General features: G+C 49.2%; 1 protein-coding gene across 2 annotated transcripts; it reads left to right on the forward strand.

Moving 5' to 3' along the window:
* The first annotated feature begins 54,077 nt into the window (after nucleotides 1–54,077).
* CD247 (CD247 molecule) lies at nucleotides 54,078–121,342 on the forward strand. 2 transcript variants are annotated; one of them, XM_013058406.2, is made up of 8 exons: nucleotides 54,078–54,306; nucleotides 114,378–114,481; nucleotides 115,681–115,743; nucleotides 116,225–116,305; nucleotides 117,665–117,697; nucleotides 118,652–118,708; nucleotides 119,683–119,724; nucleotides 120,827–121,342. In XM_013058406.2, the coding sequence occupies exons 1-8, from the start codon at nucleotides 54,198–54,200 to the stop codon at nucleotides 120,890–120,892; spliced, it is 555 nt and encodes a 184-aa protein (XP_012913860.1). In that variant the 5' UTR covers nucleotides 54,078–54,197; the 3' UTR covers nucleotides 120,893–121,342. The 2 variants fall into 2 exon arrangements, with proteins under 2 accessions (XP_012913860.1, XP_004756773.1); XM_004756716.3 differs by having other exon boundaries at nucleotides 54,081–54,306; nucleotides 117,662–117,697.
* The last annotated feature ends 554 nt before the right edge of the window (nucleotides 121,343–121,896 follow it).

Raw genomic sequence — 121,896 nt, forward strand, 5'->3', positions numbered from 1 at the left:
AAGAAAAAGATATATGCCTAGAGACATATAAACTATCAAAACTGAACTAGGAAGAAATAGGAAACCTGAACAGACCCATAACCAATAAGGAGATTGAAGCAGTCATCAAAAATCTCCCAAGAAACAAGAGCCCAGAGCCAGATGGCTTCCCAGGGGAATTCAACCAAACATTTAAAGAAGAATTAATTCCTATCTCCTAAAACTGTTCAAAAAAATATAAGTGGAAAAAAAACTTCCAAACTCATTTTATGAGGCCAGCATTACCTTGATCCCCAAACCAGACCCCATCAAAAAGAAGAAAAATTACAGACCAAGATCCTTGATGAACATGGATGCAAAAGTTCTCACCAAAATACTAGTCCATTTAAAGGATGATTTACCACAACCAAGTGGGATTTATTCCTGGGCTTCAGGGTTGGTTCAACATCTACAAATCAATCAATGTGATACAATACATTAATAAAAGAAAGAACAAGAACCATATGATACTCTCAATAGATGTGAAAAAGCTTTTTGACAAAGTACAGCATCCTTTCTTGATCAAAACTCTTCACAATGTAGGCATAGAGGATACATACCTCAATATCATCAAACCCATCTATGAAAAACCCACACAGAGAATATCATTCTCAATGGGAAAAAAATGAGAGCTTTTCCCCTAAGGTCAGGAAGGGCTGTCCACTATCATCACTGCTATTCAACATAGTACTTACTAGAAGTCCTAGCCTCAGCAATCAGACAACAAAAGGAAATTAAAGGCACTCAAATTGGCAAAGAAGTCAAACTCTCACTCTATGCAGATGATATGATACTTTATGTGGAAAAGCCAAGGAATCCTCTCCAAAACTGCTAGAACTTACACAGGAATTCAGTTGAGTTTCAGGATATAAAAATCAATGCATAGAAATCAGTTGCATTTCTCTACACCAACAACAAGACAGAAGAAAGAGAAATTAAGGAGTCAATCCCATTTACAATTGCACCCAAAACCATAAGATACCTAGGAATAAACCTAACCAAAGAGGCAAAGAATCTGTACGCAGAAAACTACAAAGTACTCATGAAAGAAATTAAGGGAGACACAAAGAAATGGAAAAACGTTCCATGCTCATGGATTGGAAGAACAAATATTGTGAAAATGTCTATGCTCCCTAGAGCAATCTACACGTTTAATGCAATCCCTATCAAAACACTATCCATTTTTTTCAAAGAAATGGAACAAATAATCCTAAAATTTATATGGAACCAGAAAAGACCTCAAATAGCCAGAGGAATGTTGAAAAAGAAAACAAAAGTTGGTGGCATCAGAATTGCAGACTTCTAGCTCTATTACAAAGCTGTCATCATCAAGACAGTATGGTACTGGCACAAAAACAGACACATAGATCAATGGAACAGAATAGAGAGCCCAGAAATGGACCCTCAATGGACCCTCAACTCTATGGTCAACTTATCTTTGACAAAGCAGGAAAGAATGTCCAGTGGAAAAAAGACAGTCTCTTCAACAAATGGTGTTGGAAAAATTGGATAGCCATAAGCAGAAGAATGAAACTGGACCATTTCCTTACACCACACATAGAAATAGACTCAATATGAATGAAAGACCTCAGTGTGAGACAGGAATACATCAAAATCCTTGAGGAGAACACAGGCTGTGACCTCTTTGACCTCAGCCCCAGCAACTTCTTCCTAGAAACATCACCAAAGACAAGGGAAGCAAAGGCAAAAATGAGCTATTGGGACTTCATCAAGATCAAAAGCTTTTGCACAGCAAAGGAAACACTCAACAAAACCAAAAGACAACTGACAGAATGGGAGAAGATATTTGCAAATGACATATCAGATAAAGGGCTGGGATCCAAAATCTATAAAGAACTTACCAACCTCCACATCCAAAGAACAAATAATCCCATCAAGAAATGGGCAGAAGACATGAAGAGACATTTCAGCAAAGAAGACATCCAAATGGCCAACAGGCACATGAAAAAGTGCTCAACATCCCTCGGCATGAGGGAGATACAAATTAAAACCACGGTGAGATACCACCTCATACCAGTCAGAATGGCTAAAATTAACCAGTCAGGAAACAACAGATGTTGGTGAGGATGTGGAGAAAGGGGAACCCTCCTACACTGTTGGTAGGGATGCAAGCTGGTGCAGCCACTCTGGAAAACAGCATGGACGTTCCTCAAAAAGTTGAAAATAGAGCTACCCTACCACCCAGCAATCACACTACTGGGTATTTACCCGAAACATATAAATGTGGTGATCTGAAGGGGCATGTGCACCAGATGTTTATAGCAGGAACGCTCACAATAGCCAAACTATGGAAAGAACCTAGATGTCCATCAACAGATGAATGGATAAAGATGATGTGTATATATATATATATATACACCTATATATAGATGTATATATATATACATCAGCCATCAAAAAAACCTGAAATCTTGCCATCTGCAACAATGTGGATATAACTAGAGGGTATTATGCTTAGTGAAATAAGTCAGTCATAGAAAAACAATTATCATCTGATCTCTCTGATATGAGGAATTTGAGAAGCAGGGTGGGGGGATCATGAAGGGTAGGGAGGGAAAAAATTAAACAAGATGGTACCAGGGAGGGAGACAAACCATAAGAGACTCTTAATCTCAGGAAACAAACTGAGGGTTACTGGGGGGTGGAGGGGTAGGAAGAGGGTGGCTGGATGATGGGCATCAGGGAGGGTATGAGCTATGGTGAGTGCTGTGAATTGTATAAAACTGTACCCCTGAAGCAAATACAGAGACACTGTACACCGACCTGTACTCCTGAGGCAAATAACACATTATATGTTAATTAAAAAAAAAAACCTAAAAATAGAATTACCATATGACCCAGTAAATCCCCTACTAGGTATTTACCCAAACAAAATGAAAACACTAATTCGAAAAGCTACATGGCCCCCTATGTTTCTTTCAACATTATCTAAAACAGCCAGGATATAAACAACCTAAATGTCCATCCATAGATGAATGGATAAAAATGTGAGATACATATCTATGGCAAGATATGCATATATGTATATATACATGTGTGTATATATATATATGTATAAAATATATATATATATATATATATATATTACTCAGCCATAAAAAAAAAGAATGAAATCTTGCCATTTACAACAACATGGATGGATCTAGACGGTATAAAACTAAGCAAATTAAGTCAGTAAGAGATAAACAAATACTATATAATTACATTCATATATGGAATTTAAGAAACAAAACAAAGGAAAAAAGAAACAAACAACAACAACAAAAAAACCCAGCAGATCTTTAAATCTGGTGGTTGCCAGAGGGCAGGCTGATGGGAGGCTGGGTAAAATAGATGAAGGGGATTAAGAGTACAGTTACGATAAGCACTGACTAATGTATAAAATTATTAAATCATTACATTGTATACCTGAAACTAATATAACACTATGTTCATTATACTTAGATAAAAAAAAAATCAGTGGATGCTAAGACTAATGGTTAATGTTTGATGCGATATTTAATTGGTCTCAAAATACTTTCCACAAAATACTAAGTAAAAAGGGGGAAAGAATACTTTTACAAAAGGAACCTAATAGATACTCTTAGTCAAGTGATCAAAGTATAACCTTTAATAAGACAAACTAATATTGGGCACCACCTATTGGAGGGAATGAGAAGACTATCACGTCTGTGATCCTCCTGCCTAAAATAAAAAAGGGTTACCTACATCTAATTATGAAGAAATACCCAATAAACTCAAATTGAAGTACACATCACAAAATAATTGCCCTGTAATTTTATAAAGTGTGAAGGTTCTGAAAGTCAAGAGAAGAGTGAGGAATGTCCACTTTGAAGAAGACTAAGGAGACACAGCAAGTAAATGCTTTAAGTGATCCCAGACTTGGCGAAACTTGAATGATGTCTTCACAGCAAGTGGTAATAACGTAGCCGTGTTATCTTGCTGATTTTGATGGCTCTATTATCATTATGTAGAAGGATGCCCTGTGTGGAAGAACTATACACCAAAATATTGGCGGGAGGGGTGTGGGGACAGAGCATCAGTGCCAGCAAATTCCCCTCAATTGATTCCAGAGAAAAATTATTATTCTATTCTTGCAAGTTTTCTGTTTGAAATTATTGCAATATAAGAAGATAAAATTAAATTGAAAATCCAACTTTTAGGAGTAAAGCCAAGGACTACAGAACTTGTAACCCAAGTGGTGTGTTTCCTGAAGAACACGGGCTTCTAGAGGTTTATAACATGTCTTAAACGAAGTATTTTTTTTCTGACATAAAAATATGGTTTCCGCATGCAAAGCGAATGTATGGTTGGAAAAGAGAGGACTCTGGTCCCCCCGGGTGGGAGGAGAAAGAGGAAGTAGTGACTGTGAGCAGCGAGGAGCTTCTGCAGTTTTAGCATTGTTTCCTGACCAAGGCGCTGGGTGCATGAGGGGTCATCCTTATGCATTCCCTCAAGGTCTATGCTAAAGCTTTGTGCTCTTTTCCCTATGCATGTTATACTTCAATAAAATTTAAATTTAAATTTAAAAAATTAAAGTTAATTAAAATTAAAAATCATAATTAAGGAGGACACGTATGGCATGGAGCACTGGTGTGGTACATAGACAATGAATCTTGGAACACTGAAAAATAAAATCAAATTTAAAATAATAATAATAAAAAACAATGAATCTTGGAACACTGAAAAATAAAATCAAATTTAAAATAATAATAATAATAATAACAATAATAAATAAAATAAATTAATATTAAAAATTAAGATTTTAATTCTAATTTTAAAAATAGTCCTGAATCTTAAAAAAGAATCCCACAAACCACCATAAATGCTAGACATGGCAACTTCGTGGGAGCTGCAGGTCACCCCCGCGGATCCACAGCGGAAATCTGCAGGTCAAAGAAATTCCGCGAGGCCCGCGGAAGCCGCAACAGTCGGCGGCGGCGGCGACGACGACGACGACGACGACGACGACGACGAGCGAACACAGCGGGACCCGCCCCCGCGCTGCCAGCCGCGCCGCCATCTGCACCCGCCGCCGCCGCCGCGCCGGGTTCTCCCACCGCCTGGTTCCCGCCTTCCTCGACCGCGCGAGGGAAGGGCCGCGCCTTCAGCCGGGTCCACTGGAAGGGGACCTGGTCGCGGCGGAGACTCCAGGGACGCCGCGCGGTCAGGAGCCCGGCTCCGGAGGCCCCGCGCCGCGGTGCGGACAACGCCGCGGCCGGACTCGCGGGGACGGAGGCGGGAACGCACCGGCCGTGGCCCGCGCGCGACAGGGACGCGCCGCCGAGCCGAGCGTCCCCCGCCCCAGCCGCGTCGCTCCCGCCTGGAAACCCCGGCGCCCGCGGTCGGGAAACGCGGCCCGTGCGAGCGCTTGGACCCCTCGACCCACACGGTGGTCCTGCCTCCTCTGACCGCTTCTCAGACGGCACCCTTGGGACCTGGTTGGAATGTGGGGTCCAGGAGCATCCGGGTGGCTCAGTTGGTTGAGCAGCTGCCTTCGGCTCAGGCCATGATCCCGGAGTCACAGGATCGAGTCCCGCATCGGGCTCCCAGCTCGCTGGGGAGTCACAGGATCGAGTCCCGCATCGGGCTCCCAGCTCGCCAGGGAGTCACAGGATCGAGTCCCGCATCGGGCTCCCAGCTCGCTGGGGAGTCACAGGATCGAGTCCCGCATCGGGCTCCCAGCTCGGCGGGGAGTCTGCTTCTCCCTCTGACCCTCTCCCTGCCCTCCCCCCAAGCTCGCTCTCTCGCTCTCTCAAATGGATAAATAAAATCAGAAAAGAAAAGAAATGTGGGTTCAAATCCAGGGCGGCGACCTAGCGTTTCCAACTGCTCTCTGGCCTCGCCTGGTCAGCCAGGCGTTAAGGACGAACCTTCGCTTCATCTGTTCGCTTCCCCTTTGCCGGAAAGACTCGATCTGTGAAGACTGAGCGCAGGAGGAATTGCGCTTCCTGCGGTGACGCGCTCAAAGCCTGGCCGTGAGGCCGACAGCGGGGTGTGCGCGGGGTGTGCGCGGGGTGTGCGCCGGGTGTGCAACGGGTGTGCGCCGGGTGTGCGCGGGGTGTGCGCCGGGTGTGCGTGCACGGTGCCTCGTCCCCCGCGTGCGCGCTCGTCTCCACGACACCCTTCTTGGCCGTGGAACCTCCAGTCCTGGGTTGAGACCACAGCTCTGGTCCTTACAAGTTAGGGGACGAGGGTGGCGAACAATGCCACTTTCTCTGACCTCTTTGCTCACCAGTAAGAACAAAATGATACTGCGTTCTTTGTTCTTTTTGTATTAAATAAAATGTAGTGTGGGCAGTTGGTTTTATATAACTAAGCAATGTGAACATGCCGTTAGGGCATAAAAAGGAACCCTGAGAATGGGGGAGGGTGGAGGGTGGGGAAGAGGCCTCTGGACTGATAATAATAGTCATGACAGCAGCACATGCGACTGTGACTCACTGAGGGACAAGCCTTGGGCTTCAGCCTTCCAGGCTTGACTTACCTCGTTCTCTCTGTATAACCACATCATGAGGTACATATTGCCCCATTTTGCAGACTAGAAAACTGAGGGCACAAGAGGCTATCTGTGGCCAAGAAAGTACAATTGTTAAGGGGTAAAGCAGAGGCAGAATTGAAAGCCCAGTCTGAGCCCAAATGCTAAGTACCAAAATGATTTCCAGAATCATCTGTTTATCATATTCACCTGGATGGCTCAAAAAGATGCCAGGTTCCTGGGCCCAAGCCAAGACCCACAAGGGTAATTATTACAGAGCCTGACACCAGTCCACACATGTGATTTCAGGGACCACTCTGAAATGTGCTGTCTTCCTCTAATCATGTGAGGGGACATTCAAAATATGTCTATTGTTGGTATAGAGACCCCAGTGACACTTTGACAGTCACAAGCATGTCTAAGTGACCCCAACTGGTGCTGGGTGTTGCAGTCAGGTGGTGAGAATCAGAGACAGGGAGAGAAGGTCAGAAAAGGCCTCGTGGAGTCATGACCAGGTCGCTAATCTGCTCATCAGTGAATACCAAGGCATCCAAATGTCCATCACTTCCCTCTGGCTGCCAATGAGAAGACTCTGCTGCTCCTTGGAACTGGGCCTTCGCCTCGGATTTGCTTGAAGCATCCAGAGTTCAATCCCAGATTCCCAGGACTGGCCACAGTGGGATGGAGCCCACTGTCCTGAAAACCAAGGCATAGCAGCCCCAGCAGGGAGACATCACCCAGGCTGGTATAGTCCTTGAGCTGTTTTTCTCTTCACAAAGATCTCTAATGTTTCTTTCTTTGACAGGAAGGACCTCGGGGAAGTCCCTCTGAATTCTGCCTGTTGACACTGATCTACTTTGGCCCTCTGACTTGTGTGGGTCCTGAAGACCAGAGGGGATCTCACTTTCTATTTGCCCAGGGTCAAAACAAGAGAGGAAAACCTCCACCTACCTCAGTCTACTGTAGGCCCAAACTGAAAGTGATGACATTCACCACCACCTTCAGGTCCTTCTTTGACAGACTACAGGTAGAAGGTGGGAGCTCAATCCAGGAGACCCGAGTTTTAGCTGCGGTTCTTGATTACCAGTGGTTTTACCCCAGTTATGATGACAAGAAAATGATTTACCATATCCTCACCCTGGTTTCTGAATCCAGAATATAAGAAAGTGTTTTCAAGTAATTTCCAAAATCCTGTAGTATATAAACTCCATAAGAATGTCTTAAACACAACAAGTTAAAAAGCAATAACCTTGGAAAATACTAATACATTGACCTTATGTCCCTAGAAGTACATCATTAAGAAGCTGAAAATGCAAAGCAGGGGGTAGGTGAACACATTTGCAATATATGTTATCAAGCAAATACCAGGCATGTGTCAGAAGATCCATGCATTGAGGATACATAAAGAATTGCTAGAAGTCAATTAAAAAAAAAAAAAAAAAAAAGACTAACAACCAGTGTTTTTCAGAAACAGGCAAAAAGCTTAAACAGCCACTTGACCAAACAGGATATCCAAATGGCTAGTATACATAGGAAAGTGTTCAGCGCCATTAGTTATCATGGAAATACAAGTTAAAACTACAATGTGATACTGTGATGTCCAGTCAAAATGGTCACAACATATAAGGCCAACAATAAGTATAGGCAAGCATGTGAACCAACGGTAAGTCTCCTATACTGCTGGCAAATGTGTAAATTGGTACAATCACCTGGGAAACTATCTGGTAATACCTCCTAAAATTATGTATTTTTTCTATGACCTAGAAATTCCACTCTTGATCTACACCTAAAGAAATGACTGCTTATATCTGCCAAAACATAAACAGTAAAGTACATACCAACATTATTTAATAGTGCCAAACCAGAAACAGCCCAGACGTCCCTCAACGGTAAAATGGATAAATTATGCTAAAATCCATAAAATAGAATACCATGTAGTGTGAAAATGAATAAACCAAGACTATATAAAATGACTTGGATGAATTTCACAGACATAACATTGAGCAGAAAAGCCAGATCCATAGTGTATGAGTTCATCTAAATGGCTGTCGAAAAAAGGTAAGATTTCTGTCTATGGTAATGAAAGTCAGATGAGTGATCAGCTCTGCATAGAGGACTGCCAAGAGTGTAAGGGAGCCTTCTGGGCTGCTAGAGATGTCCCATAGCTCCATCTTGGTGGTGGTTCCACAGGTGTATAAATATGGAAAATTCATTGAGCCATACATTTAAAATTCATGCATCTTACATGTAAGTTAAAGTTCAATTTTTAAAAAGATTTTATTTATTTATTTGACACAGAGAGAGAGAGAGAGCAAGCATAAGCAGGGAGAGCTGCAGAGGGAGAAGAAGCAGGCTCCCCATTAGCAGGGGGAGCCAGCCATGAGGCTCAATCCCAGGACCCTGGGTTCATGACCTGAGCCAAAGGCAGACACTTAGCTAACCAAGCCACCCAGGCATCCCAGTTATAGTTCAAATTTTTTTAAAGATTTTATTTATTTATTTGTTTGTTTATTTATTTATTTATTTGACAGATCACAAGTAGGCAGAGAGGCAGGCAGAGAGAGAGAGGGGAGGAAGCAGGCTCCCTGCTGAGCAGAGAGCCCAATGGGGGACTCGATCTCAGGACACTGGGATCATGACCTGAGCGGAAGGCAGAGGCTTTAAGCCACTAAGCCACCCAGGTGCCCCTATAGTTCAATTTTTTTAAGTGCCAGCCTTCTTAGGTCATATATCTATCCCTGGATCAGTCACTGTGGCCAAGGAATTACAATGATTGGCGTGGACCTGGGTCAAGTGTTTCCTTTCTAGAGCATAAATGGACAGAGAAGGGTCCCTGAAAAGGGAATGAGGAAGTATTTCTGGAAGAGGAGGCAGACGACGGATTTCCCACAGTCAGGAAGGAACCGGCCCTCACCATGAATCAGGAAACCTAGTCCTCAGGAAGACAGAGAGAAAGAAAGACTACAGAGAGACACTGGCAGAGCAACCCCGCTCCTGGCTTTCCAGTTTCTGGTTCTTGGTCCTATGAGCGGAGCTACACTCTCTATTTGGGGGCTCTGTAAGAATCCTTATCCGTGGAGCAGCTTTTCATGCCTGTTGGCCATCTGGCATTTTGAATCTCTCTGTTTTGTTTGGGAGAGCTCCCCCACCTTGTGGATCTCGATGGGAGCACTGTCAGTGCTGCAAATGCCAAATGCTCGGTTTTCCAGCCTTCCTCGCAGCTAGAATGTAGCAGATGGGTAATGTAGGCTCTGCCAAAGGATAGCCCTGCTCCTGAACTATGGGGTACGGGGACCACAGGCACATTCATTCTGCGAGATGGCCCACCATCTTGCTCGTTCAGTCCAGTCCTGGAGGTGTCAGAGCGTCAGGCAGCAGCGGCCAGTGTCCTGTGGTGTGGCTCTGTGGTCCTCGCACACCCTTCTACACAGGTGTCTACCGAGACCCCACACTGCACCTCCTGTCTTCCTGACTGGATTCAGTATCCTTTTCATAGCTCCTTTTCAGTCTCAGTCAACCAGACTTAGTTTATGCTCCTTGCCACAGGGTGGCTTAAACAAGAGAAATTTGTTTTCTCACAATTCTGGAAGCAAGAAGTCCAAGATCAAGGTGCTGTGAACTTCAGTTTCTGGTGAGCCTCTCTTCCTGGCTTCCAGCCGGGTCCTACCTGCTGTGTTTTTATGGCCTTCCCTCTGTGGAGTCTCTTCCTCTTCTTAGAAGGACACCAGTCCTATCAGATTACAGCTCCGCCCTTAGGAGCTCATTCAACCTTACTTGCCTCCTTAGAGGCCCAATCTCCGAAAGAGTCACATCGGGGGTCACGTCTCCAATATATGAATGGGGGGGGGCACAATTCAGTCAATAACAGGTATTTCCCCTATAGTAGAAGAGGTTAATACCGTTGCGCAAGGTCTAAGTAAAACCTTTGTGCTCTCCAGTCTCGATAAGGAGAGAAAGTATGAAATCCTAGAAATGCAAGCTTGCAAAGCACTGGAAAAAACTACGCGGACATAGTCAGACGTAAACAAAAATGGGGAGAACATGTGTGACTGTCCAAAGGTCAGCCCCAAAGCCAGGGGCTGGAGGAGCCAGATCCACCCACTAGAGCTTGGCCAAGCTCCGGCTGAGTCCATGACTGACATACTCTCCCGGACTCTCATCATTCTGAGTCCTCTGTGTAGGTCTTAACTCTTCAGCTGCTTCTGGACTGCGGACAAGAACGCCCTCGTTGAACAAACGTTAGTCAAGCTCTGACCCCTCTTCTCCAGCCGGCCTCCCTTGCCAGCTGAGCCCAGCTTTAGTGTGCAGAGCCTTGGCCCCCAGGGCAGGGATGGGGGGTTTCTCTGTACCTAGTATCCATCATCTCCATTGTCATTCCAGCCAAAACACGGCTTCATTTCTTCAATGACATTACAAAGGTTCTTTTTAAGACATGCACATCGCTGGTGGGAGGTAAGTACCCTCAGTGCCCATTTTGTGAAATATCTTTTAATCATCCAGGCACGGAGATTGTGCTACTTTTTTAAAAGGTTTTATTTATTTATTTGACAGAGAGAGAGAGAGAGAGAGAGAGATCACAAGTAGGCAGAGCAGCAAGCACAGAAAGAGGGGGAAGCAGGCTCCCGCTGAGCAGAGAGCCCGATGCGGGGCTGAATCCCAGGACCCTGAGGTCACGTCTGGAGCTGAAGGCTGAAGCCCAACCCATGAGCCCCCCAGGTGCTCCAACCCTGTGTTATTATCTCTGCTTTACTGGTGGGGCAAAGCGTTTACCTGGGGCACCATTTCCCACATTGTGATCCACAGAATGGTAATAATAACACTAAGAGAGAAGGATCATGTAATTAAAAATACTTCTGTGGCCGGATATGCTCGAGGAAGAAGGCAAGGGAGGAACATGTCCATAAGCATAGACTCGGGAATCACACAGACCTGGGTTTGAGGCCAGGCTCTGCCAACACTTAGCCATGCAGTTTGAGCAAGGAATAGCCTTACTTGCTTCACCCATAAAATGGGAGTGATGACACCTGTTTCAGAAGTTTGTTGTGAGCATTAATGTTATGAAGGAATAAAGCTCTCAGCGCAGAAAGTCCTCAGTAAATTCGAGCTCTTACTGACATTGTGGCAGGTTAAGTATTGACATCGAAACCATCTCTTCATTCTTTTTAGGGAGAGATCCATTTCACATAGAAATACACTCAGAGGGGCACTTGGGTGGCTCGGTCGTTAAGCATCTGCTCAGGTCATGATCCCCGGGTCTTGGGATCAAGTCCCTCATCAGACTCCCTGCTTGGTGGGAAGCCTGTTTTTCCCTCTCCCACTCCCCCTGCTTGTGTTCCCTCTCTCGCTGTGTCTCTCTCTGTCAAATAAATAAATAAAATCTTGAAAAAAAACAAATACACCCTGATATACCATTTGGAGAGTGCACAGAGACGAGACTCTGAAGTTATAGGACAGGAGGAGCCAGGACCCAAACCTGGAAAATCAAGTCACAAAAACCAGAGTCTCAGAGCGGGTGGTCCCCAGTAAGTGGCTGGCTGACTTCTCACCCAGGCTGGTTGTGGCCACAGAAACAAGGCCTTCCCTAGAGTTTCTGCCTCCCTCTTTAGGGCATGACTGCACCTTCTTACACATGCACACCTGCACACACTCGCACACACACAACTTTTCAGGGAGAAAGCCACAGCACTGAGTAGAAGTCCTACTTACTAAAGTTTTCTTTTTTCTTCTTCTTCATTCCCTAAATCTTTTCTAAAGGAATATATTTCTATGAAGTTTAAATATTCCCAATAGGATTCATTACCTTTGTAACTAGATTTTTTTTTTTAAGATTTTATTTATTTATTTATTTGACAGACAGAGATCACAAGTAGGCAGAGAGGCAGGCAGAGAGAGAGGGAGAAACAGGCTCCCTGCTGAGCAGAAGCCTGATGCGGGGCTCAATCCCAGGACTCTGGGATCATGACCTGAGCCGAAAGCAGAAGCTTAACCCACTGAGCCACCCAGGCGCCCCGATTTTCTTATTTTTAAGAGAAAAAAAAAAAGACTTAAAAAAAAATGTTCAAGACAGTCCAGTCATGATAAACCCCAGGAAGCCTCCCCTAAGTTAGGCGCCCCTCAGATGAGCTCCCAGAATGCCCCTTGTCTACCCATGTTATGGATTGAACTTATCAGGGCATTTGGGTCTCGTGCCTTAGCCAGGCACCAAGCTCCAGGTGTCCAGGGGCCCCAAATTCCTCCCACTCGTATTCCCAGCACCTCCGTGCTTGGCAGGCAGGTGGCGGGTCCTGCCATGGAGGGGCCTGTGACTAAATTGGGCATCTCCCTAGGAGGAGTCTAGTGATGGAGGGGAGGGGTCCGAAATGCTCCCCCCCACCTTCCTGCAGGACAAGTGCTCAGACAGTACACCTTCCAAGGCCCAGAGCGATGTTCTTATTACATCCCGGAAATCCCCTGGTCGGGGGCTTTTGGGGTGACATCCAGTATGTAAATATGCGGGGTGGGGTCCTGGTGAGCAGCTGTAGCAGTGCCCGATGGGAAAGTTCCACCAGCAGCAGAAGGTGCTTTCATTACTCATTTCAACGGCACACAGCTGTAAGGAATCTGGCGGAGTTCGATTTGGCTGGGGGGAGTACATTTTCCACTCGTGGGCGTCTTGAAAACTTTCACACCCAAAAAAAAGTTAAAAAAAAAAATGGTCATAGTCCAAAACGGAAAGCCAGAAAAAGACAGCAGAGACGCTAGCGCAGTAAATGTAATGGAGAGAGGCCCAGACTTGGCCTCACTCTGGCCCTGCCACTTCCAGGTGTGTGATGGCCTCGGGCATGTCAGCCCTAGTGCTTGGGACCCTCCCAGGCAAATGGAGATAGAATGGCTCCTGGAGGCAGAAAAGACTCACTGAGCTGCTGGGTGTGAATACGGGCTGCCAGCCAGGCCATGTGCAAAGGTTAGGCATTATTTGGGGGAAGAGAGGCAGAAGACAGAGGGTGCTTAGGAAAGATAGGAGGGTGAAATCTGGGAAAAGGAACTGATGGAACCAGCCTCCACACCTGCATGCAGAACCTGCAAAAGACCCATGAAGAGAGGAAGAGAGATCAAAAAGAAATAGCTCTTCTAACCATGGTTGGGTCAGGGTCAGTAGACCAGGACTAGACTCTACTTGTGTGTGTCCTGGCTATAATAGACTTGAGAATTTTTTTCAGATTAAAAAAAAAAAATAGATTTATTGGGGCACCTGGTTGCTCAGTCGGTTAAGCATCTACCTTCAGCTCAGATTGCGATCCCAAGAGTCCTGGAATCAAGTGCTGTATAGGGCTCCCAACTCAGCTTTCCCTGTCCCTTTGACGCTCCTTGGTGTGTTCTCTCTCTCTCTCTCAAATAAATAAATAAAATTTAAAAAAAAAATAGATTTACTATGAATCCTAGAGCAGACTCTCCTGACAAATTTACCCTGGGCTCCTGCCTTCCCTGATTTTAAACTTGGTTTGTTCATGAGTGAGATGAGAAGCCAGAATCTAAACGTGATTCACTTTGTCTGCTCTTTGGCAGAATCACTGTGCTTCCTTTCCTGCTGATTTTTTCCTCACATTTATGCACTTTTTTCCTTTCACATTTATGCATTTGAAACATGTATATTGAATGAGCTACACACAACAGGATGCAAGTGAAACCCATGATTTTTTCTTTTTTCTTTGTCCCTTCAATGCCACCGTCTGGATTTGCACTTTGCCTGCCCTTTGGGTGAATGCTGAGCAACGCCAAGGATTTTTTAGCCACTTTTAGCCATGAAATAAAGAGGCCCTTTGTCGTGGCCTTTAAAGACCAGTCCGATGTAATAATCAGTACTCTGCTCCATACAAAGCTTCCTTCTCTGGCTTTTCACTTCAGGCTTGGAAACCCACAGTATAAAGGGGATGGGTATAGACTTCAGCATTTTCACTACGCTGCGGCCCTTGGCAAGCTGCTACTTCTCAACCTCAAGCCTTGGGAAAAGGAGGAGTGGGGGTAGGAGTACTGTTGTTCGTGTCTCTTGCTGTCATAACACATCCTTAGTGCCCTCAGAATCTGGCGAGTTCAAATGCTGACATTCTTCGAGGGCTGTTCTTGGGAGCATTGCAGTAAGAAGCCACGGCCACCAGGTGGCACTACATGTCTTTTTCCTTGCCGGAAGAGCCCGCCTGCCCTTTTAACCACCACATAATTTCCATAAGATAAAGCTAAATATACTTGCCCTCTGTTTGAAAACAAAACAAAGAAAATAAATATCTAAAACCACAAACAGATCAACTTAACTAACATAAACTAAATATAATTTTTAAAATGATACTGACAATGAGTCTTTGCTTGACCAAACTTTAGTCAGGCTCTTAAACCTTCCCCTAGGCCCATCTGTAAATTTCCTTGTAAAACCCAGTTTTAGCAAAAACCCTGCTGAGTCCGTTTAAATGGAGCTTCCCCAAAAGGACTGGGTTTGGAGAACCTCCAGGTCCATGAACACACAGAGGTGCTGACAAACAGCATGCCTAGAGAGGGCGTTGGAAGCTCGTGCCTTTCCCCCTGCCTTGTCCTATCTACCTCTTTCACTTGGATGTTTGCCTGTGTTCTTTCTCATTTCCGTTTGTGAATGGTAGGATACCCAACTGGTGTCCAAAGAACTCCTTAAAGGTGTGAAGATTACTCCAATATAAAGGTTGGAACTGAGTTCAGGAACTCAAAGAGTAGTTAAACTTGAATCCAATAAACAATGAATAATGTTTTAGTATAACTATGTCCCATGCAATACTAAAGACATACTTATTGCATGGGACACAAATATTTCATGGAACATATTCATACTAAAAAAATTATTGGATATCTGAAATTCAAATTTAACTAGGCATCCTGTATTTTCACTTGGTAAAACTGGCAACCCAATCCTATTTTTATGGATAAGAAAACTGAACCTTTTAGGAAAATAAGAAACTTGAACAAAGCTAACCCCTGGTAAGCAGGGTCACAGAGGAACCCTAGACTCACTGAACCCCATCTCTTCTATTTTATATTGCCCCTTATTGTCCAGGGAGTTATCTTCATCTGCCAGCTGCTTCCATCTCCTGGTAAAATAACCCATCACCATTCCCAGCTTACCAGAAAAGCTTTCCTTCCCCGCAAAGAAGGATTCACTGAAAGGTGAATTCTCATGACTAATGTTCCCAAATCTACCTTCCTTGCTAACATACCTCTTTTGAAAAAAACAGTGAAAACCTCCCTCATGTTTTTCATGTTGTTACTCTCATTTCCATAACTCTTTCAAGGCTACCTCTGTAAACTGAAATTGAAATTCAACAATCCATCCATCCATTCATTTCTGGCTTACATTACCTGAAACATAATATAGTCATTTAAACGCAAACACAAAGAGGAAACAAGCTGTAGTGTCATTCACAGGGAGGCATCCTAAGCTTAGCTTTTTGTGGCTCTTGCTCCTACTCATATCTTCCAACATTTCAGTGATAGTACATCCAGCCAGCTTGTCTTACTACAGCATTTACTGCACTGTGATCGGACTATAGCAGGATGGTTACCTCCACAAGGTCAAGGTTAATCTCTGGCACAAAAATTAGATAACAAAGAATGTGTAAAGTAGGTTATCCATGTAAAGTGCCTGAAAGGGTGCCAGGCAAATAGCAAGTGGTCAGTAGATGTGAGCTAACGTCATTCATTTTCAAATGGGGGGGAGGGGTGTATACAACAGTGATGGTCAGAACAGGAAGTGGTCTTGTAATGAATATACCATAAACAATGCAGAAAGATAGAGAAGAAATGATGGTGCCCAAAGGGAAAAAAGTTAGGACTGGGTGAGAATGAAGGAAGTCCACTCACTGGTTTAGTAGCTATGTGCTAAGTGAGCACTATGTGCCAGGCTTGCAGGGCTGGGCTGTCCTGTGACAGAGGCAGGTCTTCGTAGCGCAGTGTGTTAATTGTGCAATGAGAGAGTGATGCCCAGAAACAAGGGGAACCTGAGACACTCAAGATGGCCAAAAGGGGCCAAGGTGATGTCCTAGTGTGATGCCTCTGCTGCCCCTTCCTGGGGCCATGAGAGCTGGCCAGGCTCAGCTTGGAAAGACTATGCATTCCAGGTAGAAAAGGCAACACTAAATCAAAGCACAGACTTAAAACAGTGAAATGTACACAGGGGAGGTAGAAACAATTCAGTTCTCCTCCTCCTTGGGAAACCGGTGAATTACTGAGCAATCTGTAGTAACTAGGACAGCAGACACTCAACTGTGCTCCCCGGCAGAAGGGAGCCCAAATGGAAGCCATGTGCTAACCACTGAAAATGTTACATGTTGCATCCTGGTTAACTACCCTAAAATCTCTTGTAACCAAAAGAGTTCTAACCAATCTCTGAGGCTTCCCTGTTAATTCTCATAACCATCCAAGCATAGATTTTATTATCCCCATCTTACATAAGAGGAACTTGATCCCTAACGAGATTAAATGGTTTTTCTCAAGGTTACCAGTAACAGGAAGAGTAGGAATTGAACTTTTCAATATCACACATAATTTTATTTCCCCTTCCGTTTCACGTCTTTAAGAAAACACAGCCTTCAAGACCCTGCTTAGATCCCACCTGCCCTGCAAAGCTTTCCCCAACCTCCCAGGACACAGTACAGCCTCTCACAGACCAAGTACTCAGTAACAGTTTGATGACTGGCAATGATAATTAATGATTCTATTGTCTGGCAATTACAGATCTGTGTGGGTAAAAAGCGATGACAGTGGCCTGGACTCAGTAGAGAAGTCATGTAGGAAGAGCTGGCTTTGAGCCAGGTCTTGAACACCGTGGTAGCTATGAACTGGCAAAAGTATGTGGTATACAAAGGAGAGAAGAAACAATTTGTACAAAGGCACAGAATGGAAGTAAAACAAAACTACCTTAGCTATAAATCTCCACACGTCCTGTTGCAGTCAGCCTTTCTCCTACTGAAATAGTTTTTCTAAATAAAATCTTTTCTTTCCACTCTATGTCCAGCTCTGGTTTTTCCTCCAGCAGTGAGCAGTTCAGTCATGTTGAAGGGGATGGTGAACGGTAAATACACACAGAGCATTTTGTGTGTCCATGGAAGCTTCTGTGAACCAGCATCAAGTAGGCCAAGTCTGCGGACTATAACCAAATCATGACTGCTTCTACTTTCTACACACTGTTGTTCTCTTCTCTGTTAGGATCACTCTTTAGATCTATTGATGAATTTTCCACTCCTTTGGATTCTCTGTTATAGGAGAGTGAAAGGCAGAATAACAGCCTCCCAAAAGATGTCCATTCCTAATCTTCAGAACTATGACTATATTAACTTACATGACAAAAAGGACTTTGGATTTTTAAATGGAGGGCTTGTTCTGGATTATTCCAGTGGGTCGTTATCCCAAGGACTCTTATAAAGAGAACACAAGAAGGTAGAGACAGAGAGTGAGGCTGCTGGCTTGGAAGATGGAGGAAGGAGCCTAAGCCAAGGCATGATGGCAGTTTCTAAAAGCTGGAAGATGCAAGGGAGCAGATTCTGTCCTAGAGACTCTAGAAGGAATCCAGCCCTGCTGACACCTTGATTTTAGCCAAATGAAACCCAATTCAGACTTCTGGCCTTCAGAACTATAAGACAGTAGGTATGCATTGTTTTAAACTACTATGTCACAATTTGTCATCAAAGCAATAGGAAATTCATACAACAGGGGTAGTGAGTAGCTAAGGCCATGTACCTCCACAAAGGTCGAATCAAACCTGGGAGATTGGACCTGCCACACCCCTAGTCCCTAAACCTAACCCTAGGTTGCTTTCTGAGGGGTCTGTCTTCAAGAGCTTAGATCTAAAGAGCCAAAGATTGGGGGCACTTGAGGAATACCAGTGATCTCAGCCAGCCCCCCAGAAGGATACCGCTCCATTTGGAACTCTCAAAAACTTTCCGAGAACAGAAGTCTGCATGCCCACCTCTGCCCCCCCCCCCCACATACAGCGGGCCCCTGTACCCAAACCCAGAGCTTGACACTGACCCTGAGCCAGGCCACCCACTCAGCCTCCGGGAAAGATGGAATGAGCGCTGGCAGTCTGGACCTGTCATACCACTAGGTCATAACCTTAACTGTAGGTTCGATTCAGAGGGTTCTGTCCCCAGAGGCCTGGCACACAGCCCTCCAGATTGGGGACACCGGACCCATAGTGGAGGAATCAGACTGCCCCCCAGAAAGAAACAGTGCCATTTAGAACTACAGATAGGATGAACAGAACTCTGCATGCCCAGCTGAACCCACACTAAGTCAACCCCTGGACACCAACCAGAGTCAGACACTCACTCTGACCCATCACCTCAACTCAGCATCTGTAAAACTCTCCAATGTGCCTTTAGATTGTTCCTGCGATGCCTTTAGATTGTTCCTGCGAACGCTTCACTGGGTACCATGAGGTCAATTCCCAGGGGCCATTCTCCAAAGGGCAAGAATTGGGGATACCTGAACAATACCAGAGGACTCAGGCTGCCTCTTAGAAGGAAACTGCCTTTTGGAACACCAGAAAGGATTCAGTGCTGGAGAAATCTTCATGCCCACTGAGGCTGTCCCCATGTTCCGTGGCCCACTGGACACAAACCCAGAGAATGATACTCAACCTTACATTCTCTGTCAACTCAGCCCTCAGTAAGGATCGAAACAGAGTGGCGGTCATGCCTGATAGTCCCCTAGACCCTAACCCTACGTCGGGTTTTCAAGGTTCTGTCCCAGAAGCCTGGCACCCACACTCTATAGGTTGGGGACTCGCCTGCCACCCAGAAGGAACCCGTGTCCACTGGAACTCTGGAAAGGATTCAGGGTAGGAAAAATCTGCATGTATACCAGGACCTGGACACAAATCTGGACCCTGATACTCCCCTTGACCCATGCTCTCAAACCCACCCCCACCATGAACCTCCCTGATGTACCTTCAGTTTGGTCCGGCCCTGCCCTGCGCCCTAACACTCACAGTCGGTTGGGTTCTGAAAGGTCGGTCCCCGACGGCCTGCCTGTAAAGCCCCAGGGATTTCGGGCACCTGAGCAACACCAGGGGACTCAGGCCGCAACACAGAAGAAAACTGTGCCGTTTCGAACACAGCTTTCAGAGACAAAGCTGGTCCCATCCCAGAAAACCCCCACTTTCATCGATCCCCTGAACACAAACTCTGAGCCTAACCTCCACCTTATCCCTAAACTAACCCTAATCCTAAATCCTAAACCGTAACCTTAACTCCCAGCCTCTAATGCCTAACCCTCACCCCAACCAGAAGCAGCCGCCTGGAGAACGCGGAAAGACGTTTCGGGCCGCCGCGCGGGGACACAGCTGAAGCGGGCCTGAGTCTCCCCTGCAAGCTGGAACCCGTGCGGTCTCCGCAGCCCGGTTAGGTGTGTCCACAGGCCGCTGTCCCTGGTCGGGGTCAAACGCACCGAAGCACCGCGTGGGAAGCGGCACACGTGGGAAAGACCCGACGGCCGCGGAGTCCCGGGCGGGGACGGAGCGGGTTTGCGCTGCGGCGACAAGGTGACGGCACTCTGGAGTCCCCGCAGAGCAAAGGACTGTCCCAGCCCGTCACAGCCGCAGGAGGACAGGAGACCTCGGGATGGAGGACAGGCCCTCCCAGCTCCCGCTCGCCCACCCCGGAGCGGCCACTCGCCCCTGCACGAGGCCTCACGCCAGCAAGAGACGCGCGGGAGGGCTGAGCCGGGCCGGGTCTCGGGGGCGGGAAGCGGCGGAGTTGGTTCCCGTGTCCCGCGCCCCCCACAGCCGGGCTCGGACTGCGCCGGCGCGGGCCGGGGCCTCCGCACTGCGGCCGGGGCGCGGGCCGGGGGCGGGGGTGCGGGGAGGGGGCGCCGCCACTCAGCGTCCGTCCGGGGAGCGACCGTCCGTCCCCGACCCGCGTCAGACGCCGCCGCGGGAGAGCCGCCTGCGTCCGGGCCCCGCAGGGGAAGCCGGAGGTTCCCGTCCCACAGGCAGTCGCCGTCCCCGCCGCCGGCGAGGGTCTCCCGTCCCCCGGAGCCCGGCCCGTCGTCCTCCGGGGGACCCGCCTTCCCGGCCGCTCCCGGCCGCCGCCTCCTCCGCGAAGTCGCGGTCGCCTCCCGGCTCCCGGCGCGGCCGGCGGGGGGCGTGGCTCGCTCCCCGGACGCCGCCCTCCGCCTCCCAGACGCGCCCGCGGCGCCGCGCCCGGAACCGGGGCCGGAGCGTGAGGCGACGAGCGCGCAGCTCACGAAACCCGCGGGTCGCCTCAGTGTCCGCGACGGCCCCGCGTCTCCACGGGCTCGGAGCGACCGTCGCAGAGAACCTCGGAGCGGCCTCGGCTGCGGCCGCAAGAACGAGACACGAGGAGCCCCGAACCCGGGAGGGGACGGAGCTGCCGTCCGACGCCGCGCGACGCTTACGACAGACCCGGAGGGAGACGCGCCGGCGCCGGGAAACACCCGCTGTCCCCACAGCCGTCCCCACAGTCCGCCGTCGCTCCGCACGCCCGGACTCCGGCCCAGCCCTGCGGCGGGTGTGGACGCGGGGGGACCCGCGGGGCCGGGCGAGGGAGCACGAGCCCCGACGCCCGCGGCCGCTCCCGGACCGCAGACCGTCTGAGGAGCCCCAGGAACCGAGTCCGGGGGCGCGGACACAGCCGCGGGGCGGGGGGCGTCCGAGCCCAGAGAGGGGGGACCCCACAGCCCCGCGCCAGCCCCGCGGGAGGCCACGGAAACCCCGGTGTCCGCACGGCGCGCGCTTCCTCCGTCGGGTCCCGAGACCGCGCACCCCCTCGCCATCCCCGCCCCGGCGGCTTCTCCTCACCTTCTCCTCCCGCGGCGGGTCCTGAGAACGCCGGAGTCCTGTCGGTGTGGACGTGACCCGACGTCCTCCACAGCGGGTCCTGTCGGTGTGGACGCGGCCCCACCGCCTCCACAGCAGTCCTGTCGGTGTGGACGCGACCCCGTGTCCTCCACAGCGGTCCTGTCGGTGTGGATGTGACCCCGTGTCCTCCACAGCGGGTCCTGTTGGTGTGGACGCAGCCCCACATCCCCCGGAAGCCTCAACAGTGGGTCCTGAGGAGACCAGGCTCCTGTTGGTGTGGAAGCGGACCCACAATCCCTCAAAGTCTCCACAGCAGGTCCCGTCAGGGAACATGGGAGAGATCCCATGTCCTCCAGAAGCTTCGACAGCCAGTCCTGAAGAGGCCGGGCTCCTGTCCCAGCTGCGCCTGCGCAGGCCGGGCTCAGGGCGGGACTTGGGATCCGGTGCCCTCTGCAGGTGGTGGAGGGCAGTGCAGGACTAGGGCAGCTCACCCTTCAGTGGAAGAAGCACCTGCTCCCTCTCGGGGTCCAGCTGAAGTCATTTTATTCTGGAAATTCAAGCTGAATGGAGCCCAATATCCTCCCAGCTCCTCCAAAAATAGCTAAGGAACAATGAATTGGAAACAATATGGAATGACAACAGTCCCTGACCCAAAAAGTGGCACCGAACATGACCCTGGGCTCAGACCCACACTCTGATCTCAACTTGGTCTCAAGCCTAGCCCTGACCCCTAATCCTAGCCCCCAGCCCGAACAATGTTCATAAGAACCAAAATGTAGAAACTGCAAATATCCATCAGTTGTGAGTGCATAAACAAAGTGTGGTGAAGGGTTTGAATTTGGGTGCAGGTTCAGGTTCCAGTCAGAGTTCTAGATCCTAGAACTAGAACTCTGACTGGATCTGGGTCTAGGATCAGGGTGAAGATTTACAATGAGGGACAAGGGAATGGTTAGGGTTAGGGCATTAGGTTTATGATTTAGGGTTGAAGACTTAGGGCTTAGGGGATAAAGTGCAAGGTCAAATTTGGGGTTTGGGTTCATGCTAGGGTTTGGGTTCATGGTTCAGGGCTTGGATCCAGAGCTCAGGTTCAGAGTCCAGGCTTCGGGTTCCATTTCAGGTTTAAGATTCAGGGTTCCAGTTTGGGCTTTAAAATCAAGTTAGGTTTCAACATTCAAGTTAGGGGTTAAGGTTAGGTTTAGGGATGACACATTTTCTTCAGCTGTTACTATGGACACAAAATTTCTATTTGAAGTTTCTAAATCTGAAATGTATTTTGTCTGGGTGTCAGGAGCTGGTTTGGAATTTAGGGACCCAGTAACCCCCTACTGATGGCATTCGGATCTTAGAGTCTTCCAATCACCCAGAATTTATGTTCTTCTTGCCCCAAACATACCCTTGGCAGAGAAGGGCAGGCTGGTGCCAAAGTTGGTATGATTTCCCAGTGGTAGAGTTGGGAAACCAAATATTGTGGAAATGTTCATGGAAAATGAAATAGGAGACAAATAATTGATTGACTCCTGATTCTTCCACAATAACTGAGTCCAAGTTTCTAACAGAACCTGATAATATGCCCTGGGAAGGCCTATCACACTCATTACCAGTACCAAAATAAGCCTCCCTCCCCTGGTTTAAACTAAGAATCACAGCAGGATACTTCCTATTTTGTGTCAAAAATAAAATTTTATTATTTGGCTGTTCCAGTTTACAATTTGTGGAAGCACTGACAACATTTTCCATTCTCAAATCCTCATCAACACATGAGTAAAATGCAGGCACTGTTGCAATGCACTGCTCCTTAGAATACCAAGTACAAGAAGGACTTTTAGAAGTAACAACAAATATTGAATATGAAACTCAGAACAAGCACCCTTGATGGGCACTTAATGAAGATCCCTAACCATAAGATCTAACATCTCATCCTACGGAATTCTCCCATAAAAATCATCAATAACAATAGCCTGCTGACCACTGTAACCACCTCACCATTGACCTCTAGGCTTGTAATACACACTCCAGCCACTAGAGACACTTCTCCGCAGCAGAATGGGACTTGCCCACTCCCAGTAGACCAACTCTTAAAGTGAAGCCAAAAAAATCCCACCCCTTGGAAATCCCAGCCATTAGGAGAAAGTCACAGAAGCACACCCAGAACTCAATATAGGACAGACATCTCATGAAGCGGATGTTGCAGATCACCCCCACTCCCACGAAGTAACTCTACAGTGGACTCCAGGTCTGTCCCCTTCCCGGGATCACATGGGACACCGCATTCTTCCAATACTCCATCCTCAGAACAAAACCATAAACTGTTCTTGTCAGTCCTATATGAAGGCTCACAGTGAGCTCTGCAAAAGCCAGACACCTTCTTGAGAGCACTCAGCCTCTCATGCCTCTCCTAGCAGTCAGAGGGCATTGCTTTCCCTGACTTCCACACGAGCTAGAGAACACTTGGAACCGGTCTTGCCAGACTCCGTGCGAAGGCATGTTCTTCATCTGCAAAATGATGAACGGTGAAACACCACAGACTCCCCACACCTTCTTGAACCTAGGTAAATTGGAGGTACAGCTTGGCCAGAGCTATTATCCCCAAACCCCTAAGCACACACACCCTTCCCTTGTGCACTCCAGACCCGTTTCCATCCACTTTGCTCATTCTCAGCCATTGTCTCTACAGAGCAGTACAGTAGTTCTGAGGTGCTGAGACTGATGTGCTAGGTGCTAAGCCAGCACCTTGGACCCACTTACTATCAGAAATTAATATTCGTTTTAACAGATGTATCCCAGAAGATCTTGCCACCATGGCTATTAGAAAAGTCATTACAACAGAGGTCCTAACAACCTGTGCCAATCTCCATGGCTCCACTCCCTGGCTCCAGGGATTGGCTCATCCGTGGGAATATGACCTGGTCCCAGCCAATGAGGTGGGAGGAAACTTGGGTCTCAGCCTGCAGAGCCAAGCATGGGATGGACTACCCAGACCAGGGGCTTTTCCATCACAACTGCAGAAGTGGCCTAGGCCAGGCCTGTGCCAGTGCCACAGAGGACCCAGGAAGCCAGGTGCTCCATAACATTGCTGAGGGCTGGATTGGACTCGTCCTGAAGCCCATGCATGCTAGATCCTCCACTAACTCAGGAGAACCCTAACGGTGCTCATGGTCTTGGCCTGAACAAGATGACCATCTGTGTGCTATATAACCCACAAGATATACCCACCAGGTAATGTGGACACACTCACCCAAACAATACCCACATGGAATTCAGCCACAGACAAACATCTTGTGGCAAGCTCAAGGCCTACAGAGAAAGGTGAGAGAATTCCTGAGGCCTTAATTGTTGGCCAATCTCACTACCATCTTATTTTCAAATGGAGGGACTGGGGTCAGGCAAGGTAGATCCCGGTGTATTCCCACTATGCCACTGGAAAAGAAGAGCCTTCTCCCCCATCATCCACCATGTTGCACCTCTGGAGTGTGGAGAAACTACCACCCATGGGCCCAATGAGACCTTCACCTGTATTCTCTCAATCCAGTGTGTCTGGCACATGAGTTATGGACGGTCGGTGGCTCCTCTCAGGGCACAATGCCAGAGAGGAGTCGTTGTCAGAGACACCACATGGACTGCAGCACTTGACAGAAAATCTTTACAGAAGACTTCCTAGAAAAGTCTGGGCCAATCTCTGGTCTCAAAGATCCTAGGACCACGTCCCTTCTTTTAGTAGAACGTAGTGCCTTCTGGGTAAAATCTAATTTCTTCACCCCCAGAGGCAAGGACTTCCATCCTTTCAGCCAGAACGCCATCTGCATCCTCTTCTATGTACACCTGGAATGGCACGGCTATGGGTTTGCAGACCAATGGGAATTCAGTGTGGTTTCCATTGTAATGATGCTTAGAAATGGAGGTGTAAGGGTGAACTCGTGAGTGTGAGTGTGTGTTTCCTCTTTGTTAGCCACAGTGTGCAAGGAGAATACAATACAGTAGCATGCCTTCTGTCCCCCAGGAATGGCCACGCAATGTGGTCCCATAATGATCTCAGAAGGAAGCCACCTTCATAGAACAAATTTCATCTGGGAGGACTCTCAAATCCTTTGGCCTGGCCACTATGTTCCACTGAGACTGGGGGCGCACAGAGGGACAGACTCCTCCTGCCCATCAGGGTTCTAAAGGATGCCTGCTGTTCCAGGACAAAAGATCCCAAAACCATTCATCTACCTGTCACCCAGCCAGGCATCTGGGAGAGAGATCTACTCCAAGCAGAAAGGACAGATGTAGAGACAACAAATGACAGCCTTGTGTGACAAGTGCCATGACAGGGGACACTCAGGAGGACTGGGGGTATGCAGGGTCGGCCAGACCGGGAGGCAGGGGGACCAGGAGTGCTCCAGGAGGATGTCATAGTTGTGCCCTTCTGTGGCTGCACGTGTCAGTGTGAGCGGGCATTGGCCCGATGGGAAATGATAGGGCAGGCGAGGGGCTGTGTCCCTAAACTGTCTTCTACAAAGCAAAATCCCATAACGAGATTTCTTTCAGTACAACTTCATTTCACATGCATCTATGAGTCCCTAAAGCTGATTGTGTAGAACATGAAGGACACAGTTTGCCATTTCTTTCAAACCTGAGGTGCCGGGGGCATAGCGCACTGGATAGTTCATACTCTGCTTTCAGAGGATGATGACTTTTCCCACCTCATCTCCAACCCAAGGACAGAGAGCTAAGACAACAGAGATCTACACTATGAAATGTCGACAGAAATCTGAAAACCCAGGTTCTCCCAGGAGCTAAAGATTCAGCACCAGGGTGACAGAAAGGGGAGGCAGATAGCAAGGAACCAAAAGAATGCATCACGAACATGTGAGCTGGCCCACTTCTCTCCCTGTCAAAAGCAAGCCACGCCTGACCGGAGGGAGTTTCAGCTGCACCTGGTCCCGGTCTGTCTGTTTGCTGCCCTTGAGCAGAGCAGACGATGTGCTGAGCTGGGTGTGGGTGTCAGGGGGAGATGGCCAGCTGGCCACAGATGCTACCTGCTGAGTACCAGTAGGACCAGCTCCTGGTCCTCAGCTAAGATGAAACAGTAACTGTGTTTAGTGACCAATTTCCTAGGACAGAGAATGTGCTCAGTGCTTTGGTGACTATATCCTCTCCCATTTTATTTTTTGAAAACACTATAGGCAGGTAAGATTGGCTTATAAAAAGCTGTCCGTAGTTAATGTCTGCAACTTGACCCTGACACTAGCCCTAATCTCTAGTTAATATATATTTGATTTAGAATATCGCTCATAAATTAAAGGATGATTTTTAGGAGCTAAGGAATTCAGCAACCAGCCCTCTTCTGTCTTTACCTTGAATCTGGTTAAGTTGCAACTCATTGGGCCACGTGCTATCTGGAGAGTGGCCACACGGGGGCAATGGTGAGTAAGCGTTGCCGCAAACCCCAGTACAAAGCCAGTTCTTCCTTCATCCTGCCAAACCTTGTTCATTCAATGTTTACAGATCATTTTATAGATTATGAAAAGTATGACTTTGTTGATTTAAGAACTAAAGAAATTCTTTCAATCTATTAAAAATAGAATATGTTTTCAAAAATCTCGGAGTTGGCAACAGATGAAGGCCCAGGGGCCTGGGAAAAGGCTATTACTCTTCAATCTATTCAGGTCTGCTTAGGAAACAAGGATGACTTCTATCCCACTTCTTTTCAGGAAGAATTTCAGCCAACTAACAGCACGGAATCCACACAAATTAGTGCAGCTCAGAGGAAAACAAAAGGAGAATCAACAGCCTCCAGAAGCAGAGAAACAACCACACCCAGGAAACAAGAAGACAGACCACAGAAGCTCTGCTCAGGCCAATTTGCAGCCTGTAGATCCTCTGGAGCTAGAATGTCCCCAGTGCCCCTGGGAGTCGTGGGTCAGCCAGAGCACACACCCTGATGCTGCACTATTAGAACCCGTGACAAGTCTCCTGGTCCCTGCCTCCACCAGACACCTTTTACCCCCGGCAACTCCAGCCTGCTTCTTGGAACACCCATTCCCCTTTCTGACCCCATCGTTCACTTTTCCCTTCTCTGCCGTAATACGGAGTACATTTAACTACTTCCTATTCTGTCATTTAAACGTTTTTTTTCATGTTTGCTGTGAAACTATACTTTGTATCATCTACTCTGATGTAGAATCACTGGTTGTGTTGCATGACTTAACTGGGGACTCCGAGTGCCCACACATTGTCACGGGGCTAGTGTCCTGGGCAAGGTCCTCACTAAGCTGGCTCAGCTGTTGCCGTGAAAGCCCGATCCAGGCACTGCTGTTTTTGTGCAAGTAAGACCACACAGCCAAAACCTTGGTTTGGGCTCGGATTTGCTCACGGCCCTCAGCCACATCAGATGGCGTGGGGGCACACACCCATTGATCTTTCCTGGACTCCCAGACTCTCATGGGACTCTTCACAGGGCATACTGTGCAAACAAGGGTCATGTCAGTGCCACAGAAACATCTGACACTGGCTATAGCGAGATTCTGTGACGTCCATAGAGTTGCCAAGCCATAGGCCATCTCAGAGTTTGTCTGCAAAGATATGGTTGGTGGGAAATCCACAGGCTGACAGAGGGTAGAGGAAGATGGAAAAGCTAAGGAAAGAGGGAGTTCTCGTGTCACATCTGGCCCCAGGTGACACAGTGGTGGTCAGCACGACAAGCCCCCCAAACACCCCCCAGTGCCTTCACAGAACTCACCTTAAGGTTTAAACTGAGCTTCATACATGGGTCATGAGTGCTCTGGTTGGATCAGGGAAGCATGACACAGGATGCAATAAAGACACAGTCTTGACATGTATATTCATGGAGCAAGAGATTTCTCCAAATATATTCTGAAATGATAAAAAATTCACTGATAAAACATGGATATTTTTGATGAAAAAGAAAGTCATACTTGTTCAATTAATAAATATTTATGGAGTATCTACGTAGTGCAAATGTATAGCCTTAGTCCTACCTGGGAGCTTGCGAAGAGGTGGGATAAAATCACTGGATCAAAGATAGGAAGGAAAGCAGGCTTAGGGCTAAGAGAGCCGTCCTATTCAGAGAGGCCCATTAAGGAAGCCCACTGAGAAGTTGCTTTTTAGCCAAGACCAGAAAGACAGAGCCAACAAATCCATCTGTGAGAAGAGTGACAGAGCAACTCTATTTTTAAGTATTTTGACCATAAAACATAAATGTCAAGAAATGTCTTGGGTGTTGCTTTGGAATATTTCGTTCTTCTCCGTAACTGTTTGGGTTACATGCTAACCTTTGATCAATGTAAAACACTCTAAGGAAAGGTCTTATTTAAGCATGGACATTTTGTATTAAAAGGCAAATAAATTAACCCTAGCAAACCACTACACCTAACCACTAACCCTAACCCATGACCCTAAACCCTGACCCTAAGCCTCACCCCAACCTTGACCCTAAGTTGGGCTCAGAGGCGTCTGTCCCTAGAGATCTGGTGACAAAACCCCAAGGACTGGGGACTGCCAAGCATTCCAGAGGACTCCACCTGCCACTCAGAAGGGAAACATGCCATTTGGAAATCCAGAAAGGCTTCAGAGCAGAAGAAATCTGCATGCCCACCTGAGACCACCCCCACATTCAGTCCTCAGTCCTTGGGGCTCAGCTCAGCTCTCTGGGAATCTTGCCACACAGCTGACAGATTGAACCTGCCATGATCCTAGGCCCTAACCCTAACCCTAATCCTAGGTTGGCTTTTTAAAAGGACAATTCCCAGAAGCCTGGCTCCAAATCCCTAGGGAATATGACATCTGAGTGGAGCAGAGGGCTCATCCTACAACAAAGTCAGAAATCATGCCTTTTGGAACTGTAGAAAGGATTTAGAGCAGGAGAAATCTGAATGACATCTTGAACCAATCCCTGCTTATTTATACTTTCATACCAGACTGAATGCAAAGCCTGAGCCAATACTCTCCTTAACTCTAGCCCTCAATTCAGATGTCTGTGAAGGTCTCCACACCCAAGCACATCACACCTTCCATGCCCCTGGTACCACCCCATCCTAGATTAAGACATAGGTGTAAACATGAACACACCTTTCTACCAAGAGGACATACAAGCAAGCAAGAGGCACACAAAAAAGTGCTCCAGAACAATAGCCATTAGGGAAATACAAATCAAAACCACAATGAGATACCACCTTACCACAGCTGGCATGGCTAAAATTATCAAGGCAGGGAACAACAAATGTTGGCAAGGACATGGTGACGGGGGACACTCTTACACTGCTGGTGGGAGTGTACGCTCATACAGCCACTTTGCCACCTGTTATCAAGTTTCCTCAAGAACTTAAAAATAGACCTACCCTGGGGCACCTGGGTGGCTCAGTAGGTTAAAGCCTCTGTCTTCAGCTCAGGTCATGATCACAGGATCCTGGGATAGAGCCCCGCATTGGGCTCTCTGCTCAGCGGGGAGCCTGCTTCCTCCTCTCTCTTTGCCTGCCTCTCTGCTCACTTGTGATCTCTGCCTGTCAAATAAATAAATATAATCTTTAAAAAAAAAAAAAGACCTACCCTATGACCCAGCAATCACACTACTAGGTATTTACTGCAAAGATACAGATTGAGTGAAAGTTAGTGGCACCTGCCCCCCAATGTTCATTGCAGCATCATCTGCTGTACCCAAACTACGGAAAGAGCCCAGATGTCCACAGACAGATGAATAGATAAAGAAGACGTGGTTCATATCTACAACAGAATATCATTCAGCCATCAGAGAGGATGAAGACTTACCATCCCACCCACCTGGATGGAACTGCAGGGTATTACACGGAGCAAAATAAGTCTATCAGAGAAAGACAATTGGCAATGGGTTCACTCATATGTGAAATAGAAGAAACACCACAGAGGATCAGAGTGGAAAGGAGGGAAAACTGAATGGGAAGTCATCACAGAGGGAGAAAAACCACGAAAGACTCTTCATTACAGAAACAAACTTAGGGTTGCTGGAGGGGAGGTGGATGGGAGATGGGGTAACCGGGTGATGGGCATTAAGGAGGGCACGTAACGCAATGAGCGCTGGATGTTATACACACCTGATCTGTTAGCGAACACTGCACCTGAAACTAATGAGGTACTCTAAATTGGTTTATTGAATTTAAGTTAAACAAAAAGAACTTAAAAAAACACTCCTAAAAACTTGCCTGGAACCACTAAAGATACTGAACATCCAAAGCAATGTTGAGAAGAAAAAGCTGGAGGAGTCACAATTCCAGATTTCAAATTGTAGTACAAAGCTGTCGTCATCCTAACACTATGGTACTGGCACAAAAATATACAAGATAGAAGCTCAGATATAAACCCACAATCATGTGGCCAATTAATCTTCCACAAAGCAGGCAGGAATATCAAAAAGGAAAAGGAGTCTCTACAACAAATGGTGTTGGAAAATCTGGACAGCTTCACACAAAAGAATGAAATTACTCTGCTTCCTTACATCATACAGACAAATAAACTCAAAACAGTTTCAAGACTTCAGTGGAAGACTTGAAACCATAAAAATCCTACAAGAGGGCGCAGACAGTAACTTCTTGACATGGACCAAAGCAACATTTTTCTAGACTGTCTCCTGAGGCAAAGGAAATAAAACCAGAAATAAACTACTGGGACTATATCAAAATAAAAAGTCTCCACGCAGCCACAGAATTATGAAGAAGTAATAATAATACTGAAAGGGAGAAGATATTTGCAAATATCCTATGCAATAAAGGGATAGTGTCCAAAATATATAGAATGGATACAACTCAACACCGCCCCCCCAAAAAATAATAATAATCCAGCTAAAAAAATCATCAGGACACATGAACAGACATTTCTCCAAAGAAATACAGATGACCAGTGATCCCATGAAAAGATGTTCACCATCACCCAACCTCAGGAAAACTGAAATCAAAAGCATAGTGAGATAATACCACATACTGTCAGAATGGCTGCCGTCAACAACACAAGGAATAACAGGTGTTGGGAGAATGTGGAAAAAGGGCATTGTTGGTGGAAAAGCAACCTGGTGCAGCCACTCTGGAAAACAGTATGGAGGTTCCTCAAGATGTTAAAAATAGAGCTACCCTAGGATCCAGCAACCACACTACTGGGTATTTACCCAAAGCTTATGAAAACAATAACTCAAAAGGATACACGCACCCCTATGTTTCTTACAGCATTATTTACAAGATCACAGTATGGAAGCAATCCAAGTATCTGTTGGTAAGGTGATAAATGAATGATAGATTTGTACACATACACACACACACCCACACACCCACAGTGGAATGTTACTCAGCCATAAAAAGAATGAAAACTTGCCATTTGCAGTCACATGAATGGATCTAGAGAGTATCATCCTAAGTGAAAACTTCAGTCAGAGAAAGACAGTACCATGTGATGTCACCCTTACGTAGAATTGAAGAAACACAAACATACATAAATAAAGGAGAACAAAGAGACAAAACAACACACAGATTCTTAACAATAGAGAACAAACTGTTGGTTACCAAAGGGGAGGTGGATGGAGGGATGAGTGAAATAGATGAAGGGGACTAAGAGTACACTTTTCTTGAGCACGAAGTATAATGTATAGAATTACTGACTCACACTATTGCGCACCCGAAACTCATACAACGCTGCATGTTAACTCGACTGGAATTAAAATAAACAACAAATAAGATTTTTCTTTCAGTAACCTACTTGAAAAAGCTTTGGTACACAATGTTCGTGTGCCCTACTTGGGAGTATTTCCTTGACAATAATTATCCACTCTATGCCTCAAATTAAAATTTCACTGAATTCTTCTATTTTACCTTTAATCCTAGCCTACAGTTACCTGTAATCCTACCCTCTCCGTTCAGGATGCATTCAAGAGAGTGTAAGTAGAGATAGAGGCCACTTAATAATCCAGAAAGTTATTACAGTTTCTGTTTAATATGAGATGGCCAGAGTTTGGGACATGTTTCAGAGCAGCTTTGTTCTCTATCCTGGGTCGCTAATTCAGTGATTACCCCCTGGATTCATTTGGCTAACAGGTTCTCTGCGGACAAGCTTGCTTCCAAGCACATCCATGGAAGACACAAAGGTGGGTGGGCTCCGTGTGGGATAGGAAGAGGATCAATTACAGACCAGGGTGCGATCCCGCCCCGATCCAGGAACTGTCATGGGTGTGGGTATGAAAGACAGAAGTAACGGGAAACCACCAAGCTCACCAGCTAAAAGCAGGTGGCACAGGTCAAGAGAGCTCGAGGTGTAGGGCATGGAGGCTGCTCTGAGCTGCCTCTGGGAGGGAGTGGGGAGGAATGAGGAAGAGAAACTGCCTGCACCTGGCCCATGCCAGCTGCCCACCGTTCCTGACACACATCGGTCTACACAGCTGACATAGCCTCAGCTCAAGATGGGCTGGCTTGCGTCCCTCAACACTCAGTGAGACAGCTGGCTCCGGGTCAGGGACATGCTGAGGGAGGTGGCAGGGAACGCTGCCCTCTGAGGTCATCGCCTCTTTGAGCAGGCAGCCCTGCAGGATGGCTGAAAACCCACTGAGAGGTTCAAAAGATATGCCATGGATGAACTAAGGCATGGAGAAAGAGAAAACAATATTGGGTTTTTAAGGTCAGAGCTGTCAGCTCAGGAAGGAAGGAGAGCTTCCTTGAGGAGGACTGAGGGGAGGGCAGGCCAGCCTGAAATGGGAGACATGACTTTCCTGATTGCGGACCTGCAGCCCGTTCCAGGGCAAGGCCTCGTCCTCACCTCTCAGGCGACTGATGGAAGTGTTCCATCGGGGGACTGACAGAGCGGCCTCTCAAGAAGGCTGCCCTGGCACTGGGTTGCACAAGGCAGAGGATGAGGGCCAGACGGAGGGAGGCAATACCCTGGGGGGCCACGGAGCAAGAGCAGAGGCTCATGGCCATGAAGATGATGGAAAGTAGGAGGCAGCAGCATGGGAGCTGGCTGGCACAAAAGTGCCATGGGCATAGTGCCCACAGCTACAGTGACTGGGTGCCTTCTCTGCCAGGCATGGTTCACTTCAGTGGGCTCCAAACAAGCCCTGACCACAACCCTAGGAAATGTGCACCACCACTGCCCTCCTCTCCCCGTGCTATTGCTAGGAATCATAGCCACCAGATCCTGATCAGTTTTCATGGAAACCGAGCAATGCCTCCCACCACACACTGCCCCTCTCTTGGCAGCCTACTGTGACCCTAGTGCCGGTCCAGAGACTGTTGTCTACCTATCTGCACACAACTCAACAGACAGGAGGGTTTCCCTGAATTCCATGGGTTCTGATGAAACAGATCCACAGGCCTCCCTACCCCACCCACCACCAACCCCCAGTGGGTCACTTGGGACTTCAGCTATTGTCATGAAATTCACCATGCCCCATTTCTGTCACTTCCTACAGAAAGTTGGGATCTGATCCCCAATTTGCCATACATCCTGGTTGCTGACTTGGGGCCATGCCATGAACGCTCACAGCCCCTTTCTGTTAGAGAAGGCCACCCTGAACATCCTACAAAATGTTTCTAAGAAAGTACATGTCCATCAGGACTACAGTGTGAATGGTGGTACACAGCCTGCATGGTGGTGATCAGTAGTTCTAACAAGCGTTGACCACCCCCACGTCCCCGGTCTCATAAAACATTTTTCTGTCTTTCCTTAGAAAATACCCCAGGAAACTAATCTTTAAACTGAATGCTCCCTTCACACTCTGGTTCAAATCTTATCCAACCACAATAGTATGAAAGTAGAAACCAGTCACAAGAAGAAAATGGGACAGTCAAAAATATGTGGAAATTCAACAACATGCTAATAACCAAAAGTCAAAGAAGAAATCAAAAGAAATTTTAAAAGTACCTTGAGACAAATAAAAAAGAGAACTTATGAAAAGCTATGGGATGCAGAAAAAGTAGCTCTATGGGGGAAGTTGATAGAAATTCAGGTCCTCGTCAATCCACCTGAAAGCTCTCCAATAACCAACCAAGCATGGGAAAGAAGTGGAAAAATAAAAATGGGCCCCAAATCAGCTGATGTAAGGAAATAACAAAATGGAATGGGGAAATAAATCCAATGGAGACAAAAAAAAGGCAAAAGATGAATGAAAATACAAACTGTCTTTTTTGGAAAGATAAATAAATAAAACTGATGAACTTTCAGCTAGACTCACCAAAAAAAAGAGAGAGGACGCAAATACATGGGGAAAGAAAGATAATTGATTCCTGTCTCACATCAAGATCCTAGAGGAGAACACAGGCAGCAACCTCTTCAACCTTGGACACTGCGACTTCTTGCAAGAGATGTCTCTAAAGGCCAGGGAAACAAAAGCAAAAGTGAACTATTGGGACTTCAACAAGATATAAAGCTTCTGCACAGCAAAGGAAACAATTAACAAAACTAAAAGGCAACCCACAGAATAGGAGAAAATATTTGCAAATTGCATTACAGATAAAGGTCTGGTATCCAAGATCTACAAAGAATTTCTCAAACTCAACAACCAAGAAACAAAGAATCCACTCAAGAAATGGGCAGAAGACAAGAAAAGACACTTCTCCAAAGAAGACATTCAAACAGCCAACAGACCATGAAAAAATGTTGCACATGACTTATCATCAGGGATTTCGAAACAACGTGATAACACCTTCCAGCAGTTAGAATGGCTAAAATTAACAAGACAGGAAACAAGTGTTGGTGAGGATGTGGAGAAAGGAGAACACTCTTACACTGTTAGTGGGAATGCAAGCTGGTGCAGTCACTCTGGAAAACAGCATGGAGGTTCCTCAAAGACTTAAAAATAGAGCTGTCCTACGACCATCAATTGCACTCCTGGGTATTTACCACAAAGATACACATGCATGAAAAGAAGGGGAACATGCTCCCCATTGTTCATAGCAGCAATGTCTACAAGAATCAAATTGTGGAAGGAGCTGAGATGTTCTTCAATAAAGGAATGGATAAAGAAGATGTGGTACGTACATACAATAGAATATTCCTCAGCCATCAGAAGGGTTGAATATCCACCATTTGCATTGACATGGATGGAACTGGAGGAGGTGATGTTAAATGAAGTAAGTCAAACAAAGTATGACAATAATCATATGGTTTCACTCATGTGTGGAACATGAGGAAGAGTGTGGAGGACCACAGGGGAAGGGAGGAAAAACTGAATGGGAAGAAATCAGAGAGGGAGACAAACCATGAAAGACTCTTAATCATAGGAAACAAACTGGTAGGCTGGGGGGCAGGGTAATTGGGTGATGGGTATTAAGGAAGGGACATGTGGTGATGATCCCTGGGTGTTATATACAAGTAATGAATCATTGACCATTACATCAAAAACTATACCTTGGCTAACTGAATTTAATTTTTATAAAAATGTGAAAAACTTGAAAAAAGAAAGAAAGATGAGCTATTACAATTAATACCACAAAATACAAAGGATCATTAGAGAGTACTATGAGTATGTAAAGCCAGCACCTTGGACAACTTAAAAGAAATGGATAAGTTCCTAACAACAACCTAGAATGACTGAACCATGAAGGAAAAAAAAATTTTTTTTTGAACAGATTGATCACTAGTAAAAAGATTGATTCCATAATCAAATCCTCCCAACAAACAAATGCCCAAGACCAGACAGTTTCACTGAGGAGTTCAACCAGAGGGTAGAAGAAGAATTAATACCAACCCTTCTCAAACCATTTTTTTTAAAAAAGGAGAGAAGGGCATACATACATCCAAACTCATTTTATGAAGGCAGTATTACCCTGCTACCAAAACAAGTACGCTACAAGAAAAGGAAAAGCCAATATCCCTCATGAACAGAGATGCAAAATCCTCGACAATTTTCAGCAACTTTAATTCAACAATCCATCAGGAGGATCACACAACACTATCCAGTGGGTCCAGGGATGAAGGATGACTCCACATCTGCACATCCACCAATGGGATACACCACAAACAGAAAAGTGACCACTTTCTACAAGGTAGAAGGTGCAGAGAAGTGAATCCCAGGCTATGTATGAGGAGATAGACTGAGCGGGGAGGTACCCTCTCTCAGCCAGCTACCAGCAAGTACTAGGGGCAGCGGAGCACAAAATCAGAACTTTTAGAAGTCTGCTCTGGTGAGGTATGTCGCTCTGGTGGCCAAGCAGGGTGTGGAACCCTTGATGTGGTCTCAGGATCCTTAGGGTTCCAGAAAGACCAGGGGTGCCTGAGGGCAGCAGAGCTCCCAGGTATTAGAGTGGGGAAACCGGCTGCAAAGAGTGAGCCCAGGAGTGGGCTCTAAGCTGGAGGTTGCCATAAACTATGATCCATGGCACAGTCTAGCCACTGCTCTTTGAGAAGGACCCAAGAAGCACAGAACCAAGGAGAGCCCTTTCCTCCCCAGGAGGAACTGTGCAGGAGCACACTCAGGAGTCTGCTGGGTTTGGAGACTCCAAACAGGGTCATGTGCCACAAGTAGAAATGCTCAGTCACAGGCTCAGTGAGCATGGAGTATGGACAGAGACCAGGGAGACACGAATGATTGGCCGTTTTTCTCTGAGGATGCACTGAGGAGTGGGGCCCCACGCTCTCAGTTCCAGGGACAGAGATTGGAAGGCTGCCATGTTCATGTTCTTCCTCTAACGCTTTGCAGAAAGCCTTCCAGGAACAAAAGCTACAGAGAGCAAACCTGAGCAAAATACTTAGCCTGGCCCTGGCAAGGACGGTGCAATTCTGACTTGGGCAAAGACATTTGAGAATCAACACAATAGGCCCTTCCTCCAGAAGACCAGCAAGAACATCCAGACAAGACCAAATGTACCAATCAATGAGAACTGCAAAATGCCAGCACTAAGGGAATATAGAATTCATTTAGCATATAGCATAAGCATATAGAATTCATGGCTTTTTTTCCCCCCAATGATTCTTTAACCATTCAACTTTAATTTTTAAAATCTTCTTTTTCAATCAACTTTTAAGTGCCTTTCTTCAATCCTTTTTAATTTTCATTTTTACTGTCATAGTCTATCCCTTCATTGTATTTAACCTTATTTTTGTGTATATAGTTAAGTTTTTCTTTCTTTAAAATTTTGGGATGCTATTTCTTCTAACATACCAAAATGTACCCCAAATCTAGGGTATGGCTCTGTTCCAATCACTCACCTGACCGTATATTCATTTCCACCACCATCCCCCTCAGTTTGGGGTCTCTTCTGTTTAGTGTGTATTTCTCTGGGTTCATTGTTGCTTTTTGAGTATTTTTGTTCTCTTATTCATCTGTTCTTCTCTAGACAGAATGACATGATGGAAAAACTCACCTCAAGAAAGAGAACAAGAGGCAGTATTTACTGCCAGGGACTGAATCAATACAGACATTCGTAAGATGTCAGAACAAGAGTTCAGGAAAAAGATTATAAAGATACTACCTGGGTTTGAAAAAAGCATAGAAGACACCAGAAAATCCCTTTCTGGAGAAATAAAAGAACTTAACTCTAACCAAGTTGAAATAAAAAATGGCTACTAATGAGATGCAATCCAAAATGGAGTCTCTAGGGGTGCCTGGGTGGCTCAGTCAGTTAACCATCTGCCTTTGGCTCCAATCATAATACCAGGGGTCCTGGGATTGAGCCCCACATTGGGTTCCCTGGTCAGCAGGGAGCATGCTTCTTCCTCTTCTGCTCCCTCTGCTGTACTATCTCTTTCTGTCAAATAAATAAATATATTTTTTTAAAAAGTAGGAAGCTCTAACTGCTAAGATAGATGAGGCAGAAGAGAGAACTAGTGATCTAGAAAACCAAATGATGGAGAATAAAGAAGCTAAGAGAAAGAGAGATAAACAACTACTGGATCACAAAAGACTAATTCAAGAAAGAAGTGATGTCATAAGGTGAAACAATATTAGAGTAATTGGGATCTCAGAAGAAGATGAAAGAGAAAGAAAGGCAGAAGGTATATCAGAGCAAATGACAGCAGAGAACTTACCTACTTTGAGGATGGAAACAGGCATCAAAATCCAGAAGGCACAGATAATTCCCTCAAAATCAGTAAAAATGGGTCAACACCCCAACATCTAATAGGAAAATCTTTAAAAACTCAGAGACAAAGAGAAAATCCTCAAATCAGCTTGGGACAAGAGGTTGGTAACCTACAAGAGAAAAACATTAGGTTGGCAGACACCTAGCCACAGAGACCTGGCTGGCCAGGTCTATTCAGGGAACCCAACGAGAAAAATAGGCAGCCAAGAATACTTTATGCAGAATATAAGATGCAAGATGGAGGAGGAGTAGCAGACTGAAATGACATCAGGTCCAAGGAGATCAGCTAGATAGTTATTAAACCGTTACAAATACCTACAAACTCAACAGAAGATAGAAGAGAAGAAGAGCAGCAATTCTAGGAACAGAAAATTGACCACTTTCTGGAAGGTAGGACCTACAGAGAAGTGAATCCGAAATGAAGGGAAGATAAACCGTGGGGGGAGGGGCTGGCCCCCAGCAAGTGGTGGAGCAGCTGAGAACAAAATCAGAACTTTTAGAAGTCTGTTCCACTGAGGGACATGGCTTTTAGAAGTCTGTTCCACTGAGGGACATGGCTCCAGAGGCTAAGTGTGGGTGGAGCCCTTGCAGGGACAGTGTGGTCTCAGATCCTGTTGGGTCACAGAAAGACCGGGGGTATCTGAGTGTGGCAGAGCTCCCGGGTATCAGAGCAGGGAAACTAGCTACAGAGACAGAGCCAAGGAGGAGGCTCTCAGCTTGGGGTTGCCATTAACTGTGATCTGAGGCACAGTTGGGCTGCTGCTGTTCCAGCAGGAACCCCACAATTGGCAGAACTTGGGAGACTCACCTTCCTCCTCTGGGAGGAGTGGTGCAGGGGTACATGGCAGGAAACTGCTGGGTTTGCAGACTCAAAATGGGGCCATGCGCCAGAGATAGAAACGCTCAGTCACAGGCTGGGTGAGCTTGGAGTACAGCCAGAGACCAGGGAGATGGAGGGATTGACTTCTTTTTCTAAGGGCACACTGAGAAGTGGGGCTCCAAGCTCTTGGCTCCTATGGGGCTGGAGATTGGGCAGCCACCATTTTCATTCTCATCCTCCACAGCAGTATGGAAAGTGCTCAGGGAACAAAAGTTTTAAGGGCAGACACTAGCAGATTACTTAACCTGGCCCCTGGCAAGGGCAGCGCAATTCCACCTCCAGCAAAGACATTTGACAATTATGGCAACAGGACCCTCCCACAGAAGATCAGCAAGAACATCCAGCCAAGACCAAGTTCACCGATCGATGAGAACTGTGAAACTCCAGAGCTAGGGGAAAGCAACACATAAAATTCATGGCTTTTTCCCCGTGATCCTTTAGTCTTGCAAAGTTAAATTTTTTAATTTTATTTTTTTCTTATTCTATTATTTTAACTTTTCCTCTTTCCTCTTTTAAAGTTTTTTAACTAGTTTATTTTAACATGACCTTTCTTTTAAAAATCTTTTAAAATCATCATTGTTATAGTCAGATTTTAGCCCTTCATGGTATTTAACCTTATTTTTTGTATACATATGTTTTTTTTTTTTTAAATGTTGGGATACAATTTCTTCTAATAGACCAAATATACCCTAAATCTAGCACATGGCTTTGTTCTAGTCTCCAGCCTGATCACATTCTCTCCTCTTTATTTTTAGTTTTTCCAACCAACTTATCTTACCAATTCCTTCTTTAGAAATTTTTTAAAATTTTCATCCTTACAGTCATATTCCATCCCTTCATCATGTTTACCCTTCTTGTGTGTGTGTGTGTGTGTGTGTGTGTGTGTGTGCGCGCGCATTTCTCTTTCTTTCAAAATTTGGAAGGTAGTTTCTTTTGAGAGACCAGAATACACCCAAAATCAAATGGGTGGCTCTGTTCTATTCACCAGATAAATATATATACATACATATGCATATATATATATTTTTACTTTTTCCCTCCTTTCTTCTCCCCCACCCAAGTTTTGGTTCTCTTCTGATTTGGTTAGCATACATTTTTCTGGGGTCTTTGCCACCCTTTCAGTATTTTATTCTCTCATGCATATATTCTTACCTGAATAAAATGACAAGATGGAAAAGCTCACCACAAAAGAAGAAGAAGAAGAAGAAGCAGCAGCATTACCAATGGCTAAGGACCTAATCAATACAGACATTGGTCATATATCAGAACTAGAGCTCAGAATGACAATGATCAAGGTGCTAGCTGGGCTTGAAAAAGGTATGGCAGATACTAGAGAAACCCTTTTTGGAGAAATAAAATCCCTTTCTGGAAAAATAAAAGAACAAAAATCTAATGAGGTTGAATTCAAAAAAGCTATTAATGAGGTACAATAAAAAATGGAGGCTCTTACTGCTAGGATAAATGAGGCAGAAGAGTGAATTAGTGATATAGAAGACCAAATGACAGAGACTAAAGAAGCTGAGCAAAAGAGAGACAAACAACTACTAGACAATGAGGGTTGGGGGAGCCAGATGGTGGATATTATGGAGGGCACACATTGCACGGAGCACTGGGTGTGGTAAAAAACAAAGAATTCTGTTACACTGAAAAGAAATTTTAAAAAAATGAAACAATATTAGAATAATTAGGATCCCAGAAGAAGAAAGAGAGAGGGGGCATAAGGTATATTGGAGTGAATTACAGTAGAGAATGTCCCTAAGATGGCAAACGGAACAAGTATCAAAATCCAGGAGACACAGAGAATCCCCCTCAAAATCAATTAAAAATAGGTCCAAATCCCATCATCTAACAGTAAAACTTACAAGTCTTAGTGACAAAGAGAAATTCCTGAAAGAAGATTGGGATAAGAAGTCTGTAACATAGAATAATAGAAATATTAGACTGGCAGCAGACTTATCCACAGAGACCTATCAGGCCAGAAAGAACTGGCATGATATATTCGGAGCACGAAATAAGAAAAATATGCAGTGAAGAATATTATATCCAGCTAGGTTATCATTGAAAATAGAAGGAGAGGTAAAAAGCTTCCAGGACAAAGAAAAACTAAAAGAATTTGCAAACACCAAACCAGCCCTACAGGAAATATTGAAAGGGGGGCCTCTCAGCTAAGAGAGAGTCTTAAAGTAACAGACCAGAAAAGAACAGAGACAATATACAGTAAAAGTCATCTTACAGGCAATACAATGGCCTAAATTCATGTCTTTCAATAGTTACCCTGAATGTAAATGGGCTACACAGCCCAAACAAAAGACACAGGGCATCAGAATGGATTTAAAAACATGACCCAGGACACCTGGGTGGCTCAGTGGGTTGAAGCCTCTGCCTCCAGCTTGGGTGATGATCCCAGGGTCCTGGGATCAAGCCCTGCATATGGGCTCTCTGCTCAGTGGGGAGCCTGCTTCCCTTCCTCTCTCTCTGCCTGCTTCTCTGCCTACTTGTAATCTCTGTAAATGAAAAATATAAATGAAAAAAATCTTTTAAAAAAATTAAAAAATTAAAAATAAAAAAAATGACCCATCAATAGGCTGTCTGCAAGAAACTTATTGTAGAATGAAAGACACCTCCAGATTTAAAGTGAGGGGGTAGAAAACCATTTATGCTAATGGACATCAAAAGAAAGCTGGGGTGACAATTCTTATGTTAGATAAATTAGATTTTAAGCCAAAGTCTATAATAAGAGATGAGGAACGATACTCTATCATATTTAAATGGTCTGTCCAGCAAGAAGATCTAACAATTTTAAATATTTATCCCCCTAAAATGGGAGCAACCAGTTATATAAACTAATTAATAACAAAATCAAAGAAATATGTCAACAACAATACAATAACAGTAGGGGACTTTAACACCACTCCCACTGAATTGGACAGATCATCTAAGCAAAAGATCAACAAGGAAACAAAGGCTTTAAATGACACACTGGACCAGAAGGACATCACAGATGTATTCAGAACATTCCACCTCAAAGCAACAATATACACATTCTTCTCTAGCACAAATGGAGCATTCTCCAGAATAGATCACACCCTGGGTCACAAATCAAGTCTCAGTTGCTACCAAAAGATTGGGATCATTCCCTACATATTTTCAGACCATAATGCTCTGAAGCTAGAACTCAGTCACAAGAGGAAAGTAGGAAAGAACTCAAATATGTGGAGGCTAAAGAACATCCTACTAAAGAGAATGAATGGGTCAACTTGGAAATTAAAGAATTGAAAAAATTCATGGAAACAAATGAAAATGAAAATATAACTGTTCAAAATATGTGGGACAGAGCAAAGGCGGTCCTGTGAGGAAAGTATATACAATACAAGTCTTTCCCAAGAAATAAGAATGCTGGGGCGCCTGGGTGGCTCAGTGGGTTAAAGCCTCTGCCTTCGGCTCAGGTCATGATCTCAGGGTCCTGGGATCGAGCCCCACATCGGGCTCTCTGCTCTGCAGGAAGCCTGCTTCCTCCTCTCTCTCTCTCTCTCTCTGCCTGCCTGTCTGCCTACTTGTAATCCCTGTCTGTCAAATAAATAAATAAATAAAGTCTTTAAAAAAAAAAAAAGAAAAGAAAAGGAAAGAAATAAGAATGGTCTCAAGTACACAATCTAACCCTACACCTAAAGGAGCTGGAGAAAGAACATCAAAGAAAGCCTAAACCCAGCAGGAGAAGAGAAATCATAAAGATGAGAGCAGAAATTAATGAATAGAAACCAAAGAAACAGTAGAACAAATCATCAAAGATAGGAGCTGGTTCTTTGAAAGAATTAATAAGATTGGTAAACCCCTCACCAGACTTACCAAAAAGAAAAGAGAAAGGACCCAAATTAATAAAATCATGAATGAAAGAAGCAAGGTCACAACCAACACCAAAGAAATACAGTTATAAGAAAATACTATGAGTAATTATACACAGCAAATTTGACAATCTGGAAGAAATGGGTATATTCCTGGAGATATATAAACTACCAAAACTGAACCAGGAAGAAATAGAAAACATGAACAGACCCATGCCCAGTAAGGAGATTGAAGCAGTCATCAAAAATCTCGCAAGAAACAAGAGCCCAGTGTCAGACGGCTTCCCAGGGGAATTCTACCAAACATTTAAAATAGAATTAATACCTAGTCTCCTGAAACTGTTCCAAAAAATAAAGATGGAAGGAAAACTTCCAAACTCATTTTATGAGGCTAGCATTACCTTGATCCCAAAACCAGACAAAGACCCCATCAAAAAGGAGAATTACAAACCAATATCCTTGATGAACACAGATGCGAAAATTCTCACCAAAAAACTAGCTAATAGAATCTAACGGTCCATTAAAAGGATGATTCACCACAACCAAGTGGGATTTATTCCTGGGCTTCAATGTTGGTTCAACATCTGCAAATCAATCAATGTGATACAATACATTAATAAAAGAAAGAATAAGAAACATATAATATCCTCAATAAATGCTGAAAAGGAACTTGACAAAGTTTCATGATCAAAACTCTTCACATTGTAGGCATAGAGGATACATACCTCAATATCATCAAGCCTATCTATGAAAAACCCACAGCAAATACCATTCTCAATGGGGAAAAACTGAGAGCTTTTCCCCTAAGGTCAGAAACACAGCAGGGCTGTCCACTATCACCACTGCTATTCAACATAGTACTAGAAGTCCTAGCCTCAGCAATCAGACAACAAAGAGAAATAAAAGGCACCTGAGTCAGCAAAGAAGAAATCAAACTCTCACTCTATGCAGATGATATGATACCTTATATGGAAAACCCAAAAGACTCCACTCCAAAAGCTAGAACTCATACAGGAATTCAGTAGAGTATCAGGATATAAAATCAACACACAGAAATAAGTTGCATTTCTATACACCAACAACAAGACAGAAAAAAGAGAAATTAAGGAGTCAGTCCCATTTACAATTGCACCCAAAACCATAAGATACCTAGGAATAAACCTAACCAAAGAGGCAAAGAATCTGTACTCAGAAAACTACAAAGTACTCATGAAAGAAATTGAGGGAGACACAGAGAAATGGAAAAACGTTCCATGCTCATGGATTGGAAGAACAAATATTGTGAAAATGTCTATGCTCCCTAGGGCAATCTACACGTTTAATGCAATCCCTATCAAAACACTATCCATTTTTTTCAAAGAAATGGAACAAATAATCCTAAAATTTATATGGAACCAGAAAAGACCCCAAATAGCCAGAGGAATGTTGAAAAAGAAAACAAAAGTTGGTGGCATCAGAATTGCAGACTTCAAGCTCTATTACAAAGCTGTCATCATCAAGACAGTATGGTACTGGCACAAAAACAGACACATAGATCAATGGAATAGAATAGAGAGCCCAGAAATGGACCCTCGACTCTATGGTCAACTGATCTTTGACAAAGTAGGGAAGAATGTCCAGTGGAAAAAAGACAGTCTCTTCAATAAATGGTGTTGGGAAAATTGGACAGCCACATGCAGAAAATTGAAACTGGACCATTTTCTTATACCACACACAAAAATAGACTCCAAATGGATGAAAGACCTCAATGTGAGACAGGAATCCATCAACATCCTTGAGGAGAACACGGGAAGCAACCTCTTCAACCTCAGCCATAACAACTTCTTCGTAGAAACACCACCAAAGGCAAGAGAAACAAGGGCAAAAATGAACTATTGGGACTTCATCAAGATCAAAAGCTTTTGCACAGCAAAGGAAACAATCAGCAAAACCAAAAGACAAGTGACAGAATGGGAGAAAATATTCACAAATGGCATATCAGATTAGGGGGTAGTATCCAAAATCTGTAAAGAACTCAACAACCAAAGAACAAATAATCCAATACAGAAATGGACAGAGGACATGTCTTCAAAGAAGACATCACTCAGTATCAGGGAAATACAAATTGAAACCATAATGAGATACTACCTCACACCAATCAGAATGTCTAAAATCAACCAGGAAATCTGTCAGGAAACGAAAGATTTGGCAAGGACGTGGAGAAAGGGGAACCCTCCTACACTGTTGGTGGGAATGTAAGCTGGTGCAGCCACTCTGGAAAACAGTATGGAGGTTCCTCAAAAAGATGAAAATAGAGCTACCCTATGACCCAGCAATCACATTACTTGGTATTTACTGTGAAGATACAAATGTAGTGATCCGAAGGGGCACATGAACCCAACTGTTTATAGCAGCAATGCTCACAATAGCCAAACTATGGAAAGAAACTAGATGTCCATCAACAAATGAATGGATAAAAGAGATGTGGTATATATATACAATGAAATACTACGCAGCCATCAAAGAAATGAAATCTTACCATTTGCAACAATGTGGTTGGAAGTAGAGGGTATTATGCTGAGTGAAATAAATCAATCAGAGAAAGACAGTTATTATCATATGTTTTCTCTGATATAAGGAATTTGAGAGTCAGGGTGGAGGGTTTGAGGGGTAGGGAAGAAAAAAGTGAAACAAGATGGGATCAAGAGGGAGATAAACCATAAGAGACTCTTAATCTCAAAAAACAAATTGAGGGTTGCTGGGGGGAAGTGGGAGGAGGGAGAGGGTGGTTGGGTTATGGACATTGGGGAGGGTCCATTGGGGAGGGTATGTGATAGGGTGAGTGCTGTGAAATGTGTAAGCCTGACGATTCACAGACCTGTACTCTTGAGGCAAATAATGCATTATATGTTAATAAAAATAATTAATAACAAAAGAGAATACTCTATGCAGTTAGGCTGTCCTTGAAAATAGAAGGAGTGATCAAAAGCTTCCAGGACAAACAGAACTCAAACAATTTGTGGTCACCAAATCAGTCTTCCAGGAAATATTGAAAGGACTCCTCTAAGCAAAGAGAGAGCCCAAAAGGAACATAGACCAGAAAGGAACAGAGACCATATACAGTAACAATCACCTTACAGGCAATACAATGGCACTGAAGTCATACCTTCCCAGAGTTATCCTGAATGTAAATGGGCTAAATGACCCAACCAAAAGACACAGGGTATCAGATTGGATAAAAAAGTGAGACCCATCAGATATGCTGTCTGCAAGATTCTTGTTTGAGACCCAAAGACACCTTAAGATTGAAAGTGAGGGGGTGGAAAACAATTGATCATGCTAACAGACATCTAAAGAAAGTTGGGGTGATAATCCTTCTATCAGACAAATTAGATTTTAAACCAAAGAGTGTAATAAGAGATGGGGAAGGACACTCTATCATACTTAAAGGATCTATCCAACAAGATCTAACACTTGTAAATATTTATGCTCCCACCATGGGAGCAGCCTGTTGTAGAAGCCAGTGAATAACAAAATCAAAGAAACACATGGACAATAATACCATAATAGTAGGAACTTTCACACACCCTTCACTGCAATGGACAGATTATCTAAGCAAAGGATCAACAAGGAAATAAGGGCTTTGAATGACACACTGGACCAGATGGACTTCACAAATATATGCAGAAAATTCCATCACAAAGCAACAGAATACACATTTTTTTCTAGTGCACATGGAACATTTTCCAGAATAGATCACATACTGGGTCACAAATCAGATCTCAGCCAGTACCAAAGGATGGGGACATTCCCTGCTTATTTTCAGACCACAATGTTTTGAAAATGGAACTCAATTACAAGAGGAAAGTTGGAAAAAACTCAAATACATGGAGGCTAGAGAGCATCCTACTTAAGAATGAATGAGTCAACCAGTCAATTCAAGATGAATTTTTAAGTCATGGAAACAAATGAGAATGAAAACACAACTGTTCAATATCTTTAGGAGGCAGCAAAGGTGGTCCTAAGAGGGAAGTCTATAGCACTATAAGCCTTTCAAAAGGTGTCAAAAAAACAACCTAACCCTATACCTAAAGGAGCTGGAGAAAGAGCAGCATAGAAAGCCTACACCGAGAAGGAGAAGAGAAATAATAAAGATTAGAGGAGAAATCAATGAAGTAGAAACCAAAAGAACAATAGAACACATCAACAAAACTAGGAGTTGGTTCTTTCAAAGAATTAATAAAATTTATATACCCCTGGCCAGACTTCTCCAGAAGAAAAGAGAAAGGACCCAAATCAATAAAATCATGAAGGAAGAAGGAGAGATCACACCCAACACCAAAGAAATACAAGCAATTATAAGAACATATGATGACAAAATAAATTTTTAAAAAATACAGTTTCCAAAGTGTTATAAATCAAAGCACAATAAAATGAAATATGCCTGTAAAAACAAACAAACAAAAGCCATATAATGACAACTCTATGCCAACAAATCAAGCAGTCTTGAAGAAATGGATGCATTCCCAGAAATGTAGAAACAACCAAAACAGAACCAGAAAGAAAAGGAAAACTGAACAGATGCATAATCATCAAGGAAACTGAAGCAGTCATCAAAAAATCCCCCAGGAAACAAGAGCCCAGAGCCAGATGGCTTCCAAGAGGAATTCTACCAAACAGTTAAAGAAGATTTAATACCTATTCTGAAACTTTTCCAGAAAAGTAGAACTGGAAGGAAAACTTCCTAACCTCTTGATGTTGCCAGCATTACCTTGATCTCAAAGCCAGACAAAGACCCCACCCGAATGGAAAATTATGGACTACTATCCCTGATGAATATGAATGTAAAAATTATCACCAACATACTAGCCAATACAGTACATTAAAAGGATGATTCATCACGACCAAATCGAATTAATTCCTGGGCTGCAAGTGTGGTTCGGCCACTGCAAATCAATCAATGTAGCATACTACCTTAATAGAAGAAAGAACAAGAACCAAAGATGCAGATGCAGAAAAAGCATTTAACAAATTACAGAATTCTTTCTTGATCAAAACTCTTCACCATGGAGGGATAGAGGGTACACTCCTCCACATCATAAACACCATCTATGAGATACCCACAGCGAATATCATCCCCAATGGGAAAAAACTGAGAGCTTTTTCCCTTCAGGTCAGGAACACGACAGGGATGCCCATTCTCATCATTATTGTTCAACATAGTACTAGAATTTGTAGCCTCAGCAATTGCACAACAAAAAGTAATAAAAGGCTTCCAAATCAGCAAAGAACAAGAAAAACTCTCACCCTTTGCATATAATAGGATACATTATGTGGAAAACCCCAAAGATTCCACCCCAAAATTTCTAGAAGTCACCCAAGAATTCAATAAAGTGGCAGGATATAAAATCAATGCACAGAAATCACTTGCATTTTCTACACCAACAAAGTGACAGAAGAAAGAGAAATTAAGAAGTCCATCCCATATATAATTGCACCCAAAACCATAAGATACTTGGGAATCCATCTAACCAAAGAAGGATCTGTACTCAAAAACTATAGAATAGTCATGAAAGAAATTGAGGAAGACACAAAGAAATGGAAAAGTATTCCATGCTCATGGATTGGAAGAACAAATATTGTGAAAATTTCTAGGTTACCTGGAACATTCTACACATTCAATGCAAACCCTATCAAAATACCACCCACATTTTTCACAAAACTGGAATAAATAAATCCTAAAATTAGTATAGAACGAGAAGAGACCCTGAATAGCCAAAGGGATGTTGAGGAAAAAAAAAAAAAAAAAGCTGGTGGCAACCCAATTGCAGACTTCAAGCTCTATTACAAAGCTGTAATCAACAAGACAGTATGGTACTGGCACATAAACAGACACATGGATCGATGGAATCAGAAAGAGACCCTCAACTCTATGGTCAACAAATCTTCCTCAAAGCAGGAATGAATATCCAATGGGAAAAAAAGTCAGTCTCTTCAACAAACAGTGTTCAGTGTTCAGGATATTGGACAGCCCCATGCGGAAGAATGAAAATGCACCATTGCCTTACAGCACACACAAAAATAGACTCCAAGTGGATGAAAGACCTAAATGTGAAACAGGAATCCATCAAAATCCTTGAGGAGAACAGAGGCAGCAGCCTTCTTGACCTCAGCCACAGCAACTTCTTCCTAGACACATCTCTAAAGGCAAGGGAAACAAAAGCAAAAATGAACTGTTGGGACTTCATCAAGATAGAAAAGTATTGTACAGCCAAGGAAACAGTCAACAAACCAAAAGACAACCAACAGAATGAGAGAATATATTTGCAAATGACATATCAGATTAAGGGATAGTATCTAAAATCTAGAAAGAAACTTATCAAACCCAAAACCCAAAGAACAAATAATCCAATTAAGAGCTAGGTAGAAGGGGCGCCTGGGTGGCTCAGTGGGTTAAGGTGCTGCCTTCGGCTCCAGGAAGGAGCAGGTTGGGGTGCACGCTGCCTCTGTAGGGGTTCCCCCCAAAACAGAAGCTGAATGTGATGCCCACTTTTTTTACTTTTCTCATAAGAGGGAAATCCTCTTCATGTTTCTTCCTGCTACCGGAGCTGGATAATAATGTAGGTCTTTCAAAAATGCCAGGTGTCTTACCATGAACTTTGAGAAATTGGGGGAGACTTGTCCTTGAAAGCTGCTGAGGGAGTACCTGTTAACCATCCTCCAGACACAAAAATCAGCAGACCAGAGGTCATAGGCACCTTCCTCAGCACGTGGAATAAGGACTCCTCCTACCCCAGAAACCTCCTCCTTCACCTCACTGAGGACAACCCACAAGAGCTCAAAGATACCTCAATTCCTCCTTTCTCCCATTCCTGATGTCTAACCCATCAGCAAACCCTGTGACCTCCATCTTCAATTGGTACCTGGGATAGGACTAACCACTCCTTCCCAGCCACCTGTCTGGCCCACGCTGGAGCCCATCTCTAGCCTGTGAGTGTCTGGAAAAGCTTCATCATTGACCTCCCTTGCCCATCCTCAACCTTGTGTCATCTGTTCTCGACACTGTAGCCAGGATGGCCCCGTAAAACAGGGTCTCATGGGGACACGGCCCCGCAATGGCTTTCTATCACCTTACTGTCACCTCCCTGATATCATGTCCTAAGTCTTGTCTTGTGGCCATATTGCCTTTGTGCTGCTTCTGGACATACCTGGTAGGCTTCTGCCCCAGGGCCTTTGTATATGCTTTGCCTTCCATTTCGATTGCTTCTGATGTGATATCACCCACTTTCTTTAGATCTTGACTCAAGCATCACCTTCCTGGCGAAGTCCCACCTGGTCCCCATGTGAATAGCAAGCACTATCGCGCCCCCACCTTCAGCACCCCAGTCCCGTCTGCTGCTTTCTACTTCCAGAGCAGTTATCACAGTCACCATCTCGGCAACGGGGAAACGGAAGCCTGCATGGATGGTTTAACCTTGGACTCCCTCCGATTTCCCAGTCAGAGCCCTGGAGGAAAAGGTGACCAGAGCTCTTGCACAGCCAGGAATCTGGAACAATGGGTGCCCCTGCTGCACCCTGAAGACCATCAGGAAACTGAGCCATAAGAGGAATCCACTTGCACATGAAACCTGGAACCAGACACCTTCCTTGATTCCAGGGGAGTGCATCCCCGTCCTCCTCTTGCCTGATAAGCTCACCTGAGAAAGCTGAGCAGAGAAGCATGCCAGGGTCCATGTCTCCCCCCGGCCAAGGTCCTGGGAAACAGACAGCCCTCCTCCCTGTGACAGACGTCCCGCGTCCTCCTGGGCTGGGGCAGAATGGTGCACCTGCCCTCTTTCCTGGGACATCATCTCAAACCAGCCTTGCCACACAGTTTTCAGGAAGGAACCTGCAGCAGCGGCAGCCACCCAGGTTCGGTCTCAGTCTCACACGTGAGACCCCATGTGGACCGAGAGCTTCAAAGGGACTGGTGTGCCTTGTGCCCTTGGAACCTGATGGCAGGAGCTGAGATGTCAGTTCCAAATGAACACGGGCCTCGTCCATACAGCACAGAGGAGCGGAGGATTTCTCAGGGGTGTGGCTCTGGAAGAAGAGCTTCTGCCGGCGGAGTGCACAGATGCCAGGAGAGGACACCTGTGGTGCCTCATCCAAGGAAGCAAGGGGCACACTGGGCAAGAATCCAGAATGCTGCCTGGTGCTGCTTCCCACCAAACCCCCTGCTGAGATGAGGGCCTGAGAACCCAACGGGAAGCAAGTTTCCTATCACATCTGCAGCAGGAGGGCTGGGCCCTGCTCCCTGCCCCTGGAGCAAACTGGCCCGTGTGTCCAGAGCGAAGGCCACCGTCACGGCTCACACCTCCCAGCTCTGATCTGACTCCCCTGCCAGGCCCACACCTGCTGACATGGTGACTCCTAAGACCCGGAGACTGCTTTCCTCCCCAGCGCACTGCTGCTCACAGAGAAGCCATCTCCAGCCTCAGAAACATGTTTGTTGTTAGCTCTGGAATTCCCTGGGCTTATCTAACTGGTCCACCCACGGGTTCCTTCCAGAACATTCCTCCAATGCCCTCGGGTTTCCAGCCACGTCAAGCTGACCTTCAGAAGGCAGGTCCAATGAGGCAGACCAGCTAGTGACTCGGTGTGGGTGTGCGGGAGACCCGGACCACACCCTCCCTGAACACCCATGGTTCCAAGTCCAGGCTTCAAACCCTCACTCGCTGGCACGGAGCACCACGTCAGCAGGAGCAAGGCTCTCAAATCTCGAGTCTCCCATTCCTTCAAATCAGAAACCAAGCTCCAGGCACCGCTCCATTTTCCCTTCAGAGAGATAAGGGAAAGAGGAGAATGAAGCCCTCCGTGGGCACAGCTCACTTCCATCCAAATAGAACTCTGTGTTCTTCTCATCCGGGCAGCCCTACGCTGCCCATACTAGTGAGAGACGCCGCAATTCAGTCCTCGTAGATATATCTGACCTTGTGTTTTTCCTTTTGGTATTTGGATCTCAAAGTCAATGTCTATATTGCTTAAAATAACAAGAATAATAACGACGTGGTCACGTAAAGATCTGGGTCTCCATAACCAGACAGCACAGCTCTGGTTCAGATAAGGATGAAGACACAACCTCTTCCCAGGAAGCAAAGCCCAGACCCTCAGGGATCCTGACACGCCTCACGGGTGATGGGTTCCTTTGCTCCGTGGAGTCGTCCGAGTGCAAAGGATGCAGGCGCCCTCCAGGGTTCATTCTGTTTTCTTCATAAATTCCCCAGGTCAAGTCACAAGGGACTCACTGGGTCAGGTTTCAGAGCCCAGGATGGGCCACCAGGTGAGCAGCAGCCCCCGCCCCACCCCTGCCCAGGGAAGGCTGACACTGGGAGCACAAGCCTCCCCCCCAGCTCCTACGGAACCTACCCTCCTTCTCCATTTCTCCCCCTCGCAAAAGGCACTGCACCCGGTTACAGCTGTGCTTTACTTTAAAAAATAATTTCTAGTTTTTTAAAGATTTTATTTATTTATTTGACAGAGAGAGACACAGTGAGAGGGAACACAAGCAGGGGGGGCGGGAGAGGGAGAAGCAGGCTTCCTGCTGAGCAGGGAGCCTGATGTGAGGCTCGATCCCAGGACTCTGGGATCATGACCTGAGCCGAAGGCAGATGCTTAAGGACTGAGCCACCCAGGTGCCTCTAAAAAATAATTTCTGATATTAGAAAGTGGTTCACAGAAGAGGAAAACATGAACCCCCACAAGGGATCCTTTGACGATTTCAGAAGCCTGCTTTCCCATTGTTTAATTAAATCAGGAAATAACACACAGATCACCCCTCCCACTAGCAGGTCGGCTTGACCTCCATGATGGAAAGGAGAGCGGGAAACACAAGAGGAACAGAGGTTCGGATGCCCTGTCCTTTCCACCATCTAACTTCTGAAACTTCACCCACACTCCGAGAAAGAAGCCTGAACCAGCGTCTCCGCCTAGCAACGCGGGGAATTCTGAACCGGAGGGATGGAGAGACAGGGACAGACAGAGAGCTCATGTGTGTTGCTGAGGCTGGTGGCACAGAAGAAGGTGCCCAGCCCGCTGTCCACCCGGGCCTCCCCTGTCCTCAGCCAGGAACCTGCTCACAGCTCTGACCTGTCATAACTGTCACACAGGGGACCCACGGCCACCCCTGGAGCCAGCCCTGCCCACACCCTCCTGCAGAATGCACTCCGCTCTCCTCCGGGAACCCTGAGCTCCTGGAACTGCTCTGTCTGTCGAAAGCTCCAGATCTGCCCCCTCTCCCCCTTCTAAAATGACGGTGGCCCAAGGCTTTCATGAGAAAGGCAAGGAGGCTGCCTCCTGAATGGTCACCACCTACTTTCCTCTTCTGTCCTGTTTCTCTGCACTCACCGCTCTCCCCGGGCAAGCTGTCAGTCAAGTACCAACGGAGCATGAACGGGCTCTGAGATCCGAGTCTTTCTTGCAGTTTTCCGAGGCCTCCTCATGCAGGAAGGGCCCAGCGTACCCTATCACAGTGTGTTTGAACCAAAAAAATAAAAAAATAAAAAAATAAATTTTGGAAAACTGTGTGGTTCAAATCCAGGCCAAGTTTTGATCTGCAACGTTAGATCTACCCCCAGCAATTTGCTTCACAGGGAAGGACGCAGAGGCCCAGAGACGCTCAGTGACTTTGTCCAGGCCACACAGCGGGTAGGCAGCAGGGAAGGGCACCAGAGCCCAGGGTTCTGTCTCTGTGTTTATCCTGGCTCAGGATCCGGGGCTCTGCCCTCTCACCAGCCTCCAGAAGATATGGAAGTCTAGGGAAATGGCAAATGTCCTCACACAGGCAATGTGAGCTCCTATTGGCCTTGGGACTGACTTCACCAACCAAGACAGGAATCGGATAAACATTTGACAAAAGTTCGACCAGAAAAGGGGAGTAAAACAATCGTTAAGTGAGAGAAAAGGCAAAATTTCAGACCCACACCCGCCCCAAACCCTCAAACCTCCAGAGCTTCCTGCCTGTGAACCGAAAGGGGGAGTGTGAGCTTCTTGGCCCCGCTGGCAGGTGTGAGCCTCTCAAAGCCCCATAGTCCTCCACTTCCTGAGGAGGCAGCGGCAGAACAAAGCCAGCGGGCTCCCCTGCTCTCGCGTCCGGGCCATGGCGGCCACGGCCTCGGCGTCCGGGCACCGTCCTGGGGGGAAGGACAAGATGGCGTGGAAGGTGCTGGTTTCCCTGGTCTTGCTGCAGGCACAGCTCCCGGTTACAGGTAAGGCCGACGTATCGATGGCAAGGAGCGTCTAGAAACTCTGTGCGTGTGTGTGTGTGTTGGGGGGACGTAGCGGAGGGCGAGTGAGGAGCTGGAGCGTCTTCGGTGTCCTGTTCTCCCCACGTCAAGGGGCGGCCGAGCCGGGAGGATCCGGCGGGACCGGCATCGGCTCAGGGCCAGCGGCTTGAACACACCTGCCCCAGGGACAGGTATTTCTAGTCATAAAAGGAGAGAGGAAAGCCCACGGGGGGAGGGGCGGGGAGGAAGGGGAAGGCAGGCGACTGAGGCAGGCCCAGGGTGCAGCAAAGGACAGCGAGGATCTCGGCAGGCCCGGCACCTCCTCGCTGGCTCCGTCCCTCAGCCCCTTTCCTTCCTCCCTTTCCAACAGAAGCTCCTCTCGGTGGTCAGCCGGGGTCAGAGCACTGGAGGGGCAGGGACTGAGCAGCGGGGTCAGCGGAGGACGGAAGGGGTCTTCCTCGGGGCGCGTGTCCCCACGCAGCTCTGTCATGGCTGCCCCCACGTCCGTGGCCAAGGGCGGCCCCGCGACACACCCATGGCGGGCTTCGTGACTCACCCACCGCCCCTCACTGCGAGCCGCTCTCCGTCCGTCCGAGGCCAGAAAGCTAGAGATGCTGACAGAATGCAGGCACGGATGAGAGGATGTGACCTGTTCCGTCGCCACTGTGACTACCAGCCAACCCTCACCTTGTTTTAGCTCGTGGGAGCCTGGCTTTTCTAGAACCTTTCACTCCCAGCGTGTGCCCTAGGCCAGGTAATGCGCAGAACATGTGAAAAGAATGAACAAAACAGACTGTCTCGAGGGGTTGGGCCACGGCACTTTTAGAAGAAACGGGACCACCTGTATTTGAATCTGGGGAAACGGGAAGGGTTGTCACCACGAACGACCTTCCTCCACCTCGGGGGAGAGCGATTAGCCACCACGGTGGGAGGGCTGGAGAGGCCGCTGGCGCTTCTGCTCCTGACAGGGAACGTGGCACAGCCTCAGCTTGGTGCCTCAGGGGTTCTGAGGACTAAGCGATCGTGGGGATTTCTGTACGATCGCAGCTCTCTTCTCAGAAATGCCTTTGTCGGGTATGAGTCACATGGCCCTGTGGGGTGAGGGCTCTCAGCAAGCCTGAGGCAGCCCATCCTGTGTGCGGGGGACAAGACGACCACGACAGCCTGTGAGCTCAGCGAGTTCCAGGGAAGAGTGGACGGTAACAGCCTCAGACCCTGGGCTTCAGGCCACGGAGATATTTCTGCCAAGAAGGGTTTCCTCACCGGTCCGTTTGTGTTGGCCTTGGGGCCAAGGGCTCAGTCAAGTAGGGTTAGAAGAGAAAAAGAAAGGCTGCTTGGGTGGTGGTGGCTGCCAAGAGTGGCAAACAAAACCCCACCCAGCAGACTGGATGGGGACTGTGCCCATCTCCACAAATGGCGCCCAGGAGGGGAACGTTAGATGGACTGGATTGTTCATCTTTCCAGGCCCCTTGCTTTGCTGGGGTGGAAATGGACATTTCAGCGACTCCTAGAGAAGGCTCCTAGATGAAGACACTTCCAAGTGTCTCGCCCAGATGCGATGGGGTGAGGGGAGATTTGGGTCTTTAACCGCGAGGGCTGCAAATGGCACCGTGTTGCCTTTGCGACTTCATTTGGTGGAAAGGCTGCTGACAGAATCTGAGTTGAGGTCTTCTCTCTGTTCTTGCTCAATTAAGTCACCCATCCCCAAACCACTCTCCTTTTTTAAAATCTACTTTTTACTAAGATTTTTTCCACTTGCCCTTTATGGAAATGTCCAGATCATGAGGAGCAAAGCAAATAATGACCTAGTCTGTCTACATGAGGAGGTGTCCCTGGGTGAGAGTCTGCCAGGACGGTCCCCGGGGTCTGCGGCTGGAAGCGACAAAGGTGGTGTGCTTAACGGCACAGGCCTAATTTGCCTGCAGTGCCGCCAGCTACTCAGTTCCTATAACTCCCTACCCCACAGTGGCCCAGAACGCACTCCATGGTCTATGTGGCCATTGTCTTGTGAAGCAAGGGCATGCAGCTGTGACACAAAATCTTGGGGACTGTAGACTCCCATGCTCCACTTCTAGGGAGGCAGCTGGATGTGGTAGCAAAAGTAGGTCAATCACAGATGGAATCCCAGTGCCGCCGCTTTCCTAGCTGTGCAACCTTAAGCAAGTTGCTTGACTTCTCTGGGTCTTAGTTTTTCCCCTCTGAAGTAAGGATGACTGTCCTTGTGAAGTTGTGAAGATGGGAAATGAATGTAATGTGCTTGATCCATAGCAGACAGCCAAAACATGGAAATGGTATTAATTATTACCATTATTACATCATGGTTTGTTTTCTTGTTCTCAATATCTAGCAACAGGAAATGGAAACCCATGGTTAGAATTCTTAAATTGCTCTCAACTGTTTTGTAAACAGCACTGGGCATTCTCTCCATCTGTCGAAATCCAACTCATCCCTCCTTCGAGTTCTGAGCATACCCATCTAGCACAGGAACATTGTGGGGCTCTAGCTGAGCGGTGGGCCCAATCGTGAACAAGCATCCAAGCTTTGACAGGTCACGGGACGAGCATTAGAACCGCCATATTTATTTTCTAAGACCATTTGTTCTGTTGGGGGTGTTCCCGCGAAGTAAGAACGTGCTCCAAAATATGCAATATAAATGGGGGGAGGGTGCGAGACAAAATCCTCCAGGTCGTCGCTGGTCACGATGGCCACCCGGGTTTGAGGCTGGAAGCTTAGTGTGCTTGCCCAGGGACGGGATTGTTAAATGCAAACTTCTCGTTGCTAAAGTGCTGGGATCTGGGTATGAGGGGAGCTTCTGAGTGATGCAGGACAAAGTTTGCCTCGGTGGTATTTTCACCAACATCCAATCACCTGGCTCTTCTCATCCAGATGCGCTACTTCCGTTTTCTCCCTGGGCATTCCCCACCCTTGCTGGCTCACAGACCACAGCCACAGCTGTGTGAAAGGGGCCCCCGTCCTGGGAAGCTCTTGCTTCGGAACGACCCCCACTGTATGTGTTGAAAATTCTCTTTCTGTTTGCCTTTGTCTTTAAAAAATTAGACTTAACTTTTACTGGATGTTCGTTTTTACTTTCCGGAGTCCCCAGGCATCATGTCTTGTGTTTTATTTAGAAGGGTTAAGGCACTGACTCGGGAAATGTTTTGCATTAGAGAGGTCCAAACGCGGGCTTCGGGAATCTTTCTTCTCCTGAGCCGTGTGTGTACCGATGCCAGCTAATGGATTAAATAAACAGCAGGGATCATTCGACACAGACTTCTTCTCTGCTTGGGCCAACGTTAGCTCTTATTCACGCTGAGCTGATGGTAGATTTAATCAATTTGAGCAAACATTCAGTCAGTTTGGTTAAAAAAATAATCACACCAGTCACTTGACACTTTAGTTGAAATGAATTGTTTAGTCACTGCTTTATTTAGCCATTCCTCCCGGCCTGAAAAACCAGTGTGTTCCCTGAGGGAAGGGAGTCCTCAGCCTTGCTCAGCGAGGTGTCCAGAATTTAGCACCCTGCCGGGAGCCGAGTCCACGCACAATGAATATTCGTTGAATGAATTCAAAAGTGAATGAATGAAAGGAATCTAGATGTTTCCATTAAATTAAATTAAATTAAATTAACTTTAATGGTTTATTGGCTGGGGAATATACTGGAGTGACATTATTTGGACGTTTCTTCTAGAGAACTTAGCATTTAAATCTAAACCGAACAAACAAAAAATTAAGCTCGTGGAGGAGACAGGGCAGTGAACAGAATGATTCAAAATGCGTTGCAAGGATGGTTTAAGATAAAACCTGCTGTTATTAAAATTTTTTTATATAAAATTTCCAATATTTGTTTTGGACCTACGAACAAGATGATTTCATATGATTCAAATAATATTTTATCTCAAAAAATAAATTGATAAGCAAAGAAAAACATTAATTTTTTCTGACTTGGTTTAAACCCTAGGGGAAATGCAGAAAACAAACAAGGCTATCAAATGTTGGGAAATGTTGACCAATAAACTTTAAGAAAACTAATTAAGGAGGGGTACCAGCAGAAAAATAATTTTGTGGATTATGGCAAAAATCACAGTATCCAATTGCCTCAAAATATGGAAAGAAGAAACAAGCAGGTTGCCTAACCAGTGTAGTGTTATTTGGTCTCGGTTACTAACTAAATGTTCCAAGTAGCTATCGCTGTTTTCCTCCTCTCCTAATTTGAAGTATTTTAATAAAAATATCATAAACCCATTTGTGGAAGTTACACATTGTTTAAATCCATAATCTTATAAGCTAGCCCAGTAACTTTTTGTTTTTACTTCTTTGTGTGCCATTCCAATATTTCTTATAAGTGTATACATATCTTTATGTAGTTACCATCATAAAAGCATTTCCGTGCACTGTTTTCTGTTAGTAATCCATCATGAACACTTTTTTTTTTGCTTATCCCGCACGATTGTTTTTAATTACTATGTAAATTTCCATAGTAAAATTTCCATTTTATGCATCGTATTTTCCTACTTCTTTATTGTTGGACACTTGGGCTGTTTTTAATTTTTGTTATTGTAGCTAATCCTGCAAGAAAATCTTTACTTTCATAGCTCTTAAAATTTCTTTTGAATTCCGTCCTTGGGCTACTTTCTCCAGGACTGACAAGGAAAAGAACTGGTTAACGTAAAAGAACGTTTCACAGGATTCTCGAGGCTTCTGTTGAAAACAATCATGGAGCAAAGAGAATTTTTTCCCAACTCTGATCATCTGCAGTTCTTCTGTAGGTCTTCTCTAGAGCTCTAACATGAGGAAGGAAAGAGAGGGCCGTGGAGGTAGAAAGATCTGGATTCAAGCGGTGGTTCCTTCTCAGCCTTTCACTGAGGGGAGCTGCCGGCCCTCAGAGCCCGTTCTTCCTCTGCAAGATGGCGGTGGTGATGTCTGCCTCCTGCGGGCATGGGGAGCAGAAATGTCACTCAGAACCTCACACAGAAGGTGCTCGAAAAGCAGTAGCCGATATCCTGGGGGCCTGAGTCTCCCAACTTGCAAAAGAGAAAGAACGCGATTTTCCCAACACAATAGCTGGAAACACGAGTAGTAATACTTTTCTTTTTCTTTGTTGCTAAATTGCTGTGCAAACTTGAGCAAAGAGCGCTGTCTGGGCTTTGGCTTCTCATCTGTGAGACAAGAAAGGAGAGAGTTGAACACCTCTTTTACCTACAAAATGAACTGCATGTATTCTTGAAATTACAAAGTTTTTTGGTTGGTTTTTTTTTTTTTAAGATTTTATTTATTTATTTAACAGAGAGAGAGAGAAAGCGCAAGCAGGATGAACAGCAGGCAGAGTAGGCAGAGGGAGAAGCAGGCTCCCTGCCAAGCAAGGAGCCTGATGTGGGGCTCAAACCCAGGACCCTAAAATCATGACCTGAGCTGAAGGCAGCCGCTTAACCAACGGAGCCACCCAGGTGCCCTGAAATTACAAAATTCTTAAGAACACTTACTGATCAGCCCCCCATCCTCCTGGTATTGGCTCACGGAATTAAGAAACTAAACTTCATGATTCCCTGCAGCTCCAAATGCTTTTTTTAAAATCTGGGCTTCCACCTTATCACGTATTTTTAACTCTCCAGCGGGAGCCTCTGTTGTGAAAAATCCAAGGACGAAATCCAACATTTTCTGGCATGTCCCTTATGCTTGTGCATTGACTGCAGATTTATCGGGGCCCCCCAAGGACTTTGTTGGTAAGAACGGACTCAAAAAGAAAGCAGATTGCTGTCTAAAGCAGCCAAATTTGCAGAGGGGGAAACCTTAGGAGCGTCCACTGTCCCCTCTTCTTACTTGTTGTGATTTGTGCTACTCAGCAACCAATTTTCAGGCTCAAGGGGAAAAAAATAAATAGAAAACATTTGAACAAGGACAGGCAGGATCCTTGCCCGCCCAGGCCAGACTGCCGGTCACTTGATGCAGTCAGACCCTTATATTCACAAAGTGCCTTCCTCACTTGGTTCTCATCAAATTCTACGGCAGGTGGCAGATAAAGGAGTAGGATTCTCTTTTCACAAATAAACAAAATTATGCTTAGAAGTCTGACGACTTGCCTAAGAGCAGAACCAGGCCCCAAACACTGTCTCTCTGATCCCTTGTTCAGGGTATGCATTCTCAAATGTTCTGTGCAGCCCAGGTCCTTGCTCGTCAGTTTGCAATGGCATACGCCCAGGGACCGAGCTCTGAAGCTGACTTCTGAAGGTATTACCTTTAGTCAGTACTCACTCCTATTTCCCTCTCAATTTTTGAAGAAATAGTTATTTTGATGCTGAATATCCTCACGTAATATAAATTTTTCTGCTGAGTATGAAATGTCTGGTTGTTAATATGAAATTATGTTTTTCTCTGGAATGCTACTGTAATTCTGAACTCACATTTCCCACAAATCTGGGAAAAATCCATCGTATCTGTTTTTACTTTTTTTTTTTTTTAAGATTTTGTTTATTTATTTGACACAGAGAAAGACAGTGAGAGAGGGAACACAAGCAGGGGGACTGGGAGAGGGAGAAGCAGAATTCCCACTGAGCAGGGAGCCCAATGCGATGCGCTGCTCAAACCCAGGACCCTGGGATCATGACCTGAGCTGAAGGCAGACCCTTAATGACTGAGCCACTCAGGTGCCCCATATCTGTTTTACTCTTAATAAATACATCTATCTGGGAGCTTGTCTTGGGAGGGATGCCCATCCGTGTGCAATCAAGCCGTTTCCATGTGCGCCCTGTCTCCACCACAGCCCTCCCTGTATGTGAAAATGAAATCGTAAAGCAAAATTTAAGTAAATGATATCGAGAGGTTTTGATTCTAAGTCACAGACTGTAATTGATCTGCTTGGTAAGAATGTCAGGCTTTGTATGTGTGAGGTTTTCTAAAGCAACAGTGCACCGTTACACACAGACTGAGCTGAGATTTGTGTTTTGTTGTTGTTGTTGTTGTTTGGGTTTTTTGTTTTTGTTTTTACAAGACCCTCCAGGAGTGGGAGGATGGTCTCTGAATGACAAATGTCTGTAATCAGTTTTCAATTATTTTTGCCAGATCGTCCTCTTGAGTCCACTTGCTTGATCTGAGCTCAGGGAGGGCAAACCCTTTTGCTGTTGACTGGCCCAAAACAAACCAAGATAAGAAATCCAAGGCAGGGCACAAAAGTGCATTAAAGAACCAAATATGTGGCTATCTGTTGCCTTCCCAAAGTTGCCTGGGAGGAGGGCCGGGGAGAGGAGCACTCAGGAGATTCTGCAGAACATATATAGGGCACTGGGCTAAGCGTGCGTTTCCTTGGCAAACCTCAGGGTCGGGGAGCACAGCCCAGAATGTAAGCTGCCACCACCATTTAGGAGACGACAAATTCTTCCTTCTCGCTATTACTGTAAATACTAGAGGCTCAGCTGTGTGCTTCTGTGTTTCCCCAGGTCCCCTCCCTGCAATACTGTACTGGTTCTAAGACATAATGTGAATGACGGCCGTGCATTAGAACTGCCCTTTCCTCTTGTGGGCTGAGCGGGACGATGGGACTTGGAGAGAAGAGGTGTTATAGGGGAAAGAACAGAAAAAACAACCTGGGGGGACAGGTGGGGGTGGTAGCCTGTTGCCACAGGAGGCAGCATGGCCAGAGCAACCTGCCCCAGGGAGAAGGCATCTGAGCCAAGGGAATCCACCATGGGGAAGCCTGTCCCCAAGCCCGGTCCTATAGGTGGTGGCTCAGGGTGGGTGCTGGCAAACATCCGTGCCTGTGTGTTTTTACCCAAGTGCTCTGGTGGGGGTGCGGGGGTCTGTGCCTGAGTGCTGTGCATGTGCTGGTGTGAGATGCTGTGCTGTACGTGTGTTCTGGTGTGTTCCAGTGCGTGTGTGTGTGTGTGTGTGTGCGCCCAGTGTTCCTACACTGCTCTGCCTAGCGCATGCATATGCTGATGGACAGGTCTCGCGTCTGCAGATACGTGTTTTTGTGCACAACAGTGAGTGGTTTTGTGTGTATGTAAGAGGTGATAGGCGGCAGCAGGACAGCTCTGAAGAAGGAAGGACAAACATTGGTTGAACTCCCAGCTGGCGATCTGGGGAGGTGAACAGTAGGGCTGAGATGTCACATTCTAGGGACTCTGTGCAGAAGGGAGACAAGAAAACTTCTGTGCAAACTAGAAGGTCTAGGATCCTCGAGAGGTGGGGGTGGTCTCCCTAGAGATGCAGAATCTCTTGGCCCCCAACCTCCCCATCTCCCAAGTAAGCCTGCTGTCTTTCTTTTGTTCCTTCATTCCACCTTTCTTCCAGCTCTCTCTACTGAGAATGCTGACTCTACCTCACGGCCACCTGTAGGAATCCTGTCTTCCTCCATACAGTCAAGCCCAGATACCTGTGGCTCACCTGGGCCCACCGTTGACATTGTCATCTGCATTGAGGTGACAAAAGAAGGTGGAAAAGTTGTTGTTCTTGGAACTCAGAATTAAAAACCCAGCACGACTAGTTCCCTATGGTGAGTCTTTCTCATAGTGGAAGCCCAGCACACAAGTAGTTTCAGGAACACTTACCCATCAGCAGAAAATGTTGCGAGCTCCCCAAATTCTCACCAACTCTTTCCACAGCGGCTGTCTTATGAGTTCTGATGAAAATAGTCAAAATGCATGCGATGCTTGTTTCTGCCCTGAGAATAGAACAGCAAGCAACCCAATAAGGTGGTTTCTGATGACCTACTTTGGCCATCAAGGGTTGGTATTGCCAGACTGATAGTTATTGCTAATATCCACTCTTTCAAACCGTCTGGTCAGCTACTGGCTGTATCGGTGAGTGAATATTAACCGAGCACCTCTCATGCACCCCGAGTCAAAAAGTCCTACAGATGGTTGGCCAAGTGCCCCATTGACCAGGCCAGTATCTTGGAGAAGGATGTTGAGTGATTGGGAGCCTATAAGGAAAAGAAAGCTTCCCTGGTCCCATAGGTCACGTTCTCAGGTTTTATGAAAAAGTCTTAATTTGCCGACAGACTTGCTTCTTTATGGTCTGGCCTAATTTTCATCGTTCTGTGAGCCTGTGCTAATTTCCATGCTGAGTTCAGTAGCAAAGGGAGTGTATATCTGGAGATGCCACCCAGGACTGTTTTGAGTTAGGCCAGAGAGCTTCAGAAATTCCCCCTTGGATTTCCTCCGATTAGAGGGAAATCTTTGTCTTTTCTCTCACGTAACTATCAATGCTTCAAAGCTCAGACCTACATAAAATACACAAATGCTTTCTGGACAAAATGAATCTTGTCCGTTTTCTTTGGATTTTAGTGGGAACAATAAAGATTGAGCTACAAAAGGTTGGCAAAGAGGATTATTCTTTTTCTTTCTATTAAGTGGAGAGGCTTCAAAAGAACAGCTCAGAAAGTCAGATAATTGTATCCGCTGCAGCTCGCCCGTCCATCTCCCTGCTGACCTGGTCTGTGAAATCCCCTTCAAAAACTTGGCCAGCTCTCACCTGCCCATTGCAAATGCTGTATTGTTAAATGTCCCCATACATAATTCCGCAAGGGAAGCTGCCATAAAGCAAATTCCTTCCGCTTCGACAGAGCACCTCGTCAAGGATGGCTCTTTGGGGTGAGGGGAGGAGCGCCTCCAATTTTCAAAGCTTTGTGATCTCATCTTAGAAAGGGAGCTACTTGAAAACGAGAAATGGGTTGTGAATAAAGTTATAATCACAAACTTCTACAATCTAAAGGGGACCAGCAGAGAGGATGTGGAAGGGAAGATTTAGAGAACAGGTTTGTTTTTTTTTTATCTTCGTGGCTATTTCTTGATTTCATTGGTTTGGGAAAAACACATCCGTTAGCTTCTAGCTGTGGCTGCAAACACAATGTCTCAGACCTGAAGCTGATCTAATCCCTGGTTTGTTTTCAGACCATAGCTTCCTCAGAAAATTCCTGTCAGCCATTTTGAAGAACACAAAATGGCTCCTTTGTGCCAAAGGATGAAGAGAGGATTTGGCTATTTAGACATTTTTAATTTGGAGGTTGAACATTTTTTGGCAGCATTCAAGCCGGGAGTGATTTCAATTTAAAAAGAAGAAGAAGAAGAAAAAGAAATCTAACTTCCAAATTGGCTAATCATCTCAAAGTCAGTACAGAGTGATCACCCAAGGGAGGACGTAGGTCCTCTCTAGGGCATCTCCTTGGTCTTGGATGCTTCTATGGCAAGGTTCCTTCAAACCCCTGGTCTTTGCCCAATGAGTCTGACCTTGTGCCATCACCTATCTCTCCTACCACCTCCAGTCCCTCTCTTGAAGGTTTAAAAAAATCAGAGGGAATGCACAAGTTACACATAATGGGATTTTGAACTGTGCAAATTCAAAATAATGCAATACAAAAAATTAATGCTTCAATTTATGTGCACTATTAAAAATAATGTGCACTTATTATTTATTAATTACACTTATTCCCATGAGAAATCAATTTTGCAAAGTCGCCAAGAATGCAGCTCTCACTTTGTGGAACTACTGTCTTATCAGAAGGGGTTCGTGGTCACATCATGATTAGGTTGGGGTGGGAGTCGGGCTGCTGCCACTGAATTTTACCTGCAGTGACAGGAAGAGGACGTGGAGCCTCTCTGAGAAGACTGTCTATGATCAAAGTGGGGTGGACTGATGTGGTCGAATCACAGGATATCTGAGCTGGGGAGCATAGATATCTTCAAGTTCCACTTCCAGATTTTACCAGGGAGGAAATGCTTGCCCAAGAAACCAGTAAACCAGCTGAATGTCACATAGCAAGCAAGTGGCAGAGCCAGTCCTTGAACCAAAGACTTCTGAATTCTTGCTCTGGCTCTCATGCCTCTGGGCCAGCAGGTTGCCGGGCAGGTTGCCCAGCTGTAAGTAAATGATGCTTCCTGAGCTGGTCACTTGGGTCTTAGGTGCCTAGGAATAGGCACAGTGTGTTGGAATAACAACCACAGAGAGCTCAGGAGGCTGGATGCTATTAGCTCAGCCTGCCCGTGAAGGCCCTGATGGTGGCAAACAGGTCACCTCCATGAGCTGAAAATATACTTGGGAGAGTGTTGTTGAATTGTTTAGTAACGTGAAGATTTATTTTCTGTTTTTTCATTTGTTTTTATTACTTTTATTTTTTTTAAGATTGTATTTATTTATGTGAGAAACAGAGAGAGCACCAGTGGGGGTGATGGGGAGGGGAGGGGGAAGCAGCCTCCCCGCTGAGCAGGGAGCCCAACAGACGCTTAAGGCAGACGCTTAACCGATGAGGCCACCCAGGCACCTCAGGATTTATTTTCTAATTTAACTATTTTTACTTGTTGAATTTTCACTTATTGAATTTTCATAGAATCCATGCTTAATCTTCTTAAAGAGAGACATGCCCAGATTCTCCTTTTGGTTATTCACCTCCCTAGCGTGCGCAGGACTGAGTCCTAGGACTGAGAAGGATTTCCCTTCCAGGGTTTTCTGTGATGTCTTTTCCCCTGGAATCCCCACCCTCCTGCCTTGTACCCCCTTCAGGAGGGAAAGGTAAATGCCTTCGTCTGGATGGCCACTGGCTTCTTCTCTGCTGACATTGTCCAGGACCGTGGTGACCACAAAGACAGTGACCCACTGATGGAAGATTCCTGCCGCCAAACCCACCACTCATAGTCGTGGGACATCTGTTAGGTGCATCTAGTTGGGGAGAGAAGGTTAAAGCAAGCGAAAGAAATTCAAGTCATTTTCCTATTAGTGAAGAGAGTGTATTTTAACAATATATTTCATCGTCAGAAACATCAGTGATAGAAAATTCAGAGCACAGCCCTGCCTCGGTTCATCCTGGATGTATTTGGGCCTTGAATGTCTGATCACCGTGAGGGAACTCCTGGCTGCTGCACTTGGAGAAATCGCACACTAACTCTCACATTCCAGGGGCTGCTGGATGGGTCGGACTGGTTTAGTAAAGTGACACAAGCGGCAGGGACAGCAAACCTTCCTGGAGAGGAACTCACTTCGTGTGTCGTTCACATATATTAGGTCATCTGATCTTGTGGCACTTTTACCACCGTCCTCATTTTGCAGGGGGGAACTGAGGCAGTGGCGTGCGGCTAGCACATACCAGAGCTGTGCTTTGACCCCAGGCAGCCTGCGACCCGCCATGAACCATGTCGTTTCTGGGTGGGGGTAAAGCCCCACATGTCTCATGAACTTCAGCGGGAGTGGGGGCGGGGGTGCTGGGGTTGGTTTGCCACATGGAGAATGGAGTTGAAAAGGACAGATCTGGTTGAACAGAACATCATGTCCCCACCCAAGTGCTCCCAGTAGCCTCCCACTGCAATCCTGGGACCCTCACTCCGCACCCTCGGGGTGAGTCCTGGGGCAGAGAGACTGGGGGCATCTCCCAAGTTCTTTCCATGATGGCTCAATTTACTTGTTTTGAACACTGATTGCCATTCACCATGACGGGCTCAGTGGGGGGAGGAGAGTCATTTGAACATCCAAGAAAGGTACAGGGGTCTTTGCCATCCGCATCCTGAAATTAGCAAGGACCCTCCCAGCTTAAGACATAAACATTCATTTCCAAGCAAGGTGGCTCTCACGCCCCTGCTGAAATGGGTGCTACAGATGCAGATTACAGGGCTGCTGAGCCAGCGCTGTCCCCTCCCTACCTCCGGAAAATGGAATAAGTATGTCAGAAGGGAGGGTGCCTCCCATCTCGGGAGCACCGGGGTTGCCCTTTAGAAAAACATCGCCAGCACATTCTGCAATCTTGAAATGAGTCTGAACGGTAATTCGAGCACTGGGGCTTGGTCTGCATTTTAGATAGTCCTACTGGCTCCCCGGCCTCCTGGTCCCTGCCTCAGCTCTGACGTGTCAGCTCTGCCGTCGCCGGGGTCTCAACGAGCAGGGGACTTGGCAGCAGCCGTGGCGAGCCCCTCCCGCCTTCTGCGTGGTCTCCTCGGCTGGGGACGGGAGAACACACAGTTGCGTTTCCAGGTCACAGCTGCTGGGGGGCCTCGGCTGGGAGGCCGGGTGGTCCTACTTCTGTTCTGAGTCAAGAAATGCTTCAAAGCTCTTCTCCCTGGGAAGAATCCCTAGGAATTGGTCATTTCTCTCTGTAGCTTTCTTCAGTCGATGAGCATTTGAGAAACTGGGTGAAGGCCCAGCCTTGACTTACAAGGAGAGGGTACATGAATGTGTTCCAGTTAAGAAAAAGTTTTCATTCTAGTGAGACCTGTTTGTTGACAACACAGGTGTATGGGTCGGGACTGGAGATGACCTCGATTTTCTCTGCTCTGTGTGTGTGTGTGTATGTGTGTGTGTGTGTGTGCACGCGTGTGAGAGAAAGAGGGGGTCAGAGGTGAGAATTAGGAGTCGGAAGGTATAAGAAGATGTGGTAAAAGGATATTCATGAGGAAAATAATACACTCTCATGGTTCCTTTTCTCTTTTTGTTAGCAACCATTTCTCATTTCATTACAGTGTGTCTCACGGTCTTCCTCCATGGGGGTGGAGCGGACCGTCTCTCGGACTCTTCTTCCCCACCCCTTGGTGCTGCTTAGACCCACCCTTGCAGCCCACCCCAGCCCGCAGTCAAGCCGTCCTTCCTCAGCCTCTGAGGCACTCACTGTCTGTCCACTCCATGGGGGGTGAGGAGCCTGGGTTCTGATGCCTCATTGCTGGTTTCAAACTCTGCCTTCAGTACTTTCTAGCAGTATGTCTTGGGGACACATAAAGGCTCTCTGGATTTGGCACCCGTCACCTGTGAGATGTGGGTATACTAATATTTACCTCACAGGGGTTTTGTGAGGAACAAACCCAGTAATGCATGAAAAGGGCTGGGCTTGGCACCCAGGACTGTAGCGTTGGTATACCAGAAAGCCAGCTCATAAGATCATCGCACTGTGCTATCCTTGATTGCTGACTCATGTCGTCACCTGACTCTTGTATTATTAATTAACTTCTCGTGTAGTTATGCTTTGCTTTGCCAATGGAAAGATTTGAGAAGCAGGAATTCTGATATTTATTTCTCTGTGTTCCCTATATGCCTTAAGTATTTGCCATGGGGCTCCCTCAGATGAAACCCAGTGGTTAGGCAGTGGTTAGCAAACTTTTTCTCCAAAGGACCGGGTAGTAAACATTTTAGGCTCTATAGGCCATATGGTCTTTTTCACAACTACTCCACTCCGCTGGTGTAGCACAAAAGGGCCCAGGGACCATCTATAAACCAACAAGCATGGTGATGTTCCAGTAAAACTATTTAAAAACATGCAGCCACTCAGATCTGGCCACGGGCCATGCTTTGCCAACCCCTGGTTAAGAGCAATGATCAGAAGTCAAATGCTTGGGTCCAAGCCTACCTTCACTACTACTTGTGCCCCAGTTTCCACCTCTGGGTTTGAGAAGAGACCCCATCAGGAAGTGTCTGCCCACCTCTGCATGTGCTCCTCCCCTAGCACCAGGGAGACACCAGTGGTGGCCTCCTCAGGCACCCACACAGCTGGAGAGGGGGGCCAACTTCAGGGAGCAGCTAGCACAGGTGCCAAGCTTCAAACAAAAATGGCGCCCGCCCTCAAGGCCAATGCCCACTCACTGATGTGAAAGGGAAAACCCGGAGTGATTCGGCCAGCCCGAGCAATAAAGATGTCTGTTCTTCTCTGATTTGCTCTGTTCATGGAGAGTTTAGTCATAGGAGTTTCTATTCTCAGGAACTCATAGCCCATCACAAATGATAGCTCATTAGTTCTCAAAATAATTCTCCTCTGCATCACAGGACTTTACAGGCAAGAAAAGGGAGCAGTTATGAGAAACCATGTGTGTCAGAATCACTACAAGGGCTTTGAGATCATCAGAGGGAAGTTCATTAGTGACACATGTACAGGACACTTCTCTAATTCACAGCAGAAGCTCAAGTTGTACGGAAAGTGTGGCATGGGCTCTTCTAAACTTTTTTATAACCTTTGAAATTGTGTTGATTTTGAAAGTGAAAATCCAGCATCCTGTCAGTTAAGGAAAGACAGAATCAGACAAGAATTAAAGAGCAGTGAGAATTTGGCTCAAAGTAGGGAGAACTGCTGTAGGACCAATAAAGCATAGAGGGATGTCAAGACTCCGTCACTTGGAAACCAGAAAGCTGTATCATAAATATTGTCTGCCCGATGGTCCTAGCCTTCTTGTAATGGGAGGTACTGTCTTCTCAGATGCAGTAATGTCCTTTGGGACATGATTAAGATAAGTTGAGTTCAGTGCTTCATTTCATGCTATAGAGAGTATCTCTCCAGTGTGGCATAAGAAATAGGAGAATCACCCAAGAGAAACTAACAGAGCCAGCAATCCCGTGAGAAAATAGGATACAGAATATCCACACGCCCATGAAGAGAAGTCTTCCGTATGTGCGTGATCAACTCATGCAAACAATGAGATCATACTTTGTAGTTTTGCCAAGTGCTTTTATTAAATTACTTTGTGAGGAAGCCACAGCTCGCTGGGATCTGCAGGCAAAGCCCCCTCCTACTGGTGGAGAAGCTAAAGCTTAAAGAAGGTGATCTGTTCAAGATCAGTTGTTGGTAGATTAGGAATGTGAAATCCATTCCTCTAGATCCAAACCCAAGATCTCCTCCTACAAGTTGCACATACCTGTGGCCCAGAGGGGTGGTGTGCAGGGGGCCAAGTAACCTTATAGAGGAGAACTCACACTACTAAAATTTGTACACGATCTTCCATTATTACACATATTTTTCATTTTCTGTTCCTTTTCCTCCCAGAGGTTAAATTTTCCACTCTTGGTTTTAAAAATCAAAGAAACACTAAGTAAATTCCATGGACCACTCTTGAGTAAGACAAACTGGGAAAAACACACAATGCCCACTGACTAGCCGAACAGGATATGGACACCCTTGGCCACAGCGAACACAACAAATGCCCAGGAATAAAATAGCTGCTCTTCCTGATATCGAATTAAGCTCCAGTTGCGTCGTATCCCTTTGAATTAAGCGTCTGCAACAGGGTTTCTCAGCTGCTGTGCCATGACATTTGGAGTCAGATGGATCTTTGCTGTGGGGAGCTGTCCTGTGCGTGGTAGGATATTTAGCAGAATCCCGGACCTCTACACACTAGATCCCCGTAGCACCTCCAAGTTGTGACAACCCAAAATGTCTTCAGACATTGCCAATACCGCAGCAGGCAAAATCTGCTCCTGGTGGAGGCCCAGTGACTGAAGAAATAATTTTTGTTTGTAATCACTCAGTAATGGGTTAGGCTATGAGGGACAATCCAATCTAGCCAAAATTCATTTTGGCCTTTAAGTTGACCAGCACAGGAGGCTAGCAATTAATCCATTGCTAATCACTTTCCCATCTTTAGTTGAAATGATGACTTCAGGGATGTCCTATGATCATGGCTTTTGGAAAGGCTCTTCCCAAGGGGGACAGTCAAAAGGTAGGGAAAGCAGTAGCTTGATGCTGGGTGTCCCGTCGGTAAGTGACTCCTTCCTTTTCCACCTGCATTTCCATCTAGATGGTGGGATTGAGGTCAGTTTCACTAGGAAGTGGAAAGAGGAGAGATTTATGAGGCAATCAGTCCCACACTGAAATTCTGGCTTTGGCACTGCCTAACTATGTGACTTTAGGTGAGTAACTCAACCCCTCAAACTATCTTCTCTTTTATAAAATGAAGATAGCTCTACCTACCTTGAAGAGTCCCTGGGTCATAGGGCCTGGATGGAGCTACACATCTAGTAGTAGTGTAATGAATGTTTTCTGTTACTATAAGTTTAAAAAAACAAACACACACACAAAAAACGAATGCCTGAACAGGAAAGTACAAATCCCAAATGGAGCTCCTGAGGTGCATCTCTGCGAATGCCAGAGACCATGGGTGCCTGCGGCTAACCTCTGTGGTCTCCCAATTACCCTGAAGTCTGCGCCCTCCCTAGCCCCTCAAGGCCCTCTGACCTGGCCTCAGCCAGGGGGACCTGAGCTTTCTAGAATGAAGGATTGTGAAGACACGGATTCCTGTAGAAAGATGCCAAAGCCTTGTTACTTCAACAGCTAATCTGTCTTGGGGCGCAACCAACCAAAATTAGGAGCCACAGTGAGACTGAAGTGTGAACAGATGGGTGGATGGGAAGGCAGCTCTTTGGCAAGGGCTACAGGACAGGCTAGAGCACAGGAGGAATGGCAGAAAGCTGCACAGACCAGGACACCCAAGGCTAAGCTGCTGGCACCTGTCACCCGTCAGCAATAGGGTCTCCATTAGGCACCAAGCAGAAAAGGCCAGGTCCTCAGTAGAATATTGGCTAGCACAGCCCTGGGTAAAATGGTGAAGAAAGATTTTCTGGTCCCATCTCTCTCCCCTTTCTGCATCGTAGAACCTGTGCTTGGTAGATGATCTCCTAGGTCCCAGTCTCTATCTTGCTGAGAAAGGAGGTGGCTGTCCTGAAGCCGGGGGCAGAGCCTGCAATATGGTGCATGTGAAGTCAGGTCATGGATGGAGATGGGGCTTCTAAGTCTGTTGTGAGGGTGTGATTCTAGATCTGCAACCCGGACCGGCCTCCAGCCCAGGGCTCTGCTATGCCGGGCTCCCTCGCTCAGCCCCATGTCTTGTTTTAGTTCTATGTTCCAAGGTAACAGGTATTCAGAGAGATCAGGATAGTTTCCAAGACAGATACCAGCCACACTTGCTATCTTCTTGTCATTATTTCACACTTCTCCTAAAGTAGCAATTTACCACCAAGAACATTTCCCCTGCCCCAGAAGACTAAAGAAAATTAGAAATAAGCAAAACATGACCTGGAAGTCAGCTGGGTCACTGTTTATTCTTATTTAAAAGTGGTTGGATTTAATTTTCTGCTTTTAGAACCCAAAGCACACATACTTTAAAGGAAAATATTTTTCGCATTTTTAGTGTTCACAAGGTCAAAGTATACTTCCTGTGGAAAGCTCGGAAAATACAGAAAAGAACAAAGCAAAAACAAAAATCGTTTTTTACAAATTTGCCACTGAGACTCATTAGTATGTCTGTGACTGTCCTTCGAGGTCTGAATACAGGCATTAAGTTTTGTAACTGTTTTTCACTGAGCAATAAATCATGGCCATCGTTCCCTGCTGTTAAATATTTCTCTCCATCAATTTTAGTGCCTAGAGAGTGTCACATTTTATTCTGTCACCGCTTATTGTCAGGCATTTAGATGGCTTCCCATTTTGACACATTATGAACAGCAACGCTGCGGGCACTGCCGTGCATTTATTGGTGTCCCCACTTGGGGTTATTTCCTTGGACTAATCCCTTGGCAGTGGAAATGCCCCTGCTCTTAGGGGTCCACCTCTTGGGACTTCGTGGGCCCAACTTCATTCCCCATCTTCTTTGGGAAGCTTCCTTGACTCCATGACCGAGGTCTCACGGGAGACACGGTACACGCCACACCCCACCTGGCGGCTCCCAAAGCATGGAGCTGATGACCGTTGGTGGTCATGGTGGTCATGGTGGTCATGGTGGTCAAGACCAAGCATTGTATCGGTCCTCCCAGGCATTTATGACGGTGACCGAGGACCACAGGCATACAGCACTCTGGGGCAAAGGCCAGTCTGAGGAAGTGCAGAGAGGTCATTTAGAAACAGTCCCCCACATCTCGACTTTCCAACCAGCTCAGTCCCTGTTTAGACTCTTACCTTGCCTGGTAGTATCCCCGGTTGTGCTTTTTCTTCCTCCCACTCTAGGTCCACCTCTCAGCCCCACTCAGGAAGCCCTGCGTGTCCTCTGGCCTGGTTAATTTCTCTCTTAGCCCAGCACCTCCAGCTGCCACCTCCCAGACCCCTTCTTCCTCCTCCCTGCCTTACTCCACGGAGAAAGACAGACCTTCCCTCCTTTGGGATGCAAAACCCCAAAAGGAGGCAAACCCTTATGAGCCCCAGAATCCGAAGAGTACAGGATCTGATATGATCATTGCCTTGCCCCTCGCATTTGATTTTTGATGAGACTTTCACACGCAACACCCATTGCGTTAAGAAACATTTCCCTCTTCCTGGAGATACAAAATGCAGGGCAAAGCTCCTGTCCTCCGAGGACCACGTGATTCATGATCTCAGGATTCGGTGGTGAGCTATTGCATTGAGGCAGCTTCTTAGCCAGGTAGACCCCAAGGCTGGGGTGGGAGGGGGTGGGGGAGGCGCACAGGGCTCCTGTGGTCCTGCTTCCGCACATGCAGGCCCAGCTGGGCGCAGCAGTCAGTGAGTGGGAGGTGACTTTAAGGCCATCAAGTCCAAGCTCTCTTCCCAGCATAGCTATCACTCAACGGAGCCTTGGGTGAGTGGAAATCTCGATGGTTAGAAATACTTTGGTAATGACCAACTCACTACCTGTTGACTTTCTGCCTTAGTCCATAATTCTTGCCATGTAAGATCCAAGCAAAAGCCACTGTTAATGCCATCTTACCTTTCAGCATGATCACTCCAGCAGCCGGGCTGGAATTTACTGACGAGGGATGAGGACGGAAGTACTACTTAAATAGTGTCATTTGTTCCACAAGCATTTATTGAGCTCCTCTGTACCAAACATGAAACTAAGTGATGCGGACACGCCAGGGAGCAAACTGTCCTCCCTCCCGTAGGTCTGTATCACGACGGCCCCCACTTCTATCCTGTAATGAGCCCGTAGCCAGTGTTGAGCTCCAGGCCGGACACACCCCATCCAATGGCAACTGCGCCTCTCAAAACCCTGTGAAGTAAAAGCCCCTGAGATCCCCATTTTACAGATGGAGAAACTTGGGCTCAGAGAGCCCATGCAGCTAGCAACTAGCCAACCGGGATCTTAGTGGGGACTATTCCACTCCGAGCCTGCCATCCTAACCCTTATGGCTGGAAACTTTTTCTCAGGCTGGACTTTGCAAGTGTCTCTAAAACAGCATGAGAAGCCCACCGAGCTCATTCAGGGCCCCTGGGCCTCAGTCCTCCTCCCCTCCCGCTGTGTCTGAATGGAGGGTCCCGCACACTATGCAGGGACCCAAGAACCGAGCAGGCAAGCTGTTCCCCTTCTCTGAACCCGACTTCTTTGCTCTAGGATAAGGCCCTGGAATGAGTCTCTAATCCTTTTCCTAGCCCCAGAATCCGAAGAGTACAGGATCTGATATGATCATTGCCTTGCCCCTCGCATTTGATTTTTGATGAGACTTTCACACGCAACACCCATTGCGTTAAGAAACATTTCCCTCTTCCTGGAGATACAAAATGCAGGGCAAAGCTCCTGTCCTCCGAGGACCACGTGATTCATGATCTTTTTTTTTTTTTTAAGATTTTATTTATTTATTTGACAGAGATCACAGTAGGCAGAGAGGCAGGCAGAGAGAGAGGGGGAAGCAGGCTCCCCACTGAGCAGAGAGCCCGATGCGGGGCTCGATCCCAGGACCCTGAGATCATGACCTGAGCCGAAGGCAGAGGCTTCAACCCACTGAGCCACCCAGGCGCCCTGTGATTCATGATCTTATCTGGTCCTTATATAACAATCCAGGGAAGTGGGCAAAACAGAGCCACAGTGCAAGATAGAACTAGGACCACGCCAGAGTCCAGCACACCTGTGAGTGCTGCTTTCCCGCTACGCCTCCCGCCTATTTGCTTCTCCGACCCTCCCAGCTTGAGAAGCGAGCGGGATGAGGAAAGGACTCCTGGATCCCGGGGGGTGAACTGCAGCCCCGTGCGCCGTCTGGTGTTTCCTTCAGCCAATCCAACAGTCTCTAGCATATTCCAAGTACAGTACCTGGCCATTGCCCACGCAGAAGGAGAACATCTGGCTCTTTCAGAAAAGATAAAATCAATCCCAGGGACACCTGGGTGGCTCAGTGGGTTAAAGCCTCTGCCTTCGGCTCAGGTCATGGTCCCAGGGTCCTGGGATCGAGCCCCGCATCGGGCTCTCTGCTGGAGGGGAGCCTGTTTCCCTTCCTCTCTCTCTCTCTCTGCCTGCCTCTCTGCCTACTTGTGATGTCTGTCAAATAAATACATAAAATATTAAAAAAAATAGATAAAATCAATCCCTAATTTTTTGGCAGAGGCTCTGCTGCCCTGGTCTCCAGGGCTTCTGGCTTGATGGCTAGCATACACAAGAAACACAGCAAATCATTCTTCAGAAAGCGTGTTTTATGTAGCGCCCCAATCCTCCCTCCGCAAGTTACTCCTGACCGTGATATCCCCTCGCTTGCCCTGCTCCCCTAATAACTCTGGGGAAACCCAGCCCAGCTTATCCTGTGGGAGCCCTAACCTGCGTCCTCATTTTGCAACCCCTCCCGGCCCGCAGAGCTGAGCCCCAGAGAGAATATCCAGGGTCCCCGAGGCTGTACCAGCAGACACAGATCCAACAAAATAAGAACCTAACACGTGTCCTAGGCCTGTGGAGGGGTATTCTGATCTAGGCCGGACCGGGATAAGCGCCCAGTAAGTGCTGCCTGGATGAGTTATTGATTCCGGACAAGAAAACCTAGCAGACAGCCATCCACAGAGAAGGCCTCTAGAACAGAGTCTTGGCATTCGGTGGCCAGCTCCTGGGTCTCGGCTTTGCCACTACCCAGCCTGTGACCTTAAGCCTTTCACTTGAGTCTCTGATCCTGTTTTCTTCTGCATGCTATGGAAGCTTTGGGCAGAGATAATTAGTGAGTCTCCTTTCAGCCCCAGAATTCGGCTATCCTGGAAAAGGTGGCCGGCGAAACAGCGACATTCCTGTCAGGAGCCTGGTTGTCCCTACCCTTACCTGTCAAACTTCTCCCCACTCCCTGCTGGCACCGCTTCCGCCAGACCTACTGCCCTAAGGGGGAAATGGGAATAGGAATCTGTGGAAGGGAATAAGGAAAGGAGGGAAGAGAATTTGCAAAAAACAAAACAAAACAAAAACAGTGACTTGATGACAAGTCTGAGCTCTGAAGGCAGACTGGCCCGTTCCAATCTCTGCTCTGCCACGCTCCAGCTGTGTGACCTTGGACAACTGACCTACCCTCTCTAAACCTTAGCATGTCCGTCTGTGAAATGGGCACAATAACAGCTATCTCACATGACTGCTGTGATGCAACCCACGGTGCCCTTGACCCTGAGAGAGGGCTCAACCAAGTAACAGCTGTTTCTCGTGCTTGAACAGGAGGGTGGAGGGGAGGCAGGCAAGGTTCGAGGGGGACAGTGGAGTCATTTCCACCTGCCCAGGAGGGGAATAATGTGTATGGACTCCCGAACATCCCCACAACTCCTTCCTCTGCGCCGCCAGTAGACTTGGGTCACCCCGGGAATGCAGCCTTCTGTAACTTCGGGGCACTCTTCTCAGGGCTGACACCCTCCCGGGCATCCCTGGACACCCACCCACCGGAGGGGTCCCTTTGACATGGATCTGACAGGTTTCTCACCTCCTACTAGGGGAGCCTGTTAGCTCAAGCAGGAGCGTTGGGAGAACAGGGTGTCCCCCACCTGGGGCTCACCCTGGCTGGGAGGTTGTTTGTGATTTGAAACCGAAGACAACAGCCTACGCTGGAGAGGAAAATTCCCCTCCTTGTTAGGAAGAGGCTTCACAGGCCTCACCAACATGTTGTTTTCTCTTTCTTTTCTCTCTCTCTCTCTCTCTCTCTCTGTGCGCACATAAGCTTCGAAGTTTTGTAAGCTATTGCTTACTTTTTTTCTCTGAAAGCAGTGGAAAATGTGGGACCCACAACAGTAAGTGATGACCAACTGGGGAATAATAAAGTCACAGAGAGAGGCAAGGTCTCCACTTTACCTGGTGCTGCAAGGGTTAAACCTTTCCATGCACGGCAAGCAGCCCGCCCGGACTCCTAACCTCACTCACCACCTTCCCTCCCAAATGCACGTCCTGAGCTTGGGGAGTACTCCCAAGACAGCCCTCACACCTAACACAATTGTAATAGCAAAGAGCAAACTATAATTTTAACGTCCCCCTCCCGTGTTTTTATTGTGGTAAAAAAGCACACGGAAGTTACCACCTTGATCACGTTCAAGTGTGCGCTCCGTGGCACCAAGCACGTGTATAAGGCTGTGCAACCACCATCACCACCCAGCCTCCGAGCTCTTTTCATCTTGCAAAACTGAAGCTCTGTGCTGGCCCCCTCCCCGGCCCCGGGCGACCACCCCTCCACCTTCCGCCTCGATGAATTGGACTCCTCTGGGTACCTCTGCAAGTGCAAATACAAAACACGGGTCCTTGTGCACCTGGCTGATTTCACTTTGCGGAATGTCCTGTCCCTTCGATCATCCACACCATCGCCTGGGTCCCTTTAGGGCTGGGTCATCTGCGCCTGCGCCAGTGGCCCGTGTTGGCTTAGCCATGCATTCGGTGGAAGGGTGGCTTTGGGCCGCCTTTGGGCGAGCGTGACTCTCGCAATCGGGAACACAGGCGTGCAATGACCTGTTCTGGACTCTGCTCCCAGTGCCCCTGGGTGTGTCCCTGGAGGAAGAATTGCTGGGTCCTGAGAGGGTCTGTGTTTAGAGGGAGCCCCACACTGTGTTCTGGGGTCCCACGTGCTCGCCAAGGCCTGGTCTTGTCTGTTGATAATAAACAGACAAAAATCCATTGGGATAGAGGGCAAGAGGGCGAGATGTCGTTCAAAAGGAAGAAAGGGCCATGCAAAGATTTCAGAAGTTATAGGTATAGCACGATATATGCTATTTCAGATGTGACAAAGTAATTTCACAAAGTAATGATTTTTTTTAAAGATTTTATTTATTTATTTGACAGACAGAGATCACAAGTAGACAGAGGCAGGCAGAAAGAGAGAGAGGGGGAAGGAGGCTCCCTGCCAAGCAGAGCCCAATGCGGGGTTCGATCCCAGGACCCTGGGATCATGACCTGAGCTGAAGGCAGAGGCTTTAACCCACTGAGCCCCCCAGGCGCCCCTCACAAAGAAATGATTTTGGCGCGCGCATCAGAATCTCGTAACTGAGAATATCAAGTTCTTTCAGAGATGTGGCAAGGAGAGGGAAACAGAATGGGAGGAGAAGCTGTGGGGAAACGCGGGGGACGTGAAGGAAGAGGCTCTGAGGGGGGCATCGGGATCCTGTCCGCCTCCCCCTGCAGGTCCTGTGTGCCTGTATCTGCCTGAGGGACGTTGATGGCTTCCTACAGTGTGTCTCTGGGCCGGGAGGGACACAAGAATGGGCAAGCCGCTTTCTTGACTTGGGCTGGAAGGTCAGGAAGGTCCGGGAAGGGTGGAGACGGGGCCAGTGGCCGCTGACCGGGCTCTGCCTCCCCTCAGGGCCCGGCTGCCCCGTACCTCCTCACAGCAGCAGGTCCAAGGCCTGGAGAGCCTGCGTTCAGTCTCCTGGTTCATGAATTTCAAAAGCGACTGAAGAAACTGGTGCATCCCAGTTCTTTCCTGAGGGGGTGGGGAAAGCGGGGGGGTAGGGGGGGCACCCGGGGTTCCCACCGACAAAGCCCTGCTCCCCCACTGCTGGGCTCGGACCCTCTGAAATGCAACAGGCGGGAACCCCAGGGCCTCTCTCCCAGGGCCCAGTCACAACCCGGGCCCCTGTAGCTTGTCTCTCTGGGTTTGCCTCCCTGCGTCTCTGCGGTGCGGTTCTGGGCAAACAGCCTGACTTTGCGTCTCTCATCCCTGAGTTGGGGGTAGGGGGGGTCACACTTCCGTGGAATTCCACAACCAAACCAGACGCACAGAAGGAAAGTGAACGGAGCCGAGGGTCACCCGCTCACAGGCAGCCAGGAGAGGTTTCAGTAACCCTCTGTGCATACACAAAAGCCCGTGATAACATGTCAGCCCATTTGACCCATATTTTCAAAGACGAAGTGGAACCTCTTTTCTTTTGGTTACTGGTGAGCTAATTTAGCATCATGGATGTTTGAAACTGGCGTCCAGGAACACAAAATCCGCCCCTATACACACAGAGTCTGGGGGGACAGTCCTTCTAGGAACTTCCTTCAGGTCTTTCATTTGAATTCTGCAGTGACACATCCCTCTTGGGAAAAAGCCTGCCCTGGATTTTTATTAGTCTTTTGTAGGCTGTGGGGTGCGAAACCCTGTGGCGTCCATGCTGTGCTCCTCAACCCTGCCTTTTGATGTGCCTCTCCCTGAGGTGGCGGAGGGAGCCCCTGCCCTTGGCCCAAGGACCGCTGCTCCTGCAGGGGATGCTCAGACCCATCGTCTTCTCACTTTCCTGAGTCTTTATTAAGAGCCACTCAAACTTCAGGAGTGTAGCCTAAAAACATGGATGCACAGGCAGCAAGGGAAATTTTTATTTGCTCCATCAGACAGTGGTTTTTTCCCCCTAATTTTAAGATAAGTCTTAATTTTATGTCATCTTTAGACTTTGCTGGGACACATGGTAACATGGCCGTATTCTGGTTTCCACTTTACAAAGCTTTCTCATCGGCTCCTCTCCTTTGTGCCTAATCATAAACCCTTGGAAAGAATGATTGTCGTTCCCATCTGGCAGGTGGAGAAACTGAGGTTTGGGGAGGCTGAGTGAGTGCCTCAAGGGAACGCAGCTAGAAAGTAATACTGTGGGACCAGGACCTGCATCTTTTAACTCTCAGCCCAGCGCTCCCTCCAGTTAGCCTTGTTGCCTGGTCACAAAAAGCCCCTCAACGCGGTATTATTGGAAGAATGGTGCGTCAGACCCTCACCAGAGAGACTAGTGACCAGTTCGGTCAGTACGGGCAAGGGGGTGATCAGTCCGAGCTCTGGACAAAAGCACCAGGCTAAGCCTGCTGGTGGGTCCTGGCAGCGGCCCGTGCCCCCTGCGGTGCCGTGCCTGGGCCTGCCCTCCGCAGGGATCCCGGTGTCTACCGCACACGAAGGCAGAGGCCCTGCATCGGTGGTCAGAGTCTTTCCCCGGCTAGGAGGGGGCGATTCTGTGCTGACCCTCTGAGCAGGCAGCCGGTCCCACAAGCCAGAGAGAGAGGATGTGGTAGCAGACACTGGCCTCCTTAGCGTGGGAACAGCTGCGTGCCATCGGCAGCGAGGCTGTTGATCTGCTCGCCCTGCCTCGAGTGGAGTGGAGTTCTGGACGGTGCAGGGGCAGGGCCCGTGGGCATCCGGGCCCTGGTCCCGGTTCTGCCGCTGACCCCAACGCACCCCACTCCTATTTTCCAAGGCCTCTAGGGTCAGAGCACCCTTGTTCTGCTCTGAGGCTCAGAAAGGGTCAGTGACTTGCCTATGGGTCCACAGCACTTCTGCCTCCAAGACCAGGGCTCCTGCCCTCTCCCCAAGCTGCCTCTCGCCAGCTGTGGTGTCCTGTGTCCCTTCTGAATTGATTTCTCATATGAAAAATGAGGGGGCTGGTATAAGAACCAAACCAGTTTCTTGATTTTGCTGTGATGAAAACGTGTTTTCTTTCTACCAACTTTTCCATGTTGCTCGTTTCTTTGGCTTGGCGATACTTCTGCCGCTGTCTCCTAGGAGCAGCAGAGGGGGACCATCTGCCCTCGGAGCGTGAGGGTGTGTCCTTGAAGGGCCCCGGGGGGCAGTGTGTATTGGGGGGGAGTTTTCTGGAAGGCGCCAACAACAAATTGTACCCCTCCCCACCCCAGCCCTCAGGTTACTTCCTTTTTGGTTAATGACCTGGTTGTTCAAACTCAGCTTCTTTCCTCACTCCCACCCCCACCCCCACCCTACAGCGGGTCTGGTCTCCAGGGTTCAGCCCAAGGGAGGCAGAAAGCAAAATCCATATGATGGGGAATAGTTAAGATGAGCCAAACTCACCAAAAGGGGGTTGGGGACTTGGGACTGAAGGAGTGTTTCCTGAGCTCTGCCCTTCATGTCCCCCGCCCCGGCCCCAGGGTCACCAGGAATCCCTGCCTGGCAGGCCTCTCCTCCTCTGTGCCAGGCAGCCCTGCAGCTGCCAAGAGACGGACAGACAGGGCGCAGGTCCCCAGGGCCCGCGGGGAGGCAGGAGAGGCGACTGTGCTCACAGACCACTTCCTTGAGCCTCCGGAGTGCACGCCTGGCCCCAGATCCAGCTGCCGTCACTACTGCTCTGTCCGCCCTGCTGCTGCTGCTGCTGGCTGCGGGGCCACCACCCTGCAAGGTCAGGTGTGGGCACCCTCACGGTGCCGGCCGGCCGCAGCTCTGCCCAGGCCAGGGTGTCCTGGCACCAGCCAGCCCCGCGCCTGCCTCATGACCACCCAGCGGCAAAGGTGGGGCCTGTCTGGGGGACCAGCCCTCCGAATGCTCCAGACCCCCCACCCCCGGGGCCTCCACCCGAGCCAGGAAGGGGGCTGTGGGGAGCCAGGAGGCCGGCCAGCTGTCCCTGGGACTGAGGGGGAGCTGTGGGATCCTCTGTGATCCACGGCAGCCCGTGAGGAAGTGAGGAAACCGGCCGCGCACAGTGGGCTGGCAGCATCTGTCTGGCGATTGGAGGTGAAGGAATCCGTCTCCCAAAGGCCAAGCTGCTCCCAGAGAAATAAGGAGAGGACAGAACGGGGCCACTGGCCTCTGTGCCAGAGCACAAGGAATGAGGAGGAGGAGATCTGTGGCCGCTGAAGCGGGGCCCGTGTCGCCCCACCCCTGACGGCACGTTCTAAACTCTGCCTCGACGGTCAGCTGCCGGCCGGGCCACCACCCAGCAGAGCTGGCCCCGAAGGCCCCACCTCACACGCAGGGCAGGACAGTGAGCCACTTGCTGGGGGTGCCCTGGAGCGGGGGCTCTGCTCAGGGAGACCTCCTGCTGTCCCGGGAGCCAGCCCGGGGGGCGAACCGTGTCTCCAGACAGGAAAAGGCTGAGGCTGAGGTGACTCTGGGGCTGGAGGAGAGAGGCAACCGCTCTCCTGTTTGGGCTTCACGTCCCCAACTCAGAGCCGAGGAGCCCTGCTATAGAGCGTGTGCCCATGGGACACTCTCCCATGGTCCCTGTCAGTGTCGTCGTCCTCGTGGCAGGGCACGTGATGCCCTTCCCACCCCCAGCCGGCCTCCGGAGGCAGCCGCTCTACTGCACATCATGGAACAGCTCCTTCACCTCCTGACTGGGGCCTGGGGCCCCCGCCTCCCAGCTGCGCCCAGGGCCCGTGTCCCTGAGCAGTCTCGGAGGGTTAAGTGGGACCAACATCTGGAACCAGGGCTGGGAACCCAGCTCCCTCAGGGGGATAAACTAGCCCGAATGTGTCAAGGGCACGAGGATCCCCAAGGTTGGTGAAAAGGCAGAGTGGGAGCCGGCGGGCGGCCGTGTGCAGGGTCTAAGCCCCAAATCCCTGAGAGGGGCTCGATTTTCTGCACTGGGCGCTGTGCTTTATAAGCTCAAGGTACCGGAAGGTTAGCTGCTCTGTGGGCCCAGCTGTGGGGTTCCTGGATCACATTAAGCAGTTCAGGAAGGGCCCAAACCAGGAGCTGGAAAAGGGCTCGCTCAGACCTCTCCCTCCCTACACTATAGTTCCTCACATGCCCTTGAAGCAAGCCTGGGCTCTGTCCTAATGGACTGTGGCCGCATGTTCAGGATAAACCCCCCCACCCCCACCTCCCCTACTCAGGCTGGGGCAGCTCCAGGCTCTCTTCCACAGGAGGAGATACGAGGCCCTGAGGACAAGAGTGAAAGTCATTCCAGGTCCTCCCAAGTGCTCAGAGACCCAAGGCCCAGGCCTCCCTGGGCGGGCGCCTCTGTGGCTGCTGGGTTTCCTCCATTGTCTGATGTCAGCCGCGTGCTCTTCAAGGTCAGCACCTGGCCTGGCCACCAGAGGCTTCGCTTCTGGGGAGGGTGACAGATGGGAGAGGGACGTAGGCGGAGGCAGGAAGGGGCTTGTGCTTGAGAGACACTGGGAGAGGAGGGAGGCTCACGCAACCCCAGCCCCCCGGAGGCAAGGTGAGATTCAAAACAAACCCTCCAGGACCCCAAAGTCTGAGCTCGACTCTACGCGTGGCCTCTTGGCTGTCCGTGGCCAGGTCTCAGCCACCTTCTTTTCTTACCATTAGTATCTGCAGGATCTCAACATTTTGTGAGCACGAAGGAGAATGTACAGGTTCTGAAAGGATCCAAAGGTGAGAAGGACATGTCCTTTTGACCTCTTCATCCCAGAACGGTGGGGGACAGGGCTGTCCCTAGCTGGGCAGGGAGAGGCCCAGAGCTGCTCTGGGACTTTCCACCAGACTGAGGGGTTCCTGCTGTGGGAGTTCAGACGGTGGAGTGTCCTACGAGCAGTTGTCCGGTAGGGGATGAGCCAGTCCCCAGGAAGTCTTGGTTGAGAGGCAGGGAACGGAGGGCGCCGGTTGCTTAAGCAGGGAGCACACCCGGCCACCGGCACCGACAGGCACCTTGGCAGAAGGCCCGAAACCCAGCTCCCCCGAGGCCTGGGGTCCTTCTCAGCCCCAGCCCCACCTGCCCTGGTCCCTGGTAACACAAGTTTGAGTAGGAACTCCTGACACCCTCACGGGACTAAACGAAGCGAGGATCCCGCCATCCGCACTGCTTTCCCAGGAGACGCTGGGACGAGGGTCCCGTTTGGTACGTGGTTCCACCTGGAGTACAGATACCAATCAACCCAGCAAGTTCCTTCTCAAGCTGGGGGTGGGGGAGGGCTCCGCACTAAATTGCGTTGGAACTGAGCGCATCTATCCTCCAGAACTGCACGGGTTTGAAAAGAAAGAAGACATCTGCCCGAGAGGATCAGAGCAGTAATTCTGGATTGTTCCTTCAACCCCCACCCGACAAGGATGGCACTAATGTGTGTGTTCCCCTCGTGCTTACGAAATTCCACTCTTACCCTACTTCCAAATTTCTCCCCCATCAAGAAAGATTTTGGGAAGCAAAGGAGAGAACAGGATTTTAGTATGGGCATAGCTTTGACACAATTAAAAAAAAAATTTTTTTTAAAGATTTTATTTACTTGACAGACAGAGATCACAAGTAGGCAGAGAGGCCGGCAGAGAGAGAGGGAGAAGCCGACTCCTTGCTGAGCAGAGAGCCTGATGCAGGGCTCGATCCCAGGGGTCATGACCTGAGCCAAAGGCAGAGGCCCTAACCCACTGAGCCACCCAGGCGCCCTTGTTTTAATTTTTTTAATAGAGCAAGTTGTTTTCAAGTTTTATATTCTATTCTACATAGCAATTTTCTTGCAAGACGTCCTTTCGGTTGTGGTTGAGAACCAGTAATACACAAGACGCCGAGTTCCAGGCAACACTGTAGTGGTGCCATCTGTCAGCCTGAGTGTTGCCTTCAGAGTCACATAAATCTTACCCGTGAAAACAAGCTAGAAGTTAGAGTCACAAGACAAAAATTCCCAAGAACGCCAAGAAATCATAGCCTATTACAAACCAAATGAATTATTTACAACCAAATGATTTCTAAATCAAACGTATAAAAACATTACATCGTTTTGTAGTGAAATAGCTGTATATTTTATGTGGAATGTGCCTTCCCGTTTGATTTAAGGTGGGGTGGCTCAAAGAGGTAAAAGATCTAAAATTTGGTCCTATCCAAGCCATCCTTTAAAATAAATCTTTATTTTCTTTAAAATCACCAGAAAGGGTGTCCGGAGTCACCCCTGTTCACCTGCCTCAGAGCCCACAGTCTGAGGTGCCCTACACGGAGCTCTGGGAGCCGAGAGAGGCCTCATGGTGGCTCCTTGGCTGGTTGAGACAGACAGGCCTGTGGGGGGACGGGGGGTGACCTCTGGGAGGGGGCACCAGGAGCACTCACAGCTGCCAAGCTCTTCTCTGTGTGGTGAACGCGAGCATCCCCTCTTTCTCCAGCCTGATGAACATTCCTCTGCTGCCTTTGCACTTCCCAAGCTGCTTTCTTCTGTGCGCATCCACTGAGAACTTTCTGGTCCCTCTCCATGGGGCACGTGCTGAGGAGCTCTACCCTGGTCAGAGGAGAGCGGACTCTGGGGCAGGACTATGTCTTAACCGCAGGGCTACCCTGACACATCGCCTTCCATCTGCGGGCCCACTGCCTTCTCAGAGCCGGGTCTGCCCAGATGGGTCCTGGCCTCTGCTGACCCTGCGGACATGGGAGACAAAAGAGACATAGAAAATGTGCCTCCACACTCAAGAAGCTTACCCTACATGGGGAGGCAAGACTTGGGTCAGGAAGCAGCAAAGAACACGGGCGTGAGGGTTTGGTGTAGGAAAGGAGCCGCTCTGTGCACCTGGTAAAGTGACCTTGGCTGATGGGTGGGACCTGCTGGGGCCTCGGGGGCAGTTGAGGCATGGACAGGGCAGGGGTGAGGGAGGCCCCACGGAGGCAGCCCTGGCCAAGTGGACAGGGAACGTAAGCGGAAAGTTGTGTGACCAGAGTGTGAGAGGCTGAAGCCGCACAGTGAGGAGGCTTTGCCACGTGACGCAAAGACAAACCGGAACTCTGAGGTGGTTTGTCTGAAGGTGGGGGCTACGGCCACCGTCAGGCTGCACGGTGCGGCGGACGGAGGAGGATGTCATGTGATGTAATTGCCACCGTCTTGTGGTCACGGAAGCACGGTCATGGTGACTAGAGCCGCAGGCCTCTGGGGGCCTTTGAGCTAAGGCAGACTGGCCTTTTCTTTTGATTTCTTTTTGGTTTTTATTGCAGTTAATGTCCCCTTCCATGTTCAAAGTCATGCACATTTAATTTGGACATTTTTAAAAGAACAGAAAAGAGGAAAGACGCGAACAAGCCGTCCCCCCCATCCCGCTCTGCGGGGCAGTGGCCGCTGTCACCTGTCCCCTTCCAGTCTTTAGGCGTATGCACTGGCGTCTTTGCGGGCTTGGGATTAAGCTAAGTAATCCACCTGACCAGGACCCATATAGACATGGATATTTTTAGTGAGGGGGCAGTTTAGTGACCAGGATCTCACTACCTTCTTAAGCATATTATTATCCCTTTCCAAAACAGGGCACTAAAAATGGGGCTTTTTCACGTATGAAGAAGGACTGGTTACCTAGAAGGTGTGCAGCATTCAAAAATGTAAGAAATTTAAATCACCCATAACCCTCCTGTCCAGAAATCACCTAATCTTGTGTGGTATTTTCTTCTTCATTTTTTAAAAAAGATTTTATTTATTTGAGAGAGAGAGCGAGCGTGTGTGTGACAGAGACAGAGTGAGGACGTGCACAGGTGAGGGGAGAGGGAGAAGCAGGCTCCCCTCCGAGCAGGGAGCCCGACACGAGGCTCCACCCCAGGATCTTGAGATCATGACTCGAGCCGAAGGCAGATGTCTAACCAAATGAGCCACCTAGATGCCCCTGTGGTATTTTCTTCTAATATTCATCCAAAACAGTGTGTACTTTAAAAACAAAACTGGTGGGATGCCTGGGTGGCTCAGTCAGTTGAGCGTCTGCCTTTGGCTCAGGTCACAATTCCAGGGTCCCAGGATCTAGCCCCACATTGGGCTCCCTGCTCAGTGGGGAGGCTGCTTCTCCCTTTTCTGCTCCCCCTGCTTGTGCTCGATCGCTCTCTCTTTTTCTGTTAAATACATAAATAAAATCTTTTAAAAAATGAAAACAAAGCAAAACAAAAAAAACCTGGAATCACACCACTTACATTTTGTATCATGCTGTCTTCATTTATCCTGTGATAGAAGTTTCCAATTTCTGACTGTTGTGGACATTATACTAACCTAACTCTGGTTACTTAGTAGGAGTTGGGCCATTTGATACATTTCACATACATCAACTCATGTTACAACAACCCTGGGCATGGGGCACTTGGGTGGCTCAGTGGGTTAAGCCTCAGCCTTTAGCTCTGGTTGTGATCTCAGGGTCCTGGGATCGAGCCCCACATTGGGCTCCCTGCTCCGCGGGAAGCCTGCTTCTCCCTCGCCTGCTTCCCCTGCTTGTGTTCCCCCCCCCCCCCATGTATGTGTCAAATAAATAAATAAGATCTTAAAAAAAAAAAAGATTTTATTTGTTTATCTGACAGGGCAGAGAGAAAGCAAGCACAAGCAGGGAGAGTAGCAGGCACAGGCAGACACCCAACCCGCTAAGCCCACCAGGCACCCTGCACCTGATCTTTGAACCAAGAAGTCATCAGCAGTCACAAGAGCCGGTTTGGAAGAGTCTGAGTGGGTGGGACCAGCCCGTAAGGAAGATCTTCAGGGAAACTGCTGGAACCCCACATAGGGCACATCTACTGGGGGCCTCCCCCCCACCCCCGGGGCCTGTTAAAGAAAGAGGAAGCTAGCTTCATTTGCAGTCACCGGCACTGATCATTCGAGGTAGGGGTCAGGGCAGGCCCCAGGTAAAACCGCCAAGGTCACGGGCTTTCATCCTCAATACCTGGTCTGACGGGTCCTATTTCTCAGGGTCCTGATACAGGAGGGGAGGACTCTAGTCAACAATCCCATATTAAGGCATTCGCGGTGCTCCCTGCACCACCTCTCATGGTAATTTCTATTTTTTTTTTTAAAGATTTTATTTATTTATTTGACAGAGAGAAATCACAAGTAGATGGAGAGGCAGGCAGAGAGAGAGAGAGAGGGAAGCAGGCTCCCTGCTGAGCAGAGAGCCCGATGCGGGACTCGATCCCAGGACCCTGAGATCATGACCTGAGCCGAAGGCAGAGGCTTAACCCACTGAGCCACCCAGGCGCCCAGGGTAAATTCTATTTTAACAGAGACCTCTTAGACACCCGTAGGCCTCAGTCTGAAGCTATTTCCAGAGCAGGGGTTCCCCGTTGTCCCTCCACTTCCAACAGGGTGACAAACGCTCTCGGCGCAGTAAGAGCAAAGACTGCAACCAAAAGGGCACATTTTACGTCTCTTCTTGGCTGTCCCCACTGGGGGAGAGGAGGGCCACGGCCGGGCGCCGCTCCAGGGGTTTGCAAGAATTAACTAAGTGCGCTGCTGCGTCATCCGTCATCCGAAGCCCTTGGAATCCAACCGCCAATCAGCCCTGAGTGCAGGGGAGCCCTCGTTGTCCCTGCGAGTTGTTACTTCTGGCTGGAGAGCCTCGCAGGCGTTCTGCCCTTTTATTCTCGTGACGGCCCTGCACGTTCCGTTTATTGCTCCCGTTTCACAGATAAGGAAAGGAATTGAGAGCAAGTGATTGCTGAGCAGGGCCCGTCTCTCCGAGAGGATGGTCCCCCTGGCTCGGCAGGGCAGGGCAGGGCAGAGTGAGCTGCAGGGGAGGGAGCGGCGGGGCCGGGGCGCAGGAGAAGCCCAGACCCTGCCTCCACCCTCCGCAGCTCATTAGAATCTCCGAGAACCTGCGGCTGCTGCAGTGACCCTCGAGGCCTCACTTCTAACCAACTCTTGACTTCTGAAGGAGCAAGAGAGCGACTCCTTCTGTTTTAAATGTGTGTAAAAGCAGGGAAAACCATAAAATCGACACCACGTTTACGTTTCAAGGTGTATCTCTAAAAAATAGGGACCTTTTTAAAAACATAAGCGCAATACCATCATCCTTATACAACGTACACTGATTCCTTAATATCGTCAAACCCTGCTCCGTGTTTACACTTCTCCCACTAGCTCTCTCTTTTTGTAAACGTTTCCATTGGTTTGAATTAGGAGCCAACTGGCTTGGGTGTTGCTTAGTCTCTCTCGTACTGAGAGCTCCTCACCCCTTCCCTTCCTTGAGCCGTATGTGCTGAGGAAGCCAGGTTGCTTGAATCACCCTGGTCACATTCCCTTCCCCCCACCCGTGGTGTCCTGAGCCCTGTGCCTCGGGCTGAGGTCCGGATGCTGGTCTAGAGGTCTGGCCACATTCCAATCTGATGATGGAGGGAGAGCGCTTCAGTGTGTGTTCATTGGGAAGCTCAGGCTGTCCCGGGGTCTTGCTTTGGGTGATGCTAGGACCACGGATGGTCACTGTCCAGAGCAGCTATTTCAGTGGGGGTCAGCTCTTCTTTCATATACTTGAAATATCTGGAATATTGTTATAAAGACATACTATTTGCTGCTCCTGATAAACAGCCAGGGTAAATGCTTGGTTCCTTCCCCTATGTACAGTGACTGGTTATCGTTAGATGACATGACAGATGTAATGCTTGTGCTTTGGGTCCACATAATCCTGGGAAGGAGGAAGATGGGCATGCGGGAGTGCTGTGGGCTGGTCCCCGTTGACTTGAGAGTAACAGGTGCACAGAGTTCATTCCACCATTCTGCTTTAATGTATGTTTGGTATAGTTTATAACAAAAAGGAGGCTTTTGGTTTGGGGGGGGTTGGTTTTGGGGGGTTTTGGTGTTTTTTTGTTTTTGTTGTTGTTGTTGTTGTTTTGTTTTTTTTTTTTTTTAAAAAAGTAAGGAATGGTTGCGTTCCCTGGCATCCTCCAAAGGCGAGCCATAAATGTGTCAGTTGCTTTTAGCGTCAGGACGTCTGTACGCACGTTAGCCTACTTACGTGTCTTGATCTTGTAGTTGTCTCTTACTGACATTTCACAGACTCTGTCACTGCCAATGGGACCCTCATCAAGGTGGCTCCTAGAAGTTTCTTTTGACATCAGTGCGGTAGTCCCTGACGGTGCCCTTGCTTACAATATGACAAGAGTCCGCTTGTCCATGTACGTTTCCTACAAGGACCTGGGACATTTTTCCAAGGTAGAGCTGCTATCTCTCGCTAAGCGTCTTTCTTGTGCCTGGTCGCTGTTACCTAAAAAGATCTCTCTGAGATCTAGTTACATTCTATAGACAGGAGCAGACTTTTCCTCCCCACACACCCAGCAAGGGTGCCTCTGCCACCCTCCACCCCACAGCCACTGCCTCCCACCCCCACCCAAGCAGGTGTCTCAGCACGTTGACTGTGCTGGTAGGTGGGTGGAGGGAAAGGAGATTAAAATCTGACTTTAAAGGCTCAGGCAGTAACTTGCTTGAGGCTGTCTCCCCCTGGGGGGGGGGGAGCTCCGCCCCCAGACTCAGAACCCAGGAGAAGGCAAGGAGGGCAGTGAAGGGTATTCAGTATTCGCTGTCTCCATTGATCTCTATTTAGGCAGACTTATCTTGCAAGCAAAATCAGAGAGAAACATTCAAGGAGAGGTAGCGGGGTACCTTGGGTTCTCATAGCTTAATTTCATTTGCTGGGGTGGGGCTAGAGGGGTTTGCACAGTAGGCAGAGCCCCCCAACCCCCACCAAGACAAGTGTAAGATGAAAAGGGCACAGAAGACCAAAGGCATATGGGCCAAGAACAGTCTTCAGCTCTGTGAGGCACCAGCAAGAAGGAGAAAGGACGTACTTGTTACCTCCAAGGACGCAGCTAGACTCTGGGGAGGCTGGTAAGAGCGAAAACCACCCAGGAACGGAGCAAGGGGCTGCTACACAGAGCAGGGAGTGGCCCTCCACCGCGAGAGTCCGCAAAGTCTGGTCAGTCTCTAGTCAGGAATGTTTGGGTAGTGGGGTGGGGGTGGGGGTTCCACTGTGGCCACTGGGCACGGGCTCACAGAGAGAACGTGAATTTGCACATGGCAGAGGAGAAGAGGCCCAGGGCTGACTGGTGGACACACCAGCTGTGTGAACTCAGTCTGCCTAGTTCCTTCCTTATTATTGTTTTTTTTTACAATGGAGATCATAATCATGCCTCATCCTCAAGGCTGCCGTGGGGGTGAGGGAATCAGGGAGCTGGGCAGTCCTGTGAGCCGCTGGGTGTGAGTATGGCTAAGTGAGTCTCACATCTCTTCTCTGACCCTGAGAGCCAGGTAAGAAACAACCACACCTGTTTTCAAAAACAGTGTCCAGAAGCCCTATTGGTGAGGCAGATTGAGATAAAGCACAGATGCTCCCAGACACAGGATATGCAGGACAGAGACCAGACAGAAAGGTTCCCTCTCCAAGACATGAAGTCACTAGGCCACGGAACCACCACGCCAGACAAGCAGGGGGGCTTGATCGGACACGAGATAGGCAGCCGTGCAGTACAGTCAGCATTTCCTACGGAGGTCTCTGTACCTTTGAGTTTTCTTTCTTGCAAGAAACTGGTAAGTTAAATAAGCTGCAGAGGGACCCGAATTTAGTGTTGGCAAAATCCGAACAAAAGTAGTATGACACCATGCCTGACCTGGCTATACGAAAATGACCTCACTTATGTTGTCATTGTCCCCTTGAGAAAACCCACAACTGTGCCTTGTTAATTTTGCTGCATTTAAATAGAAAAAGTCAATTCTGTTGGACTTGCTTTCCCGATGTGCTCACACTGTGTGTGTCAGTGTAGACAAACACATTTAGCAACAGATATAATCCATCAACCTGGGCTGCCGCCAAAGACATTGCTTAATTTTTCATTGTGAATGTTTTTCGGAACATCACTGAAAACAGTACCTTCAAGAACATATAAGTGAATATACATTTGATCTCAAAATGAGGAAATATTTTCTAAGCAGATAAGTAAAAGCAAAATATTTGACTAGGGTTAAATTTCTATTTTTATGTGTCAGAGACACCAGGTGAAAGGTAGATGACAAAGTGGGACAATACTCACAAAACATACGATGCGAAAAGTAATGCGATTTTAGAAATCACTTCTTAAGAAGGCACATCCAAAAAAAAGAGTAATATGCAAAGGTCATTGCCACACAATTCATAAAACAGTAAACAGATATGGTGAAGAAAATACACACAAAAATGCTCAACATCCCTAATAATCTAGGAAATGCAGATTTTTAAACTAGATTTGGTTTTATATATACTGTGTAGGTCATTTCGGGTTTTATTGAATGATAATACACAGCATTGGCAAGCGTAAATGAATTAGAGTCTCTCAAGAATTGCTGAGTGAACGCTAGCCCTGTCTTTCTGGAAAGTAATCCAGCCCTAAGCTGAAAGAGTCTCAAAAATATTTATTCCCTTCGGTTGCACATTTCCGTGTGTCTTCATTTATTTCTTAAGAAATAATCAGATGGATAAAAGTATCTATGTTCAAGGATATTTATTGCAACACTGTAATACTCAAAAATCAATAATAACCCATATTGTCACAATATGGGGGGTGTGCTAAGTAATTATACATAACGATACCTAAAAACAGTCCCAAAATAGGTAGTCCTAAGTAAAAAACAGATAACAAAAGCCCTAAGGATACAGTCCCAATCTTGAAAAAGAAAAATTCGAATAAACATTGGAGGAAAATACAGCAAAATGTTAGCAGAGATTGTGTTTGGGGGGTTGGGGGTAATTTTAACTTTCTCATTCATGCTCTGGTTTGGGGCCAGCATGTTAAATGGACTCAGTCCCACAAAATGCATCAATCTCACTTGCCAAACTTTCTACAAGATTTATTTCAAAACCAGATCAAATTTTTCTGTTTTAGGAACTCCTGTTTTTGATTGCAGCTTGCTTCTTTTCTGTACGTGGGACTGTAGTTCTTCCTCCCACTGCTTGGAAGGAAAGTCAACACTGTATTTCCCTATTCCCTTCATCTACAACCCATCAGCTAGCTGGAGGACTTCTCCCTAGGAGCGACGGGTTCATTGGGAACAGAGGTGTTCCGCCCTGTAGATGGGCTGGTTACAATTTAGCAGAAGGCAGGTCTGGCAATGGCAGTGGAAAGAGAAAAACGAGCTTGCCTAGCCTCAGTTTCCCTTCTTGGAAGGAAGGTGGCCAGGGTGGGAAGACCAGTCCCTCCCCAGGACTGGGCCGGGGGATGTGGGCTCAGAGTGTAAGTCGCTGCGCTGAACCACAGGCAGGCGTCTCCAGCAGTCCTGTCGGGCTACTGGAGGCTGACTTGGAGGAGCCTTCCCATTAAACTGATTGATGTCCTCCCCGTGTCTAGGAGAGGTGTTTTGGCTCCGTGTCAGAGCCCCCATCAGACAGGCCTGTGCTATGAGAGGTTTGAAAAATGGCTTGGATGAAAAAATTGACTCTGTTCAATAATAAATTATAATGATGCTTTGTATTTATAGAGTATCCTTCAACTGAGGGAGCTCCACATTCTTTATGGATATGAACTCACCTTTCTCACAATGGAGAAAAGATAATTTTGTCAATTCAATATTTGTGTATCCTTTTTTTTTCCTTTACTTGGGCGGGGGTGGGGGGAAGGATGCTATTACAGGGGTGTTTTCTTTTATTAATTTGGAAGTGATAAATCTTCCTTTCACTTTTTTTCCCCACTAGAAATCTCTTCTTATTGAATATCACATAAGAAATTAAAAATGAATAGTGATGTCTAAAATGTGTGTATATGCATTTATATGTCTATGTGGATATAGTATCTATATAAATATTTAATTTTTATGGTCCAAGCCTTCTCCCTCTGTTTTCATGAGCTAGAATTTATTAGCTACTGAACAGTGGGGCTGTTATTATTTGCTTTTGCACCTAAATGATTTAAAAGTCAATTACGAATTGGCTAAGGGGATTGGAGGATTGTGGCGTGTAATATGGTTCTGCAACTTCGATTTGTTACCAAATGTCTGAAATGAGCAAGTGTCCACAGTGGGAAATAGCCCACAGACGTACCATAAGGATATTAAACCAACCAGACAGAGGCCCTAGGTCACCGGGATGAGAGCAAGCCTGCTGGTGTTCATCTGAGTGGGTTAGGGGTGGGGGCAGACGGTGTTGGGGGATGGATAGGCAGCCACATAAATCTGAGAATAAAGCAGAGCCCCAGGAATGGCCAGAACAATGAATGAAAACTAAGGAAGTCCAAGGAGAACGAGTCACAACAGCCAGCCCGCAGCACTGAGATCTGTGCTCTACACCCCTAAGGACAATCAGAGCATGCACCAGCCTCCTCCAAGGCTGTCCCCGGGAGGGAGCGTAAACCTTTACTGCCTTTCCTATTTATCTGCAAAGTGCTGAGGCAGAGAAGCGGGCGGGATGCCTGTAATAACCCAATACAACAGAATTATTTCTCCAACAGAAAATTCCCCTCTAGAATTCCAGTCTCTGAACATTCCAAATGGGAGATGGGAGGTTTCAGGTGCTTTAAAAAAAAAAAAAGTAGAAAATAGCAAGGCACAATTCATGCCCTGGGCCCTCCACTGGGGAGCTTTGTGACTTTGTGACTCTGTTTGTACAAAGGGCCGCTGAAAAATCAGATTATTTTTTACCGAGGAATTAGCCAGGAGCAAATGGTGAATCTTCATTAACAAGCTTGGAGTCCACAATAAATGTTTAAAAGTGAGAGTACAGCACAGTGAGCTTCCATGATAGATCTTTGGATGTCTTTGGGTTCTGGGCTAGAAGCTCAAAAGAATAAAGTACATTTGGGACAAGAGACAGGACTTCCAATGCCTTTTCCCATTAACTGGCTAATCAGGGGCGCTCCAACCGGTGGGGCTTGCGCTACCTGATTGTATCACTCAGCTGGCTTCTCAACAGTCCTCACCCCTGAACTGCGCTACCTGATTGTATCACTCAGCTGGCTTCTCAACAGTCCTCACCCCTGAACGCTGAAATTGCTGCTTGTCATACATTGTATACATTGTCAAGTGCGTATATATACACGTATGCGTACATTGCATATGTTGTCAAGGGCGTCTATATACACTTGTGCGTACATTGTATATGTTGTCAAGTGTGTATATATATACGTATACATACATTATATACATTGTCAAATGCATACACATACACACCCATGTATGTGTATACCTGTACCTATACATATACATGTATACATATATGTACACATATACATAGAAGCACACTTTTTCCCTCATAAATGAAATTAAAATTTATTTTCAGCATTCAAGTGACTCTTAAAACTGGGGGGAAAAGTTGGGGTTAAAAGGTCAGGGCAAGGGAAATAATTTTTCTTTAGATTGTCAATTTCCCCAAAAATGTTAGTGTAAATTTCCCCAAAAACATTAGTCCCCAATTATAATATTTTTTAAAACCCCAACCAAAGTAATACAATCTAAAGATAGACTCAGATGTAATACACAAAACCGTCTGGCACCAGTAGTCCAAAGACAAACTGACTTTTTTTTTCCCCTAAAGGGGGTCAGAGGGCAAACAGCCAGACAAGTGTGCAAGGGAGAGGGTTCTTTTCGTGGTTCATTCGTCTGCTATGAGGTGCTCCTAAGCACGGTGATGGGTACCAGTCATGAGGTCTGCACTGAGCCCCAAACTCCAAAGCAGCAACCAAGCCCCCAGGGAAGTTAATTAAGTTTGAGTCTCAGGCTAGTTGATGCCAGGATAAATCTAACGTGTTGTCAGCGGGCTAAGCCAGAGCTCTAGCGAGAAAATTTCTATGTAGTAAATATCACTTAAATTCCTCTCAAAGTTGGAGCTGGTGTCAAAGTCCAAAAAAGCAATATTCCCTGGCAACTGCTGCCGGGAGTGTGTTTGTGCCTGGCCATGTATCATCAGAGCACTCGAATTAGCAAAGAAGAGAGATAGCGAGTTAATATCCCCCAGCTGACTCGGCTCCAAGAACCGCTTTCACTGTAGCCGGAGAAATATGGAGGGGGCTGGCCCGGTCCTCGGTGACCTCCAAATGACTAGACGCTCAGAATTTTCTGGCAGCCGGGGCTAGATAAATAATTCCTGCTGTGAAATAAATAAACTCCCTGAAATATTTCAGGGAAACCACTGCTTTGGCTGTCAGTCTCTCCCGGCTGCAAGGAGCTGAGGAAGCGGCCCAGGTGAGGCGTGAAGACAGGTGGGGAAGCTGCCTGCTGCTTCCCGGTGCACCGCGACCCTGGGGAGGTAGGCCAGGTGAGGCGGCGGTGCAAGAGCTTCCAGAACTCTGAATGTGAGGCTTGTAAACATAATCCAGGTCTGGGCAGGTCTTTGGAAGGGAAGGAAGCAGGGAAAGAGGGGGAGGGAGGAAGGGGATAGACAGAGCGAGAGTGAGCTGGGAGAAGAGAGAGACAGGAAACTGTGAAATCAATAAAAGAGGAAATCTTGATGGGGAGAGACTGGGAGGAAAAGAGGGACAGGAGGAGAAAGGGAAGGAGTAAAAAGATGAATGCTAGAAGCTCAGAGCAAAGGGCACTTTTTTTTTTTTTTTTAATGGAGGACACACTGCAGGTAAACATTACAGTCTTGAAGCCTTTTCAGTAACTGTGTATCTCTTGTTTTTTCTCTTTGCTTTTTGGGCATTCACTTGACAATTTTTGCCTTTAAAGCAGAGACGATCAAAGTTGTGGGTTAGCCCTGTCCCTGTTTCCAGGTGTTTCTGAGGTACAACGGCCACAGGCAGAATTCTCCCCGGTTTCCCACCTTCCTGCTCCGCACCTTTCTGCTTTCAGAAAGTGGGGGGGGTGGGGGGTGGGTGGGGAAAAAGACCTCAAGGTCCTGGGGCGCCAGTCTTCCCTGGGGGTGGGGTGGGGAATGGGACCCCTAGAGAGGCTCAGAACTGAAACCCCACTCCTCCTCCCCAGAAGAAAATCAGGGATGCTCAGAGGAACCAACACACAACTCACGGCAGGGAGGCAGCCTCTGTCTGTGGAGTTAAGTGCTTTAAAAAAGCCAGTCAGAAATGCGGGCTGGGAGACAAATCAGCCACCTTCAATGCATCACAAATTGGGAAGCGGAAACACTGGGGCTCCGTGCTGGGCTCCACAGCAACCCCCGGGGGTGATTTTGTTCCAGAAGAGTGGCATCTGCTTGTGGGGAAAATTTCAGCTTCTTATTTCCATTTGTAATTTAAGCTTATCAAAGGAAGGGAACTTAAAAACAGTTTTATTATTGCCCAATAAAGAGGTGCTTGCTGCTGCCACGATCGGCACATTCTGGAGAAAAACGGTGTGCGGCTGAACTCATGACGCTCAAGTCTCTTTTTGAGGCAGTTATTAAAAGGCGTCCTGCTAGCTGGAGTCAGGATTTCAGGGTGTTTTGTTGTCTCACGGAATGAGGAGGCCCTCTCCCGGGTCCTGTGCTTCTGAAGCCAGCAAACAAAACGTTAAAGACAAAGCTTTTTTTCACCGCTTCCCTGACCACCCCCCTTTACAGTTGTAGGACACAGTATTTCCAGAAAAAGAAAACTTATTTAGCCAAAATGAATGGCTGGTATCGATTCAGGCCATAGGTTGGCATTCTCCTTAATTTAATAATCTGAAGAAATAAGTTGATGTAGATTCCGATCAAATTCCAACAATTCGTTTCCATGAGGTCTATTTTTTTAAGTTGAAAAGTTGGATTTTGTTCAAAAAAAAAAAAAAAAAAGGACCCTTTGAATTCGATGTTCAACCAATACATTAGCACAAATTTAGTTCCCGCTCCCACTAAATTGGAGGCCGGCCTGCAGGATCAAGAGGAAAGAGTGCGAGTTGGAGGTCCCGGATTCGACATAGCCCGGCAGATGCCCTCCATGGAAACGCCTTTCATTTGTGTGTGTGTGTGTGTGTGTGAATTAGCGTATGTGTGTTACCCTCCCTTTCGCCCTTCTCCTTTGAAAACAAGAAAATGATGACTTTTTCAGGGCTCGGCTTCCAGACGGGGAGGGCTCCGAGTATTTGAAGTCCGCCGGGAGGCAGGAGCGAGCGCTGCTAATTGGCTACATCCCGGGGCGCTCCTCTGAAGGGCGGCCAGTGTGACCGCGGGTTTCCGAGTTCGCTGTCTGCACCTGGCTTGGCTGGGGGGTGAGACAGGCTTGCTGGCCCGGGTCATAGGTCACGTCCAGACTGGACTGCCATTCCCTCTGCTGCGTGTGCGGCGTGACCTTGAACCTAAGCTCGGCAGGCCGGCAGCCGAGCGGCGCACAGCCCGGGGACGGGTGACTCGCTGTCTCCAGAAAGCTCCATCCAGCAGAAGCAACAGGCCCCAGGTCCTTAAGGCCCAGGCTTGGGGGCAACATGTCAGTCCGAATCTGTGTCTATACCCGTAATCTCGAAGTTGAGTCGAATAGGAATGACGAGAGGGTCCTGCAGGTGTCACCGTCAGCTCTGTTCCCTGGTGGTCCTGGGGAGATGTCCTAAGGACTGGACTATGAGGAAACGGAGAGAGCAAGAGGGGAGGTGACAGGCCCAAGGCTCACCCCATCCTATCTCCCCTCCCAGAAGGGGGAAGGCCCAGGGCCCTGTTTGAAGGCCCCAGGGTGAACTCCCCCCTGGGAGAGGCTGTCAGCCCACCACCGCCCACATCCCCCAGCACCTCCCCAGCTGCAGGGGCGGCTGGCTTTGTGGGGCCTTTGATCCATGCAAACGAAGTACGTCACAGGCGAGCGCTCGCGGGGCGTGGGCTGCTGGGCACACGGAGGGTTGCCAAACAGACAATCACACTCCAGGAAAGCCTTCCCACTCTTGCAGGGCTTCCGTGCAGCAGCGGCCCTGCCGTCTCACCAGAGACCCACAGAGGAGACTTGGAAAAGCGGGCAGCCCTTCTCCGCGCTCGGGCCCTCAGCATAGACCCAGAGGAGCTCAGAAACAGTTTGTCCCAGGCTGCGAGGCCAGTCAGCCGCCCAGCCGGGGGAGAAAGTGGTCTTGCTCTGGTCTCTGCCTGCATACAGGGCCGGATTCCTCAATATCAAAGACAGAAAGCTGTTAGTCTTAACCTTATTTCTTCTTGTCAGACTTTTGGAGGGATTAGGGAGAAAGAGCTGAACACACAGGGATGAGGGAGGCAGCCCGCTCTGGGCTCAGCCTCAGTGTAGGATTCAAGTAAAATCTACCAGACTTTATCATTTATTCATTCAACAAACCCTTGTAATTATCTCCTTTATGCTGGTGCAAGCCAAGGACTGGAAAGTCAAAGAAGAATGAAATCTATGCCAGATGTTATGGAGTTTAATTTTTAATGGAGACAGACCCGTCGTTGAGTAATTAGTGAAATGTGTCTGAAACATCAGAAATATTGCCATTTTAAATAGTACTTATCTTTAAACAGAACATTAACTACATTTTCCAATAATATGCTCAATATGATTTTCTTCAACCCCCTAGACACCTTATCAGAAAGTCCTTCTAAGTCTAAAGCGATGAGTCCCATTGTTAATGTGAAAAAGGACAAGAAATATACTACCGCCTGGAAACATAGAAAAACTTCTGTAATCCCTGTAACTTTTTCTTTCACGAGGTTAACGATTGGATCCCTTTCCTTCATTTAGAAATACTTCTGAAAGCTGAACCGGTGTCTGAAAGTTGAAGGAAAACATATTGAATGTATTATTTGAAAATGTAACTTATATTCTGTTTAATAGTGAATTTCACCCATGACTAATAGAATAGAAGCAGGTACCACTCAAGGGAGATCGGTTCTGCCCGAAGCAAGCAGAGAAGTTTTCCCAGTGGGGGGTAACCCCTGAGGGGGGGCCTTGAATGATGAGTAAAAGTTTGCCAAGCTGGAGACAAGTACACAGGTGTACTGGAAGGTGGGGGAGGTGCTGGCTCTTCCAGAAGGCTGGCAGCCCTTCTCCGGGTGATCCTTGGCTGCCCTGTGTTCAGGTGTCAGCAAAATGCTGCCTGGCGTGGCAGAGTGTCTGCTCACCTGGGGTCCGCCCATGAGAAAACTCCCTGCCCACCTTACTCCCTCCAGGGCTCAGGGCTCAGGAGGTGCAAACTCCCCATCTCTCTCGCTCGCAGAGGGACAGTAGGGAAAGTAGACAGCATGTCTGCGAGGCTGACACTTTGTGATGGCTCCTCATTATGAAATTTTAAGTCATTTTCTTCCTGATGACTAGCTTGAGCACTGATCACAGAGCCACAGAGATTGTTAAATTCATACCTTCATTTCAGAGGCAAGGAAACCAGAGTGAAGTAACTTCCCTAAGGACACACGCACTTTGGGTGATAGCATTAGCCAAGGTGACTAGAAAAATGGGCTCTCAGACGTCTTCCAACTCACAGATTCTTGGACGGGTAAGGGGCAAAATTCATTCATGTTGTTGCATTGATGACCACTACTTAGTCAGTCAACCAATCGTTGTCTTAGTTATCCAAGCGATTACATAATTACTGAGTCTGGCAATGCCTACCACTGGGCTTCCTACAGCAGCAGAAACAAAAGAACTAGAAGCCATGGTCTTTGGCCTTGAGCAACCTGCGATCTAGTTGAGCAGGAAAGAATCCATTAGAAGCAATGAGGGTAACAAATGAAGTGCTCTTCCCACTAAAAATAACTGGTGCAAGTTGGTGTGGGCTGGAGCCCTGGTGGGAGGAAGCCAGGGACGAAGGTGACGGCTGAGAAGGGCTTGGAGAGGATGACCTGTGGGCAGGGAAAGGTGGCATCGGGATGGAGGGCCCTGGGCAACGTTTGGGAAAACTCAAGCGCTCGTTTGCAGGTCAGACTGTGCCCATTCCCACACTCAGGCACATCCCACCTTCTGGGCTTGGTGGCTCATTCTGCTCTTTCTCCGCCCAGGATAAATCAGTGCCCAGATGCCAGCTCCATTTTGGCTGCAACATTTCTTGGTTCTTCCTTTCTTTGTTGGTATGTTTGGAAATTGGACTTGTTCTCTGTCACCAACTAACCCTGGGAGAGGGACTCAAGCAGGCAATGGGGGGGGCTCACCCCATGAACACAGTCCTCAGGAAAGCTCAGAGTCCCTGAAGGCCCAGAGCAGCTTGTGGCTCCCTTCCCGGAGCACAGAACACCACCCGCAGCAAGCTGAGGCATCATGAGACCCCCAGCCCAGCTCCTGGACCTGCCCAGGCCGGCATCTCACACCACGAGCCGCCCCCAGTCTCCCAAAACCAGGTGGCCATGAGGTCTTTTCGGCGGGGCCCCCAGGAAGCTGGTCCTCAGCAAACACCTGGCTGTGAAGAAGGCAGGGCAGAAGGAGAAAAAGAAATCCCAGGCCGGTCCTCGTAGGTGTGTTTTAAACACGGCGAGGCGATGAGATGACACATTGGCGTGAATAAATGTGGGGGCATGAAGCGTGGATCGGGACGTGGAAGTCTGGCTCCCTCGGGGGTCTCTCTGACAAAAGCGAGGGAGCTTGTGCGCGTCGGCCCACATGTGGTCCCTCTGATTGCCCAGAGAGGTCTGGGCCGCCCTCCCTCAGAGAGCAGTCGGGGGTGGGGGGGAGCAGTTGCAGGTGCAGAATCTTCCAGATCCAAACAGCCCAGAGAGCAGGGGTCCCCAAAGCACGGCGCGCACGAGAACGTGGGGGAGCAGGTTACAGCCCTGACCCCCACACCCATGCCCAGGGGCTCTTAATTCAGGGGCTTGGGGTGATCCTGACACGGCCCCAGACCCAACTGGGGAGCGCGGGTGAGGACGTGGCAGCAAGCCAAGAGGGGCCGAGAAACCCGTCTTTGCCCAGGAACTAGCTCGACTGACTTCGGTCTTCCTAAGTCAAAACTCTGCATCTGTGTTTCCCTAAAGACCTCGTCGTCGTGCGACGGGGCAGCTCGGGTCAGAGGCAGAACACGCCGCCGTCGGGAACCGCGTGGCCCCGGCCTCGCCCGCGCGCCTCCTCTCCTCGCTGCAGCCGGGGCGGGACAGCCACGCCGGACCCGGGCAGCCCCGCGAGCCCCCTCCGAGCTCCGCCGCGGGGCCCGGCCCGTCGCAGCTGCCGCGGGGGGTGCGGGGCGCCAGGAAAGCCCGGAAACTGATGCCGGTGGGGCTCCATGGGAGAGTCGCCGTCGCCGCCCAGAGTGGCAGCTTGACGACATGCGGAGTCCCCGTGGGAGAGCAGAGACCCCCGCGCTTCCTCCCTGCTCCGAGGCGCGTGGGGGGGGGGGCGGCCCCGACGGGCGGCGGCGTCTCGCGCCTGCAGGTCGGGCACCAGCGCGGACCCGTGTGGGCATTCGCCGGGGTAACCCGGGCCAGGCCTTGCCCCGACGGCCGACCCCACCCCAGGCCGACCCCCGCCTCGCAGGGGAGCCCCCCGGAGCGCTCTCCGACGCCTGGGAACCAGCCCCGCACCCCGCCCCCGCCGCGCCGAGAGCTCCCGCGCAGGGGGCTGGGGCGGCGCGGCCCGGGGGACGGGACCGCAATGGGGGCGGGCGCCGCAGTGCGAGCAGCGGAGACGGGAGATCACGGGCGATAACCCCGGCCCTGGATGGCAGCTCGACAGGAAACCTCGAGGAGGAGCCGGGGCGGGCAGGAGGGGCGGGGCCGCTGCTCGCGGTAACCGCACGGCTGGGGGGGGCGGGGAGCCCGGCCGCGTGCGGAGGAAGCGCCCCGCGCCCCTTCCCGCGTCCCGGGCTTTCTCTCCCTCTAGCCCAAGGCTGTTATTTAGGAATTGGGTTGGGGACTTCGGGGCTGGGGTCTAGCGCGCGCCCGGCTTCGGGGGTGCCTGGAGCGCAGAGGCCGAGCGCGCCCGGGGGGCCTCGGCCGCGGGTGGGGACAGCGAGTGCGAGCGCGGCCGCCTCCGAGAAGCCGCCGGAGCCCCTCGTTCTCTTCTTCCGCTTTCCGCGAGGGGCTCCGCCGCCGCGGGACACTGGCCACCCCCGGGAGGGCCAGGCTCGCCTCTGAAATCCCAGGGGGCTGTCAACTCCGTCCCCGGAGGTCTCTGTGTCTCGTTTAGAATCCAAGTCGCATTTCCTCCGACCCCGACCTCCGGGAAGCTTGGCGCAGTGGGAAGCTGCCCCCGGCCGCCTCCTGCGCTTGCGGCTGGCCTGCCGCAGTGTCCCGCAGAGCGGGAGGCGCAGGGTCCCCCACAGAGCGGGACAAGGGGTAGCCCGGGTTTCAGGAAGCCCCCTGGCTGAAGGGGGCCTCAGGGAAGCAGGTTTCTGCTCCGGGTGCAGCGGGAGCCCTGGGGTCGTGCCTTCGGGGGCCTGGGGCCTGCAGAACAGCTCCGGGGGACTGGTGCGGCTGCAGGTACAGGCCGCGCCCCAGCCCCAGGCCGCGACCCCAGCCCCCCGCTCCCTTCCACCTCGCGCCTTACTTCGGTTGCCCAGCCCGCTCGGCCCGCTCTGGTTGTCCAGAAACCCTCTCGGCCTCCTGCATGGCCCGCTCCCCGAAGGAGGGCCGCGTGCTCTGGCCAGAGATGTGTTCGTCTCCCTTGAGGGTCAGACCGGACCGGTGCTCCGGTGGGTGATGGGGCAGGGAGGGCGGGACTTGGCCTCTCATGCCTGCTTCTCCAGGGAATAACAGCACCAGTAATAATCGGGCTGTCTGCCAGCAGTGATTGTTTTCGTGCTCATACAGCAATGGAACTGTATCCCCCCAACACCATTATAGTGACAATTTCTATATATTGGAGATATTTCCAACCCTCAGTAAGTCATCACCAGAAATGCACTGAGCTACGGCCTAGTTGAGGGTGCTTTGCTGGATAGAAGGGCCCCTGTGCCTCCAGTCTGTCCCACCCTAGAACTGTCCACACACGCTCAGTGTGACTGAAGTGTTCACGTCATTCATGGAAATTAAGTTAACTTCTCCCGACCTCCCGCTTTCCCGGCTCCTCTTGAATTGAGTGGGAGAACATTTTTTGTGTATGTAGCCATCCAGCTGTGGATGTCAGTATCAATAGTGATATAGACGTACATAAATAAACATTTCTATTGTGGTAAAGTATACAAAAATATAATTTTGCCATTTTTAGTCATTTTTAGGTGTGCAATTCAGTGGCATAAAGTTGTTGTGCAATCATGTTTACCACTCTCCATTTCTAGAATTTTTTCACCATCCCAAACAAAAACTCTAACCAGATAGGCATTTCCATATTATTATACATACACAGCCTATATATCTTTTCCTTTTCATATATAAATATTATGCATACCATTCTAGAGCTGGCTTTTGTCACCTAATTATCTTGGAGAGCTTTCCATAGCTGCAGATACAGAACTGTCTGTTGTATTTTTAGTTTCTTAAGCTGCTACATATCAATACACCAGCATTTACTAATTAGGTGCCCAGCTGGTGGATGTTTATGTTGTTTCCTTTTTTCTTTTTTTGCTTCCACAGATAATTATGTAATAAACATCTGTGCATGTATGTGTGTGTGTGTGTTTATGCACATGTACCATGAAGATTTAATCTGCAGAATAAATTAAAGTCTCAGAGAAATGGCAAAATTGGGCCGCCTGGGTGGCTCAGTCGGTCAAATGTCTGCCTTCAGCTCAGGTCATGATCCCTCAGTCCTGGGGTTGAGTTCCACATCATATTCCCTTGCTCAGCAGGGAGTTCGCGTCTCCCTCTCCCGCTCCCTCTGCGTATGCTTATGCGCACTCTCTCTCTGTCAAGTAAATAAAATCTTTTTTAAAAAAATAAAGAAAAAAGAAATGGTAAAATCGTGCGTGGAATTTTGACATGAAGGAGTTTAATAGAGTAGATTTAAGTAATGCTAATGTTCAAGGGCGTGATGTGGGGGCTGTGTGCTGTGTGGGGAAGAACACAGGCTTGGCAAGACCTGGTCTGTCATCCAGGCTCTGCTGCATAAGCGCCTCAGGACCTCCCTGACCTTCCGTGTCTTTATCTGTAAAGTGGAACAAAGAAGATTGGCCCAGATCAACCAGTCACGTTGGCTCAGGACCCACCCGAGGTCATCATTTTAACCCAATTATCTCTGTGAAGGCCTCTCTGGAAATACAGTCACATCCTGTGGCACTAAGTGTTAGGACTTCAACATCTGCATTTGGGGGGTGGGGACACAATTCAGCCCATCACAAAGGGCTCGGTGATGAATATGTGTTCCTGAATGATAAAAGAGCACAAGGATGAAGGGATTTGCATCGTTCGGTAGAAATCAACCACTTACTGTGCAAACCAGAGCTCCGCTTGTGGGGCAAGGGCAGGAAGAGATGAAGATTATAATATTCAGGTGAATGCGAACAGACTATAGATGGTCGCTCTAGGGCAGTCCGCATCCTGGTGGCAGAGCCTGGATTTTAGGCCTGTCCTACAAGCCTGCCTGGGTAAAGGCAACCATGAACCAGATTTAGTCCAATTGGCTAATTTTTTCTTTTAAATTTTATTCACATTCTTGAAATTACGAAAACAATGTGCATTTGTTATAAACATGGAAAACCCTGCAGTTGCTCCCCATCTCATTCAGAGTAAAGTCCACTGGCCAAGAGAGTCCTAACTAATGCCGCAACCTTCTTACCCTCTGACCGCATCTTCTAGCACGCTCCCTCTTTCATGCCACCCTGGCCATGTCTACTTCCTTACTGTTCAGAGACACCAGATCTACCACAGGACCTTTGCACTGTCTCTTCCTCTGCCAAAGGGGGTGCTTCCTTCACATATTCTTACAACTGAGGCCTTCTGATTCTGTGAACAGGGGTCCCTCTCTCTGTCCTTTTGTACTTTCAGGAGTGAGTAACCAGCGGGGAGGCTGAGGGTCTTTTTATATAAGATTTCAACAGTTTTGTTTTTCCTTCTCTAAAGACTGTCTGTTTATATCTTGCTGATTTTTCTCTTGGATGAGTTGTCTTAACTTTCGTTTTTCGAAATTTTGTTGATTGAATTCTAAACCCGTAGAAAGCTTTAGGAATGAAGCTGTTCATCACAGAGTCCTTTACAGTGGTGAAAAAGTGAAAACAAACCACCTCCAATGCAGAAATAGTAAGTAACTACTGGAGGAATTGTTGTGCAACCATTAAAAAGGCAATTCAGTAGACCTGTGAAGTAGCAGGAAACATGAAAAATAGATATGTGAAATAACATGAAAATATAATGTTAAATTATAATACTAACAGGAAAAAATTTTCAGGGAAAACGTTTTTGCGTAGAATAATTATCATGTATAAATAATGAACACCTTGGAAGGTAATCTGCCATCCAGGGAAGAGTGGTTGTGTTTAAATTAAGGGTGATTCTGATTATCTTGTACTTTCCTGCACTTTCATAATGAGTTGATTTACTTGAAAATGAAAAGTGATTGTAGATAAATTTTAAAAACTATTGCACGAATCATAACAAATGTAATGAAAGTCATAAGTAATACAAACAGGGAAATATTCTTCCAGAATCCCCTTACTTCTAAGAAATCAAACTCCCTCCCCCCCCCCCCCCCCCCCCCCCCCCCCCCCCGTGCCTTGGAATCCCTTGCCTGTGGGGTTATAAAATCTGTAGGTAGTGAGGAGCGGACATTCACTTCACAATGAAATCCAGCGTCTGAGGGGCAGGGGGCTTGCGGGGACTGTGCCAAAGTCAAGCGAGTAGCAAGAAGCTATGTGGTACCAATATGTTACGCAAACTCATTCTGCAGATCAAGGCTGGCTCCGGGCTGGTCAGCCTCTAAGGCACCGGCCCACACCGCCGCACATCTAGCGGCCGCCTTCTGCCCCTGTTAACGCTGAAGGCCTCGCGGTGTCCGGCTGCCTCAAAGAAAGAAAGCCAAGTGTGGGGTCAGAAACACGCCTGCTAATGGGGTGGGGTGTGAGTCTCAGAGAAGGTACGAGTCCGTCCACAGCCTTGAAGGGAACCCGTCTCCCTGGCCCTGAGGACCAGGAAGGGCCCAAGGTCAGTACGTGGTCCAAATGGTGGGCGAGATGGTATCTGGACTACAGCTCTAGACAGGCCTGAGCTCAACCCCAGACCTCGACCTTCGGCATGTCGTGAACCCCTCTGAGCCTCGTTGTAAAGTCACCGTTACTGTCAGGACTGAGTGAGAAAGCTCCCAGCTGCTTCAACCAGTGGTGGTCGTCACTGCTCAGGGTGTCTATCTTTCCTACAGCGGTGAAAGTTAGTTGCTCCATGAATGGGAGCAAACCCCTCGCAGGGGAGGTCTGGCTGCCTCTGGGGCTGTGGTCAATGAGCTGGGCACCACCCCCAGCACAGGCACCCCCAGACTGCTGCCACAGCCTTCCTGAACACACATGACTTCCTGTTTTCTAAATTCTCAGCCTGCAATGTCATCTCCAGCCGGGTCGGGCCCTGGGAGTGAGGCTAGGCTGCAGCAGGGCCTGGGGCTCAAGGTTCAGGCTGCAGGAGGCTGGGTCAGGCGGCTCGGAACCCGGCTGATCTTACCTGCACTGTGGTCTTTATGAGGAATATTGGTGCCACAAGTGCCTTTGTACTGAGAGCTTACCCGGTGAGGTAGCTGTGACATGATTCCGTTAGTGACACAGATGCGCCAGAGCCAAGACTTGTGCTCAAGCCCTCTACCTTCGAAGGACTGGTTTTTGCTGTGGTGCCCAAGTGTTTCCTGTTGAGGGGGAGACCAGCTGGACACGGGTGAGATTTCAAAGGCTGCCTTATAGGAGCGGGACAGTCTGTGCTCTTTGGGCTTCTGAAAGCAGAGCTAGGACCAAAGCTGTTTTTGAACAACTCTGAAAATGTGAGCTCTCCACCAGTGACCGCTGCGTGGTGAGCGCCCTGTCACCCAGGGTGTTCAAGCAGAGGCTGAGGGTATCAGAGGAGAAATGCCTACAGAAGGTGGGAGGCCTCCTGGAGAACTTGAATTCCAGAAGCGCCAGGATAAAGTGGAAAGACAAGGAAGGGAATTCACGTCAGACGCACGTGGGAACTTTACTGCTTCATCTTCCTTGTCCGCAGGATAGAGTCGGTAGTAATTCTGCCCATGCGCTAAAGAGCTGTTCTGAGGATTCAATCAGAATCCAATCAGAATTCAATCAGAACATGAGGGCAAGTCTACACTGAGTGCAGGTGAGAGTTACGTGGTTATCCTTTCCCGAGGCCAGGAGAGCTCAGAAACGACCCCCTGTCTTGAGCTTCCGAGCACTTCATAGATCTTTGTTTGATTTTATCCTCATACACTTGAAAGGCGGGTGTCTTCATGGTGAGCAGGGGAGCCGAGCAGGTCTGTCCCCCGCCGTGGCAGGAGTGAGAGGTAGGGAGGCCTGGTCCACTCCTGCGGCTGCTTGGCCCTACAAGGCCTCTGTGGTAGCGGAGAAGACCCCCGAGACCGTGGCTCAGCGCCCCTTATCTCCGTGCACCTGCATTACTACCCGGCAGGTCAGTCTTCCCAGCCCTCTGGCAGGTGCGGGAACTGAAGTTCAGAGAGGTCAGGAAAGCAGCCCCCCAACACAGAGCCAGGAGGAGGCCGATTCAGCACTGGAATCTTCGTCTTTCTGGCTCCAAGGCCTATGATCTTTCCTCTTCTCACGTGGCCTCGTGGGGAGGGGAAATAAGCAAGTGAAACCAAAATGTATCACTTGTGCTTTCCAGGGCTTGCTGGGGCGAGGGCACCAGACACGAAACGCCCCTAAGCTGCTGGGACCACCTGCGAAAACCTGGCAAACAGTGAGGTGTGTGAGTTCAGGGCTAGGTGAGAAGTCTGGGTCCTGCACGCACAGGTGAGGCCCTCGCCCCGCCCCACCCCCAGGCAGAGAGGCAGGAAAAGTCCCAGGAACCCCACCCAGCTCTGAGGAAGTTTCTTTTCTCCTCCGGTCTCGGTTATACCCGAGTGGCGTAGGCCCCATAAGAGAGCCCTGGCGACATTCTGCATCTCACAGAATCGAGCTCCATCGGGCACAGGAAGCAATTTTAAAAGTACAGATCGGCGGCCGCCTGGGTGGCTCAGTTGCTTAGGCCACTGTCTGGGCTCGGGTCATGATCCCTGAGTCCTGGAACCGTGTCCCGCATGGGGCTCCCAGCTCCACAGGGGTCTGCTTCTCCCTCTGACCTTCTCCCCTCTCATGCTCTCTCTCAAATAAATAAAATCTTTTAAAAAATATACAAATTGGGGTTCAAGTGCGAGGGACCCTTACCAGTTGGAAGAGGAGCTGGCAGTCCCTCTGCTCCCAAACGGGGTCGGGGGGGGGGTGGTGAGAAGAGGAAGTTGGCAGGGGGCGGCCAGCAGGAGTGTGTGCTCTCAGCTTCTCGTGGCCAAGCCAGGCGGACTGAGACCTGCTTTTCCTGTTCTCAGAAGCTCATGGTCCGACTGGGACACAATACAATTCAAACATAGCTCATCCAAAGAAATGAGACTCTGTAAGGGCAAGTGCCTCCTCCAGGCTGCCCTCTGCCCCCCCCCACCCCCCCGCAATATTCCTGTGAATGGTCAGTGCCAGGAAACTTCCTGAACTGGCAGCTTTTGTAGAGACAACAGGGTGTAGAGAGCCGGCTGGGCTCGCGCTCACTAATGAGACTCATAACGTTTTTAGATGCCGTGGGCTGTGGGTACAGAGACTCTGTGATCCCTCTCCGTTGCCATGGAGTCTCCTCTGGGCGTCTCACGTAGCCTGTTCCAGGTACCGTGGGGCAGGCGGACTCCGGCTTATTGGGCTTCAAGTAAAAAACATTGTGGCACGACGGGTGGGGGTCTTCAGAGCAGGAAGGTGCTCCCTGAGCTTCCATGAAGCAGGGTGGGGTGGGGGGGTCGTCGGGGGGTGGGCAGCATCTGGGGCTAGGTGGGGACTGGAGGCCAGAGCCCAGGGTACATCGTGCACTCACTGCACGTGGCCACGGGAAGACTGTGCGTGTCAGGGCGGGAGCCTGAGACAACACCAGGTCATCGAGGCGCTTGTCCGGGACGTGGTTTCCGTCGCACTGGGCATGAGCAGGAGCTGGGACTCTAAGGAAGGCTGTTCATGCAGGATCCTGAGCCTGAGGCCCGCCCCCGCCCCCCACTAGGACCATGTGCTGGGGAGGGAGGCCCTCCCTCTACTGAGACCCCTCACCCTGCCCCCCTTCCCCAAGACTGTCCTGGCCGTGGGGACCTGGGGTGGCATAAAGGTTTTCCCTCCAGGTGAGATCAGCAGGTTTCATATCCTACCAGCAGGATATGAAGAGCCCTGTGAAGAGAAGGAAAACTCTGCAGATGGTGACTGACAACGTCCCACATGCTGGCCGCCCACCACAGTCCTGTGCATGCATCCCAGGGTCAGCTCTGTTGGAGGGGAGGGACGAGCGTCGGGCTTCCCACTTCAGCGGGGCCCTGGCGGTGCTGAGCTACACCGTGTTGGTGATGGGGATTGTCGTAAGCATCTGGGCAGTAACCTCCTGGCCGTGAACAAGGTCAGGCTCCGGGCCAGGCTCCCCCTCTCGCCCCCACCTCCCCCAGCGTTCTAATCCTGTGTCCAGTACTGGGACTACGTGAGTGAGCAAGGCGGTCTCTTCCAAGGCTTTGGCTTGTTTTTCTGCCAGGTGTCCTCGTGCTTGTGTTTTGCCCAGAATACCTAGAATCCCCTAAAACCTCACTGCCCGCCATCAGCCTGGCACCCAGGCAGCCTGATCATCTGGGAGCTTGCCTAACTAACACCTAGATGTGCTCCCCACGTCTGCAGCCCACCTGGACTTCAGTTTCCACATTTGCCGTATGTCTGTCCAGGCGCAAGGGTCTGGCGTGCGGGTCCCCCGTTAGGCCTGGAAAATAGGGTCTCCTTATTTTCCAGATTTGCTGAGTGTGTCTTGGGCAGGGGGCCAGAGAATGGCCTGTGGAGGTCCGGGTTCGATGGAAAAAAGGCTCAGGGGGTCAGATCGTACCCCAGCTCTCCTGCTTTGCAAATAGGGCTTGTCGCCTTCCCCCTGGTGGCCATCACGTCTGGGCCTGCGCTGGGAGGCTATTGTTAGGCTGTCTTTGCTCTCGTCAACACAACTCTGATAGGAAGGCAGCATTTGCTAAATGGGAAATCATGTGACTGCTCAGAATACCTCCCCCTCATCAAATGCCCCCCAGTTTAACGGTGAGGGCAGGATCTGGTTAGCCGTGCGGCTTCGAACACCCAGAAGTTACACACATCAGCGTCTCTCGTCCTACCTAGTTGAAAAGGTCTTTATGAAATTTGACCCTTTCTTGCTAAAAAAAAAAAAAAAAGAAAGAAAGAAAGAAAAAGAAAAACGTGTTGGTGGTGATTTGGGGTTGGGGGGACAATTAGGGTGACAACAACAGCTGACCTGGAGCCCTCGTGACGCATGGGGTTGGGCGCCTGCAGTCCTCCCTATCGCCTAGTGAGGCACAGTGTTAGCTCCATCTTCCAGATGAGGGAGCTGAGCTTAAGGAAGTCGAGGAGCGCACAGTTGGGAATTTCACAGAAAACACAGCATATAAGGACTGAGGCCTTCATTTCATTCTCCACGCCGGTCTGTGAGACGTGACTTTCTTGTAGGGTATGTGTGTGCGAGGCTGCACCTATGTGATGCTGCCCCTTCCCAAATCTCAACCCTGGAGACCCCCTGGCCGAGGCTCCAGCCAAGAACTAGTCAATGAGAAGCAGGGGGAGATGGGGGCGGGCAGCCACGATGGAGAGTCTGAGCAAGACCCTCAGTCCGTTTCTGGGCCCTTGCTCAGACCCTGGTTTCTCCTGGGTGCTGTGGGCCTGGGGCAGAGGCCAGGAATCGTGAGAGAAAACAATCGTAGCTGTAGAGAAAAGCAGCCACCACCCCCCAGGTGAAATACTCACCTTCCTTCGCGACCGGATGTCATGAGGATTGGAGAAGGTGTGCGAGGGGCTCAGGGAAGGGGCAAACAGCTCTCTGCCCTGGCGATGAGGGTGCAGGGAAGAAGCTGGAACCAGGGAGCCAGTGTCTCTGCCTCATGCCTTTGAGGGGGCGTCCTAGAAAACTCTCTGCTGTTTGAGGGAAGCCCCTCAACCCAGTGGAAGCTATGGCCTTAGCCCCACGAAGGCAGGGACTCAGAAGACCTTACCCACCTCTTGGACATCACTGTTCTTCTGGAAGAAATGGACAAAAAACATCTACCAATATATTTTTTTATTTTATTTTCACCACACCCTTAAGGTAGATCTGATTACCAACCATTTTACAGATGAAGAAACGGAGGCCCAGAGAGGTGAGGTGACTTGTCCAAGACCACACAGCTACTTGGCGGCAAGGGAGGGGCTAGAATCCAGCTCCAGGGCTCCTTCTCTTCCAGCATTCCCTGGCACTGAGCAGGTGCCCAAGAAGTAGTTAATCAGTTACCGCATTGAATCAGGTCCTGGGTCCCTGTGGAACTTCCGTGTGACCACTGCCTTCCGCAGGCCCATGGCTCCCAGCACAAGCATAGCTGGCTTGGGTGGATGGCGGATCCCTACCCCAGGAAATATGTTGCGGTTAATATCCTCTCCTCCGCCAAACCACACACAGCCGACTTGTCATGGGCCATAAAATCATGTTGCTCTTTAAAGAGAAAGAAAGAAAACCTGTCCCTGTTACTTATCTCTGGGGGAGGTAACCAGTCTCCTCCCGCACCGCGCTGGCTCTGCACAACATGAAGAAATATTTCTTCTCATTTGTTCTAAATTTACTGTCCAGTAATTTTTCTGTCCTCATTTTATGTGACAGGCAGCTGAGTGATTTTCTCCCAGCCTTTTTTCTGAATCTCAACCACCCCAATAAATTGCTGCTGACACCTCTTCTCCATTCCTAAAAGAAAAAAAATCACCCCAGCGTCGGTGGCCTTTCTCGGGGCAGGGGTGGGGGGTGGTGGTGGCCTGCCTCCCAGGGGGTTTGGACCCTTACCTGTGGTCAGTGGGGGTCCTGTGGCTCTGCCTCAGGGCCCCAGGGCAGGCCAACTTTGCATCTTTGCTGAAAACCCAGGAAATCTAATGAAGGGCTCCCAGGCACCCTGTGCTCAAAGCTCAGCCACTGGTCTCCAGCCCTCCAGCCCGGACAGCCTAGGAGGAGGGGAAGCTCGGAATCTGGGAGTTATGCGTGTGGGGTGCTTTGGGAGGGTTGGAATCAGCTATTGAATCTCCAGGGGCGAAGGTGGGGGGATAAGTCTCACCACTGAGCGAAGGGGGCCAGCTAGCAATGGGAGCTGGGAGAGGAGGGAGCTCGAAGTGGGTGGGAAAGTCCTGGGGAGCTCAAAGTGCAGCAGAAGAGGCGGTGTGGGGGAGGCATGGGGCAGCTGGGCCTAGGCTGGTGGCCGGAAGCTTACAAAGAGATCAGCCACCAGGGCCCCGAGAGGTCCTGAATCAGGGTGGGAGTAAAAGGTTTGAGATTGGGATTCAGGGGCGTTGGAGGTGGATCCCGGGGGCAGCCTGGGATCACCTGCTCCCATAGGGCAGGTGGGGGGGGGGAGTAGATGCCCAAAGGCTGCTCCTGGAGAAGGGTGGGCGGAGCGGGGCCCAGGGCAGGAAAGTGATGCGAGTCCCTGCCAGAGTCCTGGGCTCAGCCTCTGGCTTGCTGCTGGCTAGGGGGAGTCCTCTGTGTTTCTATGCGGGGCTGTTGGGAGGATCTGGTAAGTTATTCCATTAGAGGGGTGTCTGGCACATAGTAAACACTGAAGAAACGTTAGTTCTCACCCTTTTTAGTGGAAGAGGCCACTGATAGAGGGTGAATACTTTGCCCTGAGTCAACCCACGGACGCGCGGCCTCCACTCCCACAGCCGCGGCGGAGGGCTGCAGGTGGCCACCAGGGGGCACCCTGGCCTTGGGAGACGCCGCCACTGCGCCCCCCCCCCCCCCCCCCCCCCCCCCCCCCCCCCGCTCGCTCGGCGGAGGCCGGTGCTAGGACGGTTTGCAGGCTGAGCTGCTGAGCTGCGGCACACATCCCCAGCAGGAAGGACAATCTAAAGTCCACGCCTTCTCACTCGCAGTGCCCTGAGCTTTCAAACAAACACGCTCCGATTTAACCAGAACATTTACCATACGGCCTTCCCTGCTCCCTTTGTACAGTAATGCCAGCACCTGCTAGATGTGCACTGCCGGTTTGACAAGGGTTAATATGGCTGTGAGGACTCGGGGTTCATCTGCAAACTGGGCTGGAGCAAGCTAGATGGAGTTCTGAGCTACATTTTGTAGGATGCGTCAGACTTTACCAGATGGCAGGGTTGCAGGGACAGAGAGGGAGAGAATATGTAGAGGGAACAGGGCATGCAAAGGCACAGAGGCAGAGTCTGGAAGAGCAAAGTGTGTCCCAGGGATTTTAAGTGCAGGAGGGGAGGGAAGGGGCAGGGACAGATGAAGCTGAGCCCAAGGGGCTGAGACCAGTAAGCAGGGAGACTGCCAGGTTCGGGCGGGGAGAGGCTCCCCAAATACACCTTTGTCTATGGCTCACGAGACCCCTTGGGACCCAGCCCCACACCCCCACCGCCCTGAGCGGGAGACCCTGCTCAGCGCCTGGCACTGAGGAAACTGCGAGTCAAGGGGGGAGAGTTAACCCAAATTCTCACAGTCCTAATTACTGATATTATTCAAACATCAAGTCCTGTTCTCTGCCTGCGAGTGGGCCTTAGGGAGCTACATACCCTAATTCAGGTGGGGTCATTCATCCAGACATGGGCATTTTATCAGGGCATGGTTCATGGGGGAGGTCGCACACAGCTGGGCTCCAGTGGGCCCAAGGCACCATCCTGTGTGCACTGGGCAGCTTCACCTTCCACCTAGTTTCTGTTTCTTTCCAGTCTTCCCAGGACCTGAGGCCCCACCAAGCATCACGTCTGGCTGTTAGCGGAGGCTGGGTTTTCCCCAGAGCTGGTCCAAGGGTACGGGAGGAAAGTTGTGGTTAGAAGGGGTAGAGAATGGATCTAGTTGCCCCACTTGCCAGGATTTCCTGGCCTAGTCAGTCCTGGGGCCACCTTGAGATGGTGGGCATGTGTGCTGTCACCCTGGGCCTGGCTGATCAGTCTTATCTCTTGGCACAGGGGCACAGAGCTTCGGCCTGCTGGACCCCAAACTGTGCTACCTGCTGGATGGAATCCTCCTCATCTATGGTGTCATTATCACTGCCCTGTTCCTGAGAGCAAAGGTGGGTACCATGGGCCTTGGGGAGAAGGCGTGGGCTCCCCTGCTTGGTGCATGTTCAGAAGGGCCTTAGTGTTGGCAAGTCTCAAGCACGGTTAGGGCCTGGAGCTTGGTGTCCATGGCAAAGCAGGGAGCAGCCAAGGTTGCAGTTTGGGTGGTGGGGGAAGGGGGCGGGGTGGTGTCTGCCACAGCCCTGCAGTGGCGTGGGGGGCGAGTGGGAAGCTGGGCGTCCTCCTGAGGAGCCATACAGATGAGCAAACATCAGAGCATCCCAGGGCAGGGCTACTGCTAGCAGGAAAAGGGCTTATGTCTCAGACAACCGAGAGCCGGAGGTGGGGCACCCATGTGTGTTCCCAGGCTCTGCTGACCCACCGCTGATGGAGGTGGAAGCAACCTGTCCCTCGGGGTCCCTGTGAGTGCATGTGAGGGGGGCCCAGAGCATGGGTTTTCAGCTGGTGCCTACAGAGCCTGGATTTCTTGAAAGGGCTGGACTGGTGTGCCGCGGTGCCCGCCGCGGGTGGGACGTAACTCAGTCCCTGCGACCACTTGGGTCCTCGCGCCTACTGCCCTTTAGGACGGCAGACTTCGGCAAGTCTTCATTTGTAGAAGAGTCTTACCTACTCATTTTCTTTTTAAAATTGTGAGCGGGGGGGGGGGGTGGTGGTGGTGGTGGTGGTGGTGGTGGTGGTGGTGGTGGTGGTGGTGGTGGGGAGGCGCCTAGGGCGCCTGGGTGGCTCAGTGGGTTGAGCCGCTGACTTCAGCTCAGGTCATGGTCTCAGGGTCCTGGGATCGAGCCCCGCATCGGGCTCTCTGCTCGGCAGGGAGCCTGCTTCCCTCTCTCTCTCTCTGCCGGCCTCTCTGCCTGCTTGTGATCTCTGTCTGTCAAGTAAATAAAATCTTAAAAAACCAAAATAAAAGTGTGAGCACAGCTGTCCTAGAAGGCCTTTCGGGGGGCTTCCAGGGCTGTGCCCCCGTAGGATCTTGCCGTTTTCTCTCCCTCGGGGGGCGGGAACAGCGCCGAGGGCGAGGCTCAAGGACACTAAGCTGGAGCGACGCGGCGATGCACGAGGTCGCGAGAGGAGTGGGGGCCCCGTGCAGCCACCGCCCACCTTGGAGTCGCCCGTGGCGGGGGGGAACGGGGGGCAGCACCGCGCAGCAACCAGGCAGGGAGCGGGGCTCTAACCCGGCCACCCTCTCTCCCAGTTCCAGTTCTGCGGGAGAGCGGCCGCCCCCGAGGCCCCGCAGGGCCCCAACCAGCTCTACAACGTAAGTCCGCCTTGTCCCACCCCCCGGGTTTTCTAGTCCGCCCGCGGCGCAGGAACCGTCGGGGCCACGCGGGGGCTGCGAGCCTGCGCGTCCTGCAGCCGATGCGCGGCGCCCGGCTCGGAGCCCCCCAACCCTCCTGTCCGTGGCTGGCGGGGCCCCTGCAGGCGGGGAGGGGGTCAGTCGGCCTCCAGGGTAGCGGGGAGCAGATTCCCTCTCCCTGTGCAGTGGACCTGGGTCGGATCCGTTCACACACGCACACGCGCGCACACACACACGCACCACACGCACACGAGCCAGGGTGCTGTATGTTCTCGCAGATGCCCTGTGAGAGGCTGGTCCCCAGCTGGTCCCCAGCTTTCACCCAGACCGCAGTCCCTGCTCCTTTCTGTGAGAGCCGCCACCCAGAGGGGACTCCCCGTCCAGGGGTCCAGTCCTCCTGAGGGTGTCGTTCCTGGCTCTGAGGCTTTCCTGTCTGTTGTAGGAGCTCAATTTAAGAGGAAGAGAGGAGTATGAGGTTTTGGACAAGAGACGAGGCCTGGACCCTGAGATGGGAGGAAAACAGGTAGGGTATTCCTCTGTCTGCCTGTGAGTGTGAGTGAGTGTGAGTGTGCCAGCGGGCGTGCTGAGGACAGACAGGAGAGGCCTCCACTCTATCAGCACAGTCCGTCCTAACACCCTAGGGGCCTGGGGCCCCAGGACAGCCAGAGCCCCAGCTGCTTCCACCCCCTCCTCTTCCTTCCCGGGACTCCATTCGGCATCACGATGGACCTCCCACACGGGAACATGGCACTTGGCCCTTGCAACCAAGCACCACCCACCTCCCCTTAACCTGCTTGGCCACCCTGAGATGCAGGCCCCCAAAAGGACAGATCTGGTGGAGAGGTCCATGCAGGAAGGGCCCAAGGCCGTTGGACATGGAATTCTGGGCTCCCTTGGAGCAAGGTCCGGCTCCAGGCTCCTAGTGGCTCTGTTCTCTTGCCTGTGAACTCTGCACCCTGGGGGGAGGGGAGGCTGGATGAGGCCAGGGCAGGGTCCTCTTATAAACAGGGTTCAGGGGGGCCTGGGCAGCTCAGGCAGTTAAGCATCTGACTTTGGTTCAGGTCATGATCTCGGGGTCCTGGGATGGAGCCCGTAGTTGGGGTCCCCAGTAAGTGGGGAGTCTGCTCCTCCCTCTCCCTCCCCCTCTGCCCTTCCCCCACTCATGTTCTCTCCACCTCTCTCAATTAAATAAATAAAACCTTAAAAAAAAAAAAGCAGGGTTCAGCCCCAAAGCCCAGGCTGCCCAGGTTTTAGGACACTGCTGCTGACAGTGCCCCGTGGCCCTTGATGTTTCTGGCCACTCCTGTCCCCCCAGCCCCGCCCTGTGCCGGGCATGTTGTTGCTAGAGCCAACAGGCGGGGAGGAGACACTGGCAGTTTCCTTGGTCCCTGCCGTCCAGCCTCAGCTCGCCTCTCCTCTTTTTACTTAGATGAGGAGGGGTGAAGGGGGAGTTGGGGGTCACTAGGGCTTGCTGGGCAGTGACTGGCCCTGCTCTAATTGAGGGTACTTGGCACCTTTTGTTTGAAGCCAGTTGTGACATGTTTGGCACTGTGTCTGCAAGGGGACACGAGAAACCCCCGAGGCCAACCCTGAACAAGACTGGGCTGAGGAGGCCCTCAGGGCTAGGGGGTGGTGGTGGTGGTGGTGGTTGTGAAGCCAGTGTGCCCAGGAGCACGTGCGTGTGTGCTAAGAAGTAGGAGCCTCAGTAGAGCTGTGAGGGTAGGGGTGGCGGGGGCAGGGCTGTAGGAGGGAGCAGGGCCGGGGACGGGGGGCAGGCAGGGGTGGCCCAGGGTACAAGGAGGTGGCAGGAAGGGGGCTACTACTGTCCTGGCCTGGAGCCCCATCTCTCCACCCCTAACCTGCCCCTCATCTTTCCCAGCAGAGGAAGAGGAATCCTCAGGAAGTCGTGTACAATGTGAGTACAGGTGGACGTTGGAGGGAGGCTCTGGGTGGAGGCACTGCTCCCTGCCCTGTGTCTTTGTCTCACTTGACCTTCACCTTCCTGTGCCACGGGACTCACCTGCTTGCTGCCTGCAGGGACTGGATGTTCAAAGGGCACCCCCTTCCTTTGCCTTCTCCCCTCCCATACCTGGATCTGCTGGTGGTGGTGCTGGGGGGCAGCAAGGTCGGGCTGGGCAAGAAGCGGGGGGGGGGGCAAGCCCCTCGGAGGGGCTTCTGCTCCCAGAGGCCAGAGTCTGTTCCTGAGTGTCACCTCTTGTTGGAAGGTCAGCTCGCCACCTGGGTGTGGATCTGATTGTGGTTTTCAGGCTGTTGATCTGGGGCTGCCCTGAAGGGGACAGTTGCAGGTAACCTCCTGGGAGGAGAGGCACCTCTTTGTCCTTCCTGCATATGGGGGAGGCACGGCCCATGGCCTTGGACATATAAAGAGACACGTAGCTCAAATAGATGGTGCTGGCGACTCCAGGTGAGCCCTTACACTGTCCCCGTTCACGTGCTTCGGCTAGAACTCCACATTTCATCTTCAAATCTAGGTTGAGCTTCTCAGTTCAGTGCAAAAGGGCTGGCCGCTCAGAGAATGTCCCAAAGGGGGTGCCTGGTGGCTCAGATGGTTAAGTGTCTGCCTTCCGCTTGGGTCGTGATGCCAGGGCCCGGGGGTCCCGGGACTCAGTTCCACGTCGGGCTCCCTGCTCAGCGGGGAGCCTGATTCTCCCACTGCCTGCTGAGAAGAATGTTCCCAAAGGTGAGGAGCTGGCTGTGGCCAGAGAGGCTTGTGAGAATAAGGACCGGAGCTTTGACTGTGGGAGCTCCCTGCCAGGTAGGAAGCTGAGAGGCTTCCTCTTGTGCAGAAGCCCACTGTTTTCTGCACTAGTTAGTAAATTCAGTGTCCCACGCCCTCTGCTTTTTCCAGGCGCTGCAGAAAGACAAGATGGCGGAGGCCTACAGTGAGATTGGGATAAAAGGCGAGGTGAGTGCTGATTCCCAAGGTTTGGCTCAGGGTGGAGAGGCCCCCAGGGAGGGAGGGAGTCCCTCCTCACCTTCCAGAGGTCCCTGCTGTAGGCCTCCGTCCGAGTATCACCAACAGAATGCCTTGTGGTAGCTGTCAGGAGCAAAGTGTAACCCAGCTCTTCCCCACTCAACAGCACCTAAAGGCAGTGGGGGAAGGTGATGTTCTTTCAGGAACCAAGTCTAGATCCCAAGGCGCACTAAGCTTGTAAAGAGCAAGGCGAATCTGTCACCATCAGTAATCACCAAGTGCTTACTGTGTGCCACGCTGGGTTCAGAACTTAGGACTCTGGGACTCAGGGCAAAATGAAAACGCAGGGCCCCTTATTTCTAAAAGATTAAGAATTTCTGAATGATGAGAGCGGAGTGCTGACCCCTCCCGAGTAGGTGCTGCGTAGGTCACGTGTCCCCAAAGCAGGTCTGGTCAGTGCTTTACCAGGTAGGTGGTCTCACGTGATCCCCACAATAACCCAGTGAGAAATGTGTGCCCTGCAAGGCACGGGAGGTGAAACGACTTGCCCGAGGTCGCTTAGCTAGTAACTAGGGGAGCCCAGCTGTGAGGGGACTCTGCAGCCAGAGCTGTTCCCATTGCGTAGTTGTCACTCCCAGTGAGCACTGAAGCGTAGCCAGGAACTCTGTGAGTGGCAGGGACGCCCATTTATTCCAAGCGTCAGGCAACATGGCCAGCTCCCATGCAGCCCGGATTCTAGGACTCTGATGTCTCTGAGCACGTGAGTGGGGACCAGCAAACCTGGGCCCCATTGAAGCCAGTCCTCACCTTACCTGCCGAGTGAGGTCTGACCAGTCGCCTGACCCTTCTCCCCCCTGCCTACGAAACAGTCAGTCACCTCTGACTCTCTGGGGGCCCTGAGAGTTGGGGCCTGAGTAGGAGGCTGCTGATGATTGACTGTCTGCTCATTTGGTTCCTTCTCACAGAACCAGCGTCGGAGAGGGAAGGGGCATGATGGCCTTTACCAGGTAAGCTGCCTCTGGTCTGTGCCGCGGGCACCCCCTTCCTGCCTGGTGCTGTCTAATCAGGGGCAAGTCTAGACTCCCCTCTTTCGTTTGTTTGGTGACACCCAGCTCTTGCCATCAGCTGGCCAGGGCAAAAACCACAGGTCCCAATTCACGTCTCAGTGCCACATCTGCCCGGAAGGCCCTGGGGCATGGCTGAGATTCAGCCATCCAAGCATATGACTTGGTTCCAACTAGGAGACCATGGGAGGCACCGGCCACAGAAAAGCAGCAGCTGCCCAGAGGGCCGATGTAGGCAGAAGACACCTGCCTCTTCCCCCACTGCTCTGGGCCCTTGAAAGAAGCCTTGCTCTGCCTTGTATCCTCAGACCTAATAAGATGGGTGGGAAAACTGAAGGGGGAAAAAAATAAAGAGAAATAATAACCTTAAAAAGAAGATGTTACAGTCGGGTGCCTGGTTTATGTAAATCAGTGTGAAAAATTATGCAAACCAAGGATACCCAGCCTACTTCTCTAAAATATAATCCCCATCAGGTTCTTATTTGGCTACTTCTGGCTCCCCTGGGCTCTTCAGAGCTTGCTCGAGTGACTCCAACGTGTCAGACCACCCAGCTTGCCTGAGTTTAGAATGATGTCAAAGGGCCCTCAGAATCTTCCTGAGTGTGGCAGCTTTGATCTGTCTTCTGGACCAGGGAGAGCTGTTCCAGTGAGATTGGGACCAGCTTGCCTGCCCCCCCCCCCGCCCCCGACAAATAACATAAATGTAGTAGGGTGACATGGGAAGGAGGCTGGGGGGAGAGGGCTGAGGTCAGGGGGCCACTCTCTCCCCGTGACAAGTCCTGGCTTCCTGGAGGCCCAGGTATGAGGGACAGCAAACTCTCTGGAGCAAACTTGACTCCAGCTCAGAGTTCAGGGATGGGGGTGCTCCCCTTCCTCTTGGGTCCAACAGAAAGTTCTTCTAGGCCCAAGCACAGGGCAGAGAGTGCGTCTCTCCTGCAGCCCTCTGGGAGGCACGAGGGGCTCCTTCTCCTCGTTGACCTCTAGGTAGGTTTGTGCCCATGCGGAACTCCTGACCCATTTTTCTTTTCTGATTTGCTTTCACCAGGGGCTTAGCACGGCCACCAAGGACACCTATGACGCCCTCCACATGCAGAGCCTGCCTCCTCGCTAACGGCACTAACCACAAGCCAGACCCGTGGACGCCCAGATTGTTAAGGACACAGGATAAAGCATTTATAACCCAGTTCACGCCCAGTTCACCTCCAAAGTATTCCCTCTTAAGAACTGGATGCTTTGCATTGTTAACATTTGGACATATCCAAATCAGAAACCATCATCCCTGGACTCCGGAGGGCAGTGTGCTCCTGCCCATCCTTAGGAGTCCGTTGTGAGGGCGGCACGTTTTGGGGGTTTCTGCGGGGGCGTGACTTCCGGTGCATTGGACACCGGGGACGGCCCCTCTCCGGGAGGCCCCGGGCTCCTCCTCACGGCCGTGTTCTGTCCATGTATTGTCAAGTCCCCAGAGAAACCCCAAATGTTAGCACATATCCCAGTAGCCTTTATTGTTCCCTCGGGATTGGAGTGGCTTTGCTCCTGCTGTAAATTTGGCTTCTGTCGTCAACCTGTGCCTTCATTTCAAGGTCATTTGTCACTGGGGCAAAGGGGCTGTTGTGTCTCCCCGTGAAAGGCCTGGGCGCAGGGGGAGAGGACGGGTGGGGGGCGCGCGTTCGAGCTGGCTGAGGCAGGGGAGCGGGGCAGCGGCGACGGAGGCTCGGCGAGAGCAGGGTGGGCTGCGGGGCAGAGAGGACAGGCCCCCCTCAATCAAGCGTCATCCCTCTTTATCGAAACAGCATTTGTGGGCCGCGCACTCGGGGCCGGACGACGATGAAGAAGCCCCGCACGCCCTCACGGAGCTCTCAGCCTCCCGCGGGGGCCGTGAGCTGTGAACGGCCGGCCTCAAGGCACATGGTCTGTGCCACTGCGGAGTGCGAAGGGCGGGGCGAGGGAAGGGGGTGCGCACACCCCTCCCAGGCACCCGTTCCCTTCCCGGCGTCCCTGTGAAGGCTCCACAGGCGGCACAGCGCCCCGCACCCCTGCAGACACCGGAAGGCTGCCGCAGGCGGGAGTCGCCTCGGCCGGCTTCCGGGGTCGCCTGCGCCGCGTGCTGGGATCGCC

This window comes from Mustela putorius, unplaced genomic scaffold, assembly GCF_011764305.1.
Source record: "Mustela putorius furo isolate JIRA1106 unplaced genomic scaffold, ASM1176430v1.1 tig00000785_pilon_pilon_pilon, whole genome shotgun sequence".
In the NCBI taxonomy this organism is placed as follows: Eukaryota; Metazoa; Chordata; class Mammalia; order Carnivora; family Mustelidae; genus Mustela; species Mustela putorius.

Excerpts from the sequence above, each read along its gene's own strand:
- CD247 (XM_004756716.3), top strand. The coding sequence starts at position 54,198 with ATGGCGGCCACGGCCTCGGCGTCCGGGCACCGTCCTGGGGGGAAGGAC. Across the intron at positions 115,744-116,224 it reads GCCCCAACCAGCTCTACAAC|GAGCTCAATTTAAGAGGAAG; the intron begins GTAAGTCCGCCT and ends TGTCTGTTGTAG. Across the intron at positions 117,698-118,651 it reads CTCAGGAAGTCGTGTACAAT|GCGCTGCAGAAAGACAAGAT; the intron begins GTGAGTACAGGT and ends TGCTTTTTCCAG.